This window comes from Myxine glutinosa, chromosome 5 (genome assembly GCF_964187855.1).
Source record: "Myxine glutinosa chromosome 5, kmMyxGlut1.1, whole genome shotgun sequence".
Classification (NCBI taxonomy): Eukaryota; Metazoa; Chordata; class Myxini; order Myxiniformes; family Myxinidae; genus Myxine; species Myxine glutinosa.
In genome coordinates, this window is record NC_136265.1 from 33,134,279 (window position 1) to 33,256,174 (window position 121,896).

At 47.0% G+C, this 121,896-nt stretch overlaps 4 protein-coding genes across 5 annotated transcripts in view; 2 read left to right on the forward strand and 2 right to left on the reverse strand.

The window, feature by feature from the left end:
* The window catches only part of LOC144892095 (uncharacterized), a 118,505-nt gene extending 115,440 nt beyond the window's left edge, over positions 1 to 3,065 (reverse strand). The window contains exon 1 of the mRNA XM_078777273.1: positions 2,918 to 3,065. Within this exon, the coding sequence (XP_078633399.1) occupies positions 2,918 to 3,065 (148 nt within the window). The remainder of the gene's footprint in view (positions 1 to 2,917) is intronic.
* Positions 3,066 to 60,011: 56,946 nt separating this feature from the next.
* Positions 60,012 to 72,511, forward strand: LOC137427736 (tigger transposable element-derived protein 4). Its single transcript, XM_068117429.2, has 5 exons — positions 60,012 to 60,281; positions 67,789 to 67,851; positions 67,947 to 67,997; positions 68,136 to 68,306; positions 70,705 to 72,511. The coding sequence occupies exons 1-5, from the start codon at positions 60,080 to 60,082 to the stop codon at positions 72,294 to 72,296; spliced, it is 2,079 nt and encodes a 692-aa protein (XP_067973530.2). The 5' UTR covers positions 60,012 to 60,079; the 3' UTR covers positions 72,297 to 72,511.
* Positions 72,512 to 89,614: 17,103 nt separating this feature from the next.
* Positions 89,615 to 121,552, forward strand: LOC137427737 (uncharacterized). 2 transcript variants are annotated; one of them, XM_068117430.2, is made up of 3 exons: positions 89,615 to 89,865; positions 97,164 to 97,307; positions 119,544 to 121,552. In XM_068117430.2, the coding sequence occupies exons 1-3, from the start codon at positions 89,700 to 89,702 to the stop codon at positions 120,830 to 120,832; spliced, it is 1,599 nt and encodes a 532-aa protein (XP_067973531.2). In that variant the 5' UTR covers positions 89,615 to 89,699; the 3' UTR covers positions 120,833 to 121,552. The 2 variants fall into 2 exon arrangements, with proteins under 2 accessions (XP_067973531.2, XP_067973532.2); XM_068117431.2 differs by lacking the exons at positions 89,615 to 89,865; positions 97,164 to 97,307 and adding an exon at positions 118,362 to 118,557.
* On the reverse strand, positions 103,836 to 105,170 carry LOC144892015 (uncharacterized). The gene is made up of 2 exons (XM_078777168.1): positions 105,012 to 105,170; positions 103,836 to 104,921 (listed from the first exon to the last, which is right to left on the reverse strand). The coding sequence occupies exons 1-2, from the start codon at positions 105,082 to 105,084 to the stop codon at positions 103,963 to 103,965; spliced, it is 1,032 nt and encodes a 343-aa protein (XP_078633294.1). The 5' UTR covers positions 105,085 to 105,170; the 3' UTR covers positions 103,836 to 103,962.
* Positions 121,553 to 121,896: the final 344 nt, after the last annotated feature.

Genomic DNA, 121,896 nt, shown 5'->3' on the forward strand with positions numbered 1-121,896 from the left:
ATCAGAGATGGGCAGGCGTCAGGTACCTGGATTTCATCAAAGATGGGCAGATGGAATGTACCTGGATTTCAAAGATGGGAGGTTTTTTTTAATGAATTCAGGGAAAATGTCATCAGCCCCTGGAGCTTGGCCTTTTTTGGCTGCGGACAGTGCGGCGTCCATCTTTCTTTGTGCGTGGGGCTGATATGTGATGACTCAATGGCCTTTTAGAGAGGTCCAGATTTCAATATTTGGGCTTCAAATAAAGTGTTGTGGGCATTTCGTGTGAAAAGTCGGCAAACAAGTTTTTTAGGATAATTTGAGGGTGTTGAATGAAAAAAATTGTTTGCCAGGCTGAATTTTGGGGTTTTGACCCTCAAATTCCCCAAAAACAAAATGGCCGCCATTTTAACCATATTTTGCACTGTAGCTCGGCTTTTATATACTAGCTAGGGAGATACCCGTGCTATGCACGGGTGGGAGGCCAGAAGCAAACAGACAATGCAGGCACGGCGAATGCTAAAGTATGAAACCAATAAATTCCACATTCCTGTAGCACCTCCAGTCACACGTCAGACATGGACAGCAAGTTCGTGAAGGACTTCCATGAAAAACGTACCCGTTCACAAACAAACGGGTACGTTCACGTATAGAAACATCGATCGTGGGACCGTGGCGAATCTACATATGGCGAACCGTGAAGTTCACGTTCAGAAAGTAGAAACCATCACGGCATGTCGTCATTAGAGATCAGTGGTCGTCATTCACTTGAACTCGATATCTCTTTTTTCATTCCAAACAACATAACTCCAATTAATCACAAAATAAACTTTTGACAACATTATTAATGTTTCCTTCATTGTAAAAACTACCAAAACAACAGTTAAAAGGATTTTGAGCCGATAGCTGTTACGGCCTTGGCAAGATCGAATGAGACAGCGATCTGTTAGCATATTCACCACCCAAATAGCCATGTGGAATTCTCTCATTTAGAGATTAAATGTCGTTTGAACTTTGGCCGAGGTCATTATTTACTTTTAATGATGTTTAAATAAGAATGATGTTTCATGATGTTTATATTGGTTTTGGGTCGTCTTTTCCACATATCTCATGGGATTGTAAGTTGGAGTGATGGCGGGGAGCGAGGAGGTTGGAATTCTCTCAAGCAGGGATTCAACCCGTGTCCTTATAAAAGGTCTTTGTCCGAGGTCACCGAGTTCGATCGGTGCAGCCGTGCAGCGATCGGTGCAGCTGTTTGTGCGGCACCCGGGAAAACAACATCGTCACAATGAAAACATCGTCACAATGAACGTTATGTGAACGCAAACGTTATGCGGGAGTCCAAACCTGAGAATGCTGGAGACCAAAGCTGAAATTGGGAAAACTAAAGAGCCTATTTTACTCCTGGAGATCCCAGGATTACCCACCCAAAATATCGTTGCGATCAGTTCAACAGTTTTTACGGTACCTTCGAATGGACAGACAGACAGACAGATGGACGGACATTTGGTGAATTATAGTAAGATCACAGCAGGTTAAAAATTGTGACAATACCCATGTTTGTGATACTGAGGAATTCCAGATATGCTGTTACCGAAGTTACGATGAGTTTGGTTTGCGTGCCATCTTGAATTCCAATATTGCCGTCATTTCTCAGTTTCTTCGTATTGCATGTAATTTTTTTTATTTTTTTTAAAATCAGGCCAAAGAGACAGATTAATCAAACATCTATACCGTAAATACATAACAGACATGCATGAATACACAACCAAACACATCCACACACCATCCACACCACCAGCCTCCCCCCCCACCCCCTCCCACACAGATCCCTCACACACACACACACACACACAAGTATACAAACATAAACACAAGTGTAAAATATTACTTAATTCATGCTTAAGTTAATATTGATTATAATAGTTTTAAAATTGACATTACTAATTACGTGTTTGATAATTTTTGATTTTTTTATAATATGAATAAAGGCAGAGGTCATGCTGAAATCAATGGCTTGAATATGTTTTTCCATCTGAATTGTGATGCTTGATAAATTAAGAAGTTTATTTTAATTATGATGTTGTTACTTTGTAAATAACATACAAGATGAAATATGAAATTCCAAAAGTATTTAAAGAGAATTATAATTAGAGCAGTCTAACTTAATGTTAATCAATATTTAACCACAAACTATTTGGGCAGACGTCGAGTTGACTCCAACAGCACGGGCAGAAGGCGGTGAATTCCCCAACGGTCAGGAAAGAGACGGAGAGGAGTGGCGACCCCCACTCCCCTGGTCTCTACCACACACTTATCCGTGTGTACCAGCCATAGAAAGGCAATGCCATCATTGCCCGAGGAGGCTCGACGTCATCATCAGGTATGCAACTCTGGTATTAATTATTTTCTCCATATTCCCATATTAAAGGTTTAGTGAAGATTTGATGGCAAAAGCTCAAATGGTAAAAACGGTATCGCCTGGACAGACAAACACACTACATCATTGGCTACCATTATCATTATCAAGGGTTGTATTTGTCGAATTATAACATCATAATGAAGGCAGAGATGACATCATCATCATCAACATATCTTATTCCCCATGGGGAGTGCTTAACAATAAGCCATGTTTCAATTATTTCCATTGAGCGGTTTCGGAGATATAGAGATGCAACGTTTTGCCAAGATGACGTTCGTACCACGTGACCTATGACGTCGTACTTATGAATAAAAAAAATATACAGGTGGAGGCTCTCATATAGTGGAATTTTCATGTCAATCGGACCAACGGTTGCTGAGAAAATGAATTTTAAAAATGCAGACACGCACGTACACACCCGATCGCTTGTCCCTGCTTTTCGCTTTCCGAGCGCAGTGTAAAAAACCCACAGTGTGTAAATACGTCAATCAGCAACAAAGAAGCCACCAGATTTACCTGTCACAGCTGTTGCAACCCCGTCAACACTGCTCATTTCCATACATTTCTCTCCACTTGCGAGGCAAATTCGAGTCTTGCTCTGCTCCTCCTCCTGAGATCCCTCGTCATTCAGACAGGCAGGCAGCAGGCTCTTCCGTCTCTTCATACCTTGAGAGAAATCACAAACTTGTCAAAAACTTTGAATATGTCTTTTTAATCCTGACAAATCCTACACTCTGTCTCCCTCTCTCTGAAAGGACCACCTGGCAAACCCTCCCATCTACTTTCTTAACAATCCCCTTGAGGAAGTTCAGTCCCTCAAGCATTTGGGTCTCACTATCTGCCATGATCTTTCCTGGGATAACCACATTTCCAAGCTGTCCTCCAAAGCCAGCCTCCGACTGGGCATCCTACGTCGTACAAAGTCCTTCTTTGGCACACCTGAACTCTTATCCACCTTCAAGGCCTTCATCTGCAGCTTGATGGAATACTGCTCTCCCCTCTGGGCTGAATCACCTGACTCACATCTTGTTCAGCTTGAGCCGTGGAAACCAAGGGCTTCAAGATCATTGGAATCTCCTGCGATTAAACTGAGTCTATGGGGCTATCACTCACCATCGCAGACAGGTCGGTGGTCTCTCTGTCTTCTACCACCACCTTTCTGGTCTTGTACCCTCTACTCTTTCCCAGCTTTCCTCGTCGGTGTTTGCCCCTCTCTGTCTCCTGTTCCTTTTATCCCATAATGTCCTGATTCGTCTAGTGTACCCGCACTTACACGAGCCTCGACTAGTAATGTACAGGAAGTTTTTTTTCATTAATCCTTCTACTGTAGCGGCTGCCGCTGGGGTTACACAATCGCCTTGCACCTATCAAGGACGCGGAGCGATCACCAGGCCGGGCTCGTCCAGGACGCCCGGGCAGGCCCGCGCTCGACTTGCCAGGCCTCGGTCGGGACGCCCGGGCAGGCTCGCCCTCAACTTGCCAGGCCGCAGCCGGCCCGCGGGGCCACGCCCCCTGGCGCCAGGCCTGGGCAAACCCCCTGGCGGAATAGATATATATTGCCGACCGTAAAACGTTTTTCCCAGAGTGCCTGAGTGTTTGATTCTAATAAAGCAGCTCAGATGAATCCAAGCTTTTTGTCGCGTCCATTCTTTCGATCGACGTGGGAGCCACAGCTCCTTCATTGGTGACCTACCGACATGGACACGGCAGTGACGCTTAAACTGCCTACCTTCTGGGAGGCTCACGCGGCTGTTTGGTTCGCTCAGGCGGACTCTCAGTTCGCCCTGCGAGGCATCACCGCGGACGACACCCGCTTCCACCATGTTGTGGCGGCGCTTGGTTCCGCCACCGCGGCCCGCGCCTTGAGCCTCCTCGAGCACCCGCCGGCTGCTGACAAATACGGCGCGATTAAGAAGCTTCTACTCGATGCTTTCGCCCTCCCAGCGGCGGAACGCGCACGGCGCCTGCTCGATTTGCCCGAGCTCGGCGACACGCGCCCTTCCGAGCGAATGGACTACATGCTTTCGCTGCTCGGCGAGCACTCTCCGGCATTCCTGTTCCGGGAGCTGTTCTTCCGTCAGCTGCCTAACCCGGTACGCCTCGCCCTGGCAAGCACGACGATCACAGATCCCCGGGCCCTTGCCAGAGAAGCCGACAAGATCTCCGCCGCAGGACAGCGCATCGTAGCGGCGACATGGGACCCACCGCCGTCCGACGCAACACCCAGGGCGCCCGAGCACCCGGCACGGTCGACGGCCGAACTGCCGACGCCATTGGCGGCCGCTCTACCGAGCCGACCACCTCCGGCACGACGACCGAGGCCTCCACCTGACCAAGCGTGGTGTTACTATCATGCCAGGTTCGGACAGAAGGCCCGGACATGCCGACCCCCGTGCACCTTCGGCAGGCCGGGAAACGGCCGGGCCGGCGTTCATTACCAGCCATGAGCGCCGGCCACACGGGCAACTTACTGTTCATCACGGATAAAGCGTCCGGACGGCGCTTCCTGTGCGACACCGGCGCCCAACTGAGCGTCATACCCGCCTCTGACCAGGACAGGCAATCCGCGGTTTGCGGCCCCTCCTTAGTTGCGGCCAACGGATCGACTATCCGCACCTTCGGCCCGCGCAACGTCACCCTCTGCTTCGGCGGCCAACGCTTTGCTTGGACGTTTGTAACCGCCAACGTGCCCGTGGCTCTGCTAGGCGCCGACTTCCTCTGCGCACACGGACTGCTGGTGGACGTCCAACGGCGTCGTTTAATCAACGCTGAAACCTTCAGCTCCCTGGTATGCACATTGAGCAGCTCCGCGCCGACCGAGCTGGCATGCGCCGTCCCGGCGGCGAACGAGTTTGCTCGCCTGCTCACGGAGTTCCCGGCCCTCACGCGGCCGACGTTTTCGGCCGTCGCAGTACGGCATGGGATCGAGCACCACATACCAACCACGGGCCCGCCGGTCTACGCCAGGGCCCGCCGCCTCGACCCAGCCAAGCTCGCCGTAGCGAAGGCCGAATTCGACGCGTTGGAGCACCTCGGCATCGTGCGGCGCTCCGATAGCGCGTGGGCCTCGCCACTGCACATCGTGCCAAAGCCGGGGGGTGGATGGTGCCCGTGTGGCGACTACCGCCGTCTCAATGACGCTACCACCCCCGACAGGTACCCGATCCCGCATATCCAAGACTTCTCCGCCCGTCTGGCGGGACGGGTCATTTTTTCGAAAATTGACCTCATACGGGGATATCACCAGGTACCTGTCAGGGCGGCCGACGTCCCTAAAACGGCAGTCATCACGCCGTTCGGCTTATTCGAATTCTTGCGGATGCCGTTTGGTCTCAAGAACGCGGCTCAGGCGTTCCAGCGCTTGATGGACGGCGTGCTGCGTGACCTGCCGTTCCTTTTCGTTTACCTGGACGACATCCTCGTCGCCAGCACGTCCCGGGCCGAGCACCTCCTCCACCTCCGGACACTGTTCGAGCGCCTCAGCGAGCACGGCCTCATCGTCAACCCGGCCAAATGCCACTTCGGCACGACGGCCGTTGATTTTTTGGGCCATCACATCACCAAGAACGGGGCCGTGCCGCTGCCAACCAAGGTCGAGGCCATCACCACGTTCCCGCGTCCCCGCACCATAAAGGCCCTGCAGGAATTCCTGGGAATGGTGAATTTTTATCACCGCTTCGTGCCCCGCGCTGCTCAGCTCATGCGGCCCCTCTACGAAGCCCTCCGGGGCATGCCGGCCAAGCACGACATCGCCTGGTCCGCAGCAATGGATGCGGCCTTCCAAGGCTCAAAGCGGGCCCTCGCCGACGCAACACTGCTCGCTCACCCGGTGCTCAACGCTCCCATCGCCCTCACCACGGATGCCTCCGACTACGCGGTGGGCGCCGTACATGAGCAATGGGTGAACGGGGTTTGGCAGCCACTCGCTTTTTTCAGCCGGCAGCTCCGGCCGAACGAGCTCAAATACAGCACGTTTGACCGGGAGCTCCTCGGTCTACACCTGGCCGTCCGCCATTTCCGCCACCTCCTGGAGGGCCGACCTTTCACGGCGTTCGTCGACCACAAGCCGTTGGTTTACGCCATGGCCAAGGTCACGGAGCCATGGTCGGCCCGCCAACAGCGCCACCTCTCCGCCGTGTCGGAGTTTACCACGGACATTCGGCACGTCGCCGGCAAAAACAACGCCGTGGCCGACTGTCTTTCCCGGGCCAGCGCGAACGCGGTCCACCTGGGCGTGGATTTTGCGCTTATGGCGGCGGACCAAACCACCGACACCACGGTGCAAGCCCTCCGGGCGGCGGACACGGGCCTCCGCCTGGCCGACATCCCCTGCGCGGACACTGTCCTGCTCTGCGACGTCTCCCAAGGCCAGCCTCGCCCCATCGTGCCCGTCGCCTGGCAACGCCGCATCTTCGCCTCCCTCCACGGCCTTTCCCACCCGGGCCGGAAAGCTTCCCAGAAGCTGGTGTCGGCGCGTTTCGTCTGGCACGGCCTTCGTCGGGACGTCCGCGATTGGACCAGCGCCTGCACGGCCTGCCAACGGGCCAAGGTCCACCGACACACCCAGGCCCCGCTGGCACCTTTCACCGTGCCCGAACGACGTTTCGACCACGTCAACGTGGATCTGGTGGGCCCCCTCCCCCCGTCACGGGGGTTCACACACCTGCTCACCATGGTGGACAGGACCACCAGGTGGCCGGAGGCCGTTCCCCTCGTCTCCACCACCACCGCCGACGTGGCGCAGGCTTTCATCGCCACCTGGGTCGCCCGCTTCGGCGCACCGGCGGACATCTCGTCAGACCGCGGTCCACAGTTCACCTCCGAGCTGTGGGGCGCGGTCGCCCGCAACCTGGGGATCAAGCTCCACCGTACTACGGCCTACCACCCCCAAGCAAACGGGTTGTGCGAGCGATTCCACCGCTCCATGAAGGCCGCGCTCATGGCCGGCCTTCAAGACGTCGGGTGGGCCGACCGGCTGCCGTGGGTCCTTTTGGGCCTTCGCACGGCCCCCAAGGAGGACCTCCAGGCATCCACCGCCGAGCTTGTCTATGGCCAGGTGCTACGCGTCCCGGGCGAATTTGTGCCCGACGCTACCAGTCCCTGGTCCGCAGCTCACCAGCGCTCGGACCTCCAGGAGGCCGCCCGACGGTTTGCCCCCGTGCCAACATCCCACCACGGTGACCCCCAGTCCTACGTCCCCCCAGCACTCCGCACAGCGGAGTATGTTTTTGTGCGTCACGACGCACATCGGTGGCCACTCCAGCCGCCGTACGACGGGCCCTTCCGGGTGCTGCGACGGGACGACAAGTCGTTCGTCATCGACATCGGCGGCAGGTCGGACCGGATTGCTGTGGACCGCCTCAAGCCGGCGCACGTGGACGTCGACCACCCACCACGGGTGGCCCTCCCGCCGCGGCGAGGCCGCCCCCCGTCCACGGTGCCCCCCACTCGACCGCCCACCACCTCACCGGACCCCCTCCCACGACCCGCCAGGGGTCGCTTCGGCCGGGTCATCAGGACCCCCCTCAAGTTGACCCTGCCGGTGCAAGTCGATTCTGGGGGGACGTGTGTAGCGGCTGCCGCTGGGGTTACACAATCGCCTTGCACCTATCAAGGACGCGGAGCGATCACCAGGCCGGGCTCGTCCAGGACGCCCGGGCAGGCCCGCGCTCGACTTGCCAGGCCTCGGTCGGGACGCCCGGGCAGGCTCGCCCTCAACTTGCCAGGCCGCAGCCGGCCCGCGGGGCCACGCCCCCTGGCGCCAGGCCTGGGCAAACCCCCTGGCGGAATAGATATATATTGCCGACCGTAAAACGTTTTTCCCAGAGTGCCTGAGTGTTTGATTCTAATAAAGCAGCTCAGATGAATCCAAGCTTTTTGTCGCGTCCATTCTTTCGATCGACGTGGGAGCCACAGCTCCTTCACTACGTTATTTACCTTTTCAGAGATTATCACAAAGTGATACAAAGCTTCCCAAAAACATGTTCACCTCATTTTATGAAGCACAAGCCGCCAATAGACAAGACTTGAACCGCGGAAGAGCACTCAAACAATAACATCCAAACAAGTACACGCAAACAAGTACACGCGAACAAGTACACGCAAACAAGTACACACAAACAAGTACACGCAAACAAGTACACGCAAACAAGTACACGCAAACAAGTACACGCAAACAATAACATCCAAACAAGTACACGCAAACAAGTACACGCAAACAAGTACACGCAAACAATATCATCCAAACAAGTACACGCAAACAAGTACACGCGAACAAGTACACGCGAACAAGTACACGCGAACAAGTACACGCAAACAAGTACACGCAAACAATAACATCCAAACAAGTACACGCAAACAAGTACACGCAAACAAGTACACGCAAACAAGTACACGCAAACAATAACATCCAAACAAGTACACGCAAACAAGTACACGCAAACAACCACACTCAAACAAGAACATCCAAACAAGTACACCCAAACAATTACACCCAAACAAGTACACGCAAACAAGTGCAGTAAAACTTCTTTCAACGCGGGGGATGCGTTCTGGGATAACCTCGCGTTGGAGGAATCATTAGGCATATGGGGAAATTGGGGATATGTTCCAGGCTCCCAAAAAACTGACCCTAAAACAGTCTTCCTTGCTTTTTTTTACATGTTTATTTGTATGGAATGGTGCGGCATTATTAAATATACATTAAAATAAGTGTTCGTATCATAATATTACTGTATTATTGCAAAATAAGTCACCTTGTTGTGAGGTGGTTGTTGGAGGTTTGGGTGATGATTTGCTGGTGGAAGGGGTTAAAGTGCTGTTGGTGGCTGTTGAAGTAGGCCTAAAGAATTGTGTTATGAGCACTTGCTTCTCTCTGTGAAGTTCTGTGTAGTGTGTATGTATTTAAAGCTGAATCTATGGCCCACTTGAACTTCAAGCTGCTTTGCACAAAAGGATCCATTCTCACAGCAATTCATTGGGCAGTTGTTGTTGCCTTGAAGAGCTCCTCCAGCAGTTTGGTGGTTCAGTCTGCCTTTTCTGGATCTTCATCATATTCTTCATTGTCTTCTTCATGAGATGTCTGGGTCTCAAGTTCTTCAAGTTCTTCAGTGGACAGTTCTTCTCCATGGGACTTTAACAGTTCTTCTACTTCTTCTTCTTCCACGTCATCAAATCCTTCCCCTCCAATATGTTTCGCAAGATCAATGATCCTCTTCACTTCTTTTTTCCGACTTGGGAAATCTCTAAAATCATGGGTAATCCCAGGCCATAGCTTTTTCCAGCAACAGCTGAGGGTCTCACTTCGATCCAGACACTCAATCTTTTCTCCATTTTTTCAACAAGGGCGTCTCTCCTGCTGACGTATGATGTTGCGATGGAGGCTCCTGCACGAACGCTGGGACGGATTTCATCTTCGGCCTTCCGTACCGTCCCAATGGTCGATTCATTCACGCCATATTGCCTGGCCAAAGATGAAGCAAAAACTGATTACAAGTTATTCAGGATATCAAGTTTGACCTCCATGGTCATTGTTTTCCTCCTCTTCTTGTCTGGTTGGTTCAAATTGGGTCTTTTGGGAGCCATAATGATCGACGTAAGCTTACTTGATGGCGGCAGGTTCGGAGATGGCGGCAGGTGGCAGCTCGTGCCGCGCGTATATTTAAATGAAATAGTAATTAATCAAGGTAATGAAGAATAGGGAAAAATAATAAAATCTTTGGGGAAACGCCGGGCGCTGTTGTCGCAATTAATCCGGAATATAAAATCGAACTGCGATCGCCGATGACGGCAGGTGGCGACTCGTGTCATCGTATGTATAAATTAAATATTAATTAACCCCTGTCCACACAAGGGGGGTCTTTTTAGCCTTGTATTTAGCCTAAGAACACCTGCCTTGTGTGTACAAGGGTTAAGTAAAGTACAGTAACAAGGAATAAGATTAATATATATCTTTGGGAAAACACCAGCCATGATCGCGTAAATGCGAAACACACCCTCGTGTTGGGGAGGTTTTGACGCATTTCTTTGAGCGCGTAAATTGGAAAACCGCGTTCGAAGAAGCCGCGTTGGAGAAAGTTTTACTGTGCACCCAAACAATTACACTCAAACAAGAACATCCAAACAAGTACATGCAAACAAGTACATGCAAACAAGTGCATGCGAACAAGTACATGCAAACAAACTGGCTCAAAGATCAACACTCACTTGCTTTGAAGATTCAAACTCGTCGTGAATTTTTTCTTTAATTATAACCTTAGTATCGTTTCGATTACAAACGAAACAGCAGGTTTAACGAGCAATTCGAAGGAAACCAAAATCAACACGTGTCACTCGTCAAGAATTGCTGCAGCAACTAACGTCCCATTGACCATTGTGACTTCGGCATAGCGGCGTTCGGATAATTAATGACGTCACAGTAACTAAATCGGTAGTTTATTGGATACCAGAATCAACATTCATTTGATAAAATACAATTTTAAAATAAATGATTTCGGGGGAATTATGCACGAGCAACCCTGAATGTGGTTGGGGGAATATTAAAAAAAAAATATATATATATATATATATATATATATGTATGTATGTATGTATGTATATACATACATATATATATATATATATATATATATATATATATATGTATGTATATACATACATACATACATACATATATATATATATACATATATATATATATATATATATATATATATATATATATATATATATATATATATATATATATATATATATATATATATATGGAGGAGGGAGTGCGGAGGGGGTGGGGAGGGAGTGGGGAGGGGGTGGGGAGGTGGTGTATGCAGGCGAAGCTTTGGTGGTGGGGAGAAGGGGATACAATAAATCGTTCGCTGTGATTCATTCACACAACTAGGCCAACCCCACATCCCTTGCTTGTGTGTACCGACTCCCCAAATCCAACCTTTCAGCACCCAATGTGCGTACGTATTATAAAAACAAACTACTCTGAAACTTGACACATGCAGATCAATGCATGGCTTGTTTTGCGATGAAGTGCCTGGATTTATTCAGAGATGGGCAGGCGTCAGGTACCTGGATTTCATCAAAGATAGGCAGATGGAATGTACCTGGATTTCAAAGATGGGAGGTTTTTTTTAATGAATTCGGGGAAAATGTCATCGGCCCCTGGAGCTTGGCCTTTTTTGGCTGCGGACAGTGCGGCGTCCATCTTTCTTTGTGCGTGGGGCCGATATGTGATGACTCAATGGGCTTTTAGACAGGTCCAGATTTCAATATTTGGGCTTCAAATAAAGTGTTGTGGGCATTTCGTGTGAAAAGTCGGCAAACAAGTTTTTTAGGATAATTTGAGGGTGTTGAATGAAAAAAATTGTTTGCCAGGCTGAATTTTGGGGTTTTGACCCTCAAATTCCAAAAAAACAAAATGGCCGCCATTTTTACCATATTTTGCACTGCAGCTCGGCTTTTATGTACAAGGGAGATACCCGTGCTATGCACGGGTGGGAGGCCAGAAGCAAACAGACAATGCAGACACGGCGAATGCTAAAGTATGAAACCAATAAATTCCACATTCCTGTAGCACCTCCAGTCACACGTCAGACATGGACAGCAGGTTCGTGAAGGACTTCCATGAAAAACGTACCCATTCACAAACAAACGGGTACGTTCACGTATAGAAACATCGATCGTGGGACCGTGGCGAATCTACATATGGCGAACCGTGAAGTTCACATTCAGAAAGTAGAAACCATCACGGCATGTCGTCATTAGAGATCAGTGGTCGTCATTCACTTGAACTCGATATCTCTTTTTTCATTCCAAACAACATAACTCCAATTAATAACAAAATAAACTTTTGACAACATTGTTAATGTTTCCTTCATTGTAAAAACTACCAAAACAACAATTAAAAGGATTTTGAGCCGATAGCAGTTACGGCCTTGGCAAGATTGAATGAGACAGCGATCTGTTAGCGTATTCACCACCCAAATAGCTATGTGGAATTCTCTCATTTAGAGATTAAATGTCGTTTGAACTTTGGCCGAGGTCATTATTTACTTTTAATGATGTTTAAATAAGAATGATGTTTCATGATGTTTATATTGGTTTTGGGTCGTCTTTTCCACATATCTCATGGGATTGTAAGTTGGAGTGATGGCGGGGAGCGAGGAGGTTGGAATTCTCTCAAGCAGGGATTCACCACGTGTCCTTATAAAAGGTCTTTGTCCGAGGTCACCGAGTTCGATCGGTGCAGCCGTGCAGCGATCGGTGCAGCTGTTTGTGCGGCACCCGGGAAAACAACATCGTCACAATGAAAACATCGTCACAATGACGTTATGCGAACGCAAACGTTATGCTGGAGTCCAAACCTGAGAATGCTGGAGACCAAAGCTGAAATTGGGAAAACTAAACAGCCTATTTTACTCCTGGAGATCCCAGGATTACCCACCCAAAATATCGTTGCGATCGGTTCAACAGTTTTTACGGTACCTTCGAATGGACAGACAGACAGACAGACGGACGGACATTTGGTGAATTATAGTAAGATCACAGGAGGTTAAAAATTGTGACAATACCCATGTTTGTGACACTGAGCATTCCAGATATACTGTTACCGAAGTTATGACGAGTTTGGTTTGCACGCCATCTTGAATTCCAAGATGGCCGCCATAATTTAGCCCAATACAGTAATAAATGAGCCCAGCCTGCAGGAATAAGCAATAGAGGAAGTTGAAAAGTGCATGGTTATACACAGGTTTGTGATACCAAGGATTCCAATATGTTGCGTAAATCTAAATTGTAACCAGTTTGGCTTGCTCGCCATTTTGAATTCCAATATGGCCGTCATTTCTCGGCTTCTTCGGATTGAATGTAATCAGGCCAAAGAGACAGATTATCAAACATCTATACCGTAAATACATAATTGACGTACAAGAATACACAACCAAACACATCAACACACCATCCACATCACCAGCCCTCCCCCCCCCACCCCCCCTCCCCACACAGATCACACACACACACACACACACACACACAGAAGCATACAAACATAAACACAAGTGTAAAATATTACTTCATTTATGCTTAAGTTAATATTGAATATAATAGTTTGAAAATTGACATTACTAATTACGTGTTTGATAATTTTTGATTTTTTATAATATAAATAAACACAGTGGTCATGTGAAATCAATGGCTTGAATATGTTTTTCCATCTGAATTGTGATGCTTGATAAACGAGCATTCTGAGTATTGCGCTGCAATACATGTCCCCTACCGGTAGTCTGTCGTCCGGAAAACTGTTGGGGAAATTACCAAGGGTTATTTACCCACAGGTTCTGAATCGTTCCCAATCGCTAATTACCTCAGGACGGGCTCACCTGTGATTCGCGACAGGTCAGCAGAAGCAAGAGAAAATAAGTTGTTGATAAAGAACCTTTCGAGTCACTAAATATCAGTAATTTATGATATTTTCCGGTTCACGATCAATGACCGATGTGTAGATATATGTTTCTCGGCTTGGCTCCGCCCCTCCCGAAAGCGCGCGCTGTGTCGCGCTGTTGACGTTCGCGAGACAAGGCTGAGGGCGTGCGGTGCGGCCTGAGGAGAACTCTAGAATAAACAAGAGATATCCATTTTTAAAATATTTTCGTTTAATTAACGATATCTGCCAAACCACGTGACCTATCTCAAATTCCAAAAGGAGATTTTATTAGACTGACATGCTGAACAGATCTGTGAAGTTTCCCCTCGATTGGATCAAAAATGAGGGAGGGGCTCGGTTTTAAAGGTTCATGCTTAAAAACGTCATAACTCTGAAACCATGTGATGCATGACGTCAAGCTCGCTGACTTTTTTGTTCGTCATGGGTATGCGATTCTGTCTGCAAAGTTTGGCCTCGATCTGTTCAGCCGTTGCAGAGAAAAAGGGATTTTTGTGTTTTCACGAAAAACAATATGGCGGCCGAACCACGTGAATTGTGTCGTCATAATTACTATTAAAATATTTTCCAGACCGAGTCCCCCCTACGGTAAAAATTTGATCTCAATCGGTCCAATTATTGCAGAGAAATTGGTTTTTAAAGGAAATTAAAACTTAAAATGGCACTGAGTTAAGGATCATCAGAATTATCAGAATTCCCAAAGTTCAAAGTGCCATAACTTTGTCAAAAATGATCGAAACGTCGTGAAGTTGATCTGAAACTTATCATGAGGAAACCATGTGCCAAGTTTGAAATCATTGGCATTAAGCGTTTTGAAAAAAAGTCCGGAAAACTGTTCTTTGCGTGACGGACTGACGGACGGACAGACTGACGGACGGACAGACGGAGGGACGGCGTGCAAACCTATAGTCCCCTCCGGTGTACACCGGTAGGGGACTAATAAAGTAAGTTTATTTTAATTATGATACTGTTACTTTGTAAATAACATCCAAGATGAAATATGAAATTCCAAAAGGATTTAAAGAGAATTATAATTAGAGCAGTCTAACTTAATGTTAATCAATATTTAACCACAAACTATTTGGGCAGACGTCGAGTTGACTCCAACAGCACGGGCAGAAGGCGGTGAATTCCCCAATGGTCAGGAAAGAGACGGAGAGGAGTGGCGAACCCCCCCCCCCCCCCCCCCCCCGCCACTGGTCTTTACCACACACTTACTCGTGTGTACCAGCCATAGAAAGGCATTGCCATCATTGCCCGAGGACGCTCGACGTCATCATCAGGTATGCAACTCTGCTATTAATTATTTTCTCCATATTCCCATATTGAGGGTTTAGTGAATATTTGATGGCAAAAGCTCAAATGGTAAAAACGGTATCGCCTGGACAGACAAACACACTACATCATTGGCTACCATTATCATTACCAAGGGTTGTATTTGTCGAATTATGACATGATAATGAAGGTACAGATGACATCATCATCAACATATCTTATTCCCCATGGGGAGTGCTTAACAATAAGCCATGTTTCAATTATTTCCATTGAGCGGTTTCGGAGATAAAGAGATGCAACGTTTTGCCAAGATGGCGTTCGTACCACGTGACCTATGACGTCGTACTTATGAATAAAAAATATATACAGGTGGAGGCACTCATATAGTGGAATTTTCATGTCAATCGGACCAACGGTTGCTGAGAAAATGAATTTTAAAAATGCAGACACGCACGTACACACCCGATCGCTTGTCCCTGCTTTTCGCTTTCCGAGCGCAGTGTAAAAAACCCAGTGTGTAAATACGTCAATCAGCAACAAAGAAGCCACCAGACTTACCTGTCACAGCTGTTGCAACCCCGTCAACACTGCTCATTTCCATACATTTCTCTCCACTTGCGAGGCAAATTCGAGTCTTGCTCTGCTCCTCCTCCTGAGATCCCTCGTCATTCAGACAGGCAGGCAGCAGGCTCTTCCGTCTCTTCATACCTTGAGAGAAATCACAAACTTGTCAAAAACTTTGAATATGTCTTTTTAATCCTGACAAATCCTACACTCTGTCTCCCTCTCTCTGAAAGGACCACCTGGCAAACCCTCCCATCTACTTTCTTAACAATCCCCTTGAGGAAGTTCAGTCCCTCAAGCATTTGGGTCTCACTATCTGCCATGATCTTTCCTGGGATAACCACATTTCCAAGCTGGCCTCCAAAGCCAGCCTCCGACTGGGCATCCTACGTCGTACAAAGTCCTTCTTTGGCACACCTGAACTCTTATCCACCTTCAAGGCCTTCATCTGCAGCTTGATGGAATACTGCTCTCCCCTCTGGGCTGAATCACCTGACTCACATCTTGTTCAGCTTGAGCCGTGGAAACCAAGGGCTTCAAGATCATTGGAATCTCCTGCGATTAAACTGAGTCTATGGGGCTATCACTCACCGTCGCAGACAGGTCGGTGGTCTCTCTGTCTTCTCCCACCACCTTTCTGGTCTTGCACCCGGCTACTCTTTCCTAGCTTTCCTTGTTGGTGTTTCCCCTCCCTGTCTACTGTTCCTTTTATCCCATAATGTCCTGATTCGTCCAGTGTACACGCACTTCCACGAGCCTCGACTAGTAATGTGCAGGAAATTTTTTCTAGAATCCTTCTACGTTATTTACCTTTTCATATATTATCACAAGGTGATGCAAAGCTTCCCGAAACCATGTCCACCTCATTTTATGAAGCACAAGCCGCCAATAGACAAGACTTTAACCGCGGAAGAGCACTCAAACAATAACACTCAAACAAGAACATACAAACAAGTGCATGCGAACAAGTACACGCAAACAAACTGGCTCAAAGATCAACACTCACTTGCTTTGAAGATTCAAACTCGGCGTGAGTTTTTTCTCTAATTTTACCTTTGATATCGTTTCGATTACAAAGGAAACAGCAGGTTTAACGAGCAATTCGAAGGAAAACAAAATCAACGCGTGTCAGTCGTCAAGAATTGCTGCAGCAACGAACGTCCCATTGACCATTGTGACGTCGGCATAGCGGCGTTCGGATAATTAATGACGTCACAGCAACTAAATCAGTAGTTTATTGGATACCAGAATCAACATTCATTTGATAAAATACAATTTTAAAATAAACGATTTCGGGGGAATTATGCACGAGCAACCCTGAATGTGGTTGGGGGAATATTAAAAAAAATATATATATATATATATATACTGCATGTTAATATATATATATATATATATATATATATATATATATATATATATATATATATATATATATATATATATATATATATATATATATATATTTATATATATATAGGGAGGAGGGAGTGGGGAGGGGGTGGGGAGGTGGTGTATGCAGGCGAAGCTTTGGTGGTGGGGAGAAGGGGATACAATAAATCGTTCGCTGTGATTCATTCACACAACTAGGCCAACCCCACATCCCTTGCTTGTGTGTACCGACTCCCCAAATCCAACCTTTCAGCACCCAATGTGCGTACGTATTATAAAAACAAACTACTCTGAAACTTGACACATGCAGATCAATGCATGGCTTGTTTTGCGATGAAGTGGATTTGGAGATCTCGCGAGATCACGGTGAGGTCACGTCTTTTCGAAGCTGCTCCATGCGCTCACGCTTTCGAAGCTAAGTGATATTTCTCAATTGTGTTTTTGTCGAGACTGTATCTATCTTTCGGTGTATGTACCTGCAGCGTATCTTTTGGAAAATTTTCGGTGCTAATTTTTCGTTCATGTATACACAATCGTCGGTTAATGGTATCGAGTATTCTGCGGCCTACTCGTAGGCTTAGACTACTGACTACCGTACCGTCTCAGACCTTGTGGTTTGTTTTTCTCTCAGCGATTCGTCGAATGCGCTGAAATTATTTTCGTTCTCTGTTTCGTACCAGTCGTTCACCCCGTACCTCCTTGTTTAATATCTGTACTCACAAAAAAAAAAAAAAAAAAAAAAAAAAAAACATTTCCTTCCCAGGTCATTCGTTTATTTGTTCTTTTTCTTCGTTCGCGATCACGCGGTTCGAAATGTATCATCTCTCCCCTGAACAACTATTTTCTCTCATCTATCGAAAATTCCAGTAATCTCTGTCTGTCTGTCTGTACGTCTGTACGTTTGTTTGTTTGTCTGTGACCGCTGTTTCTCGACAACCACGGGTCCGATATACTTTTAACTTGCCAGGTATATTGCTGGGGACCCGAGGATGTGCCTTTTCAAGGTTTCATATTAATCGGACAATTACTTACCGAGCTATGTCCAAAAAACGATTCAACCAATCAGAGAGCAGCGAACGATCGCGTGTGCCGAACGTGGCGGGCACACTCTGCCTCGGATGGCACATTTGAGAGCGTATTCATTTATTTCACGTTTGCAAACTATGTTGGCGTTAAACTATGTTTTACAACTAATAAAAACGAATTTGCGATTCATTCGCTTTCCTCCGCGTTTGTGCACGCGATGGCGATTTCTTTACCAAACTCCGGAAGCCGTTCGCTTTGGACCAAACCATTGCATGTAAATAGAGGGGGGGGATTGTCACCACTCGCAAGCCGTTCGCTTTGGACCAAACCATTTCATGTAAATAGAGGGGGGGATATAATTTTAGATATAGATATAGTACGGGCATGCCCTAGTCTATCTATAATTCCAGTAATCTCTGTCTGTACGTTTGTCTGTGACCGCTGTTTCTCGACAACCACGGGTCCGATATACTTTTAACTTGCCAGGTATATTGCTGGGGACCCGAGGATGTGCCTTTTCAAGGTTTCATATTAATCGGACAATTACTTACCGAGCTATGTCCAAAAAACGATTCAACCAATCAGAGAGCAGCGAACGATCGCGTGTGCCGAACGTGGCGGGCACACTCTGCCTCGGATGGCACATTTGAGAGCGTATTCATTTATTTCACGTTTGCAAACTATGTTGGCGTTAAACTATGTTTTAAAACTAATAAAACCGAATTTGCGATTCATTCGCTTTCCTGCGCGTTTGTGCACGCGATGGCGATTTCTTTACCAAACTCCGGAAGCCGTTCGCTTTGGACCAAACCATTGCATGTAAATAGAGGGGGGGGATTGTCACCGTACTCGCAAGCCGTTCGCTTTGGACCAAACCATTTCATGTAAATAGAGGGGGGGGATTGTCACCGTACTCGCAAGCCGTTCGCTTTGGACCAAACCATTTCATGTAAATAGAGGGGGGGGATATAATTTTAGATATATATATAGTACGGGCATGCCCTAGTCTATCTATAATTCCAGTAATCTCTGTGTGTTTGTTTGTTTGTACGTTTGTCTGTGACCGCTGTTTCTCGACAACCACGGGTCCGATATACTTTAAACTTGCCAGGTATATTGCTGGGGACCCGAGGATGTGCCTTTTCAAGGTTTCATATTAATCGGACAATTACTTACCGAGCTATGTCCAAAAAACGATTCAACCAATCAGAGAGTAGCGAGCTATCGCGTGTGCCGAACGTGGCGAACACACTCTGCCTCGGATGGCACATTTGAGAGCGTATTCATTTATTTCCCGTCGGCAAACTATGTTGGCGCTATGTTGGCGTTAAACGATGTTTTAAAACTAATTAAAACCCCGGGGGGATTGTCACTGTACTCGCAAGCCGTTCGCCGTTCGCTTTGGCGTTGCGAATGGACCAAAACATTTCATGAACCAAACCATTTCATGTAAAGAGTTCGCCGTTCGCTTTGGCGTTGCGAATGAACCAAAACATTTCATGGACCAAACCATTTCATGTAAATAGAGGGGGGGGATATAATTTTAGATATAGATATAGTACGGGCATGCCCTAGTATATTATAACACCCTTTTCTTCTTTTCCTACAAAAGGATGCTTTCGTCTTGCTCACCAAATCTATTCATTCCAAAAAATATATATAATACTAAAGCGCGGCGTTACGCGCGCTGCTGGTGAGCAAGGAGGAAGCGGACAAGCGGTAACATATAAACGTCTTTATTGTAAGACTACACTGTAACACTGTACCGCTCCGGGCTGGGCGCCCGGTGTATATCATGAGGCCACGCCTACCCCTCGGACGTGGCCACCGCCCACTTGGTGCGTGGAATGATGTCACCACGCCAGTGGGCTTTTGTGTCCGCCACACGCGCCCCCCCAGAATTCCCGCGCACCTGGAGGGCCAGTTTGCGGGGCAGACGAATGACCCGGCCGAAGCGCCCCCTGGCGATCGGCGGCGTCCGGGGTGCAGGGATGCCAGGTGGGATGCCCCTGGCTGCTCCTGGGATGGGTGCAGGACTGGGGGGCGGCGTGGCGGCGGGGCTGGGCGGTGCCGGGGGTCCGCCCGCAGGAGGGCGGCCCCGACGTGGGGGTCGGGCCACTGGCGGTGGATGGTCCACATCGAGGTGGGCCGGCTTGAGGCGGTCTACCGAAACGCGGTCAGGAGTACCGCCGATGTCCAGGGTGAAGTGCTTCGCCCCGGTCTCCAGCACGCGGAAAGGCCCGTCGTACGGGGGCCGCAGTGGTGTCCGATGGGCATCGTGGCGGACGAAGACGTACTCCGCCGTGCGAAGCTCCGGGGCGACGTGCGTCGGTGGGTGCCCGTGGCATGCCGTTGGCACCGGGGCGAACCTCTGGGCGGTCTCTTGCAGAGCGGAGCGCTGCTGTGCCGCGGACCATGGTGCCGTGGAGTCGGGGAGGAACTCGCCCGGCACCCGCAGCGGTTGCCCGAAGACCAACTCCGCCGTGGATGCGCGCAGGTCCTCCTTGGGCGCCGTCCGGAGGCCCAGCAGGACCCAGGGGAGCCTGTCGACCCAGCCGCCGTCGCGGAGGGTGGCCCGGAGCGCGGCCTTCAATGAGCGGTGAAATCGCTCACACAGGCCGTTAGCCTGGGGGTGGTAGGCCGTGGTTCGGTGCAGCCGGACCCCGAGCCCCTGCGCAACCGCCCCCCAGAGCTCCGAGGTGAACTGGGGGCCGCGGTCGGATGAGATGTCTGAGGGGGCGCCGAACCGGGCGACCCAGGTGGCGATGAAAGCCTGCGCGACATCGGCCGCCGTTGTCGACGCCAAGGGCACGGCCTCCGGCCACCGGGTGGTGCGGTCCACCATGGTGAGGACGTGGGTGAAACCCCGCGAGGGGGGCAGAGGTCCCACCAGGTCCACGTGGACGTGGTCAAACCGGCGTTCCGGCACCGTGAACGGGGCCAACGGGGCCTGGGTGTGCCGGTGCACCTTGGCGCGCTGGCACGCGAGGCATGTCCTGGCCCAGCCGCGGACGGCCTTCCGGAGGCCATGCCAGACGAACTTGTCGGCGATCAGCCTTTGGGAGGCCCTCGCGCCCGGGTGGGACAGGCCGTGGATGGCGTCAAACACCTGGCGCTGCCAGCCCGCGGGCACAATGGGGCGAGGACGCCCGAGGGAGACGTCGCACAAGAGGGCCGCGCCCGCGCCGTCGAACGGCACCTCGGTGACGCGGAGGCCCGTGACGGCGGTCCGCAAGGCCTGGACGTCGGGGTCAGCGGCCTGGTCCGCTGCCATCCGGGCATAGTCGATGCCGAGGTGGACTGCGTGGGCGATGGCCCGGGAAAGGCAATCCGCCACCGGGTTGTCCTTCCCCGCGACGTGCTGGATGTCCGTCGTGTACTCGGACACGGCCGAGAGGTGACGCTGCTGCCGGGCCGACCACGGCTCGGTGACCTTGCCCATCGCGAAGATCAGCGGCTTGTGGTCGACGAAGGCAGTGAACGCCCGGCCCTCGAGCAGATGGCGGAAGTGCCTGACCGCCAAGTGAAGTCCGAGCAACTCGCGGTCGAAGGTACTGTAACGGCGTTCGGGCGGGCGAAGCTGCCGGCTAAAGAACGCCAGCGGTTGCCAAGCTCCACGCACCCATTGCTCGTGCACCGCGCCCACCGCGTAGTCCGAGGCATCGGTGGTGAGGGCGATCGGTGCATCGGGCGCCGGGTGCGCGAGCATGGTGGCGTTAGCCAAGGCGAGCTTCGCGCCCGTGAACGCCGTGTCCATCTGCTCGGTCCAGGTAACGTCGCCTTTGCCCGGCTTACCTCGGAGAGCTTCGTGCAGGGGGCGCAGGAGCTGGGCGATACGGGGCAGGAACCGATGGTAAAAGTTCACCATGCCCAGGAACTCCTGCAGCCCTCTGATCGTGCGGGGGCGCGGAAACCCCTTCACCGCCTCCACCTTGGCCGGCAGGGGGACGGCTCCGTGCCTGGTGACACGGTGCCCCAGAAAATCGATTGTGGCGGCGCCGAACCGGCACTTTGCGGGGTTCACAATCAGGCCATGCTGGCCCAGGCGTTCGAAGAGCGTGCGGAGGTGGCGTAGGTGCTCTTCGCGGGACGCGCTGGCGACGAGGATATCGTCCAGGTAGACGTAGACAAAATCCAAGTCGCGCAGGACGCTGTCCATCAGTCGCTGGAACGCCTGAGCCGCATTCTTCAGACCGAAGGGCATGCGCAGGAACTCGAAGAGTCCGAATGGCGTGATGACCGCCGTCTTCGGGACGTCCTCCGGCCTGACGGGGACCTGATGGTAGCCGCGTATGAGGTCCACCTTCGAGAAGAAGGACCTGCCCGCCAAACGGGCGGAAAAGTCCTGAATGTGGGGGACGGGGTAGCGGTCGGGAGTCGTGGCGTCATTGAGACGGCGATAGTCCCCGCACGGTCGCCATCCCCCGCCGGGCTTCGGCACGATGTGCAGCGGCGAGGCCCAAGCGCTCTCTGAGCGCCGAACGATGCCGAGTCGCTCCAGGGTAGCGAACCCCGCTTTTGCCACCGCCAGCTTCGTCGGCTCGAGGCGGCGTGCCCGGGCGTAGACCGGTGGCCCGACCGTGGGGATGTGATGGGCCACCCCGTGCTTGACGGCCCCCGCCGAGAAGGTGGGCCGCGTGAGGGCCGGGAAGCCGGCGAGGAGGCGGGTGAATGCGTCCGCTGCCGGAAGCGTACAGACCAACGTGGCCGGAACCGAATCGTTCGGCAAGCCGCTTGGCAAGCCGCTCGTTGAGCTGGGCAACGCACATGCGAGCGAGCTGAACGTCTCGGCCTGGACAAGCCGTCTGCGCTTGACGTCGACCAGGAGCCCATTAGCGCACAGGAAGTCCGCGCCAAGCAGTGCCATGGGCACGTCGGCGGTGACGAACGTCCATCGGAAAAGCTGCCCTCCAAACCGCAGAGAGAGGCAGCGTTTTCCGTACGTACGGATGGGCGTCCCGTTCGCGGCAAGCAGCGCGGGGCCCCCACCCGCGGCGTGCTTGTCTGACGTGCCGGCGGGAATGACACTCACCTGTGCTCCCGTGTCGCACAGGTAACGGCGCCCGGAGAAGGTGTCCGTTATGAACAGCAGGCTGCTCGAACGGCCGGCGCTCATCGCCACAATTGAGCGCCGGCCCGGGCGTTTCCCGACCCGTTGAAGGAGCACGGCGGATGACACCGCCGAGCTTCGTGGCCGAACTTGGCGTGGAACCAGCACCAGGTGGTGGAGCTGGAGGAGCACGGCTGGCTCCGCCAGGCCGGTGGAGTCAACGGGTTTCCCCGCGGTGGCGGTTTTCGCCGCGGCGGTGGGCGGGGCGTGGCGGTGTTCACGAGGTGCGTATCAGCATGCTGCTGAAACTCAGCGTGCTGTAGAAGATGATGCTGTGGAACAGCAGCGTCGAAGGCCGTGACGGCCACGCCAACGCTCGCCCGCGTGTCCGAAGCGGCGAAGTACTTGTCCGCCTCGGCCGCCAATGCTCGGGGTTCCGTTAGCCCGGTCCCGGCCAACGCGAGGCGAACCTGCGCTGGAAGTTGGCGACGGAAAAGCGCCCGGAATAGCGAACCGGGGGCTTCGTCGCCCAACAGTGACAGCATATGGTCCATTCGGACCGACGGGCACGTCTCACCGAGCTCGGGGAGATCCAGGAGGCGGTCGGCCCGTGCGTCGTCCGTGAGGCTGAACGTGGCTAGGAGTAGCCGCTTGAGTGCCTCGTACTTGTGGCCGTCCGGTGGGTGGCGAAGGACGGACACAACTCGAGCGGCCGTGCCGGGCCCGAGGGAGGCGACGACATGGCAGTAGCGCAGGTCGTCGTTGGTGAGGCGCCGAAGCTGAAATTGGGCTTCGGCTTGAACGAACCAGACCTCGGCCTGGGCCTCCCAAAATTCGGGAAGTTTAATCGCCATTGACTTGTCGTTGGCCATTGCAATGGCGTCGTGTTCGGAAGGATCGCTACGGCAGATCCAACGTCGAGGGTCACCAGTAAAGCGCGGCGTTACGCGCGCTGCTTGTGAGCAAGGAGGAAGCGGACAAGCGGTAACATATAAACGTCTTTATTGTAAGACTACACTGTAACACTGTACCGCTCCGGGCTGGGCGCCCGGTGTATATCATGAGGCCACGCCTACCCCTCGGACGTGGCCACCGCCCACTTGGTGCGTGGAATGATGTCACCACGCCAGTGGGCTTTTGTGTCCGCCACAATACCATCTCTTACAGTTCCTCCTTTCTACATTCCATAAACTATCCAGAACTCCATCCCTCCTCCAGTGTCCTCAAACGTATTTTTGACTCGAAGGTCTCAAACTCATTTTTCAAAAAATGTTCGTTTCCCATGAATCGTACACTTTTCAAAATCCAATCTCACCCCTCCCCTCCAAATCCTCCCCATCACCCATCCCTTTCAAATCTTCCCCCCTTGCCCCTTCCCTCCCCTCCCTCCTAAACTCCCCCCACACCCCTCCCCTCCGAGACTCTCCCTCGCTCCTCCCCTCCTAGACTCCCCTCTCACCCCTCCTCCTCAAAGCATCCCTGCTTCTTCCTCCTTCCAACTTTCACCTTCATCTCCCCAAACCTCCTGCCTTGCTCTTCCCCCTCCTCAAATAACACCTCACTGTGACTCACCCAATCTCCATCAAACCTTTTGTCTGCCCCATTCTTCCCTTTCTCCAAGCTATTCTGAAATCTCTGACACACCTTCAACAGCTCTCCCTACCTCTTCCTCCTCTTCCACATCTTACCCTACCCCTCCCCCCCTCTGTTCTGGACCCGATGCTCCCCCTTCCTCTTCATTAACGGTATGGACCTCAAACATCCGGGGCCTTCGCTCAAACTTGACTGACCTCTCCATACAGGTTGCTTCTGACAAACCAGATGTGATCTGCTTAACAGAAACTTTCCGCCATGATGTCTCTGATGCCTTGGTATCTCTCCCAGGTTACTCCTTCCTCCGGTATGATAGACCTGAGCCTCGTCCTGGAGGTGGGGTTGCTATCTTTATAAAAAAACTCTCTTCCTCACTCGCCCTCCACTGCCCTCTCTCCACCTCACCCCCAGGAATACCTTTGGCTACGGCTTCCCCTTCGCTCCCACCTTTTGTTCATATGTGTGTTGTACCGTCCACCAATCAGCAATGACTCCATCTACATCTCACTGTCTGATAATATGGACCAACTTCTATCTACCCATCCCAACTCTCTCTTCCTCATATGTGGTGATTTCAATTGTCACCATGCCAGTTGGCTGGGTGTGGGTACCTCTCTCACCAGCCATGGCTCTTCAGCAAAGAACTTCTGCGACTCACTGGGACTGACACAATCTGTCAATTTCCCGACCCGGATCTCAGTCAACGGAGCATCTTCTCTTCTGGATTTGGTTATGACAAACTTCCCTGAAAATGTCTGCTGCTCTTCTTCTGCTCCAATCGGCTCATCTGATCATGTGCTTGTCAAAGTGGACATCTCTCTGACCATTCTCAGAGAGCCTCCTCAGCGTCGACGAGTCTGGCATTTCACTCAGGCCAACTGGCACGGTCTTCAAGCAGCCATCAATCATCTGGACTGGTCTCCCATCTCTACCGCCTCTGACATCAACTCATCCTGGGAATTCTTTCAAAGTAAATTGCTCTCTCTCATGCACAGATTTATACCATCTCGTCTTCAGTTGTCATACCCTTCCTCCCGTCCATGGTACACGGAATCTTGTGGTGAGGCTGTTGCCCTGAAACAACTTGCTTTCGTCTCCTGGAAAGCAAATCCAACGGAAGGAAATCTCATTTCCTTTCACAAAGCCCGAAACAAGTGTGTGTCCACCCTCAGGAGAGCCAGGAAACAATATCTCACCATTCTCAAGACCGAACTCTCTTATCTGTCTCCCTCCTCCAAATCCTGGTGGCGTCTGGTCAAATCTGTTTCTCGTGTTTGTTCCCCCTCCATCCCCTCCCTCACCTCAAACGGCTTAACGGCTGACTCCGCACGTGAAAAAGCTGAATGCCTCAACTCTGTGTTTGCCTCTAAATCTTGTGTCCCAAACCCATTCCTCTCTGTACCCACCGTACCCAGTCGTACCCAGCCGCTCCTGGACTCTGTGTCCTTTCCTACTGACAAGGTGGAAAAGTTTCTGTCAACCCTCGACTCTGATTCTGCAACTGGTCCTGACGGCATCAGCCCACGGGTCCTAAAATCATGTTCTTCTGCTCTTTCACTCCCTCTTTCTGTTCTCTTCACCCTCTCTTTTGCTTAAGGTCATCTGCCATCTGCTTGGAAATCAGCCCCCCCCCCCTTCCCATGCCTCCTCCCCCCAAGCCCTCTCCCTTCCACACATCTCCCTGCTCTCAAATGTTGTGTTTGTGTGCTTCACCTTCTCTCCCCTTCTTGTTTTCCGCTCCCGCTTTTTATATATTTTGTTTGTCTGGTTGATTTGTTTGTGAAGTAAATGTTAGCTCTTTCACGAGCCTCGATTCAGTATACAAAAAAAAAAAAAAAAAAAAAAAAAAAAAAAACATCACCGCTTTGCACAAAAAAGGTGCAAAAACAGATCCCAGCAACTACAGACCAATCAGCCTTCTCCCAATTATCAGCAAAGTCATGGAATCCATCATTGCTTCAGATATTAAATCTTTCCTCTTCTCCAATGGCTTGATCTCTGATCATCAATTTGGTTTCAGACCTGGTCACTCTACTCTGGACATGCTGCTTCTGCTTTCTCAAAAATAGATGGAGGTCCTCAATGCCAAACAGGAAATTAGAGCTGTCTCCCTTGACATTTCACGTGCCTTCGATACGGTCTGGCACCCTGCTCTGCTCTCCAAACTCTCCTCCTTTGGTATCCATGGAAATCTCCACGCATGGCTGGCGGACTTCCTCTCTGGTCGTAGTCAACGTATGGCCCTGAATGGGTTTCTCTCATCTCCTCTTCCTGTTCAGGCTGGAGTTCCCCAAGGTAGTGTTCTGGGCCCTGTGCTTTTTCTGGTCTTCATCAATGATCTCTCTGACTCTCTTGAAAATCCTCTCTATCTCTTTGCTGACGACTCTACTCTCTGTCGCTCCATTCCTCATCCCTCAGATCGGCAGTCTGCAGCCTCCTCACTCTCTGCAGACCTGGACAAAATCACAGACTGGTCAAACAAGTGGAACATGTCTTTCAATCCTGACAAATCTCACACTCTTACAATGTCTCTCCAAAAGGACCGACTGGACAACCCTCCCATCTACTTTCTCAACAATCCTCTCCAAGAAGTTGTGTCGCTCAAGCTTTTGGGTCTCACTATCTGCCATGATCTTTCTTGGGAAAACCACATTTCCAAGCTGGCCTCCAAAGCCAGTCGCCGACTGGGCATCCTCCGTCGTGCGAAGTCCTTCCTTGGCACACCTGAGCTCCTCACCACATACAAGGCTTTCATCCGCAGCTCAATGGAATACTGTTCCCCCCTCTGGGCTGGTGCTCCTGCCTCACACCTTGCTCGGCTTCACGCTGTTGAGGCCAAAGCTTTCAGAATCATTGGAATCTCCTGCGATGTAGTCAACGCAGAGGGCCTTTCACTCACTCACCGCAGGCAGGTTGGTGGTCTTTCTGTCTTCTACCGACTCCTCTCCGGCCTTGCTCCCCCAGCTCTCTCTGTGCTCTGTCCCCCCAATATTCCTTCAGGTCGCACAAGATCTGCCTGCAACCCTCTTATGGTTAAACTGCCAAAGTCTAGGCTCTCTGCTCACCTTCACTCTTTCATTCCCCTTTTCTCCCGCCTCTGGAACAAACTCCCCCACTCCCTTCAATCCCACTCCTCCCTCCAGGTCTTTAAAACAGCTGTTCACCACCATCTCTTATCTTCCCCCATCAAAAACCTTGATCATTTCTACCCCCGGTAATTCACCCCAGAGTCCTTGCAGTGTTCATATGTTTTAATCCTTTCCCACCTCCCCCCAAGTCCTCCCGATGTCCCTGCTCTCAAATGTTGTGTTTGTGTCCTTCCCCTTCTTCCCCCTCTCTTTTGTGTCCTCCCCCCTCTCTCCCCATCTTGTCTGCCACTCCCCTTGTTTTTTGTGTTTTGTGTGTCGGTTTGTCTTTTTGTGTGATTAATGTTTGCTCTTTCACGAGCCTCGATCTTGTATACAAAAAAAAAAAAAAAAAAAAAAAAAGTGCTTGGATTTCATCAGAGATGGGCAGGCGTCAAGTACCTGGATTTCATCAAAGATGGGCAGATGGAATGTACCTGGATTTCAAAGATGGGAGGTTTTTTTTAATGAATTCGGGGAAAATGTCAGCGGCCCCTGGAGCTTGGCCTTTTTTGGCTGCGGACAGTGCGGCGTCCATCTTTCTTTGTGCGTGGGGCTGATATGTGATGACTCAATGGGCTTTTAGACAGGTCCAGATTTCAATATTTGGGCTTCAAATAAAGTGTTGTGGGCATTTCGTGTGAAAAGTCGGCAAACAAGTTTTTTAGGATAATTTGAGGGTGTTGAATGAAAAAAATTGTTTGCCAGGCTGGATTTTGGGGTTTTGACCCTCAAATTCCCCAAAAACAAAATGGCCGCCATTTTAACCATATTTTGCACTGTAAGCTCGGCTTTTATATACTAGCTAGGGAGATACCCGTGCTATGCACGGGTGGGAGGCCAGAAGCAAACAGACAATGCAGACACGGCGAATGCTAAAGAATGAAACCAATAAATTCCACATTCCTGTAGCACCTCCAGTCGCACGTCAGACATGGACAGCAAGTTCGTGAAGGACTTCCATGAAAAACGTACCCGTTCACAAACAAACGGGTACGTTCACGTATAGAAACATCGATCGTGGGACCGTGGCGAATCTACATATGGCGAACCGTGAAGTTCACGTTCAGAAAGTAGAAACCATCACGGCATGTCGTCATTAGAGATCAGTGGTCGTCATTCACTTGAACTCGATATCTCTTTTTTCATTCCAAACAACATAACTCCAATTAATCACAAAATAAACTTTTGACAACATTGTTAATGTTTCCTTCATTGTAAAAACTACCAAAACAACAGTTAAAAGGATTTTGAGCCGATAGCTGTTACGGCCTTGGCAAGATCGAATGAGACAGCGATCTGTTAGCGTATTCACCACCCAAATAGCCATGTGGAATTCTCTCATTTAGAGATTAAATGTCGTTTGAACTTTGGCCGAGGTCATTATTTACTTTTAATGATGTTTAAATAAGAATGATGTTTCATGATGTTTATATTGGTTTTGGGTCGTCTTTTCCACATATCTCATGGGATTGTAAGTTGGAGTGATGGCGGGGAGCGAGGAGGTTGGAATTCTCAAGCAGGGATTCAACCCGTGTCCTTATAAAAGGTCTTTGTCCGAGGTCACCGAGTTCGATCGGTGCAGCCGTGCAGCGATCGGTGCAGCTGTTTGTGCGGCACCCGGGAAAACAACATCGTCACAATGAAAACATCGTCACAATGAACGTTATGCGAACGCAAACGTTATGCGGGAGTCCAAACCTGAGAATGCTGGAGACCAAAGCTGAAATTGGGAAAACTAAAGAGCCTATTTTACTCCTGGAGATCCCAGGATTACCCACCCAAAATATCGTTGCGATCGGTTCAACAGTTTTTACGGTACCTTCGAATGGACAGACAGACAGACAGACAGATGGACGGACATTTGGTGAATTATAGTAAGATCACAGCAGGTTAAAAATTGTGACAATACCCATGTTTGTGATACTGAGGAATTCCAGATATGCTGTTACCGAAGTTACGACGAGTTTGGTTTGCACGCCATCTTGAATTCCAAGATGGCCGCCATAATTTAGCCCAATACAGTAATAAATAATTTAGCCCAATTGGCCCTTCACGTGACTCGTGGTGGTCCCTCTTGGCTCTCCCCCCGTTGGTATTTTTGTGCACATAAGATTGTTCACGGTTCTGTTTAAATATTATTTAAATATGTATAACCTTTCCCCTTCAGTGTTTTACTCAGTGGTATTTTACAACACGTTGTTTTTCTTCCTATTTAAAAGGCTTTTCTCAATTTCCTCTCCAACTCATTCCACCTCAAAAAAAAGAAATTCAATATCTTATACGTCTCCCTCACTACATGGTCTAAATTCACATTCATTCCATCCCTCCTCCATCATTCTGAACCGGATTGCTAACTTGAAAATCACAACAAACCCAATTTGTTTTCACTGTTCGTCTTTCATTAATCATCCACTTTCTAAACTCCCCTCTTGCCCCTCCCATCCAAATCCCTCCCCTTGCACCTACACTCCTAAACTCCCCCCTTGCCCCGCCACTCTTAAACTCCCCCCCTACCCCTCCACTCCTGAACTCCCCCCTTGCCCTTCCACTCCTGAACTCCCCCCTTGCCCTTCCCCTCCTAAACTCCCCCCTCACTCCTCCCCTTCAAAACTTCCCCCCAACCCCTCCCATTCAAATCTCCCCCCATACCATTCCTCTCCAATTCTCCCTCCTCCCCCCTCCTCCCCAAAGCTGCCTCCTCCCCACTTCGTCTCCCTTCTATCTCATACCTCCACCCCCCCCCAACCTTCTTCTTTCCTCTGCCCCCCCTCAAACAACCCCTCTCTGTGCCTCATCCCTTCACCTTCAAACCTTTCATCCTCCTCATCCTTCCCTTTCTTGGAACTCTTCTGCAATCGCTGACACACTAACAACTGCTCTCCCTACCTCCCCCTCTCATCCTTCATCTTACCCTACTCCTCCCCTCCCCTGTCCTGTACCCGATGCTCCCCCTCTCTCTTCATTAACGGTATGGACCTCAAACATCCGGGGCCTTCGCTCAAACCTGACTGATCTCTCCATACAGGTTGCTTCTGACAATCCAGACTTGATCTGCTTAACAGAGACTTTCCTCCTTCAAGATGTCTCTGATTCCTTAATATCTCTTCCTGGTTACTCCCTCCTCCGGTATGATAGACCTGAGCCTCGGCCTGGTGGTGGGGTGGCTATCTTTATCAAAAACTCTCTTCCTCACTCTCCTTGCACTGCCCTCTCTCCTCCTCACCCCCAGGAGTACCTCTGGCTACGGCTTCCTCTCCGCTCCCACCTTTTGTTCATATGTGTTCTGTACCGTCCCCCAAACAGTGATGACTCCATCTACATTTCACTGTCTGACAACATGGACCAACTTCTATCCACTCATCCCAACTCTCTCTTCCTCATATGTGGTGACTTCAATTGTCATCATGCCACCTGGTTGGGTGTGGGTTCCTCTCTCACCAGTCATGGCACCTCAGCAAAGGACTTCTGTGACTCACTGGGATTGACACAATCTGTCAATTTCCCGACCCGGATCTCAGCCAATGGAGTATCTTCTCTTCTAGACTTGGTTATGACTAACTTCCCTGCTAATGTCTGCTGCTCTTCTTCTGCTCCAATCGGTTCTTCTGATCATGTGCTTGTCAAAGTGGACATCTCTCTGGCCATTCTCAGAGAGCCTCCTCAGCGTCGACGAGTCTGGCATTTCACTCAGGCCGACTGGGACGGTCTTCAAGCAGCCATCAATCGTCTGGATTGGTCTCCCATCTCCACTGCCTCTGACATCAATTCTTCCTGGGAATTCTTCCAAAGCAAACTGATCTCTCTCATGCACAGATTTATCCCATCTCGCCTTCAGTTGTCTTACCCTTCCTCCCGTCCATGGTACACTGAATCTTGTAGTGAGGCAGTTGCCCTGAAACAACTTGCCTTTGCCTCTTGGAAGGCTAATCCAACTGAAGGAAATCTCAGTTCCTTCCACCAAGCTCGGAACAAGTGTGTGTCTACCCTCAGGAGTGCCAGGAAGCACTATCTCTCCTCACTCAAGAATGAACTCTCAAACCTGTCTCCTTCCTCCAAATCCTGGTGGCGTCTGGTCAAATCCGTTTCTGGTGTTTGTTCCCCCTCCATCCCCTCCCTTACCTCAAATGGCCACACAGTTGACATCACACGTGACAAAGCCGAATGCCTCAACTCTGTGTTTGCCTCAAAATCCTTAGTCCCAAACCCATCTCTCTCTGTTCCCACCTTTCCCAGTCGAACCAAACTGCTCCTGGACTCTGTGACCTTCTCTCCTGACAAGGTGGAGGAGTTTTTGTCAAACCTCGACTCTGATTCTGCAACTGGACCAGATGGCATCAGCCCACGGGTCCTAAAATCCTGCTCTGCCGCTCTATCTCACCCTCTCTCTGTTCTTTTCACCCTATCCTTTGCTCAAGGTCATCTGCCAGCATCCTGGAAATCAGCAAACATTACCGCTTTACACAAAAAAGGTGCAAAAACAGATCCTTGCAACTACAGACCAATCAGCCTGCTCGAATTTATCAGCAAAGTCATGGAATCCATCATTGCTTCGGATATGAAATCTTTCCTCTTCTCCAATGGCTTGATCTCTGATCATCAATTTGGTTTCAGACCAGGTCACTCTACTCTGGACATGCTGCTTCTGCTGTCTCAACAATGGATGGAGGTCCTCAATGCCAAACAGGAAATCAGAGCTGTCTCCCTTGACATATCACGTGCCTTCGATACGGTCTGGCACCCAGCTCTGCTCACCAAACTCTCCTCCTATGGTATCCATGGAAATCTCCATGCATGGCTTGCGGACTTCCTCTCTGGTCGTAGTCAACGTGTGGCCCTGAATGGATTTCTCTCATCTCCCCTTCCCGTTCAGGCTGGAGTTCCCCAAGGCAGTGTGCTGGGCCCTGTGCTTTTTCTGGTCTTTATCAATGATCTCTCCGACTCTCTGGAAAATTCTCTGTATCTCTTTGCTGATGACTCCACTCTCTGCCGCTCCATTCCTCTTCCCTCAGATCGGCAGTCTGCAGCCTCCTCACTCTCTGAAGACCTGGACAAAATCACAGACTGGTCAAACATGTGGAACATGTCTTTCAATCCTGACAAATCTCACACTCTTACTATGTCTCTCCGAAAAGATCGACTGGACAACCCTCCCATCTACTTTCTCAACAATCCTCTCCAAGAAGTTCTGTCGCTCAAGCTTTTGGGTCTCACCATCTGCCATGATCTTTCTTGGGAAAACCACATTTCCAAGCTGGCCTCCAAAGCCAGTCGCCGACTGGGCATCCTCCGTCGTGCGAAGTCCTTCCTAGGCACACCTGAGCTCCTCACCACATACAAGGCTTTCATCCGCAGCTCAATGGAATACTGTTCTCCCCTATGGGCCGGTGCTCCTGCCTCACACCTGGCTCGGCTTCACGCTGTTGAATCCAAAGCTTTCAGAATCATTGGAATCTCCCGCGATGAAGCTATCTCTGAGGGCCTTTCACTCACTCACCGCAGGCAGGTAGGTGGTCTTTCTGTCTTCTACCGACTCCTCTCCGGCCTTGCTCCCCCAGCTCTCTCTGTGCTCTGTCCCCCAAATATTCCTACAGGTCGCACAAGATCTGCCAGCCACCCTCTGATGGTTAAACTGCCGAAATCTCGGCTCTCTGCTCACCTTCACTCTTTCATTCCTCTTTTCTCCCGCCTCTGGAACAAACTCCCACACTCACTTCAATCACACTCCTCCCTCCAGGTCTTCAAAACAGCTGTTCACCACCATCTCTTATCTTCCCCCATCCAAAACCTTGATCTTTTCTACCCCCACTAATTCACCCCAGATCCACCTTGTTTGAAATTCCAACTTCTTACCTGGAAGTCTTGGCAGTGTCCATATGTTTTATACCTCTCCAACCCCCCCCCCCCCCCCCCTTCCCATGCCTCCTCCCCAAAGCCCTCTCCCTCCCACAGTTCTCTCGATGTCTCTATGTCTCTCGGTCCCTGCTCTCAAATGTTGTGTTTGTGTCCTTCCCCCTCTCTCCCCATCTTGTCTACCGCTCCCGATGTTATTTGTTTTGTGTGTCTGTTTGTCTTTCTGTGTGATTAATGTTCGCTCTTTCACGAGCCTCGATCTTGTATACAAAAAAAAAAAAAAAAAAAAAATGAGCCCAGCCTGCAGGAATAAGCAATAGAGGAAGTTGAAAAGTGCATGGTTATACACAGGTTTGTGATACCAAGGATTCCAATATGTTGCGTAAATCTAAGTTGCAACCAGTTTGGCTTGCTCGTCATTTTGAATTCCAATATTGCCGTCATTTCTCAGTTTCTTCGTATTGCATGTAATTTTTTTATTTTTTTTAAAATCAGGCCAAAGAGACAGATTAATCAAACATCTATACCGTAAATACATAACAGACATGCATGAATACACAACCAAACACATCCACACACCATCCACACCACCAGCCTCCCCCCCCCACCCCCTCCCACACAGATCCCTCACACACACACACACACACAAGTATACAAACATAAACACAAGTGTAAAATATTACTTAATTCATGCTTAAGTTAATATTGATTATAATAGTTTTAAAATTGACATTACTAATTACGTGTTTGATAATTTTTGATTTTTTTATAATATGAATAAAGGCAGAGGTCATGCTGAAATCAATGGCTTGAATATGTTTTTCCATCTGAATTGTGATGCTTGATAAATAAAGAAGTTTATTTTAATTATGATGTTGTTACTTTGTAAATAACATACAAGATGAAATATGAAATTCCAAAAGTATTTAAAGAGAATTATAATTAGAGCAGTCTAACTTAATGTTAATCAATATTTAACCACAAACTATTTGGGCAGACGTCGAGTTGACTCCAACAGCACGGGCAGAAGGCGGTGAATTCCCCAACGGTCAGGAAAGAGACGGAGAGGAGTGGCGACCCCCACTCCCCTGGTCTATACCACACACTTATCCGTGTGTACCAGCCATAGAAAGGCAATGCCATCATTGCCCGAGGAGGCTCGACGTCATCATCAGGTATGCAACTCTGGTATTAATTATTTTCTCCATATTCCCATATCAAAGGTTTAGTGAAGATTTGATGGCAAAAGCTCAAATGGTAAAAACGTATCGCCTGGACAGACAAACACACTACATCATTGGCTACCATTATCATTATCAAGGGTTGTATTTGTCGAATTATAACATCACTAGCGGGGTCACCCGTGGGAATCCCACGGGCATGGATGTGTGTGACATTTCGACATATTGAGTTATATGCTGCACATTCATTTTTACAAAATGGTTACTGGCAAGTCATCAGATCCAGAAATGGTGTGAATTTAGTTATTTCACATAATATGTGACCCCTCACTCCTCTCCACCTGACACTCTCCTGTCTCCACCTGACACTCTCCTGTCTCCACCTGACACTCTCCTCTCTCCACCTAGCACTCCTCTCCTCTCCAAACCCTCACATCCCTCTCCTTTCCAATCCCTCACCTCTCCAATCCCTCACACTCCTCTCCTCTCCAATCCTTCACACGCCTCTCCAATCGCGCCTCACACTCCTCTCCAATCGCGCCTCACACTCCTCTCCAATCGCGCCTCACACTCCTCTCCAATCGTGCCTCACACTCCTCTCCAATCGTGCCTCACACTCCCCTCCAATCACTCCTCTCCAATCGTGCCTCACACTCCTCTCCAATCACGCCTCACACTCCTCTCCAATCGTGCCTCACACTCCTCTCCAATCGCGCCTCACACTCCTCTCCAATCGCGCCTCACTCGCCTCTCCAATCGGCTTTCCCCGTCTCGTTTCTCTCCTTTTTCTCCCGTCTCGTTCTTTTTCTTGCTCCAAATCGGCCCGTCGGAATCGGAAATCAGCCCGTCTCGCCCGTCGGCCCGTCGGAATCGGAAATCGGCCCGTCTTGCTTTTGTGCTTGTGCGTAAATAAATTGTGTTCATGACACCATTTCTGGTGTTGGGCTAGCGGCTAGGGTGCCGGCTTAGGATCCTGGGTTCGAATCTCGGTCGATCGCCGAATTAATGCCAGGGGGGTTGACTCAGCCTGTCATCCTTCCGAGGTCGGCTAATTGAGTACCAGTTCACTGGTAATTCCCTGTTTGTCGTTGAAGGCGGCAAAAAGGGTTGGCGTCAGGAAGGGCATCCGGCCGTAAAACATTGCTTCAAAAAGGGGACAAAAAACAACAACTACCACGGTCCCCGAAAAGGCCAACCCCCGCTTTGCGGGGAAAAATGGCCTCTAAACGGTGGTTTTTACACCATTTCTGGATCTGATGACTTGCCAGTAACCATTTTGTAAAAATGAATGTGCAGCATCTAACTCAATATGTCGAAATGTCACACACATCCATGCCCGTGGGATTCCCACGGGTGACCCCGCAAGTTTGCATTGACGTTCGTCGATGGACTCGTTCGCCCGTCTCATTCGTTTTCTTGCTGCATCCTGTTCAAGTCTGCGTTCTTCATCGATCGTCTCATTCATTTTGGAAATAGAAGTTTCCACGCAGCGCATGAATTGTCACGATCCTCAAGAGGAATTTGTCTCGTAATCATCAAATGATAAATGGCAAGTAAATTATATTGTGGAAAATTAAAGATTTCAAATAAACCTATTTAAAGTGTATTCGCACATAACTAATTTTAAAAAACGAAGAAATATCTCTCGGTAATTTCCTGAAACATATTTTACTTCCGGCTAATAATGTTGAATTAAATAATAACGAAGAAATATATGTCGGCATCATTGTTGACGTTTTTGTGACGACTGTCATCAAACGAAAAAGTAATATATCTTAACGGAAAAGCAAAAGCGAATTTTTAATATATATCGACACGTTGCCGTCGGTGTCATGTTGGGCGGTGTATGATACACCATGACGCGATTTTTAAAAATATATCTCTGCATTTTCCCGCGTGTGTGGAATGTTCTCAATTATTGCTGACACCGAGTCCAAAACCATCGATAAAAATGAAATCATATGGTGAGTTAGATTGGAGATAAAGGCGTGAGAGAGACTCAATGGCCTTGAAGTTGAAGTTACAGGCGTTTGAGAATTCATTTCGTTCTATAAACGGCAACTTTCATTGGATTTCCTTCCCGTTTTTTTTCAACCGAGTCGAAAACTATGTTAGCGACTGTGAAAAATGAAATGATATATCGAATTTTTAATATGTATCGACACGTTGCCGTCGGTGTCATGTTAGGCGGTGTATGATACACCATGACGCGATTTTAAAAAATATATCTGCATTTTCCCGCGTGTGTGGAATGTTCTCAATTATTGCTGACACCGACTCTAAAACCATCGATAAAAATGAAATCATATGGTGAGTTAGATTGGAGATAAAGGCGTGAGAGAGACTCAATGGCCTTGAAGTTACAGGCATTTGAGAATTCATTTCGTTCTATAAACGGCAACTTTCATCGGATTTTCTTCTCGTTTTTTTTCAACCGAGTCTAAAACTATGTTAGCGACTGTGAAAAATGAAATGATATATCGAATTTAAAATAGATATCGACACATTGCCGTCGGTGTCATGTTGGGCGGTGTATGATACATCATGACGCGATTTAAAAATGTGGAATGTGTGTGTGGAATGTTTGTGGAAAATTAAAGATTTCAAATAAACCTATTTAAAGTGTATGCGCACATAACTAATAAAAAAAACGAAGAAATATCTCTCGGTAATTTCCTGAAACATATTTTACTTCCGGCTAATATGTTGAATGAAATAAAAACGAAGAAATATATGTCGGCATCATTGTTGACGTTTTTGTGACGACTATCATCAAACGAAATAGTAATATATCATAACGGAAAAGCAAAAGCGAATTTTTAATATATATCGACACATTGCCGGCGGTGTCATGTTGGGCGGTGTATGATACACCATGACGCGATTTTAAAAAATATATCTCTGCATTTTCCCGCGTGTGTGGATTGTTCTCAATTATTGCTGACACCGAGTCTAAAAGTAAAACCATCGATAAAAATGAAATCATATGGTGAGTTAGATTGGAGATAAAGGCGTGAGAGAGACTCAATGGCCTTGAAGTTACAGGCCTTTGAGAATTCATTTCGTTCTATAAACGGCAACTTTCATCGGATTTTCTTCCCGTTTTTTTTCAACCGAGTCTAAAACTATGTTAGCGACTGTGAAAAATGAAATGATTTATCGAATTTGATTTGAAATAAAACTGGGGGAGAGCAAGACACCACGGGCCTACAAAACAGGACTCAAAGCTATGCGAGTTAATAAAATGGTGGATATTTGTTTATAGCCACTCCCAGAATGGGTGGAGCTATGGGTGGAGCTACTCTGCAAACCGAGTAAGCCACACCCCGGACAGACACCCAACAGATAGACAGACAGACAGACAGACAGAATCATCTACGGCTATTATAATATAGATAATGAAGGCAGAGATGACATCATCATCATCAACATATCTTATTCCCCATGGGGAGTGCTTAACAATAAGCCATGTTTCAATTATTTCCATTGAGCGGTTTCGGAGATATAGAGATGCAACGTTTTGCCAAGATGGCGTTCGTACCACGTGACCTATGACGTCGTACTTATGAATAAAAAATATATACAGGTGGAGGCACTCATATAGTGGAATTTTCATGTCAATCGGACCAACGGTTGCTGAGAAAATGAATTTTAAAAATGCAGACACGCACGTACACACCCGATCGCTTGTCCCTGCTTTTCGCTTTCCGAGCGCAGTGTAAAAAACCCACAGTGTGTAAATACGTCAATCAGCAACAAAGAAGCCACCAGACTTACCTGTCACAGCTGTTGCAACCCCGTCAACACTGCTCATTTCCATACATTTCTCTCCACTTGCGAGGCAAATTCGAGTCTTGCTCTGCTCCTCCTCCTGAGATCCCTCGTCATTCAGACAGGCGGGCAGTAGGCTCTTCCGTCTCTTCATACCTTGAGAGAAATCACAAACTTGTCAAAACCTTTGAATATGTCTTTTTAATCCTGACAAATCCTACACTCTGTCTCCCTCTCTCTGAAAGGACCACCTGGCAAACCCTCCCATCTACTTTCTTATCAATCCCCTTGAGGAAGTTCAGTCCCTCAAGCATTTGGGTCTCACTATCTGCCATGATCTTTCCTGGGATAACCACATTTCCAAGCTGGCCTCCAAAGCCAGCCTCCGACTGGGCAGCCTCCGTCGTACAAAGTCCTTCTTTGGCACACCTGAACTCTTATCCACCTTCAAGGCCTTCATCTGCAGCTTGATGGAATACTGCTCTCCCCTCTGGGCTGAATCACCTGACTCACATCTTGTTCAGCTTGAGCCGTGGAAACCAAGGGCTTCAAGATCATTGGAATCTCCTGCGATTAAACTGAGTCTATGGGGCTATCACTCACCATCGCAGACAGGTCGGTGGTCTCTCTGTCTTCTCCCACCACCTTTCTGGTCTTGCACCCGGCTACTCTTTCCTAGCTTTCCTTGTTGGTGTTTCCCCCTCCCTGTCTACTGTTCCTTTTATCCCATAATGTCCTGATTCGTCTAGTGTACACGCACTTCCACGAGCCTCGACTATTAATGTGCAGGAAATTTTTTCTAGAATCCTTCTACGTTATTTACCTTTTCATATATTATCACAAGGTGATGCAAAGCTTCCCGAAAACATGTCCACCTCATTTTATGAAGCACAAGCCGCCAATAGACAAGACTTTAACCGCGGAAGAGCACTCAAACAATAACACTCAAACAAGAACATACAAACAAGTGCATGCGAACAAGTACACGCAAACAAACTGGCTCAAAGATCAACACTCACTTGCTTTGAAGATTCAAACTCGGCGTGAGTTTTTTCTCTAATTTTACCTTTGATATCGTTTCGATTACAAAGGAAACAGCAGGTTTAACGAGCAATTCGAAGGAAAACAAAATCAACGCGTGTCACTCGTCAAGAATTGCTGCAGCAACGAACGTCCCATTGACCATTGTGACGTCGGCATAGCGGCGATCGGATAATTAATGACGTCACAGTAACTAAATCGGTAGTTTATTGGATACCAGAATCAACATTCATTTGATAAAATACAATTTTAAAATAAATGATTTCGGGGGAATTATGCACGAGCAACCCTGAATGTGGTTGGGGGAATATTAAAAAAAATATATATATATATATATACTGCATGTTAAAAAAAATATATATATATATATGGAGGAGGGAGTGGGGAGGGGGTGGGGGGGGGGCGGTGGGGAGGTGGTGTATGCAGGCGAAGCTTTGGTGGTGGGGAGAAGGGGATACAATAAATCGTTCGCTGTGATTCATTCACACAACTAGGCCAACCCCACATCCCTTGCTTGTGTGTACCGACTCCCCAAATCCAACCTTTCAGCACCCAATGTGCGTACGTATTATAAAAACAAACTACTCTGAAACTTGACACATGCAGATCAATGCATGGCTTGTTTTGCGATGAAGTGCTTGGATTTATTCAGAGATGGGCAGGCGTCAGGTATAGTCAGGTTCATTATGTTCAGATTTATAATTTCGTTCTTTTTTTGTGGAGATTAGCAAACCTATACATTTTTGGAAAGCTTATAGCACCAGGAATCCGAAAAACCATGTTTCCATTTGCGCAAATTTTTCTTTGGCGGCCATATTGGATTTTCAAAATGGCCACCATCGGAAACCTATTTTTCGCGATATCTCAACATCCGAACCACCTAGAGTGCTGATTCCAACACCTATACCCACATTTTTGGGGATGAGGAATCACATGAAGCCATCTAAAATAATCTACTCATTTCATTTCATTTCATAATTCATGTACATGAAAATAATCATTTCAACATGTTCAGTTCATGTACATGGAAAGTCATTATCAGACCTAATAGTTCAGACCTAATAGTTCATTTAAAATAAACCTCATGAAGCTCACAATTACTTACCTGTTGTCGTTTTATATATTTGCAGGTCTTGAGAGAAGATGAGTGAAGTTACGACTCAGCCCACACAGTGGCAGCACTGCATAATTTGTCAAACCGCTTCAGCAAAATATGGAACGCTTGTCCAGCAGCCCAAACCGGACTCGTTTGAACACTTGCTACAAACCCTTAATGATAGAGCAGCCTACCATGATGGAAAATATGTTAAAATTCACAGTCGCTTAAAGGATGAAACAAGTGAAAGTCTGCAATTCAATAATGCAGTTTGGCATCGTATCTGTTATTCAAATGCAACCAACAAAGAGAAGGTACAACGTGCCAAAGACCGCCATCAATATCACATTTCAGCCGGCTCCTACACAGAGAAAAAACGTGGACAAAAGCGAAAAAGCACAGAACTGGACGAACCATCAACTTCCACCACCAGTCCGTTTACTCGTTCTGCAACAGCTCCATTCATTAAGGAACATTGCTTTTTCTGCCAGGAAGATAACGAGCAAAAATTGTACACATTGAGAACAGAAAACGGTGGGAAAGCATTACACGATGCTGTGGAGCTGTCTGGAAATCTCACCCTGCAAACTAGGTTAAACACATCCATCTCACCCACTGATGCACATGCAATCGATGTTCAATACCACAAGTCATGTTGGACAACAAATGTATTCCATGTGTTACGTACCAAGGATAACAAGGGAACAACAGAGAGAGGTCATCCGTTTCAAACATCATGTTTGATTGAGTTGATTAGCCTTGTCGACTGTCAAACTCAGAATAAACAATACTTATCCATGGCACATATTGAAACAACATACATCAACTTGCTTGGTGGCACAGATGCATTGGCGCACCACATCCCTGCATATAGTAGACACTGGCTCAAGGAGAGAATTCTTCTAGAACTACCACACGTAACGTCTGTTAGGCAAAAGGACAGGAGAAAACCTTCTGTTCTTTACTCCCCAGATGCATGCGAATCCGATATGGTTCAGTCTGCCATGATAGAAAGTGAAGTAGACGATCTGAATATTATCTATAAAGCAGCAAAGGCATTGCGCAGAATTATCAAGAACTTCCACCAACAGGAAAACTCATCCGATGCTATACAGGTCACTAGCAGCACAGATGATGTTCCAGCAGCACTCCACGCAATGATCAGATGGGTTATGGTGGGGCCAACAGAAACACTAGAAACTGAAAAACGAACCACTCACGTTAACAGAGAAGTACTCACTGTTAGTCAGATGCTATTGGGTGGATTCAAATCTGACAAGCAAGTGAACTATAGGCCCAAAACTGATTCTGCGACCTTCCGATCAACCAAATCACAAGAAACTCCACAGTCTCTAGGATTAGCCTTGGCAGTTCACCATGACACAAGAAACAAGAAACTCCTGGAAAGTCTCTGCTCTCAAGGTTACTGTGTCTCGTACAGTCGTGTTATGCACCTCGAAACAGCCCTAGCAAATGCCATTGTGGAAAACACCCTGAAGTTCCAAGGACTTTATGTTCCTCCATTTTGAAGAAGGGAACTTTTGTGTTTTTTGCAGCTGATAACACAGACTTTGCTGAAGACAGCGTGGATGGCAAAGGGACAACCCATGGAACAATCATTGCTGTTTATCAAAAACGTGACACTCAAGGAGAAACATTGGCGCCACAACTGAGCATAGCTGACACTACCAGTTTGTCAGTGACCCCGTACCAGGTTCCTATGCTTCATTGTGACAAGCCGGTGCCGAAAACCATAAAGAGAACAGACACATTCCACATCAGCAAGGATGGTATATCACCAGCGTATCACCTTACACATCTAGGATGGTTGGTTGCTTCTATGATCACCAGAATGCAGAAATCAAACAGCACATATATACCTGGTTGGGCAGGATACCACTCATTGCTGTCGGGTAGTCACAGTTTGACACAAGTCGGAGTCTTACCCCTTCTACCTGAAGTAGCACACGAGTGGTCGACTCTTCTGACCGTCATCTCTCAGACAACTCAGCTAAAGAACTTAGTTGTTGGTACAAGCCACCCTACAGTCATTTCCTGGGATATGGCCCTCTATGAAAAGGTGATAAGGCTGCTGGATGCAAGGCCAGACCTGAAAGGTACCGTTGTACCTCGGCTTGGCGAGCTGCATGTGGTCATGGCTGCTTTGAGAGCCCTGGGTACTTCCATTGAGAACTCAGGTATTGATGACGCGTGGATAGAGGCCGACCTCTACGGACCTTCAACAACAAGGCAGATCCTGAGATGTTCGCATTACAAACGCACTCTCCGTGCTCATATTTATTCATATATAGCACTTTATGAAATGGCGCTGGACCTGTTCTTCAAAGATTATCCACAGTTGAAAGCCGTTTGCTCAGATATGTCAGAAGAAATAGACGAGGCATGTTCAGAAAAGGACAAGTTCACCAAAGCCACAAGTGTGAAAGAAGCCAACACAAAACTGTTGAATGTCATCACTACAGCTGATGTTGTGAACATATTCAAGACTTGGGAAACAGAACAATCCAAAAAAGCCATGTTCAAGTCCTTGATGAATTACCTGCATCGAGTGGAGACAATTCTGTTCTTTGTGGAAGCTTCTCGGGACGCAGATCTCAAACTCCACCTCGAATCTGGTGAGGCACTCAGCAAGCTATTTTTCTCCATGGATCGTATCAAATACAAACGTCTTTGGCCGCGATACATAGCAGATATGTATGACCTGAGGAAGACGCATCCGGCCACATACAGGGAACTCGAGAATGGAAATATCTCAGTAACGAAATCTAGCATCCCCTTTGTATCAATCGGTGCAGACCACGCTTGTGAACAGGAAAACAGAGCAATGAAGGTTCATTCTGGACTTCCAGGCATCTCCAATAATGCCAATGCAAGGCAGAGATTCTTTATGGCCTCTCCAGAATTGTCACGGCTGACCAGTGAATTCAAAGATCAGTTCGACACCAAAACAGACAAAGTGACAGAACACCACGAACTTAGTCCGAGGGCAGTGAATCTGAACAATACAGCGGTTGAAAAGATCAAGGCTGCTATCATGAGTCATGGCAATCCATTTACCACAGAAGGAAATAGCATATACAACTTGATCACACATGCCTATGTCCCAGAGGAGCACACGTCACAAATCCTGAATATCGACAACATTGGTCAACACTTGTACGAAGAGTATGTTGACGAAAGAATCAACGGAACAGTCAGCTTATTTGCACCCGTGAAAAAAGAAAACAACACGATGTACTTGTCTGGTGTGAAGAAGACCAAGATCATGCTCAGGGACAAGTCAGTCGACTTGAAGGAAACAAAAGACTTGTATGGAAGGCTGATGATATTGACAAAATCAAGCCGTGATGTTGACCAGAAAGACGCAATAGGCAACTACGAATTCACCCTTACACCTCGCGCCTTGTTCGCACCAAACGGTGACCTGCTTCCTTGCCTTGACAAGTCAAAGTTAATCCATCTCCTTGTGAAACATGGAGACTTAGCTCCGGGTGACTTAGCTCCGACCTCAAGTCCTCAAGCTCAAGTCCATAACTCTGCAGCTATGAAAATAGCAGTAGTCGACGCCATGGTTCTTGTACAGAAATTGTCGACAAAACCAGCTGCAACAGTAACCGTTGAAGATCTCAGTGTCAGCTTTAATACCAGATTGATGTCACTGACAAGACATTTTGACGAAGTTATCCTCGTGTTTGATACTTACAAGGCCGATTCGTTGAAGCAAAGCACAAGACAAAAAAGACGAGGGGGGCACAATCCAGTCCAGTACCAAGTGAAGGACAATACCAAGATCCAACACATCACCATGAAGCGGTTCTTGTCACACGATCAGACAAAGTCAGATTTGGCAGAATATCTGGCTGAGAAAACGTTGGAGTACAACAGAGATGCCTCCAAGCTGATAATTATATGTGCAGCAGGAAAGGCCAAGAGTAACAAAGGCGTGCATTTTGAAGACAATAATCATGAGGAGGCAGACACTCTGATGATTCACCAAGCAGTGCTGGCAACTCGCCGCAATCCCAACGCAGAACAGCTTACCTTCTTCTCTCCTGATACGGATGTCCTGGTCTTGGTCATAGCTAACTATGATGTTCTGCTCAAAAACACTGCTGTCTCCCTTGTGTCGGGCCTTGTGCAAGTACAACCAATCTGGAACAATCTTGGCGTCGAAAAGGCCAAGGCATTGCCAGCATTCCACACATTCACAGGAGCAGACAATACTGGACGGTTTTCGCGAATAGGCAAAACAACATGGTTTGAAGCTTTCGTCAGAGCCGATAGTGACGTGATACAGGCCATGAGAATGCTCGGTGATGCTGCAGATGTGACCGCAGATCAGATGTCCAACTTGGCAAGATTTGTATGTGCAGTGTACGTACCAAAGGGAATATGTATCAACACCATTCCGGAGTTGCGCTGGTACCTCTTCTGTAAACACATGACTGAAAGTCACAAGTTACCTCCAACGCTAGGGGCTCTAAATCAGCATGTTGATCGTGTACATCTTCAGGCAAGGGTATGGGCTCAGGCTACTATCGCACATCAAGTGTTCCTGGATCCACAGCAACATGGCTACTTCAAGGACAACGATGGGGAATTGAAACCACGAATGACAGATGTACCACCAGCACCGAAAGCAATACTTGAGATGGTCAGATGTCAGTGCAAAGGAGACTGCTCATCGAGACGGTGTTCGTGCCGTGCCAATGACTTGGCATGCACAGACTTGTGTTTGTGCAGCTCCGAATGTGAAAACGACGATGACTGTCAACCTGTTCTCTGCTCTGACGACAGTGATGAGGACATTTGAAAACCTATGAGGACAAAATGTTGATGAATGTTGACAAAGATAAAATTTCATCTATGGGAAATATTCTATGTTCAAATAAAAGTAATTATTACATGTATAATTATGGATTGTATAGCCTCATCTCTATATACTTACCTCTTGAATACATAAATCACCTGTTTAGGATATATGAGGGATGTGGTTTCATAATTATGATCCGTGTGCCACAATGTAGCGAAACATCACTCAATGTGGTATACATATTCAGAAAAAAACATGTTTCCTGAAAGTGGCCATCTTGAAAATCCGCTGTAGGCTGCCACTTGGTATCCCAGGGTAGGTGTAGATTATTTTAGATGGCTTCATGTGATTCCTCATCCCCAAAAATGTGGGTATAGGTGTTGGAATCAGCACTCTAGGTGGTTCGGATGTTGAGATATCGCGAAAAATAGGTTTCCGATGGTGGCCATTTTGAAAATCCAATATGGCCGCCAAAGAAAAATTTGCGCAAATGGAAACATGGTTTTTCGGATTCCTGGTGCTATCAGCTTTCCAAAAATGTATAGTTTTGCTAATCTCCACAAAAAAAGAACGAAATTACATAACAAACCTGACTAGTACCTGGATTTCATCAAAGATGGGCAGATAGAATGTACCTGCATTTCAAAGATGGGAGGTTTTTTTTAATGAATTCGGGGAAAATGTCATCGGCCCCTGGAGCTTGGCCTTTTTTGGCTGCGGACAGTGCGGCGTCCATCTTTCTTTGTGCGTGGGGCTGATATGTGATGACTCAATGGGCTTTTAGACAGGTCCAGATTTCAATATTTGTGCTTCAAATAAAGTGTTGTGGGCATTTCGTGTGAAAAGTCGGCAAACAAGTTTTTTAGGATAATTTGAGGGTGTTGAATGAAAAAAATTGTTTGCCAGGCTGAATTTTGGGGTTTTGACCCGTCAAATTCCCCAAAAACAAAATGGCCGCCATTTTTACCATATTTTGCACTGTAGCTCGGCTTTTATATACTAGCTAGGGAGATACCCGTGCTATGCACGGGTGGGAGGCCAGAAGCAAACAGACAATGCAGGCACGGCGAATGCTAAAGAATGAAACCAATAAATTCCACATTCCTGTAGCACCTCCAGTCGCACGTCAGACATGGACAGCAAGTTCGTGAAGGACTTCCATGAAAAACGTACCCGTTCACAAACAAACGGGTACGTTCACGTATAGAAACATCGATCGTGGGACCGTGGCGAATCTACATATGGCGAACCGTGAAGTTCACGTTCAGAAAGTAGAAACCATCACGGCATGTCGTCATTAGAGATCAGTGGTCGTCATTCACTTGAACTCGATATCTCTTTTTTCATTCCAAACAACATAACTCCAATTAATCACAAAATAAACTTTTGACAACATTGTTAATGTGTCCTTCATTGTAAAAACTACCAAAACAACAGTTAAAAGGATTTTGAGCCGATAGCTGTTACGGCCTTGGCAAGATCGAATGAGACAGCGATCTGTTAGCGTATTCACCACCCAAATAGCCATGTGGAATTCTCTCATTTAGAGATTAAATGTCGTTTGAACTTTGGCCGAGGTCATTATTTACTTTTAATGATGTTTAAATAAGAATGATGTTTCATGATGTTTATATTGGTTTTGGGTCGTCTTTTCCACATATCTCATGGGATTGTAAGTTGGAGTGATGGCGGGGAGCGAGGAGGTTGGAATTCTCTCAAGCAGGGATTCAACCCGTGTCCTTATAAAAGGTCTTTGTTCGAGGTCACCGAGTTCGATCGGTGCAGCTGTGCAGCGATCGGTGCAGCTGTTTGTGCGGCACCCGGGAAAACAACATCGTCACAATGAAAACATCGTCGCAATGAACGTTATGCGAACGCAAACGTTATGCGGGAGTCCAAACCTGAGAATGCTGAAGACCAAAGCTGAAATTGGGAAAACTAAAGAGCCTATTTTACTCCTGGAGATCCCAGGATTACCCACCCAAAATATCGTTGCGATCAGTTCAACAGTTTTTACGGTACCTTCGAATGGACAGACAGACAGACAGATGGACGGACATTTGGTGAATTATAGTAAGATCACAGCAGGTTAAAAATTGTGACAATACCCATGTTTGTGATACTGAGGAATTCCAGATATGCTGTTACCGAAGTTACGACGAGTTTGGTTTGCGTGCCATCTTGAATTCCAAGATGGCCGCCATAATTTAGCCCAATACAGTAATAAATGAGCCCAGCCTGCAGGAATAAGCAATAGAGGAAGTTGAAAAGTGCATGGTTATACACAGGTTTGTGATACCAAGGATTCCAATATGTTGCGTAAATCTAAGTTGCAACCAGTTTGGCTTGCTCGCCATTTTGAATTCCAATATTGCCGTCATTTCTCAGTTTCTTCGTATTGCATGTAATTTTTTTTATTTTTTTTTAAATCAGGCCAAAGAGACAGATTAATCAAACATCTATACCGTAAATACATAACAGACATGCATGAATACACAACCAAACACATCCACACACCATCCACACCACCAGCCTCCCCCCCCACCCCCTCCCACACAGATCCCTCACACACACACACACACACACACACAAGTATACAAACATAAACACAAGTGTAAAATATTACTTAATTCATGCTTAAGTTAATATTGATTATAATAGTTTTAAAATTGACATTACTAATTACGTGTTTGATAATTTTTGATTTTTTTATAATATGAATAAAGGCAGAGGTCATGCTGAAATCAATGGCTTGAATATGTTTTTCCATCTGAATTGTGATGCTTGATAAATAAAGAAGTTTATTTTAATTATGATGTTGTTACTTTGTAAATAACATACAAGATGAAATATGAAATTCCAAAAGTATTAAAAGAGAATTATAATTAGAGCAGTCTAACTTAATGTTAATCAATATTTAACCACAAACTATTTGGGCAGACGTCGAGTTGACTCCAACAGCACGGGCATAAGGCGGTGAATTCCCCAACGGTCAGGAAAGAGACGGAGAGGAGTGGCGACCCCCACTCCCCTGGTCTCTACCACACACTTATCCGTGTGTACCAGCCATAGAAAGGCAATGCCATCATTGCCCGAGGAGGCTCGACGTCATCATCAGGTATGCAACTCTGGTATTAATTATTTTCTCCATATTCCCATATCAAAGGTTTAGTGAAGATTTGATGGCAAAAGCTCAAATGGTAAAAACGGTATCGCCTGGACAGACAAACACACTACATCATTGGCTACCATTATCATTATCAAGGGTTGTATTTGTCGAATTATAACATCATAATGAAGGCAGAGATGACATCATCATCATCAACATATCTTATTCCCCATGGGGAGTGCTTAACAATAAGCCATGTTTCAATTATTTCCATTGAGCGGTTTCGGAGATATAGAGATGCAACGTTTTGCCAAGATGGCGTTCGTACCACGTGACCTATGACGTCGTACTTATGAATAAAAAATATATACAGGTGGAGGCACTCATATAGTGGAATTTTCATGTCAATCGGACCAACGGTTGCTGAGAAAATGAATTTTAAAAATGCAGACACGCACGTACACACCCGATCGCTTGTCCCTGCTTTTCGCTTTCCGAGCGCAGTGTAAAAAACCCACAGTGTGTAAATACGTCAATCAGCAACAAAGAAGCCACCAGACTTGCCTGTCACAGCTGTTGCAACCCCTTCAACACTGCTCATTTCCATACATTTCTCTCCACTTGCGAGGCAAATTCGAGTCTTGCTCTGCTCCTCCTCCTGAGATCCCTCGTCATTCAGACAGGCAGGCAGCAGGCTCTTCCGTCTCTTCATACCTTGAGAGAAATCACAAACTTGTCAAAAACTTTGAATATGTCTTTTTAATCCTGACAAATCCTACACTCTGTCTCCCTCTCTCTGAAAGGACCACCTGGCAAACCCTCCCATCTACTTTCTTATCAATCCCCTTGAGGAAGTTCAGTCCCTCAAGCATTTGGGTCTCACTATCTGCCATGATCTTTCCTGGGATAACCACATTTCCAAGCTGGCCTCCAAAGCCAGCCTCCGACTGGGCATCCTACGTCGTACAAAGTCCTTCTTTGGCACACCTGAACTCTTATCCACCTTCAAGGCCTTCATCTGCAGCTTGATGGAATACTGCTCTCCCCTCTGGGCTGAATCACCTGACTCACATCTTGTTCAGCTTGAGCCCTGGAAACCAAGGGCTTCAAGATCATTGGAATCTCCTGCGATTAAACTGAGTCTATGGGGCTATCACTCACCATCGCAGACAGGTCGGTGGTCTCTCTGTCTTCTCCCACCACCTTTCTGGTCTTGCACCCGGCTACTCTTTCCCAGCTTTCCTTGTTGGTGTTTCCCCCTCTCTGTCTCCTGTTCCTTTTATCCCATAATGTCCTGATTCGTCTAGTGTACACGCACTTCCACGAGCCTCGACTATTAATGTGCAGGAATTTTTTTTCTAGAATCCTTCTACGTTATTTACCTTTTCATATATTATCACAAAGTGATACAAAGCTTCCCGAAAACATGTTCACGTCATTTTATGAAGCACAAGCCGCCAATTGACAAGACTTTAACCGCGGAAGAGCACTCAAACAAGAACATACAAACAAGTACACGCGAACAAGTACACGCAAACAAACTGGCTCAAAGATCAACACTCACTTGCTTTGAAGATTCAAACTCGTCGTGAGTTTTTTCTTTAATTATAACCTCAGTATCGTTTCGATTACAAACGAAACAGCAGGTTTAACGAGCAATTCGAAGGAAACCAAAATCAACGCGTGTCACTCGTCAAGAATTGCTGCAGCAACGAACGTCCCATTGACCATTGTGACGTCGGCATAGCGGCGTTCGGATAATTAATGACGTCACAGTAACTAAATCAGTCGTTTATTGGATACCAGAATCAACATTCATTTGATAAAATACAATTTTAAAATAAACGATTTCGGGGGAATTATGCACGAGCAACCCTGAATGTGGTTGGGGGAATATTTAAAAAAAATTAATATATATATATATACTGTATGTAAAAAAAAAAAAAAAAAAAAAATAAAAAAAAAAAATATATATATATATATATATATATATATATATACATAGGGAGGAGGGAGGAGGGAGGAGGGGGTGGGGGGGGTGGGGTGGGGAGGTGGTGTATGCAGGCGAAGCTTTGGTGGTGGGGAGAGGGGGATACAATAAATCGTTCGCTGTGATTCATTCACACAACTAGGCCAACCCCACATCCCTTGCTTGTGTGTACCGACTACCCAAATCCAACCTTTCAGCACCCAATGTGCGTCCGTATTATAAAAACAAACTACTCCAAAACTTGACACATGCAGATCAATGCATGGCTTGTTTTGCGATGAAGTGCTTGGATTTCATCAGAGATGGGCAGACGTCAAGTACCTGGATTTCATTAAAGATTGGCAGATGGAAAATACCTGGATTTCAAAGATGGGAGGTTTTTTTCTTGAATTCCGGGAAAATGTCATCGGCCCCTGGAGCTTGGCTTTTTTTGGCTGCGGACAGTGCGGCGTCCATCTTTCTTTGTACGTGGGGCCGATATGTTACGACTCAATGGGCTTTGAGACAGGTCCAGATTTCAATATTTGTGCTTCAAATAAAGTGTTGTGGGAATTTCGTGTGAAAAGTCGGCAAACAAGTTTTTTAGGATAATTTGAGGGTGTTGAATTAAAAAACATTGTTTGCCAGGCTGAATTTTGGGGTTTTGACCCTCAAATTCCAAAAAAACAAAATGGCCGCCATTTTTACCATGTTTTGCACTGTAGCTCGGCTTTTATGTACTAGGGAGATACCCGTGCTATGCACGGGTGGGAGGCCAGAAGCAAACAGACAATGCAGATACGGCGAATGCTAAAGCATGAAACCAATAAATTCCACATTCCTGTAGCACCTCCAGTCGCACGTCAGACATGGACAGCAAGTTCGTGAAGGACTTCCATGAAAAACGTACCCGTTCGCAAACAAACGGGTACGTTCACGTATAGAAACATCGATCATGGGACCGTGGCGAATCGACATATAGCGAACCGCGAAGTTCACGTTCAGAAAGTAGAAACCATCACGGCATGTCGTCATTAGAGATCAGTGGTCATCATTCACTTGAACTCGATATCTCTTTTTTTCATTCCAAACAACATAACTCCAATTAATCACAAAATAAACTTTTGACAACATTATTAATGTTTCCTTCATTGTAAAAACTACCAAATCAACAGTTAAAAGTATTTTGAGCCGATAGCTGTTACGGCCTTGGCAAGATCGATTGAGACAGCGATCTGTTAGCGTATTCACCACCCAAATAGCTATTAGGAATTCTCTCATTTAGAGATTAAATGTCGTTTGAACTTTGGCCGAGGTCATTATTTACTTTAATGATGTTTATATACGAATGATGTTTCATGATGTTTATATTGGTTTTGGGTCGTCTTTTCCACATATCTCATGGGATTGTAAGTTGGAGAGATGGCCGTGATGGCGGGGAGCGAGGGGGTTGGAATTCTCTCAAGCAGGGATTCAACCCGTGTCCTTATAAAAGGTCTTTGTCCGAGGTCACCGAGTTCGATCGGTGCAGCTGTGCAGCGATCGGTGCAGCCGTTTGTGATGCACCCGGGAAAACAACATCGTCACAATGAAAACATCGTCACAATGAACGTTATGCGGGAGTCTAAACCTGAGAATGCTGAAGACCAAAGCTGAAATTGGGAAAACTAAATAGCCTATTTTACTCCTGGAGATCCCAGGATTACCCACCCAAAATATCGTTGCGATCGGTTCAGCAGTTTTTACGGTACCTTCGAACGGACAGACAGACAGACAGACAGACAGACGGACATTTGGTGAATTATAGTAAGATCACAGTAGGTTAAAAATTGTGACAATACCCATGTTTGTGATACTGAGCATTCCAGATATACTGTTACCGAAGTTACGACGAGTTTGGTTTGCGCTCCATTTTGAATTCCAAGATGGCCGCCATAATTTCGCCCGATACAGTAATAAATGAGCCCAGCCTATAGGAATAAGCAATAGAGGAAGTTGAAAAGTGCATGGTAATACACAGGTTTGTGATACCAAGGATTCTAATAAGTTGCGTAAATCTAAGTTGTAACCAGTTTGGCTTGCTCGCCATTTTGAATTCCAAGATGGCCGTCATTTCTCGGCTTTTTCGTATTGAATGTAATCAGGCCAAAGAGACAGATTATCAAACATCTATACCGTAAATACATAATTGACATACATGAATACACAACCAAACACATCCACACACCATCCACATCACCAGCCCTGCCCCCCCCCCCACACACACACACACACATACATATACACACACGCACACACACACACACACACACACACACACACACACACACACACACACACACACAAGCATACAAACACAAACACAAGTGTAAAATATTAATTTATGCTTTAGTTAATATTCATTATAATAGTTTAAATATTGACATTACTAATTATGTGTTTGATAATTTTTGATTTTTTATAATATAAATAAAGGCAGTGGTCACTCTGAAAACAATGGCTTGAATGTGTTTTTCCATCTGAATTGTGATGCTTGATAAATAAAGTAAGTTTATTTTAATTATGATACTGTTGCTTTGTAAATAACATACAAGATGAAATATGAAATTCCAAAAGTATTGAAAGAGAATTATAATTAGAGCAGTCTAACTTAATGTTAATCAATATTTAAGCACAAACTATTTTTCTTTCTATCACTACAGATATTCATGGATGCGTCAGTTAACTTGAAGAGATCCACCCCAGTTTCCCTCAATCTGTGCATAATATGTCAAGAAGAGAGACGAGACATCCTGTACGATGAGTCAGAAAAAGGCCTGGGAACATTGTCGAAGATTACGCACGAACGACAAAAGTTAGGAGATGTCAAGTACAAGGATACGGTTGATAGACTCTTGAAGGTCCTGAATGAAGACTCCAAAAAGGAGATCCATTGGCACAAAACGTGCTATGCTACATACACAAACAAAGAAAGACTTTGAAGACTTAAGAATGCATCCTTGAAAGAGAGTGGTCCCTATTGTTCTTCTGACTCTCCGTCAACATCAAGACCAGCAGAATCCCAGCCTTCCTGCCAAAATCGACGTCGTAGCGCGCAGCCCACCAATTGGGAATTATGCTTGATCTGCCAACAGAAAAAGGCCAAGCAGAAGTTAATTTCCATAACAACCTTTAACAAGAGCCAATAAATATTGGAAGCTGCAAAGTTTGACCAATAAATGAGTGTTCGTGTTGCAGCTATCAGTGACCTTATTGCAGCAGAAGGAAAGTATCATCTCTCCTGTATGTTCGGTTTATCAGAAGGACATCCCAAACCGAAGAGAACTCTCAGCATACAGATATTGCGATGATTTGGCTATGCAATGAGCTGCAGTAATCTGCTGACCATGGCCATATATTAGAGCGAAGGGAAGTGTGGAACCGGTATCGGACCATTGCCAAAGAATCCAATTTGGATATTCCACCCTCATTTACCAGTGCAATGGGCACATTGAAGGATAAGTTGGCTCTTCAGATTTCAGAATTCTACGAGGTAATTGTACTCCATGACAATGCACCGAGTGAGCGACGTTCTGTTCTGGTTCCGCTGAAGTTTGGCCACATACCTGTTTCAAAGATGACACAAACAGATGAAGAAGCAGCAGCTACACTGACCATTCCTACCTACCAACCACAAGAAGATGAGTTCCTGTCCATGATCCACGTTGCCCTCAAGCTTAGAAGTGACATCCTTTCACACCTAGCTTACGAAGGAGTTAATGTCAGTGAAGAGGAAGCTATTAAATGTGTACCAGTTAGTTTGTACATGTTTCTTAACCTAATGATAGGTGGCCAGTGTCTACTGGAGCAAGATGCTGATGAGGACAGCAGTGATGGTGAAGATGGGTCCGTAAGACGCTGTCGTATACTTAGTCTCGCACAGGATTTTATCTATACAGTTAGTGGTGGCAGCCACTTGACTCCAAAACATATTGGATTGGGCAGCACTCTGCACCAATCAACTCGTTCAAAAGAACTAATGAAATTATTCTACAATGCTGCGCATGTTATAAGCTACAGAGATGTACTTCGATTAGATACAGCCTCAGCTGAGAGTACACGACCCCAGCGTGTCCAAGGGTGGTTCTCGTTCAGCTCTCCACGGTCCCCGGCACGTCTGTGAAGATGGAGTTCGGCGAAGACAGGACCACGTAGCGCGTCGCTTGAGCAAAGGCGATATATCGGGGCGAAAGGTAGGGAGGGCTTTACGGCCAAGGCGGGACGGCTTTTACGGCAAAGGGAGGTTACGCAGCCTCGTTCACTCGCTTGGCTGGAATGCGCAAGTTCGTTATAACCGCGCCTGGCTGCGCCCGCGTATATCTAGTAACCAACTCTTCTTCCTCAACCCTTGGTGTTGGTTAGCGCACGCGTTCATATCGATAGTCAAGTTCATCAAGTGGTACAGTGCGAGTGATGCAAGTCCTCTCCCTCTCCTCTGCAAGTCCTCTCCTCTGCAAGTCCTCCTGAGGGCTTTGCGCATCGGGTTATATAGGCCCGCCCGCGAACCTTCTGGAACTCACCAGAGTCTTCTCACCACGCCCTCTGACGCAACCACCTCTGAGCTCTGATTGGTGGCTCATGCTTACCGTCATCGCCTCTGCCACCCCCGACCTCAACGCCGTCCCCACCTTTTTAGGCCTACCTCGTGTTAACTCGACTAGTGAGTAAGCAAAGGGCAGCGAAATGGATTGCACCTGTAGAGGTGGAATGGTTTGCCGATGTAGGACCTATTCTCCTGTCTTTACACAATGCAGGATTAACACTGGAAAGGGCCTACTCTCACACATACTAAGAAATAACTATACTACAAATGAGGCTACATGTTGCTTGTGTGACTAACTATGGGGGACAACCTTTAACCTTTATTGAACTCACTGTGCACATCTCAAAACCGTAGCAATACCTTGAACACTGTCGTTCAAAGAGTGTTACACATCACTCAAGCTCTGAATCAGAAATATGTGGTACTAACAGTTGATGAAGCCTTATTTCCAAAGATAATGGAGTTGAAGTGGTCAGTATCAGAATATGAGAATATCCTCATACCACGCCTTGGTGGACTGCGTATGTGCATGTGGACAAGAATGCAGAAACAGAAGAGACTAGGACTTACTCAGAGTAATAATGAATACCAAAGCAATGAGTGGATGGACAGAAATGAGAAACAATTAATAATGATTTTGTGTGCTTATTTCAAGAAATAGTAATACAAAACACCCCACTGTACGACAGAACAAAGCAAGGTGTTGGTTTTCCGGAACACCTGTTTCCAATATTTATCTTTTGTATCTAAAACTCCATGTCGGTAAATGAGGGGTATTGCACAGGTAAAGCACTGCTAAATTAAATTTCAGCTACTTTGCAGCTAGATCCCGGGTACCGGGTGCAAGATACCATTCTGGTGTAGGTTAAGTATTGATTTGATGGACAATGGGTAGATTTTAATTATCATTGACACATAGCAATCAACCGATGATCTCTCTGAAGCATTGCTAAAGTTCAAACCAAATCATACCGCGGTACCCCAACTTTCACCAAATAGACACGTCCAAATTCACCTTCATCTGCCAGGATCGCTGGAATATACTTTAACAGGCAGCAAGTGCTTAATTCATGTATGTACTTTGAAGAATGATTTTACGTCATACTAATTTATCATAAAACTTTGAATTCAAGATGGCAGGCAAACCAAACTAAGGCGCGTGCGATTTGCACTCCTGGAAGAGGAAGAGACTTCCGGAAGACTCTTCCGGTCGTTCGATTTGGACTCTTCTCTTCTCGGAAGCTCTTCTGCCTCTTCCAAAAATCCAGTAGAGGAGGTGCGGGCTCTTCGAAAACAAAATGGCCTCGCCTAATTTCAGTCACGGAGAAACGCTGCTGGTTATACTTATGCAGAAAAACTTGCAAGTGAAAACACAAACTGGATATTTGCATCAACTTGTGATGTCGTGTCATCTTTGTCTAATTCTTCCATCATGAGCACGAGTAATACATGTTTGGCCGCCATCTTGCTTTTCTTCTGCCTGTTCGGCGCAAAGCAATCTTCCGGAAGAGGCTTCTGTCTTCTGGGTGTTTTGGGTCTTCTGGGTGATTTGGGTCTTCTGGGTGATTTGGGTCTTCGGGGTGTTTTGGGTCTTCAGGGTGTTTTGGGTCTTCGTGGTGTTTTGGGTCTTCGGGTGTATTGGGTCTTCGGGGTGTTTTTGGGTGTTCGGGGTGTTTTGGGTCTTCGTGGTGTTTTGGGTCTTCGAGGCGTTTTGGGTCTTCGGGGCGTTTTGGGTCTTCGGACGTTTTGGGTCTTCGGGGCATTTTGGGTCTTTGGGGCATTTTGGGTCTTCGGGGTGCTTTGGGTCTTCGGGGTGCTTTGGGTCTTCGGGGTGTTTTGGGTGTTCAGGGTGTTTTGGGTATTCGGGGTGTTTTGGGTCTTCGGGGTGTTTTGGGTCTTCGGGGTGTTTTGGGTCTTCGGGGTGTTTTGGGTCTTCTGGGTGTTTTAGGTTGAGGGGGAGGGGGAGGGGGAGGGGGAGGGTGAAGGGGAGGGTCTTTTATTTTATTTTATTATTTTTTTTGTATACATAATCGAGGCTCGTGAAAGAGCTAACATTTATCACACAAGCAAATCAAACAGACAAACAAACAAAGTATATAAAAAGGGGAGCGGTCGACAAGATGGGGAGAGAAGGGGAAGCACATAAACACAACATTTGAGAGCAGGGACATCGGGAATGTGTGGGATGGAGGGGGCTTGGGGGGAGGCGGCGTGGGAAGGTGGGAGGGAGGTGGGAGAAGGGAGGTGGGAGAGGTGGGAGAAGGGGAAGTTCGGAGGTGAAGTATAAACTTGGGGGGGAGGAGGTGGGAGTAGTTGGGGGAGGGGAGGTGGGAGAAGTTGGGGGGAGGTGGGAGAAGTATAAACACAAGGACACCAAGGACTTCCAGGAAAGAAGTTGGTATTTCAAAAAAGTGGATTTGGGGTGAAATTAGCAGGGGTAGAAAAGATCAAGGTTTTGGATGGGGGAAAATTAAAGATGGTGGTGAACAGCTGTTTTAAAGACCTGGAGGGAGGAGTGGGATTGAAGAGAGTGAGGGAGTTTGTTCCAGAGGTGGGAGAAAAGAGGAATGAAGGAGTGAAGGTGAGCAGAGAGTCTTGATTTTGGCAGTTTAACCATAAGAGAGTTGCAGGCAGATCCTGTGCGACCTGTAGGAATATTTGTGGGACAGAGCCCAGAGAGAGCTGGAGGAGCAATGCCGGAGAGGTGTCGGTAGAAGACAGAAAGACCACCAACCTGCCTGCGGTGAGTAAGTGAAAGGCCCTCAGAGGTAGCTTCATCACGGGAGATTCCAATGATTCTGAACGCTTTGGTTTCAACAGCGTGAAGATGAGCTAGGTGGGAGGCAGGAGCACCAGCCCAGAGGGGAGAGCAGTATTCCATTGAGCTGCGGATGAAAGCCTTGTATGTGGTGAGGAGCTCAGGTGTGCCAAGGAAGGACTTTGCACGATGGAGGCTGCCCAGTCGGCGACTGGCTTTGGAGGCCAGATTTGAAATGTGGTTTTCTCAGGAAAGATCATGTCAGATAGTGAGACCCAAAAGCTTGAGTGACAGAACTTCTTGGAGAGGATTATTCAGAAAGTGGATGGGAGGGTTGTCCAGTCGGTCTTTTCGGAGAGACATCGTAAGAGTGTGAGATTTGGGTGAGGGGGGAGGGTGAGTTTGAGGGGTGAGGGGGAGGAGGGGAGGGGGAGGGGGGAGGGGGAGGGGGAGGGGGAAAAGGGAGGGTGAGGGGGAAAAGGGAGGGGGAGGGGGGAGGGGAGAAGGGGAGGGGGTAGGGTGGAGGGGGAAGGGAGGGGAAGAGGAGGGGGGAGGGGGAAGGGGGAGGGAAGGGGAGGGCCAGTCAACAACGACGTTGCAGTTCTCATGGTCGGAGAGCAGCACAACAATCGCGACATCGTCCTGCATCTTCGCAACAGCACGAAGCATGTTTTGGAGCCTCACCGATCCTGTGACGCCCTCCAGTACCGGCGTTGCCGGGCGGGGGAAGGGAGACCCGTACATTCCCAACCCGTACATTCGCCCTCTCGACTCAAGCTCACTCGGACAAAAGCCTCGCACAAATTACACCGTGAAGGCCCAATGGCCATGTCTATGCCACAAATCAAGTACGTGAGTGAGTCGGGCGCACTGAATTGAAAATATATAGAATGCTCATACTCCGTGAAAAGTGAAGCCGCCATATCGCCATCTTGGTTAGCACGACTCGACCAACTCGCTTCGCGGGTCTCGTTTGTTTTGAACGTGTGAATTACGTGCGAATGCGTAACTGTGAGTTTATGGCGGCAAGGAACATCACGTGATCGCTCTGAGCGAATCAGCGCGCTGCTCTGCCACCTGCTCAGATTCCGTGTATAATATTCCTCGCTGAAATGCGCTGACGTAAATATGAATAAAAAATATGGATCTCGTAAAGATGAAAGAAAAAAAAACCTATGTGGTGTGAATGGCAATGTTCCTCGCTGAAATGTGAAAAAACGCAATCGCTTTTCGCTCTGAAATACGTGCGAATGCGTAACTGAGTTTATGGCGGCAAGGAACATCACGTGATCGCTCTGAGCGAATCAGCGCGCTGCTCTGCCACCGCCTCAGAATCCGTGCATAATATTCCTCGCTGAAATGCGCTGAGGTAAAAATATGGTAAAAAAATATTATGAAATAATTTTTTTTAGGTCGGCCATGTTCTTACCAGGCTCAATGGCCATGTCTATGCCAAATATCAAGCACGTGAGCCTCTCCGTTTAGGAGTCTATCGGTAACATTACACACACACGCACGCACGCACGCACGCACACACACACACACACACACACACACACACACACAAACTGTGTTTTATATATATAGATAATAAAAATTAACATATTACTCCATTTTCATTTTGACACACTCGGGATATCTCTGGACGTGCCACATTGTCTCGTCCACATTCCTCCAATGAGATTGCGTCGTTTTGACGAATAGGATTGGTCTGGTGTTGATGTGGCGCAGGCATGATGGGCCGAACGACTTCCTCCTGGGTCTCGCTTCCTTGTGCGCCGCGAAACTCCCGATTTTTAAACGCTCTTTAAAATCATTATTTTATTAATATTGAATTACACAGGTGAATACTACGCGGGTTATCGTGTTCTCTGAACCCTATAGTTTTCTTCATTTTGAGTGAATCCATTGACCCAGCCCATGAAACAACAACAACATCACCGAGGAGGGATATTCACTATTCAGCCAATCGGCGAGACTTCTGTAGTCTGTGCTGACTTGCTGTGCACCACCATGAGGCGCGATCTTCTTCGTTCCATGGTCCATCACACACCCAAGGGTCCAGGTTCCTCGTTCGCCCCCCACCAAGGACACACCACCAACGGTTCGGGAGGAACTCCCGGAGACCGGTCGTTCAGGATCCCGGACGTTGCTTACAAATACAAGGAAATTTCTAGTGATCCTGCTGACCAGGACAAAGACCCCTTACCTGCCGGTAAATGATGATCGGTGGTGTTACTGTTATGAGTTCGTCGGTGTCACATGGTGTGGGAATGCGGGCCATTACCTTTGTGTAGATTGCAGGAATGTTTATTGCCTCAGTCACTGAAGGTGGATGGAGGTTATGTTTTCACACCTGTCTGTCTATGAGCAGGATATCTTAAAAAGTTGTGGACGGATTTGGACGACATTTAGTGAGGAGGTTGAGTATGCGACAAGGATGAAATGATTCGATTTTCGTGAAGATCCAGATCTGCATCTGGATCTGAGAATTATTTATTTATTTTCTAAGTGATTCTTCACCCATTGACAGATCGGGTCAAAACGATATACAGCATGGTATTTCAAAAAGTTGTGCACGGATTAGGGCAGAACGTGGTGGATGAGTTGGGTAGGTGACAAGAACAAGCCGATTAGATTTTGGTTCATGTCGGAATCCAGATCCGGGCTGTCAGTGGGATACAAAACGTAAACTCCAACCTGGCGAAGGTGTGCGCTCTACCGAGACCCGTTCTAAAGGGTGAGTCATAAGTCCCAGGACATGGTTGTGGCTGTTTCTACAAGATAAGTTTATACCATGTATTTATACTGTTTGTTTTTTTCTTTTCAGATAACACAAATAATACATTAAACCAAGATGGCAGACACCAGTCCATTTACAGTGGAAGAGAACAAACAAGACGATGAAATGCGTGCACGAAGACTGAGGAGCGTTTTTGGAAATCCAGAACCGTCAAAATCAAATCTTCATCTTTGGGGAAAAAAGGCATTTTGGCCTGGAAGTGTACTCGACAATGAGCGCAACGGACGACCAAAATTTTGTGAATTAGATCTCCGAAAACAATCATTACAGAAGTGTTCTGCAGAGTTTGGTGTTTCACATTCATCGTTACGTCACAACGACAGAAGACCTTCACATGAAATCACATAAACCAAACGTCATTTGTGAATTGTCAGATGCAGAACATGAAAACAGGTTGACAGCTTGTGACTGTGGCCACTACGCAGTCCTGACCTGACCACTTGTGACAATGCTATGTGGGGGTACGTAAAAGCTAAGGTTGCAGAACATCACATGACATCTGTTGATGAACCGAAAAAACGCATTCAGGAAGCATTTGGCACCATAACACATGGTATTTTGCATCAGTTTTCACACCGCACGTGGAGAAGTATTATTTTGTGCCGTGACAATGGTAGACATCATATGGATGCTCTCAATGTCAAAGACAACAACACCAACAGGCATTTTAAGGCCATTTTCCCTGCAAGAGCGGGGGTTAGCCTTGCGGTCCCCATGACAATGTTCTCCATTTTGCCCTATTTTCTGCATCTCCCCTTGTTAACCCCCTTGTCCGCATTTCTTCTTCAACCATCTTTAGCCAAGTCTTTCTCGGTCTTCCCCGTCCTCTACTTCCTTCTACATTCATTTCCATCACTCTTTTCAACCAGTCACTTTCATCCTTCCTCAACACATGACCAAACCATCTCAACCTGTTTCTCTTCACAGCATCAATCACAGGCTCTATTCCCATCATCTTTCGCAATTCATCATTTGTCTTCCTCTCTCTCAACGATACTCCACACATCCACCGAACCATTCGCATTTCCACCCTTTCCAGCCTTTGTTGCTGCTCTACGTTCATTACCCATGTCTCACTCCCATAAATCATAACACTTCTCACACATGCAGCATACACCTTTCCCTTCAGCTTCAATGACACTCCCCTCCTCGTCAGCACGCCACTCAGTTCCCGAAACTTCTTCCATGCACATCTCACTCGAGCAACCGTTGCCGAGTCTGATCCACCTTCTCCATTCAGCATGTCTCCAAGGTAACAAAATGTTTTCACACCTTCCAGCTTCACGCCATCTCCAAGATCCAACTCAACATTTCCTCCATCTGCAGCTCCCTCTGTGCACACCTTACACTTGAATGTAGCTGCCACACTGGTTAATGACCCTCTCAAACCACTACATTTTTGATGAACCCACTCAGCGCACATTGTACATTGAATGGAATTCACTCCGACACCCATCCTGCACACAGCACACGGCCACTTCCCAGTTTTTTCCACCTCACCACATGCTTTACCACTTGTCATCACCTTCGTTTTTCTGATATTCACCTTCAGACCTTTTGTCTCCATACATTCCTTCCACTTGTTCATCTTCTCCTTCAGTCCATCCATACTTTCTGCAATCAACACCAGATCATCTGCGTACAACAACTCCCCCGGTAAACCCTCCTTTACGTTCTGAGCCAGCACCTCCATCACAGCTACAAATAGTAGTGGACTTAGTACCGACCCCTGATGCACTCCCACCTTCACCTCAAACTCACCACTGTTCCCGTCCTTCGTCCTTACAGCTGTGCGCGCTCTTTTGTACATTGCCATCACGACTCTGATCAACCATTCCTCCACTCCTAACTTCCTCAATGCCCATGTCAATACTTTGCGTGGAACCCGATCGAATGCTTTCTCCAGATCAACAAACCCAAGAAACAACTTCTTCCTCTTCTCCATGTACTTCTCCTGCAACTGCCTCACAATGAAAAGCGCGTCTGTCGTTCCTCTTCCTGGCATAAATCCAAACTGCATTTCGTCGATCTTCACTTTCTTCCTTATCCTCCTCTCCAACACCCTTTCCAATACCCTCATTCCATGCTCCAATAACTTTATCGCTCGGTACGAGCCACACTCCAGAGGGTCGCCTTTCCCCTTGTATAGAGGGACGAGGGTACTCAGTTCCCAAACACTGGAATGCGGCCTTCTTTCACCACCAGATTACAGATCTCTGTTATTCTCTTCACACCCCAACTTCCTGCTGCCTTCAACATATCTCCCACAACTCCCGTCGGCCCTCCCGCTTTTCTACCCTTCATTGCTTTTATCGCTTCCTCAACTTCCTTCTCAGTTATCTTCTCTGCCGGTCCTAAAACTGGGTTACTCTCTATGTTGCCATTCCATTCATTCTCTGTATTCAACAGCATTTCCATATATATTTTCCATCTTCCTTTAATTCCATCTGGGTCGACAACGATTTGTCCCACTTCATCCTTCAAGCAGCTCACCCCCATCACATCACACCTCTCTTTCGCTATCTGCTTTGCAATCCTGAATACTGCTTTCTGACCCTCTTCCGAATCCAAGCGTTCTCCGAACATTTTCCTCCATGCCTCCTGCGCCTTTGCTACCTCTTTCTTTGCAGCCTTCCTGGCTGCCTTATAACTTTCATGCTCTGCTGTTTCTGCTCCCGTACCCTTCGCCTTCTGCCACTCCTTGAACTTCTTCCTCTTCTCGTCAATCCTCTTTCCAACTTCATCATCCCACCACCATGTTTCCGAGTGCCTCGGTGGTCCTTTTGTCCATCCACATACCTCACCAACGGCTCCCAACAGACTAGCTTTCATTGACATCCAACCGCTTTCAAGCTCAACCACATCATCCTCGACCCTACTCAGCCTCTCTTTTAATGCCTCCCTTACTGTCACCTCTTTCAACCTCCACACCTTCATTCTCGGTTGGTACTTCACCCGCCGAGCTCTCCTCGCACCTTTCACCCTTACGTCGCAGATAACCAAGTGGTGCTGTGAAACAGCCTCCTCCCCCGGGATCACCTTTGTGTCTCGGAGGTGCCCCCTATCTCGCCTACGCACCATCAGGTAGTCAACGGTTGTCGTCGACCCACCTGACGTGTATGTAACAAGCTTATTATCCTCTTTCTGGAACTGAGTATTACAAATCAACAAATCAGCTCCATCAGCAAACTCCAAAATCCTTTCACCTTCTCCATTTCTCACACCATATCCTCCATCACCATTTTCCAGCACCTCCATCACAGCTACAAATAGTAGTGGACTTAGTACCGACCCCTGATGCACTCCCACCTTCACCTCAAACTCACCACTGTTCCCGTCCTTCGTCCTAACAGCTGTGCGCGCTCTTTTGTACATTGCCATCACTACTCTGATCAACCATTCCTCCACTCCTAACTTCCTCAATGCCCATGTCACTACTTCACGTGTCACTACTTCTTAATGTCTAAGGAGGTATTATAATTGTTGTATTACTGTAATATGTTATTACTACTCTGGTTTATTTGTATTACTGTTCACCTGGGGCTCATGGCTCACCCTGCTAAATGGTATAAACAAATCTTGTATGAGTGTCCTGGGCTAAAACTGTGTCCTGGGACTTGTAACTCATCATTTAGGCTGTGGAGAGAACGATGGGATTGAACTGCCTTAGGAATGCAGTTCTACAAGTGGGAGAAAAGAGGAGCCAAAGCGTGGAGGTGTGCAGTAATCCTGGATTTTGGACATTTACTGAAGAAGGGGTTATTGGAAGACCGTGTGTATCCTGGTGTTTTGGTGGAGGGCTGGGGGGGGACAGATGGTAAAAAACTGAGGCCACCAGCTTGCATGCACTGTGACAGCAACAGACTTTGTAACTTCAGCCTCATCGTAGGAGATTTGTATTGAGAGCTTGAGATGCTAAGCATCCTGGAGAGAAATGTGATGCTGTGGCACCAGTCTATAAGGGAGAGCAGTACTCCATTGAGCTACATATAAAGGTCTTCCAGGCTTGGGTAAGGCCTACAATTTCAAGAGACTGAATCTCCTCATGGTTTACCATGAAAAAGGTAGGTTCCTGCAAGATGGAACCCCTGGTAGGTTAGTTTGACGATCCTTCCCGAGCGGCAGGGTGAGACTGAGATTTGTCAGGATTGAAAGACGTGTTTCATTTGTAAGACCAACATCGAATCAATTCCAGGTCAGCAGAGATTGATGCTGCTGCTCTTTTTTTTTCTTCTTTTTTTTCTTTTTTTTTTGCATACACGATCGAGGCTCGTGAAAAAGCCAACATTAATCCCACAAAAAATCAAACCGACACATAAAACACAATAAGGGGAGCAGTAGATAAGATGGGGAGAGAGGGGGAAGGACACAAACACAACATTTGAGAGCAGGGACATCGAGAGAAGTGTGAGAGGGAGAGGGCTTGGGGGGAGGTGGGAGAGGTATAAAACCTAGGGACACTGCAAGGACTTCCAGGAAAGAAGTTGGAATTTCAAAAAAGTGGATCTGGGGTGAATTGGCAGGGGTAGAAAAGATCAAAGTTTTGGATGGGGGAAGATAAGAGATGGTGGTGAACAGCTGTTCGAACAGCCTTCGGGAACTCCAGCCTGAACAGGAAGGGGAGATGAGAGAAACTCATTCAGGGCCATATGGGAGAAAAGGGGAATGAAAGAGTGAAGGTGAGCAGAGAGCCTTGATTTTGGCAGTTTAACCATAAGAGGGTTGCTGGCAGATCTTTTGCGACCTGCAGGAATATTTGGGAGACAGAGCACAGAGAGGGCTGTTGGAGCAAGGCCGGAGAGGAGTCTGTAGAAGACAGAAAGACCACCAACCTGCCTGTGGTGAGTGAGTGAAAGGCCCTCAGAGTTAGCTTCATCGCAGGAGATTCCAATGATTCTGAAAGCTTTGCAGCGTGAAGCCGAGCTAGGTGTGAGGCTGGAGCACCGGCCCAGAGGGGGGAACAGTATTCCATTGAGATGCGGATGAAAACCTTGTACAGGGTGTCTCAAAATACATGGAACCCATGTCACTGCTAATAATTCTGCCAATATTAATGTTTTTGTTCTTTTTTTCAGATTTGAATAGAGGAGACCATAACAACTAATAATTATCAATCAAAATGCCTTGGACAAAGGAGGAAAAAATATTTTGCGTCACTACTTATTTAGAGACGAAATCATTCAAAACGGTGTAAGCAAAATTTCGCAGGAAGTTCAACTTCAACAACTATCCCCAGAAAAACCAAATTTATCGTTGGGCACACAAATTTGAAGCCACTGGATCAGTAAACAACCTCAACAAGAAGGCAGAAACACCCAGTTCTGGCAGGAAGCTGACTGCAAGATCTCCTGACAATGTGAATGCGGTGAGACATTCTGTAGGAAGGAGCCCGAAAAAGTCCATCCGAAGACGTAGCCAAGAGCTGGGTCTTTCACGTGCGTCAGTGCAAATAATCTTGATCAAGGATATTCAGCTGTACCCATACAAGATCCAGATCAAGCATAAACTCACACCAGCTGACATGGCAAAACGTGTTGTGATGTGCCGGTGGTTCGAGAACAAGATCGAAGAGGATCCGGACTTTCTTGATGATGTTTGGTTCAGCGACGAAGCACACTTCTTGCTCTGTGGGCATGTCAATAGCAAGAACAATGTGTTCTGGGGTACACAAGCCCCAGACGAGGTGCTTCAGAGGCCCTTGCACTCTGTGAAATGCACGGCCTGGGTGGCCATCTCAAAACATGGCATAAATCGGACCGTTTTGGTTTGAAGACGCAGACGAGGAGGCAGTCACTGTCACAAAGGAGCGTGACATTGTGGTGCTCAACAAGTTCTGGAGGGGACTTGGGAGACGTCGTGGCGTGAATCGAGATGTGCAATGGTTCCAACAAGATGGGGCAACTCCACATACAGCCAACATCACGATGGAGTGGCTGGACCACCGATTCCCTGATCGGCTGATCAGCAGGCGCCGCAAACCCGAGTGGTCTCCGCATTCACCCGATCTGAACCCCCCAGATTTTTATCTCTGGGGGTTCTTGAAGGACCACGTGTATGAGAATCGTCCTCAATCCATTTCTGAACTGAAAGTGGCCATCACCCAGAAGATTCGTGCCATCAGGAAGGAAGAGTGTGTCAGGGTGATTGACAACTTCGCTCGTCGGCTTCAAGTGTGTCAAAGGCGCAAAGGCGGTCATTTGGAACATGTGCTCTAATAAATGTGTCCTTTGAGCTAGAGACCTCAAATCTTCAGTTTTTTAATTGTTATCATATCAGCTTCCAGGAAATGTAATCTTTTTTGGACTTTCCTGTCTGAGTAATAAATTATTATCATGTTAATGGGTTCCATCTATTTTGAGACACCCTGTATGTGGTGAGGAGCTCAGGTGTGCCAAGGAAGAACTTCGCACGACGGAGGATGTCCAGTTGGCGACTGGCTTTAAAGGCCAGCTTGGAAATGTTGTTTTCCCAAGAAAGTTAACAACGAAATAGATTACAGAAATAGATACCGAAAGATAACGAGAAAGATATTCTGCTTGTTACTTGGATGCATTGATAGTGTATAATTACGTTACTGGCACAAAGGATCCCAAATCGGACCGAAGGATCATGAATTAGACCTGTGGACCTGTGGACATGGAGGATTATATGCTTGGACCGGTTCAGTGTGAGTGGGCGAGTGTGAAGTGCACTCTGAATGATGCTCCGATGAGGCCTTAAATTCTAACTACTGACCTCCTATCCCACAAATGTAACATGATTATTATTCCTCTTTTGCTGTTAATTGTACTGAAGTGTTAATTGGTTCCTTGAACTGAATTTGTTGCACCACTTGCTCATTCTAAAGGGACTTTTGGTGAAACAATTGCGGATGTTGATTGAGAAAATCTGTAAAATTGTGTTTTTGTGTATTTTGCAGATTCTATTATGAAAGTGAAGGTGGAGTGTGAATGGGATGATTCTTCAAGCTCCGAGGAGAAAGGTCCGAATCTCTACCCTTGTGCACCTTACAGGTAGAATATGGAAAACGTGAGAAATGTTGCTCTTGAGTTTTGCTTAATGTATTTTTTTTTTTAGTTTATGAAAATCTGAAAGTGGATCCTGATCTTACGGATTGTCCCATGAAATGTAAGTATCACCTTTCTCATCAGCGAAAGTGCAGTTACTTGTTGATCTGAACTTGTTTTTGCTTTACCCTAACATAGTTTGTCAAATTTGTTGGTGTGAATTCACCTGTTTATAAACTTTGTTTCCCTCCACCGGTAGTGGATTGCCTCGAGTTGTGTGCAGCTGGTGAAGCCGATTCCATGGAGACAAAACCTTTCCAAAGCAACGTTCCTCAGACTTCCCAGGAGGCTTTGAGCAAAGTCTCTGTGAAGGAAGAACTGCCTGATGATCCTTCCGAGGAGGCCAACAATGCTGCTCAACATGTGGCTGGTAAGCAGAGTGTCACCCAGAACAATCGGCACCGCATTGGTTTTGTTTGCTATTTGATTGGACAATGAAGGTAACATCAATCCGATATGATGTGCAGAATCCAGTCCGATTAAAAAAATAATAATAATAATAAACGAGACCGATAGTCTAACAACGGCATAGCTGGACTTGGATCTGATGAGTAGAGGATCTGCAGTCCCCCTATCATGTGACCAAATCCTCAGCTCTGATTGGTGGATGTTTGTGAGGGATGTACATACATGCACACATACATACACCATGGACAGACAGTCACTTGTCTTTCTGACGACCGGACAGACAGACAAATGCTGTTCCAGACAGACTTACCCTTCAGATTACGGCGTAATAATACGGCTGCCAAACCGCGTCACCGATGACGTCATCATTATTTTTTTTCTCAACCAATTTATTCCTAGATCACGCTCACGAAATTTCATACTGATTGGATAAAGCGTTCTACTTGTCGATTTATGACGTCATAATGAAGTCACCTATGACTTCATCATTAACACATGTTATTCCCCATGGGGAGCACTTTAGAATGAGCCACCTTTCAATTTTTTTCCATCGAGCGGTTTTGGAGATATAGAGGTGCAAAGTTTTTCAGTTTTTCCAAGATGGCACCCATACCATGTGACCTATGAATCACTATCAACTCTGTGTGTGGTAAGTAACATGAGCTATGTGGCCGTGGCCTCAGAAGCTGTTTTGAGACCAAAGTGACCAATATAGCAATTTTTGGCAAACAGGACAAATTTATCTAAAATTGAAAGGCCAGACTTTGAGTGCAACACAATTAACCTTTTTGAAAGTCCGTGAACTATTTTAAATTGATGGATTAACCTAAACTTTTCCCATCACTGGGGATGCGTATTTTGGCTAGTTGCAGAATAAATGGGCCTCAAGCTAATGAAGAATCAAACGTAGCCCATTGCCAAATGCTCGTTTTCAAAGGTCCACTTTTTACTCCATTTGGCAGGGTTTCCTGGGGGAGATGGATGTGCACATGCTTCTGAGCTGTCTAGCCTGGGTTTGAATCACGACCCACCTATAAACCACAACCCTGGCGTTTCGCTGGCTGGTTGTGCAGCATCCAATGGAAGAACATTAACCTGGAGGACCCACCCGTCTGCCATCATTAGTCATTGGTGAACCTTAAAGATCCCACAGTGTTTCGCAAAGTCGGCGAGTTATCACCGCAACCATGAACAAATTACAAGAACCTGTCGTCACTGACTGAATTTAAGGCAACAGCAAACCACCCAACATAACCTTTACCCAGGGACTGCGTCGGGGGAACTGGCACTCCATCAAGAGTTTGGTACATTTGATTGACTTTTTACTTGCAAAATCAAAGATTTTTCAAGTACAGTCAACCCTCATTAGTCCGACCCTCTTTAATCCGGAAATATCGCTATTTGACCAAAACATCTGTGGAACAGATTTCCGCCATTCATATTTCATTCAATCCGGAAATCGCACTATCCGGCTCCGACAGGGGGAATGCAGTACAAAATCGTCAAAACACATTTAAAATTGTCTCTATAATCCGACATATAATATAGAGTAATATAGAGTCTCTATAATCTCTATAATCTATCCCTGGTGTTGGGCTAGCGGCTAGGGTGCCGGCTTTAGGATAAGCCAAGGATCCTGGGTTCGAATCCCGGTCGATCGCTGAATTAACGCCAGGGGGGTTGACTCAGCCTGTCATCCTTCCGAGGTCGGCTAATTGAGTACCAGTTCACTGGTAATTCCCTGTTTGTCGTTAAAGGCGGCAAAAAGGGTTGGCGTCAGGAAGGGCATCCGGCCGTAAAACATTGCTTCAAATAGGGGACCGAAAAACAACAACAACCACGGTTCCCGAAAAAGGCCAACCCCCGCTTTGCGGGGAAAAATGGCCTCTAAAGGTGGTTATTATTATTTTTTTTTTAATCCGACAAACAACACCGTCAATTAGCCTTGATCGGGCACCGTGACTTGATTGCCTCATCAGCAATGCGCCGGCGCAGAGGCATGCAAACACAAGTGGCCATTCGGAATAATGGATTCACCGAGACGGTAAATAATTAACACCTGGGCTGATATGGTCTCCTAAGCAAAACAAACTGTCATTGTTTGATCACAAAACACCGTTTTTGTCAGGATTATGATCAAAATTCTGTCAAGAATTGCAGCGGAAACAGTGCAACTGATCAAGGCCACTCATAGTTAACATATACAAATAAGCTGGTTCACAATGATACAGTGCAGCAATCGATGTTTTTGTTGCGTAAAACCATCTCACGGGCAGTGAGATGTGTTCATTTCTCCATTCTTGTGTATAAAAGGGGTGGGGGGGGATTCTGCCCCTTCATCATCCCAACTTTGCAAACAGACAAGATGTCACGACCGCCGACGAAAAGAGCCAGACTTGAAATCGCTGCAGGAAGGAAGAAGGAACTCTGCTTGTACAAGGAAGACCATCCGAAGGCTACACAGGAAGATGTCCGACGCCACTTTTCTTTGGAGTGGGGAATCACCATTGGAAGGTCAACTGTCTCCGACATCCTGAAACAGAAAGACAAGTGGCTGTCCCTGTCAGAGTCCACAAGCCAGTCGACAAGGAGCAGAGCGTGTAAAGAGCCAGAGTTGGAAGCTTCCCTCCTTATGTGGTTTAACGACGTTAGATCAAGAGACCTACCAGTGAACGGAGAGATGATCATAGAGAAGGCGAAGAAGTTTGGGGAAGAGTTTGGCGTTGAGAACTTTTCCTACTCGAGTGGATGGTTAGATCGGTTCAAGAAACGCTGCGGCATATCGAAACACATCATACACTGTGATTCGGCAAGTGCGAACACAAACGACGTCGACAAGAGGAAACAGGACCTGAGACGAATCCTTTCCGAGTACGATTTGAAGGACGTCTACAATATGGACGAGACTGGTCTGTTCTTTCGGCTGCAACCAGATGCAACGTTAATCAGGGCCCCAGTGAAGGGAAAGAAGAGCAAAGAACGAATAATGGTTGTCCTCTGTTCGAATGCTGATGGTACGGACAAGTTGAAGCCACTGGTGATCGGTAGAGCTGCCAGACCACGATGCTTTGGGAAAGACTTCAATCCTAATGTCTACGTCACGTACAGACACAACAAGAAAGCGTGTATGACCGGAGACATCTTCACCGGTTGGTTACAAGACTTAGAACGGAGCATGAGATGGAAGAAACGAAAGGTTCTTCTCATACTCAACAATGCGGCCAGCCACAAGATTCCGGAGGACTTGAAGTTCGTTAAAGTTCATTTCCTGCCAGCGAATACGACCACACACTTGCAACCGAACGATGCCGGCATCATCCGTAATTTCAAACTGCAATATCGAAAGGGACTAACGAAACTCTTTTTGAATGCCATCGAAGACGGACAACCGATGGCGGTGAACCTACGTGAAGCTCTCCATCTCGTGAAGGATGGTTGGATGAACGTCAAAGAAGAAACGATCCGAAACTGTTGGCGCTATACGGACATCCTACCCACGTCTGATGAGGAGAGGCCAGACGGTAATGCGGATGAAGAAGAACGGCTGATTCTTGAAATAACGGAGGATACCAGACGATTGGAAATCCAAGAGGAACACCGAATGGACATTCGTGAATGGCTTGCCATGGATAGCCATGTCAAAACCGGGGAATCCCTGACGGATGACGGCATCCAAACGATCGTGAAGCCTTCATTGCAAGAAAACGGAGACGACAATGACGAAGCCCAATCGGATGATGAAACAGATGAACCACCTCGAAAGATTTCGACTAAAGACGCAAAATCCGCCACGGACACGTTGATAGCGTATCTCGAACAGCACCCGGCTTTACCTAACGTGGCAGAACATTTGGACTCTACTTGGGCACTGCGCAACACTTTGCTTTCGTTCAGTCGTCAGGCGGTGGTAGAGCAGACCCTTTTTGACTTTTTCCTGAAATCAGACTCTTAGGTGCAAAATGTGACTGTGATATGGAAAATTCTCATGATTCTTCGTGCACTTTTGGACTGATTTCCACCTTTCAGTCGGTGCAATAATGACCTGGATGTTTAGACTGGTACCCGCTGTCGCCGTCTTCCACTCTGCGGCGCTACCGTTCCAGACACACACGTCGTCACCTGAGATATTGTTATATTTTTGTGTGTAAATAAAAAGATTACAAGTTATTTAATGATCTTATGTTCTTTATTTTCATTTACAACGATTGTTGAACAATGCACCCAGTTTCTGTAGGCTACTGATCATACTCGGTCGAACATACCTACGGACACTGGCACGCTTCCATGGAGACGCTCATTGAACGCTTGGGGGATGGGGTCAAAATCGTTTATCCGACAATCTCGCTAATCCGACATTGGATGCTGGGAACAAAGTAGTCCGGATTAACGAGGGTTGGCTGTACTTTGTTTGATGTTTCTTGTGCATTCTCTTCGCAGAAAGACAAACGAGGATAAGAAATACGTTTTCTTGTTCCGACTGCTCACTGTTGTTCGACACAAACGATTCTTTGAAACGGCACATGGCTCAGGGTTTTTGTCAGGAGGATGTTAACACAGGCAACAACCATCGTTACAACAGCAAAAGCTCTGCAAGGAGATGTACTAAGGCCCAGGAAGATGGGAGGCCGTACAAGTGTTCTGTTTGCGAGAAGGCATTTGGTGTGTTGTCGTCCCTTACCAAACATCAAACGATCCACGTGGGCGAAAGGCCGTACAAGTGCTCTCTGTGCAGCAGCGCTTTCAAGTTGCTGACCGATTTAAAAACACACCGTCGAATACACACCGGAAAAAAGCTGCACGAGTGCTCCGTGTGTAACAAGGTGTATACTTGTTTCTCAACTTTTATTTCGCACCAGCGGGTGCACACGGGAGAGAGGCCGTACGAGTGTTCTGTGTGCGGGAAGGTTTTTAAACAGTCATCGGATTTAAACAGACATAAAAGAATCCACACGGGGGAAAAGCCCTACAAGTGTTCCCTGTGCTTCAAGACATTCGCTCAGTTACCCCATCTACATAGTCATCAGAAAACCCACACGGCGGAAAAGGCGTACACGTGTTCCATGTGCAACAAGGCTTTTACCTTGTTACAAACTTTAAAAACGCACCAAAGAATCCACACGGGTGAAAAACTGCACGAGTGCCCTGCTTGTGGGAAGACCTTTACCGTATTTTCAGCCTTGCGTAGACATCAAGGAATACGTAATAGAGGAAAAACAGAGTAAATGCCCCATCTGCACCTTATATTTTGTTGATTTGTTATACGAGTAAAGAACATGTCCACGGGTTAATTCCTCCTCTTCTATAATATCTATGACGTGTTTTATTGATTTGTGATGATGGATTTTACTGGGTGGCACCCAACCCCGAACCTCTGGGACTATGATTTATAATTTTTTGCCACCAAAAACCAACACCTTCAGTACAATCACCATTTTTCAACTCATACTCTCCAGCAGTTCAGAAGTTCATACAAGTCAAACGAGAGGGCTGCGATCCCAGATCGCTGATGGTTCCCAGTTTCACCAACTCATAATATTAGCCATTTGGTAGCACTTGGAATTCTGCCTCACAATGAAAACAAACGTTTTTTTTTTTTCAATGAAACAGCATCCAAAAATGAAAATGAACTTTTTTAATTGTAAATTTTTTTTGCTTTGCTGGAGGTCATAATCGAATGGTAAAGGTCATTGTAAGAGATCCTCTACAGATCAGTGGTTCCCAAACTTTTTTGTCCATGACCCAAAATTTGAAATCGCATTTGCCTCACAACCAAAATGGTACCAGCACCTACTTTACGATAAAAAAAAATATTGTCGAAGAAAACGCTTTCGACGTGAAAAACCGGGATTTTGAGGGTTTTTTGTAAAGTTTGGATTGTGACCCTGGGTTTGGGAACCCCTGATATATACCATAGTATGGCAGGATGTGTGACTAGAGGTACACACACTCCTCTAAGCTGTCTCGCCTGGGTTGGAATCCTAACCCAGCTATAAAATGCCATCCTGGTGTTTCACAGACAGCGTTTGCCATCCCTCGGATGGACGTTAGATGGGCTACCTGCACTTGTCGTCAATGAACGTTAAAGATCCCTCGGTGTCTTTTGTGAAGAGCAGGCACGTTATCGCCGGAACCCTGGAACAAATTACAATTTCCTGCCAAATGAACTCTGCTGTTGGCGTTTCCCGCTCTCTCAACTGTTCCTTTTGTCCTGTTGTGTCCTAATCCGTTCAGTGAAACTAATACTAGCTCTTCCACGAGCCTCGACTCTGCATAAAAAAACAAAATCTCCATCAATTGAGTGTCAGGCCTGGCCAGCCGGTTCGTGAAAGAATTAGACCAACATGTTTTCCTGCCAGACCCACAAGAAGGTGGAATAATTGGAGCCGGTAAATAAGTAGATGTTGGACTCTCTTTAAAAGTAACATAGGACTTTTAGATGAATTTAAAGATAGATAAGAAAACTTTTTTTTCATACTTTATTATTTTTAATTGTCCAATTTGTCAAAGACTCATTTTAAAGGTTTACTGTATTTAACGGATTCCACTCTAACATTTCCATTGAAATGCTGAAAACGTAAATGCTACTTTATTGTGTATTTTGTACTTTGTAGTAAAATGGAGAGTTGTTTTCATGTCTCTGGTCACGACCTGCCCTCTTGCCTTGTTTTTTTTTTGTTCATGTGAACGGTTTCCATTATATTCGAGATGATTCTAACTCCGCTTCGTAGTGCAAAGTCCTTCCATTGAACACCTGAACTTTTATTCACCTCCTACTACAAAAAGGCCTTTTAATCCACCTACCTGAGCTCCTATCCACCTACAATGCCTTCATCTGCAGCTTGATGGAGTACTGCTGTCCCCTTCTGGCTGGTACCCCTACCTCACATCCTGCTCAGCTTGACACCGTGGAAACCAAGGCCTTCAAGATCATTGGAACCTTCTACGATAAAGTCTATGGGTCCATCACTTCACCATCACAGACAGGTCGCTGGTCTCTCTGTCTTATATCGCCTCCTTTCTGGTTTTTCCATGCTTCTCCCCAGACCCCCACTATCCCCACGTATCTGCAGGGCTCACACGGTCCACCATCAACCCCCTTCTCGTGAAACTACCTAAATACAGGATCACCGCTTACCTCCACTCATTTGTTCCTTTTTTCCCCTCACCTATGGAATCAACTTCCACATCCTCTTCAATCTCATTCCCCCCTCCAGATCTTCAAGACAGCTGTTCATCGCCATCTCAGATCATCCCCCATCCAAAACCACGATCTTGTCTATCCCCGTTAATCTCCCTGACCCTCTCACCCAAACCCACCTCTTTCCAAATTTCCAGCTTTGCCTTCCTGAGAGTTTGCTCTCCTGTACCCATCGTGTCCAGCCCCTGCGTCTTCCCCTACCCCTCATTCTTACCGACACCTCTAGTTTTTTCCGTCTCCATTTAATTTGTCCCTTCTCTTTCTGCTGCTCCTCTTGTTCTGTTGTGTTCTGATCCGTTCTGTGTTCTAGCTCCTCCATGAGCCTTGACTGTGTATACAAAAATTAAGATTTGACTTTATGGGTAGAAAATATATTTCTCGGCAGGGCAGCCCTCACTCATGAAGAAAACAACAACAACAACAACAACAGGCATTTTAAGGCCATTTTCCCTGCAAGAGCGGGGGTTAGCCACTCATGAAGAAGACATGTAATAATGGTTTCTCCCCACTCCTTGAAATTCTCACGACCCCACGTGCCCACACCCCGTCATTATTCCCTCCCAATTAATCCCAATCCCCCAAAATTTCTCGCTACATTTAAAGTTCAGGTCAATTGGATGAAAATGGATGATTTTATATGAGGCTGACATTTGACCTTTTGACCAAATTATTAATTTGCCTTCTCCATATTCTCATAGTAAAGCTTTGTTGAAAATTTGATGACAAAACTCAAATGGTAAATTGAAATTACAGATGATTTCTGTGATGTTGACCTTTGACCTTTTGACAAAATTATTAATTTGCCTTCTCCATATTCTCATAGTAAAGCTTTGTTGAAAATTTGATGACAAAACTCAAATGGTAAAAAGAAAGTTAAGGCACACGCACACGATTACAAAACCCCGTCTCCTGCCCTGCCCGTGGACGAGCTCACCAGCTCATTTATTAGTCCCCTACTTGTTTGACCGGAAAGGACTATAAATTTGCTCTCCTTCCCGTCCGTCCCACCTGTGGTTTTTCAGACCTTTTTTCTCATAACCTTTAACATATTCAACTGGAACTTGGTACATGGCTTTATTATTATATGTTACGGAACAAGTTCAAGTTTCAGGGCATTTTGCCAATTTTTCACAGAGTCACAGGCCTTTTTGGAGTTCGAAAATATCACATTGGTAGGGGACATGTATCGCAAAGCAATTGTCGCTCTGGTTACCTCTGACACCAAAGGTGGATGGAGGTTATGTTTTCACCCCTGTCTGTCTGTCTGTTTGTGAACAAGATATCTCAAAAGGTTGCAGAAGGATCCGGACGAAATTTGTCAGAGATGTAGTGTATGTGACAAGGACGAAATAATTAGATTTTGGTGAGGATCAGGATTCGGATCTGACTAGTAGAATTTTTTCAGTGATTCTTCACCATTGGGAGATAACGCCAAAAACGATACATAGCAGGATATCTCAAAAAGTTGTGGACCTAATTTGGTGGACCGGTTGGTTGTCTGACAAGGACGATTCGATTCGAATTTGGTGAAGATTTGAATATGGATTCGGATATGATCATTATTTAATTTTTTAAGTGATTCTTCACCATTGGGAGATAGGGCTAAAACCAATATATAGCAGGATATCTCAAAAAGTTATGGACGGCTTTGGACGAAACCTGATGGACAGGTTGGGTGTCTGACAAGGAAGAATCGATTCAATTTTGGTGAAGGTGCGGACCCGCATCCGGCTAGTATAATTTTTTAAGTGATTCTTCATCATTGGGAGATATGATATACTGTACTTATAAATATAGCAGGATATCTCAAAAGGTACTGGACAGATGATTTTGATTAAATGTGATTCTGTGTTGTGATTTTCTGGTCTACTCTGGTATCCAAAACATAAACTGTTCGCCTGGCGGAGGTATGCTCTCCACTGAGTTTATTTTGTTTCATTTGTTTATTTCTTTAAATCTGAGTAAGTGGCTCGAATGTGCGAATAGGTCCATGGAGCCCTCACCTGCCGGCCATGAATCATGTAAGCCGGTAATCTCACGAGTTTGCCAAATTACCAGAATGAGTGAGATTCTGAATGGTCAGTCTTACAGGTAGGCAGGATTGATGCATCTCACACACACAAATGGGGGTGGGGGGGGGGGTATTGGGGGGCTGAAGGGGCGAGCACCCCTAGCACGAAGTGTATGGGGTGCCAAATGACACCCTCAAAAAAACGTTTTCATGCTCCTTTTGGTTGTATTGTATGCAAATTATAATGTACCAAACAGACTCGTGAGATCACGTGACTTTTTTCTTAATCAATATTTCAATCACCGCGCACAGTAAATAAATCCGTGTTACGGTGTTAGTAATTATCGGGCTGCCTGCTGCGTAGATCTCTTATGTTGTATAATCAGGTTTAATATGTGCACTCTGTGACATGGAGATTGCCCATTGGCCCATGGGATGGAGGGGTGTAACTGTTGGACGTTTATTTTGTAATTACGTCGATCAAATCTAGATATCTCACAGTGTATGACCCAATCAGCGACAGCCAGGATCACGTGTCAAGTGAGTTATTTAACTTCCTTGTATTCCTCTGATCTTTTCCTTTGGATGTCTTGGAGTTGAATCTCCATTTTCCTATCATTTCACTCTCTTTATAATGTGTGTGTTCATCCGAGGATAATTGTAAACAGTGTTCTTTATTAACTTTTTTCTCTCTTTCACGGGTGGAGTTTCCTTAAGTCCAGCTCGCGTGTACGGCACGAGAAACGCCATGATGTATGACGTGGACAGGCTTGTGAGGGGAAAAAAGAGAAGGCGGCGCTGGTGGTCCAAGGGTCAGGACAAAAAAGTAAACTTGGTGAGAGGCCTCAGCGAGTGTGTTAGATTGGAAGGATATCCTCGAGGTACGTACACTCTCCTCCAGGCTGTGTAGCTTGGGTTTGAATCACGATCCAGCTAAAAACTGTTATCCCGGTGTTTCATACATTGGTAAATGATTTGTTGGATTTGTCCAATCACCTACATTTTAGCTCACCTGGAACATACTTCCGGGGAGCTTATGGGATGGCGCATCTTCCGTCAGTCTGCGCATCTGTCAGTCCATAAACACTTGCAACAGCTTCTTTGAAACTGCTGATGTGATTGTGACCAAAGTTGGCGAAAATGATATTTGCTGTGTTTCAACTCAAGTTTGCTTATGACATTTAAAAAGTTTCGGGTCTGAGGGGGGCCTACCAGGGGTCTAAGTGGGTCCAGATTTGAAACTTGAAAGAAACTACACATCAAATTCCAATGAAACTTGACCACAACGTTCTGTTCTTCGCCCATCATGTACCAACGTTTGTTCATCACATGTAAAAAAAATTGGGGTCTAAGGGGATTTATGGAGGGATTGCCCCCAAAATAGGTATTTGCTCTCTTCTCCAAAACTACACACATGATTTCGATGAAACTTGATCACAACCTTCATCACCCGTTATGTATCAAAGTTTTTTCACGGCATTAGAAAAATATGGGTCTATAGGGTCTACGGGGAGTTACGATCAGTAACTGTTTGGTGTATCACACTCATCTTTGGAAAGACCCTTGCACTTCCTTTAGAGATCATTTCACCTTGCCTTCCTCTGCTGCTCTGTCTCATCAGCTCGAGCCTGCCTCCTGCCTCATGCATGTTTGATGTAGTTGTTGTTAACGGCCTTGTAGCATACCTGCCTGCTGTACTGCTTCAGCATTGGCTTACCTTTAACCAAGCCCAGGTGCACTTGAACCAGGGTGGGGATTATACTTTCGTTATATTATTGCCAAATGATATTATTATTATTATTATTGTTCTTAATATTATTAGTATTAATAAATGCATTGTTCCAATGTTATCATTGATTTTGTTATTTATTTTGTAATTAAGATTTGTTCCACGATTTCTTGATTTTTGTTATCTTGATTAAGATTCCACGGTGACAAAACATTGTTTTGTTATTTTTGGGAAAAGCACATTTCCAAGCTGGCCTCCAAAGCCAGTCGCCGACTGGGCATCCGTCGTGCAAAGTCCTTCCTTAGCACACCTGAGCTCCTCACCACATATAAGACTTTCATCCGCACCTCAATGGAATAGTGTTCTCCCCTCTGGGCCGGTGCTCCTGCCTCACACCTAGCTCGTCTTCACGCAGTTGAAACCAAAGCTTTCAGAATCATTGGAATCTCCGCGATGAAGCTGATTCTGAGGGCCTTTCACTCGCTCACCGCAGGCAGGTTGGTGGTCTTTCTGTCTTCTACCGACTCCTCTCTGGCCAAGCTCCCCCAGCTTTGTCTGTGCTCTGTCCGTCAAATATTCCTACAGGTCGCACAAGATCTGCCAGCAACCATCTTCTGGTGAAATTGCCAAAATCTAGGCTCTCTGCTCACCTTCACTCTTTCATTCCCCTTTTCTCCCGCCTCTGGAACAAACTCCCTCGCTCTCTTCAATCCCACTCCTCCCTCCAGGTCTTTAAAACAGCTGTTCACCACCATCTCTTATCTTCCCCCATCCAAAACCTTGATCTTTTCATCCCCTGTTAATTCACCCCAGATCCACTTTTCTGAAATTCCGACTTCTTTCCTGGAAGTCCTTGCAGTGTCCATGTTTTATACCTCTCCCACCCCTGCCCCCTTCCCATGCCTTGGGAGGGGGGGCGGGGGTGGGAGATTGGCATTCCGTGTATAAACGTGAGGGAGAAGAGGGGGGAGGGGGAGGGGAGGAGAGGGGGGGAGGGGGAGGGATGGGAGAGGAGAGGGGGGGAGGGATGGGAGAGGAGAGGGGGGGAGGGGGAGGGATGGGAGAGGAGAGGGGTGGGAGGGGGGAGGGGAGAAGGGTAGGGGGAAGGGGGAGGGAAGGGGAGGGCCACTCAACAATGACGTTGCAGTTCTCATGGTCGGAGAGCAGCACAACAATCGTGACATCGTCCTGAATCTTCGCAACAGCACGAAGCGGATTTTGGAGACTCACCGATCCTGTGACGCCCTCCAGTACCGGCGTTGCCGGGTGGGGGAAGGGAGACCCGTACATTCCCAACCCGTACATTCGCCCTCTCGACTCAAGCTCACTTGGACAAAAGCCTCGCACAAATTACACCGTGAAGGCCCAATGGCCATGTCTATGCCACAAATCAAGTACGTGAGCGAGTCGGGCGCACTGAATTGAAAATATATAGAACGCTCATACTCCGTGAAAAGTGAAGCCAACTGGCGGCGCGGATGGAACATCACGTGATCGCTCTGAGCGAATCAGCGCGCTGCTCTGCCACCGGTCAGAATCCGTGTATAATATTCCTCGCTGAAAAAAAATCTATGTGAAACATGCTACTATCTATGCTAAATCATGCTAAATGCTAATCATGCTAAAATCTATGCTACTTGCTGTGAGTTTATGGCGGCAAGGAACATCACGTGATCGCGTCACGAACATCATTCGTGATCACGTCATCACGTGATCGTGATCGTCATCAATGAGCGCGAATGAGCGAATCAGCGCGCTGCTCTGCCACCGATTCAGATTCCGTGTATAATATTCCTCGCTGAAAAAAAATATGGATCTGGAGATGAAAGAAAAAAAAACCTATGTGGTGTGAATGGCAATGTTCCTCGCTGAAATGTGAAAAACGCATTCGCTTTTCGCTCTGAAATACATGCAAACGCGTAACTGAGTTAATGGCGGCAAGGAACATCACGTGATCGCTCTGAGCGAATCAGCGCACTGCTCTGCCACCGGTCAGATTCCGTGCATAATATTCCTCGCTGAAATGCGCTGAGGTAAAAATATGGTAAAAAAATATTTTTTAGGTCGGCCATGTTCTTCCCAGGCTCAATGGCCATGTCTGTGCCAAATATCAAGTACGTGAGCCTCTCCGTTTAGGAGTCTATCGGTAACATTACACACACACACACACACACACACACACACACACACACACACACACACACACACTGTGTTTTATATATATATATTTAACATTGTGATATGAAAATAGTTTTCATATTTGTTGTAAATGTAGTTTAAACCCGTGGTTATGCGTTAGAGCTGTGTATTGTTTAGCAGCGTCGTCTTCAATGTTCATTTTTAAAAATTTTAATAAAGATATATTTTGTCATTTTAAAAACACCAAAGTGTATTAAGTTTCCCCGTTTCATAAAATGTATCGGTTGATACGTATAATGCTTTAAAACAGTTTTTTTTTTGGTTTTTTTTTTTTTATACCTTAGAAGAGATATCAACATTTACCTCAGCGAATGTCAATCGCGGTGTCAGTATTTGATGAACTTATAAAGACTTAGGTAAGTTATGTGTGACCAGCATGTGCACGGGATTCTTCCCAGGAGAATGAGTGGTCGCATTAGCTTGTACGACTTAAAATGAGCGAGTTTTGTTTTCACGTTTTGACGTTTGGGCCAGTTTTACATGTTGTATCCCTAAGGAATGAAACGAACGTTTTACCTGGCTTACAATTTTATTTGAAGTCACACATGCCTCAAAATACACTCACTTATATAGAGTTGAACGCTGAATCCGAAAATGTAAGTGAAATTGCCTTGTTTTTTTTTTAACATTATCTTCTATATATTCGAAATATATATCTGTGCAGTGTCTGCCTTGTGTTGTCTTGTCTTGTGTTGTCGCTGAACTACTCCCTCAAACTTTTGTGAAATCGTACTATTCCAACTTGACCCACGGCGGGAGTATGCGCTCGACTGAGTGGCGTTCTAGTTTTGTTTGTTTGTTTAAAGTCTTTTGATTATCTTAGTACAATTCTACATGCTGCCCTCTCTTCTAGCAACGATTGAAATTGGTTTAAAATACCTTTAGTCAGTGCAGAATACTGTTTATTCTACCAGGTGAGTGCCGAGGTATTGCCCCTATGTTTTTTAAATGCCGTGAACAAACTTTGGTACATCATGGGGGATGAATATTGTGGTCAAGTTTCAATAATATAGTGTGTGTAGTTTCAGGGGAAAAGTAAATTTGTATTTTGGGGGGTCAAACCTGGATCCACTTTGACCACCGGTAAACCCCCTTAGACCCCGATCATTTTTAATGCCGTGAACAAACTTTAGTCACAACACAACAAATATCATTTGTGCCAAATTTGGTCGCAATGCCATCAGTGGTTTCGGAGAAGAAGTTTCAAGTGTTTACGGACGGACTGACGACGCGTCATCGCATAAGCTCCCCTGAACTTCGTTCCAGGTGAGCTAAATATTGGATCCAGATCCAATTCAAATCCACACCAGAATTGAATCAATTCTTCCTTGTCACACACCCAATCTGTCCCTCAAGTTTCGTCCAAATCTTTCACAACTTTTTGAGATATTTTGTTCACAAACAAACAAACAAGAACACGTCATGCAGAGCACGATACTTGCAAAATCTACTCCTCCCGAAAATAAAGAGTTGCCATGGAGACATCAAATTGTCCATTTCATTAAGATTATAATTAATAATAATAATTCATTTATTTTGTATAGCACTTTTCAAGTAGCCCAAAGGCGCTTTGACAGAGTGGAAAACATAATGCATAACAATACATGAAAACCAGAATTGCAAAAAGACAAGAATCAATAGGGAAATATTTAAAGCAAAAGGAGGGAGAAGGAGAAGAGATAGTCAGGGGTTAAATGCTGTGGGTTGAATGTTGAATGCAGTGTTGAACAGGTGGGTCTTTAGTGATGTTTTGAATGTGGTGAGTGAGGAGGAGTCTCTGATGGTGTGAGGTAGTGAGTTCCAGAGGGTGGGAGCAGCGATGGAGAAGGCCCTGTCCCCCCAGGATCTGAATTTGGTCCGGATGGAGGGGGTCAGGAGGTTGGTACCAGCAGAGCGGAGGTTGCGGGTGGGAGTGTGTCTGGAGAGGAGGTCAGCCAGGTAGGATGGGGCCAGGTTATGGAGGGCTTTGTATGTCAAGAGGAGGATTTTGTACTGGATTCTCTGGGGGATGGGGAGCCAGTGAAGCTTGTAAAGGACGGGGGTGATGTGGTCACTGGTCCGGGAATGGGTGAGTAGACGGGCAGCGGAGTTCTGAATGTATTGGAGTTTATTGGTGATTTTTGAGGGTGAACCATAGAGGAGGCTATTGCAGTAGTCCAGACGGGAGGTGATGAAGGCGTGGATGAGGGTTTCTGCAGCCGTGGAGGAGAGGGATGAGCGGAGACGGGCAATGTTTTTCAGGTGAAAGAAGGCTGACTTTGTGATCTGTTTAGTGTATTTGTCGAAGGAGAGGGTTTGGTCAAAGATGACGCCAAGATTCCGGATGTGAGGGGAGGTGGATACTGGGATACCGTCGATGTTGAGGGCAAAGTTATGGGTGGATTTTGTGAGCGTTTTTGGGCCAATGATGATTATTTCAGATTTATCACAGTTAAGCTTGAGGAAGTTGATTTGAAGTCAGGATAGAGTGGGTGTCGGTGGAGACGGACTTGGTGGAGATGAAAAGCTGGATGTCATCGGCGAAGCAGTGGAATTGGAGACCATGACGGCGGATCAAGTGACCGAGGGGGGACAGGTAAAGGATGAAGAGGAGGGGGCCAAGAACTGAACTTTGGGGGACACCTTGGGGGAGGGGAGCAGTGGGGGATTTGCAGTTATTGATGGAGATGAACTGGCGTCTGTCAGAGAGGTATGATTTAATCCAAGAGAGGGCAGTGCCGGTAACGTTAAAGGTGGATTCAAGTCGGGTGAGGAGGATGGTGTGATCGATGGTGTCAAAGGCAGTGCTGAGGTCGAGGAGGACGAGAATGTTGAGGTTGCCAGTGTCAGAGGAGAGGAGAAGGTCGTTGGTGATTTTGAGGAGAGCAGTTTCAGTACTGTGGTTGGAGCGGAATCCGGATTGGAATGTTTCATACAGGTTATTGGCAGAGAGGTGATGTTTGAGTTGAGTGGCTACAGTGCATTCCAAAACTTTTGACAGAAAGGGTAGGTTGGAGATGGGTCTGAAGTTGTTTAGGGTGTCAGGGTTTAGACCAGGTTTTTTTAGAATGGGGGTAACAGCAGCAATTTTGAGGGAAGGTGGGACGATGCCTGTAGACAGGGAGGAGTTTATTGTTGCAATGATAAGTGGAGAGAGAGCAGGGAGGGAGGCCTTGACAAAGCTGGAGGGGATGGGGTCAAGAGTGCAGGTGGCAGTTTTCATTCCTATGAGGAGTTCAGAGAGGTCAGTAGGGGAGATTGGGGAGAACCGAGACAGGGGATGGCAGGACAAGGGGGGGCATGTGGTTGGAGGGGGAGCGGGTGTGGCGGTGGTCAAGCTGTTGTAGATGTTGTCAATTTTGCGTTGGAAGAAAGAGAGGAAGGAGATGCAGTTGTCTACTGTGAATGACTGGGTGGTGGTGTTCAGGGGGCGGAGGAGTTTGTTTATTGTTGAGAAGAGTGCTTTTGGGTTTCCGGAGCCAGAGTGGATAATTTGAGAGTAGTAGGCGGAGCGGGTGCGGGAGAGGGCATCTTTGTAGTGTTGTAGGTGGTCCTTGTAGGCTTGGGAGTGAACTGTGAGACCTGTTTTATTGCGGAGTCTTTCAAGTTGGCGAGCACGAGTTTTCATCAGTCGGAGTTCGGGGGTAAACCAGGGAGCAGAATGGGTGAAAGAAACTGTTTTGGTTTTTACAGGCGCAAGCTGGTCAAGGCAGGAGGAGAGAGTGTGGTTGTAGTAGTCAGTGAGGTCGGAAGGGGTGTGGAGGTCAACGAAGGGAGAAGTGGACATTTTTTCAGAGAGGGTGGATGAGAATGAGGTTGGTGAAAGAGCGTTTAGCTGACGGAAGGTGATAGTGCGATAATGTCTTGGTGTTGGGGTGGGGATGTTGATGGTCATAGTGATAGCTAAGTGGTCAGAGAGGGTGAGGTCGGAGCCAGAGAGATGGTGCAAATTTAATCCAGTGGAGCAGACAAGGTCCAAAATGTGACCACGGATATGGGTAGGAAAGTCGACATGTTGAGTGAGGTTAAAGCAGGTGAGTAAATCAGTGAAGTCAGTGGTTATTGTGGAGTCAGTGGAGTCCATGTGGATATTGAAATCACCAAGGAGGAGGATTGAGGGGGAGAGGGAACATAGCTGGGTCAGAAAGTAGGAGAAGTCAGACAGGAATGATGGGTGTGGTTTGGGAGGGCGGTAGACGACAGCCATGACTGACTGCGTGCGACCAGAGAGTTTAAAAGCCAGGTGTTCAAATGATGAGGCGATGGGGATGAGGCTGGTCCTGATGTCTTGACGGTGGATAACGGCAATTCCACCACCTCGGCCCTCCGAGCGTGGTTTATGGACGTAGGAATATCCATTGGGTGTGGTGAGGTTGAGTGTGTAGTAGTCCAGAGGTTGTTGCCAGGTTTCGGTGAGACAGAGAAAGTCCAGTTTGTTATCCAGGATGTATTCGTTCAGGATGAGGCATTTGTTGTTGAGGGACCGGGTGTTGAACAGGGTGAGCTTGATGTTGTTTTGAACAGCAGGGATGAATTCAGGTGATTGAGCCAGGGTTCGTAGGCAGGAGGTGCGATCGTGTGCGTTGCTGTGACCAGGTGCGCTGGGACGATGAGTGGGAGTGCGCTGAGCCGACCAGAGGATGGGGATGGAGTGACCTGATTGCAAATATACAAACTTACGACCGGAGCCATGGTGAATGTACCTGGGTCGTCGGAAGAGTCCATTTGATTTGATGGCAGAGATGCATGATAGGGTGGAGTGGGTATTGAGCAGAAGGAGCCTTACGGCGGAGTACCGCAGAGCCATGCCAGGCAGGAGCGGAGAGACGAGACGGGGCCAAGGTTGAGGAGGTGAAACAATGGTCCCAACCCACGGGAGCGGGCCCGAGGAAACGAAGGAGCCAGGTAGGTGAAGCCAGGAGCAGAGCCGGGACCAAGCAGAGGACAGGCAGGAGCAAAGAGACGATCACGAGGCCAAGGTTGATCACAGCAAAGTGGCAAATGCAGCGGCAATCGACCGCTGCCGCTACAAATCTAGATCACGGCGGGAAACCGCCACCAAACCGCTGCGATGGTCACAACCCACGAGAGCGTGCCCGAGGAAACAGCGAGCAGGCGAAGGAGCCGGGCAGGGAGCAGAGCCAGGGCTATGCAGAGGGCAGACTCAATGGCCAAAAAAAATCCGCACGACCACCAAAAAAGCAAGCAACTGACAGTGGCCCGGTCGAAGAAGCGGCGAGCATGTGACGCCTGCGTCCTCTTCATACCGGACCGGAAGCGGAATTTTGATCTTAACAAAGCTCGATTCAATCGGATTAAAATTGATAATTTTTATGCCACTGCCATTGAAGGTGGCCGGAGGAATTATGTTTTTGGGTTGTCCATCTGTCCGTCCGTACGGGCTAAACCTCGTTTTTGAACGATCGTTTTGAACATCCATATGTCCGATTGAGACGAAACTTTCAGGGTGGGAGTGACACCCACGCAGAATGCTTTTATGATAATTGTGACGTCATAGGTCACGTGGTATGGCAGCCATCTTGGATTACAAGCAAATATTTAAAAAATATTTCTTGAAAACCGCTGAATGGAAAAATTTGAAACTTGGCACATTGTCAAGTACTCCCGAAATGGGGAACAAAAGCATGATAATGATGACATCATAGGTGAAGTGGTATACCAGCCAAAAATATTTTAATCTAAAAAATCTGAAATTGCATGCACATGATCTATGAGCCATTTGTATTGAAATATTAAATTTATGACATCATAGGTCACATCGTTTGGCAGCCATATTGGATTTAACCGAAAACCTTTTAAAAACAACTTCTCCCAAACCACCAAATTGATTGACTCGAAACTTTATGCGTGTCATTGACTTGGGATGGCGATTAAAAGATGATCACGAAAACATCATTGGTCACATGTGTGGTAGCCATATTGGATTGAAGGAAAATATTAAATAATTATATCTCTGAAACCGCTTACCATATCGATGCGAAATGTTACAAATATCATTAAGCACCATTGATTGCTACGTATAGTTTGAAAATGATGATGTTGTAGGTCATGTGGTTTGGATAGTACCCTCTACGCAGCCATCTTGGATAGAAAAACTAACCTTATCCGATCAACACGAAACTTCACAAACGTGATCCCCTCCCTATACATATGCAGAGTGTACATTTTAAAGGTCGTATGTCACGTGGTTTGGCAGCCATATTGTATAGAAAAACGAACCTTATCTGATCAACACGAAACTTCACAAACGTGATCCCCTACCCCATACATATGCAGAATGTACATTTTTAAGGTCGTATGTCACGTGGTGTCGCAGCCATATTATCTTGAAAGCCGATATTTTTTTTAAATCCCATCCCTTCACCGATCGATGTGAAACCTGTCATGGCTGGTGAAAATGTGATACTTGAAAACAGCTGATGGGATTTTAATCAAACTTGTTTATTTTTAGGACAGTGAACGAGGGCATCTACCCGTTGTGGGGGCATCTACCCTATTCGGAGGCATATTGGTGACACAGTCACATTGCTCTAGTTCAGATGAAAATTGATATTAGAAGTTTAACCTTGAGTTGTCCCTTGACCTTTTGACCTCAAAAATAGTTGATTTCCCAATGCAGTGACGAGTGACTCAATCTGGCAATGCTGTTCAACTTTCACGGCAATCAGATGAAAAATGAGAATTTCAGAAATTTGACCTCAAGATGACCTTCGACCTCAAAATCATTAGGTTTCTCAGTTGTGACTACCTCTACAACTTCATAAAGTTTCATGACAATCGGTTTAGAATTGTGACATGTAGGCAATTAACATACAAACAGACAAACAAGAAATCTGTCGTGCATATCACAATACTTGCGAAATCCATAAAATAAGTTGTTGACCTTTGGTCGATGTTGACCTTTTGGCCTATGTTGACCTCAAAAATAATTGGTGGTTGAATTCAGTGACCTCATATGCAAATCCCTTCAAATTTCAAGTCAATCGGATGAAAATTGAGGATTTTAGAAATTCAACAAAATTGTTGACCCTTCACCCCAAAAGCAATAGGCTACTTCCTTACGGCCAACTCTACCGTTTGATGAAGTTTTGTTCTCAGATCGGTTTAAAATTGTGACCTGTAAGCAATTGACATACAAACAGACAAATAAACAGGATAACGCACAAGATCAACCAATATACTTGAAAAATCTTCCATTTGTGCTCAGGTGTGTTCATTAACCATGAAAGTGCTGGAGTGTGTTCATAGTAGATGTACCTAGCCCTAGTGTATCCTTTATTAAACTCAGTGTAACATTGAATGGAGTCCATGTATTAATGCATTTTCACGCAGATAAGGGACACAGGTGTTTTTGGGGGATGTTTTGCGTCTAAATATTTTTTGTGTTCAGGGCCCCAAAAAATGTTAATCCGCCTCTGTCCGTAAATGTTTGTTAGAAATTTTGTTTTGCATAAAACTCACAAAATAAATCTCGAATATAACATGTAAATCGGTTTAAATGGCGTTGTGAGTTGTGAGCCGAAGAGGTGTGGAATACACACGACGGAGGCGAAGCAAGCCGGTGAGGCACACTGGTAAGGGAGGCGTGGCACACAGGTTAGGGAGGCGTGGCACGGAAGCAAGGGAGGCGTGGCACGAAAGCAAGGGAGGCGTGGCACGAAAGTAAGGGAGGCGTGGCATGGCAAGTAAGGGAGGCGTGGTACGAAAGTAAGGGAGGCGTGGCACGCAAGCAAGGGAGGCGTGGCACGCAAGCAAGGGAGGCGTGGCACGCAAGGAAGGGTGGCGTGCCTGGCACGTAAGGAAGGGTGGCGTGACGTGCAGGAAGCGGAGGCGTGGCGTGACGTGCAGGAAGCGGAGGCGTGGCACGGAGGTAAGGGAGGCGTGGCGTGCAGGTAGTGGAGGCGTGTGTTGTGCACGTGACGGAGGCGTGGCATGCAGGTGACGGAGGCGTGTAGTGCACGTGACGGAGGCGTGTAGTGCACGTGACGGAGGTGTGTAGTGCACGTGACGGAGGCGTGTAGTGCACGTGACGGAGGTGTGTAGTGCACGTGACGGAGGTGTGTAGTGCACGTGACGGAGGCGTGGCATGCAGCTGAGGGAGGCGTGGCATGCAGCTGAGGGAGGCGTGGCATGCAGGTGAGGGAGGTGTGGCATGCCAGCTCACGGAGCTTGGTGGAGAACAGCTTCACGCCGCTAACTCTGTTGCGCATTGCACGCCATGAACAGCGAAGTCCCCAACTGCTGCAATGACTACAGACTTCGTCTTTTTAATTACGGGTCAAGCTCAGGTGGAGTTGGATCATACACTCAGGGTATGGAAGGTGATCCTACGTTGGGTGCGTTCAGATTCGTCGACTTCCGAGAGGACAAAGCCATGTTACCAGGTACGCGGTTAGCTTTTTATCCCGCGCGATGGAATTGCACGATGTACAACGCCACTGGTACACTGCACCTGGTTACGTCACAACGCATCTTTACGTCAGCACCACACACAACACAACGGCAATGACCTTTTCGTTCCGGCGGCCTTCTTATTGACACGTGTTTCGGACATTATAAACATCCCTCCTTCCACTTTGTAATCCACTATCATCCCCCAATCACCGACCTTGACCTCCTACTATCCCCACCCACAGCTACGCTATCTAGCTCCTCCTCTGCCATCCCCCTCCCAATCCCAGGAGGAGTGCACACGGTACAGTACAGGGTATTGAAGGAGAGCTCTGGCCATTTTAGAAAGACTTTCATGTTTCAAAACCTACATCTGTGAATATGTACGACTTATATAAAACCATGTGAATTAATATAAGGTAAACTTTGGGTAGTCAGTACGGACCCCTCCGCTCTATAATATGAAGGAACTACCGGCCGATGAGAGTGCGGCGGCTGTTGAGGCCACGGGGCCGCCATATTTGGACTCCTTACCGACCGGAAGTTCCACAGGAAACAAAGTGGAGGAAAAAAAATCACAGATTAGCAGGTTTTAAAATAAACTGAGGTTTTATTTTTATGGGGCTTTTTCATGTTGTGGTGACGTGTGGTAACATCTTGGTAAAATTGTACGTCAGATTTTTTTCCATGACACAATATGTATGGTGCACAGCATACTGGTAGACACTGGCCAATTTGTCCCACGTGATGCAAAACCACATGTTTCATCCAACAAATTCGGGATTTTACTGTATTTTACGCCTGCATTGTATGTTGGTCTGCTTCGCCCCAGGAACATTAATAAATATCCCCGAGTGGGCTGACTGCTATCTCTTGAGGTTACAGTTCAGAACTCTGCTGATTTTGGCGGAGCCCCCCCCCCCCCCCCTGGTTCCATGGGAGCCCCGTGGTCCCATGGAAGCCCCCTGATCCAAAAATTAAAAATTTAAGACCAAGCAATCCTGCGGACCATCGAGTAAAAGGGTTCCATCGGGTTTCAGAGCAATTGGTTGGTAAATAAAGGAGGAGAAGGGATCCAATGTTTCAGGGGCTAAACCCCCCACCAGTCATGGGAACCCCCATGATCCGAAATTGAAAAATCAACGCCTGGGCGATTGTACGGGCTACTGTCTTGTATTCATGTATCAAGTTTCAGAACAATCAGCGGGGTTATTAGGGAGGAGTAGCAAAAATAGCAAAAAAGTTAACGGATGGACGGACAGAGGGACGCACAGACATCCGGACGATGTCATCAAATATTCAACAAGCCTGTATTATGAGAATATAGAGATCACAAATGAATAAATTGTACAATTTTTAAAAACTGTTTTTCATCAAGTGTAGTTCGACGACAAAGTGGATGTGGACGGGCTTTGCATTTCGAGATGCTTTCTAGTTATAGGGCCCGCTGCACTGTAGCTGACCCCACGTGACACTGGCTCTTTACTCTTCTGTTGTTTCGGCGCTACTTTGTTTTTTATGATTGGATTTTTTATTGGTAAATGGAAGATGGAGATTCACGGACTTCGTGGCTGTCGAAATGGCTTCCGGGTTTTACTGCTACTGCACGTGTTGGGCTGTTATGTGTTCTTCACTTCACGGACGTTCTTTCCAAGATGGCGTCATCACGTATACTCGCGAGGCCTTGCTGAACCTGCGTTTCAATGGTATTGGTGGTGCTGCGCAAAGAGTTGTGAACTTGGTATTGGAGAATGGTGCTTTCAGAATTGAGGGAAAGAAAAAACGAGGTTCTCCTGGAGGTCTTCGTCAGCGGCTTAAACGCAAACACCACCTCCCGCGATGGAATCTCCCGCGATTGGAATCTCCCGCGATGAAGCTAACTCCAAGGGCCTCTCACTCACTCACTGCAGGCAGGTTGGTGGTCGTTCCGTCTTCTACCGACTCCTCTCTGGCCTTGCCCCCCCAGCTCTCTCTGGGCTCTGTCCCGCAAATATTCCTACAGGTCGCACAAGATCTGCCTGCAACCCTCTTATAGTTAAACTGCCAAAATCAAGACTCTCTGCTCACCTTCACTCCTTCATTCCTCTTTTCTCCCACCTCTGGAACAAACTCCCTCACTCTTCAATCCCACTCCACCCTCCAGGTCTTTAAAACAGCTGTTCACCACCATCTCTTATCTTCCCCCATCCAAAACCTTGATCTTTTCTACCCCCGTTAATTTCACCCCAATTCCACTTTTTTGAAATACCAACTTCTGTCCAGGAAGTCCTTGGTGTCCTTGTGTTTTATACTTCTCTCACCCCCCCCCCCCCCCTTCCCACGCCTCCTCCCCCCAAGCCCTCTCCCTTCCACACATCTCCCTGCTCTCAAATGTTGTGTTTGTTTGCTTCCCCTTCTCTCCCCATCTTGTCTTCCACTCCCTCTTTTTATATATTTTGTTTGTCTGGTTGATTTGTTTGTGAAGTAAATGTTAGCTCTTTCACGAGCCTCGATTCAGTGCACAAAAAAACAAACAAAAAAAAAAACACAAGGTAACCCTACCTGTTTTGACTTTGATTAACTCTCGCTTGATGAAGAACAAAACTGATGAACTGGATGCCCTCCTGAGGTTTGATTGGTACTATCGGACCTCATCTGTGGTGTGTTTCAGTGAGGCATGGCTTGGTGAAGGGGATGACATGTCCTTTGATGGATTTGAGATGATCCGGGCCGATAGAGACGCGTCATCGGGCAAGGCCAAAGGTGGCGGTTTGTGTATGTTGGTGAATTTGAATTGGGCCAAACATTTTACGGTACGTGAACGGTACTGTTCCAAGGACGTGGAGATACTGACGGTGTCTTTCCGACCCTACTTGTGATGACCCTGATGAACTTACTGAGACTATCACAGATTATGTGAAGTTCTGTGAGGACCTCGTGACCACAGAGAGAACCACTCGCATGTTTCCCAATGACAAACCTTGGGTTACCGCTGAAGTGAAGGCTTGTTTGATGAAGAAGAAGCATGCATTCCTGAAGAAGGATGACTCCGCCATCAGGGTGGTGAAGAAAGAACTGTGCTCTGTCATCGACAAGTGTAAACGGTCGTACAAGGATAAGATCGAAGAACAACTACACGATGGCGATGCTCGTACCGCTTGGAGGGGACTCAGACATATGATGGGCATGAATGAGAGACTGAAGGAAGGATGGTAGATTGCCCACTAATGTTCCCGATTCCAAATTTGTGGATGAATTGAGTGACTTTTACCCTAGATTTGATGTTCCAGGAAACCGAGTAAAATGTGAAGCTCTCTGGGAGGATCTAGATACTCGAGCGTGCCCCATACCTGTAATTTGTGAACCTGATGTGGCGAGGTGTTTTAGGGCGTTGAGTAAAAGGAAGGCGTGTGGTCCAGATGGCATTAAGTCTTGTATTCTGAAAGAGTTCTGTTTAGAACTTAGTAATGTTTTTACTCGATTGTTTCAGTTACCTTTAACGACTCATATTGTTCCTATTTGTTGGGAAAAGACCATCATTATTCCGTGCCAAAAAAGGTTCACCCAAGGCAGCTCAATGATTAGTTTATAGACTTGTTGCCCTCACCTCCATCTTGTGTAAATGTATGGAGAAATTGATGGTGAAGTTTATAACATCAGATGTAACTCCTAAACTGGATCCTTTACAATTTGCATACAAAGCAAGACGAGGTGTTGAAGATGCCTGGCTCAGCTTGCTTCATCTAATCACAAGTCACCTTGCCCAGAATGGAACCTTTGTCCGTGTGTTATTTATTGATTTAATATCAGTCTTTAACACTATGCAACCATTTACCCTTCTGAAAGTGTTGAGTTACCTGTGCCTGAATCCCCATATCATATCATACTCTGGGTGGAAATTTTTTTTTAACAAGATCCTCCTCAATAGGTGAGGGTGAATGGTAGTTTATCAAAATTACACGGTGTTTCCATTGATTGTACCATATCCTGATGCTGTGTGGATTCTGCTTCCCCGCTGATGGACCTCTGGTAGCTTGTAGCTGTTGCTGCCTTTTTGACTGAGGAAATAATGCTGAAATCTATCTATCTGGGTTCTTCCCAACATCTTTCTAGAGTTAGGGGTAGGACTTAGGGCTTGGTGTTAGGGCTAGGAGTTAGGGCTAGGTGCTGGGGCTAGGACTTAGGGCTCGGCATCGGGCTAAGAGTTAGGGCTAGGCGTTAGGGATAGGCGTTAGGGCTAGGACTTAGGGCTAGGACTTAGGGCTAGGCATAGGGCTAAGAGTTAGGGCTAGGTGTTAGGGCTAGGCGTTAGGGCTAGGCGTTAGGGCTAGGCGTTAGGGATAGACGTTATCGATAGGAGTTAGGGATAGGCGATAGGAGTTAGGGCTAGGAGTTCGGGCTAGGAGTTCGGGCTAGGAGTTAGGGCTAGGAGTTAGGGCTAGGAGTTAAGGGAAGGATCTAGGGCTACGAGTTAGGGATCTTTGTTTTTCACATTTCTTTCTACTTTTTCACATTTCTCCTTATTCATTCTAATTCTTGCTTGTTCTTTCTTTCTCTCTTTCGTCATCTATCTGTCCAAGGAGAAGTGAATTCTTGTAGAGATTTTTCTGAAAGGTTCACTTGGCTGCACTTGGATGGGTTTGAGGGTTGTGGAGTAGCGGCTGAAATCCGAATCCCATCCAAGTTCCTCCTGATGACTCCATCTTTGCTTATTATTCGGGTTCCTTCGTATTCGGGTTCCTTCTGATGAATACAATGCAGTATTTGGATTTCCCCTTTCATTATCAATTTTGAATACTGGTGCTCCACAAGGTGGTGTATTGTCACCTCTACTGTTCAGTTTGTACACCAATGGATGTGTGGCTCTCAAAGTAGTTTGTAACTTTATTAAGTACGCAGACGATACCGCCATTGTTGGCTGTCTTTCCGATCAATCATCCTTTGTATCTTTACCTCGATGAGATTGACACATTGAATAAGGTGTGTGGGGACTCTTGTCTTGCTCTGAATGTGGACAAAACAAAAGAGATGATTTTGGACTTTCGGAAAGGTCACAACCATGAGCCTGTAACCATAAATGGTGATAAAGTGGAAATTGTTAACAAATTTAAATACCTGGGCACCATTATTGATAACAAGCTAACTTTTGATGGAAATACTGATGCTGTGTACAAGAAATCAATGCAAAGATTGTATCTTATTTTTTTTTTTTTTTTTTTTTGTATACTGAATCGAGGCTCGTGAAAGAGCTAACATTTACTTCACAAACAAATCGACCAGACAAACAAAATACACAAAAAGAGGGAGCGGAAGACAAGATGGGGAGAAAAGGGGAAGCACACAAACACAACATCCGAGAGCAGGGAGATGTGTGGAAGGGAGAGGGCCCGGGGGGAGGAGGCATGGGAAGGGGGGGGGGGGGAGGGAGAAGTATAAAGCACAAGGACACCAAGGACTTCCAGGACAGAAGTTGGTATTTCAAAAAGGGGAATTGGGGTGAAATTAGCGGGGGTAGAAAAGATCAAGGTTTTGGATGGGGGAAGATAAGAGATGGTGGTGAACAGCTGTTTTAAAGACTTGGAGGGTGGAGTGGGATTGAAGAGAGTGAGGGAGTTTGTTCCAGAGGCGGGAGAAAAGAGGAATGAAAGAGTGAAGGTGAGCAGAGAGTCTTGATTTTGGCAGTTTAACCAAAAGAGGGTTGCAGGCAGTTCTTGTGCGACCTGTAGGAATATTTGCGGGACAGAGCCCAGAGAGAGCTGGGGGGGCAAGGCCAGAGAGGAGTCGGTAGAAGACGGAAAGACCACCAACCTGCCTGCGGTGAGTGAGTGAGAGGCCCTTGGAGTTAGCTTCATCGCGGGAGATTCCAATGATTCTGAATGCTTTGGTTTCAACAGCGCGAAGGCGAGCTAGGTGTGAGGCAGGAGCACCAGCCCAGAGGGGAGAGCAGTATTCCATTGAGCTGCGGATGAAAGCCTTGTATGTGGTGAGGAGCTCAGGTGTGCCAAGGAAGGACTTCGCACGACGGAGGATGCCCAGTCGGCGACTGGCTTTGGAGGCCAGATTTGAAATGTGGTTTTTCCAGGAAAGATCATGGCAGATAGTGAGACCCAAAAGCTTGAGTGACAGAACTTCTTGGAGAGGATTATTCAGAAAGTGGATGGGAGGGTTGTCCAGTCGGTCTTTTCGGAGAGACATCGTAAGAGTGTGAGATTTGTCAGGATTGAAAGACATGTTCCACTTGTTTGCCTTCTTCCAATCTTCTCAGGAAGTTGAAATAATGTTGACCAATTCCTTACTGATCATTGTTTTGTCATTTAATTTTATTTCCTGGTACAGTTATCTTAATGTGCGGAATAAGTCACGATGGACAAAGGTCATTACACTGGCATTTAAAGTAGGTGGGCCTTCAACCAGTCTGGAGTCTCTATATTTGTGAGCATTGAAAAGGAAATCGATGCAGGTGTGTTCCGATAAAAGTCACTTCTTGAACGGACTTTTTGAAAAAATTGCCATCAGAGAGACGCTTTCGTGTCAGGAGGATGAAGAACATTTTCAAAAAGTCATTTGTACCATGTGCAATTCAAGTGCTAAATTCAAATTCCTAGCCATTTTGCTCTTTAGTCCATCTTCCATATTTTATATCTTTTTATTTTGTTTTCAACTTATGGTGTCACCAAAGAATAATTTCCCTGAATATGGGACAATAAACAACAACAACAACAGGCATTTTAAGGCCATTTTCCATGCGAGAGCGGGGGTTAGCCTTATATGGGACAATAAAGATTATTATTATTATTATGTTATAATACCCGAATATAACACTTAAGGTGTTTTATTCGGGTATGCGGGTGTCTTCTGATACCTCAGGGAGATGGATGCCCCTGCCTTGAATAACCCCAGGTCACCTGTGCGCAAGGTGTAGTACCTGTCAGCCCCCCTTACCAGGGTAATGGGCCGCATCCATGCGGTTTAAATGGCAGATGGCTCTGCACAACTGGCGGATGAGAGTCCAGTTGACTCCAACAGCACGGGCGGAAGAGGGTGAATCCCCCAACGACCAGCAGAGAGACGGAGAGGAGTGGCGACCCCCCATTTATACCACATACTTACCCGTGCGTACTCGCCATAGAAAGGCAATGCCATCATTGCCCGAGGAGACTCGACATCATCATTATGTTATATTATTTGTTGATGTCAGTCTCTTTTTCGACATCCTCTGCTGCATACTAGAGCATGGTATCATTCACCACGTATTGATTCAACCGTTGTTGCCTATTCCCACAGCACACTGATAATGAACTGTTTTTAACAGGTGAAGGCGGTCAAGTGGAAATGCAATTTCCCCAAAGTAACGTTCCTCACAACTTTCAAGATGGCATGTGCAATTTATATGTGAAGGAAGAACCGTGTGCTGCCCTTCCTGCCGAAGCCAGTGGTGGTGCTAAACAGGCCGCAAGTAAGCAAGAACATTGCACCTCCTTTACACGTTGCATTAAACAACATTGCTTGTGTGGATATGTTTGTCACTGCCTTTAGATAAACAGCATTGTGGTGCCCACTGAACACTCCTGAGGGCATTGGGTCAATCACAATATGGGGCCTGGCATTACTTTTCGACCATGTCAGACGAAGTAGCCAGATTAGCTTCTCCCCAGTGAAGGTCATTAGTGAGCCTGCAGGGTTTTTTTTTACCAGTCCGACAGCGGGCTCATCATCGATTCCTTCAGCTGGATTTGAACCCACAATCTCTGGGATACTAATCCTCTCTCTCTCCTTATTCCTCTAAGGCACCACCATACACAGGATTAAATAAATAAAAGGATAGCCCTGAGGGAGTTGATAAGGTGGGGGTGGTTGTATTGTGGGGAGAGTTGGCTGAGGACAGAAGAGAGTAGAGGAGTATCGTGGTCAAGGCAGGGCCTCACCCCTTATAAAGGGAAGAGGAGAATAACAACAATATTTTTGATCGGGAACGACGAGTGAATATTTAATTATATATATATATATTTATATATATAAGTTCAAAACACACCTGGTCACAAGTGTGCCGCACTGACCGGGTCCTCAGTCGAGGTCCTCAGCATCATCCCGTTTCGGCCCTTCAACCTCGATACGGTCAGCTAAGGTGGGCCAGCAGGGGCACATACACATCCACATGCAGCAACTGCACCTGGATGCATACATACCCCCACCCCCAGCCAGTGCGAACAACAACAACAACAACAACAACAACAACAACAACAACAACAACACCTCCACATCCAGAATCCACAGCACCAAACAAACATGGTGGAACACTCAAACACCCACCTTTATACCCTTCACCACTCACCAACAAAACACACCAGATCATTCATACACACACTTACACACCCATACACACCCATACACACCCATACACACACATACACACACATACACACACATACACACACATACACACACATACACACACAACACCAACCAACCAACCACCTACCCTTGCATCATACACCACTCAACACACAAGAACACACACTCATGCAAAAATTAATTCATGCAAAAACACACACCCTCACCCACTCACTCATATACACAAAATAAGAAATAATAATGGTAACAAAAAAAAACAAAAAAAAAACACAACCAACCTACACCGTTCGACGTGCCTCCATAAACTTCCTCCATATCCAAAATGAGCCTTTCAAGGCAACCTGGGCCACCTTGTCACACATCCTCCTTCTTTCTGTCCCACACACTCCCAGCCTAGCAAGAAATACAGAAAAAGAATTGCCAATATACCCTCTACACCCCACCTCAAATGGCTCACATGAAACTCGCCAACCCTTCTCCTGGCACTCTGCCTCCAGCTCACTGTACTTTCCTCTCTTCCTCTCGTGCACCTCCTCCATGTTCTCTTCCCAAGGTACCGACAACTCCCCGAAGATGACCTGTCTTGTTGCACTTGACCAAATGACAATGTCAGGCTGCAACCTTGTCACACAGATCTCCTCTGGGAATACCAATTGTGGCTTTAGGTCTGCCACCACCTGCCAATCACAAGCATCTGACAGCCCTCTTGCTTTCCACCTCCTCCTCTTTCCACCTCTTACCACTTGGCCCTCTTTGACAAACCACACCTCTCCCCCATCAGTCTCCTTCTCCACTCTTCTTTTTCTCGATCTCAGCACCTCTTCTTGCACCATCTGCGCCACCACCGCCAGCACCTGATCATGTCGCCACCTGTATCTTCCTGCTGCCAATGCTACTGAGCATGCACTCAGTGCATGCTGCACCGTTCCCACACCTCCACACAAATAACATCTCTCCTCCTGCAACAACCCCCACAATCTCAAGTTTACTGGTGACGGAAGCACACCATACGTTGCCCGCAACAGGAAATTCAACAATATTGGCTCCATCCTCCAAATCTCTTGCCACTTCAATATCCTCACCCGCACACCTTCCCACTTAGTCCAAGCACCTTGCTGTGCCTGACCGACTGCTTTCACATATCTCCCCTCCTCTTCCTTTCTTCTCACCTCCCTCTCAACCATCTTCCTCCTCTCTTTCACACATGCCTTTCCCCATCGCTCATGCTCCATCCACCCCAAGCCATGCTTCCCATGCTGTACCATCCCCATGACCTCCTCCTGTTGCAACCGCTCCTCCATCTCATCCACCTCTGCTCTTGCATTCCACTTCCGACTTCCCCGTTTTCTCTGGGAGAGCATTCTTTACCACTGCATCACTTGAATCCCGCAACATCATGAACTCCCGCACCCTCACCACCTTAAACTCCTCGGTTAATGATGTCAAGGGAAACTGGAGTTTTCCACCCTGACCATAAAAGGCAATGTTTGTCAAACAGCGTGGCACTCCCAACCACCTCCTCACAAACCCACTCACCACAACCTCCATCCTCTCTACATGCCCAATTGCAATATCATACATCATCAGTGGCCACAATACTCGTGGCATCAACCCAAACTTCAAACACCATACCTTCAACTTACCTGGCAAACCACATCCATCAATCCTCTTCAAACCTCTCAAAAGCTTGTTTCTGACCTCCTCCACTCTTCCCACATCATTCAACTCCACTGTATACCATCTTCCCAAACTCTTCACAGGGGCCTCTACCAAAGATGGAACCACCTCCCCTCCCAGCTCAAACCTGTGCATGTTATCCACCACACCTCGTCTCACTACCACACTCCTCGACTTTCTTGCTTTAAATCCCATTCTTGCCCACTGCATCAACCTTTCCAGTCGTCCCAGTACCTCTACTGCTGCATCAGCGGACTGTTGGACAACTGTCAGGTCATCCATGAAAGCAAACATTGATGGCAACCTCTGACCAAGGGCTAGCTCCACTTCTTTCCCATGTCCACTCACCGCACGTATCAACAACTCCATAACCAGCACAAACAAAATAGGGGAGATGGTACATCTCATCGGGATCCCCACTTCCAACTTCTGCCACTCTGTTACATAGGACTGTGTCGCAAACCGCATCCAAAACTGATCATAATATGCCATCAAAAAATCCCTAAATCTCTGTGGCACCCAAAAGAAATCCATGGCATACCTGATCAAGGCATGCGGCACTGACCCATATGCATTCTCCAAATCCAGCCATACCACCGCCACATCCTTCCTTTGCCTCTTTGCCTCCTGTAACACTTGCCAGACCATTGCCGAGTGTTCAATGCATCCTGGTGATCCTGGTATTCCTGCCTTCTGCACAGAACCATCCACAAAACCATTCCCTCTGATGAAGCCTGAGAGCCGTGCCGCAAAGACACTCATCAATATCTTCCCATTTACATCGAGCAATGATATTGGTCTAAACTGCTCCAGTGTCACAGCCTCCTCCTGCTTTGGAATATAAACTCCTTCCACCCTAGTCCATTGACTGGGTACCACTCCTCGCCTCCATACCACCTTCAGAGCCTTCCACAGATACTGCCTGATGCCTTCACAACTCTTAAACACCTTGTATGGCACTCCACTTGGTCCTGGAGCCAATGCCGCCCGTGCCTTCCTCAAAACTGCCTCAATCTCAGACATCTTTGGCTCTGACAAATCAAATGGAACACCTGGCTCTGTCGGTCTCACCAATCCTTCGATGTCCTCCACCACTTCGTTCCTCCTTGTGTCTGCATACATGACACGCAGGTGACCTTCCAACTCTTCCTTTGGTACCTTCAGTACACCAAATCGAGACGGCTCCAACAGATCCTTCACAAACTGAAAAGGCTTCTCAAAGAACCTCTTTCTCTTCCTCTGCCTCTCCTTTCTTCGCCTCTTCATCCTTTCCACTCTCTTCAACTTCACCAACCTCATCCTCACCTGCTTCGTCAACACCTCAAGCCCATTCCTCTCCCCTTCCACAGCCCTCTTCCATCTTCCATTCAAACTCCTCAACTCCATTCTCAACTCATGGATCTCCCTCTGCCTCCTGCTCAAACATGCCTCCTTCTCACCCCTCTCTACACACTCTTTCACTCCAAACGTGACACATGCATACTCAAACACAATCTCATTCATCTTTCTCAATCTATCTTCCACCCTTCCTTTCAACCTATGAAGCGCCCCACACATCACTCCATCCATTCTCTCCCATACTTCCCTTTCTCCCATACCTGGCCATTTCACTCTCCTCCTCACATCCTTTCCCTGCTGAAGTACAACCCCAGGACATACAACACTGTGGCTTGCTACCTGGCTGTTTCTCCCGGCCGTCTTACGTGTCCCCTTTTCAAAGGCACTGCGTTGCTGTACCTCCTCCTCACCCACCTTATGAACACACCCCATTCGGCTCTGATGGATATGCAATCCTCTCACCGACTCAAACTCACGTCCACACCCACACTTCTCTCGAACCTGCCCTGCCTCTACATGCACACCATCACCCCATAGACATACATCTCCCACACGATCACTCCCACACCCTTTCCTGGCCGGATGGATCATCAACCCTCTGATGGATCCGAACTCACGTCCACACTGACACCTGACCAGATTTGCATCCACAATCCGTTCTCGTTTGTCAACATCAGTATGGGGGTCTTTATCCGTTTTATCTGTCCGTTTGGGCCCATCTTCCGCCCCGCCTCGCGGAGAGCCCTTGGGGTGTTCTCTATTTTTAACCAAGACTGTAACTTATGGTGTTGGGCTAGCGGCTAGGGTGCCGGTGCCGGCTTATGATCCCTGGTGTTGGGCTAGCAGAACCCTGGACCCTGGTGTTGGACCAGGGTTATGGTCCCTGGACCTGGACCAGGATTATGGAACCCTGGTGTTGGGCTAGCGGCTAGGGTGCCGGCTTATGATCCTAGGATCCTGGGTTCGAATCCCGGTCGATCGCTGAATTAACGCCAGGGGGGTTGACTCAGCCTGTCATCCTTCCGAGGTCGGCTAATTGAGTACCAGTTCACTGGTAATTCCCTGTTTGTCGTTAAAGGCGGCAAAAAGGGTTGGCGTCAGGAAGGGCATCCGGCCGTAAAACATTGCTTCAAAAAGGGGACCAAAAAATAACAACAACCACGGTTCCCGAAAAAGGCCAACCCCCGCTTTGCGGGGAAAAATGGCCTCTAAAGGTGGTTATATACTGTAACTTATGGGTGCCGCACAATCCAAACCATGCAGCTTGGCAAAACGGCTTACAAGGCCACGTGCCCCCGATGCTGTCTCTCCAGCGTCACCAGCCTATTCCTGGTCGCCACCCAGTCTTTCCTGGGAGTCACTGGTAGCACCAGCAAAAACACAAGTTCAAAACACACCTGGTCACAAGTGTGCCGCACTGACCGTGTCCTCAGTCGAGGTGTGTATATATATATATATATATATATATATATATATATATATATATATATATATATATATATATATATATATATATATATATATATATCTTCTTCTGCTTCTTCTTCTTCTTCTATATTCTTATTATATTATATCATATTTTATTAGTCCCCTACCGGTGTACACCGGAGGGGACTATAGGTTTGCACGCCGTCCCTCCATCTGTCCGTCTGTCCGTCCGTCAGTCCGCCGCGCAAAGAACAGTTTTCCGGACTTTTTTTCTAAACTCTTAATGCTAATGATTTCAAACTTGGTACATGGTTTCCTCATGATAAGTTACAGATCAAGTTCGAACTTCACGACGTTTCGATCATTTTTGACAAAGTTATGGCACTTTGAACTTTGGTAATTTCCCCAACAGTTTTCTGGACGACAGACTGCCGGTAGGGGACATTTTTGCAGCGCAATACTCAGAATGCTTGTTATTATTATTATTATTATTATATTATATTATTTATTATCTCTTCTCTCTATATTATAAAATAAAGTTTTTGTTTGTTTGTCTGCGCACGCTAATCTCCTGAACCGTGAAAGATAGGAGGAAACCTCTAATACAAAAAATGTCGGGACAGGCCCCGGGAAAGTTTTAGGCAAGGTGGCGAGACCGGTCGAGGCCCACCCCGGCCGGGCTGGGCCCATTTCACAATTAAAAGCTGAGCTGAATTATACACATACACGGAATCTTGTGGTGAGGCTGTTGCCCAGAAACAACTTGCCTTCGTCTCATGGAAAGCAAATCCAACGGAAGAAAATCTCATTTCCTTTCACAAAGCCCGAAACAAGTGTGTGTCCACCCTCAGGAGAGCCAGGACACAATATCTCTCCCTTCTCAAGACCGAACTCTCTTATTAGTGGAGTGGCTTATGGAAATGATCGTGACACGCTGGCCCAAAGCACTAAATTAGGCACAGTTATACTTTAGGACCATACAAAACTTTTGAGAGGGGGCTGCCCGATTTTTGAGGCCCGGGTCAAGGTCAGGTCAAGGTCAAAGGTTATCCAGCGCTCCTGCTGTGTACAGTCCATCGCAAATTTGTGCAGGACATACTGAATCCTCTTCAATAAACCGCTGACATACTGCATTGGTGAGCCAGTCTTCCACTTCCAAAACACGTTCGTAGCTGACACTGATACCAAGTTCTTGAAGTTGAGTCACCATTTTTTTGCTCCGTGTTTGGGTATGCACATTCAGACCTATATATAATGGCAGTGGGGGCTGTTTATCCTTTCGGTGACGTGGCTGCTCTGCTACCTTTGCCTTCTCCTTAGAGTTGAACCTGATTAGTTGACATACAGTGAGACATGCCTGTGTGTTTGCAGAATTTTTGATTCTTGATATTTGATCCATATAACAGCATCGATACCAAGACTTTGAGAGAATTAGGTACTGCACTGTCCTGGCAATCGTGATTAAAACTACCGGAGAATTGGGAAAATTCTGCATCGAACATTTCTTTCCGTATAACCTTAGCTACATGCGCCATTGAGAGAGCATCTTTCTCGAAATTGCGTGACTCTAGTGCTTCTTTCAGTAATTTTTGTAGACCTTCACTAAAGACTAGAAGAGTACTTTTACCATCTGATTGTTCCTGACACTCATCTGGGTAGTGCACGAGAAGTTTGTTTTTGAGCCGTGTCTTGTTTATTGCTTTCTCATGCCCTAATTCTGCAAGACGATGTTCATACATGTTGTGCAAGTCTGCTAATCGGAATATATAAACACCCTCTTCCACACTGCTTTCAATGAAGGATACCATTTCAGCAAATACTCTTGATTCAGTCATTTTCTCATCAGTACACCCTGTGTGTGATGCCCGAGCTCTTTGCATACTTCTGTACCGAGTTCTAAACACATCCATGCAATGCTTGTGGTATTTCGCCTTAATGGCAACCAAGTCCCCACCTGCTATTGTGGCAAGCAAATCTGTGTCCTGCATTTCTGTGGCCTGTTCTCTGAGCGATGTGTCTAGTTCTAATGTAGTACACATATGAAGTACACCCTCTGCTTTCTTACAGAAAATGCACATATTTATACATTTTGACTCCTCGGAAAGGCTTGAGCGTTTTGATTTTCTCTGTCCCGTATCATCACCGCACTGTCCAGTGTTCCTCTTTCTCTGGTGTCTCTCTTGTGTTCTTTGCAGTTTTGTATTGGCAAATTTAAGCTGACACTTAAGGTGCCACTTTGCATGGTTGTTGAGCAAGTCATTTGCATTAACATGATCTGGACAACATATGTCAACAGGCATTGAATGTAGTTCTCTGAAAGAGTCGACATTTCGGATAAAGTCCTCATATGATTGTAGACCTTTACCATCTTGTCTGGTCGCAGGACATTTTAATGTGCCGTCATCCTTTCCACATATGATACAGTTTGCCCAGTCCATGTTGTCTATTAGTCTTCAAATATCTCCCTTGTTTGTCGATCGCTGCCTCACTGTTATTGTAGCTCAGTCACGCTGTTATCTTCCTCCTATAAAAAAACGAACATTAATATTGAGCCACCACCAACAAAATAAATCAAACGTATCAGCAGTTCTATGCACAGAACCTCCGGTCACCCCTACTGAAAGCCAAAGAAAACATTGATTTTTGTAGGTCGGCCATCTTCTAATCCTATATCAAATTTTTGTGAATGAATATGGATTAATTCCACTGATTTTAGCGATTTTAGCCCTCTCGTCAGGATGTTAGACCCCCCCCCCCCCCCGGTCGGGGACAGCCTGGCGCCGCCACTGCCTATATGGCCGTCACCTGATGGAACTTCCCATAATAGTAATGGATTCATTGACTAAATATGTTGGTTATGTGACTAAGACCAAGTTTTTTAGGTTATATATAAGCTGGATATTGCAAAAACATGACAGACACATAATTTGACCTTTGACCTTGACCTGACCTTGACCTGGGCCTCTAAAATCGGGCAGCCCCCTCTCAAAAGTTTTGTATGGTCCTAAAGTAGAACTGTGCCAAATTTGGTCCTTTGGGCCAGTGTGTCACGATATCACTTAAATTTGGACTTTAGCCACCCCACTATATCTGTCTCCCTCTTCCAAACCCTTGTGGTGTCTGGTCAAATCTGTTTCTGGTGTTTGTTCCCCCTCCATCCCCTCCCTTACCTAAAACGGCTACACAGCTGACTCCGCACGTGAAAAAGCTGAATGCCGCAACTCTGTGTTTGCCTCTAAATCTTGTGTCCCAAACCCATCCCTCTCTGTACCCACCGTACCCAGTCGTACCCAGCTGCTCCTGAACTCTGTGACCTTTCCTCCTGACAAGGTGGAAAAGTTTCTGTCAACCCTCGACTCTGATTCTGCAACTAGACCTGACGGCATCAGCCCACGGGTCCTAAAATCCTGTTCTTCCGCTCTTTCACTCCCTCTCTCTGTTCTCTTCACCCTCTCTTTTGCTCAAGGTCAACTGCCATCTGCTTGGAAATTAGCCAACATCACCGCTTTACACAAAAAAGGTGCAAAAACAGATCCTAGCAACTACAGACCAATCAGCCTTCTCCAAATTATCAGCAAAGTCATGGAATCCATCATTGCTTCAGATATGAAATCTTTCCTCTTCTCCAATGGCTTGATCTCTGATCATCAATTTGGTTTCAGACCAGGTCACTACTCTGGACATGCTGCTTCTGCTGTCTCGACAATGGATGGAGGTCCTCAATGCCAAACAGGAAATTAGAGCTGTCTCCCTCGACATATCACATGCCTTCGATACGGTCTGGCACCCCGCTCTGCTCACCAAACTCTCCTCCTTTGGTATTCATGGAAACCTCCACGCATGGCTGGCGGACTTCCTCTCTAGTCGTAGTCAACGTGTGGCCCTGAATAGGGTTCTCTCATCTCCTCTTCCTGTTCAGGCTGGAGTTCCCTAAGGCAGTGTTCTGGGCCCTGTGCTTTTTCTGGTCTTCATCAATGATCTCTCCGACTCTCTTGAAAATCCTCTCTATCTCTTTGCTGATGACTCCACTCTCTGCCGCTCCATTCCTCATCCCTCAGATCGGCAGTCTGCAGCCTCCTCTCTCTCTGCAGACCTGGACAAAATCACTGACTGGGAAAACAAGTGGAACATGTCTTTCAATCCTGACAAATCTCACACTCTTATGATGTCTCTCCGAAAAGACCGACTGGACAACCCTCCCATCCACTTTCTGAATAATCCTCTCCAAGAAGTTCTGTCACTCAAGCTTTTGGGTCTCACTATCTGCCATGATCTTTCCTGGGAAAACCACATTTCAAATCTGGCTTCCAAAGCCAGTCGCCGACTGGGCATCCTCCGTCGTGTGAAGTCCTTCCTTGGCACACCTGAGCTCCTCACCACATACAAGGCTTTCATCCGCAGCTCAATGGAATACTGCTCTCCCCTCTGGGCTGGTGCTCCTGCCTCACACCTAGCTCATCTTCATGCTGTTGAAACCAAAGCGTTCAGAATCATTGGAATCTCCCGTGATGAAGCTACCTCCGAGGGCCTTTCACTTACTCACCGCAGGCAGGTTGGTGGTCTTTCTGGCTTCTACCGACTCCTCTCCAGCCTTGCTCCTCCAGCTCTCTCTGGGCTCTGTCCCCCAAATATACCTGAAGGTCGCACAAGATCTGCCTGCAACCCTCATGGTTAAATTGCCAAAATCAAGACTCACTGCTCACCTTCACTCTTTCATTCCTCTTTTCTCCCGCCTCTGGAACAAGCTCTCCCACTCCCTTCAATCCCACTCCTCCCTCCAGGTCTTTAAAACAGCTGTTCACCACCATCTCTTATCTTCCCCCATCCAAATCATTGATCTTTTCTACCCCCGCTAATTTCACCCCAAATCCTCTTTTTTGAAATACCAACTTCTTTCCTAGAAGTCCTTGGTGTCCTTGTGGTTATACTTCTCCCACCCCCCCCCCACCCCTTCCCACGCCGCCTCCCCCCAAGCCCTCTCCCTCCCACACATTCCGGATGTCCCTCACAAATGTTGTGTTTATGTGCTTCTCCTTCTCTCCCTATCTTGTCTACCGCTCCCCTTTTTATATACTTTGGTTGTTTGTCTGTTTGATTTGTTTGTGTGATAAATGTTAGCTCTTTCACGAGCCTCGATTATGTATACCAAAAAAAACGAAAAATGTTGTGACGGGCCCCGGGAAGGTTATAGGCTAAGTGGCGAGGCCGGTCGAGGCCGCTTCGGCCGGGATGGGCCCATTTCACAATTAAAAGCTTAGCTGAATTATAGTACGGTCGTCAATCTTCTACGGCCGTGAGTAAAAGCTGAATTCTAGTCGTAAATTCATTCAAAAAGAACCAAAAATGTCGGGACGGGCCCCGGGAAGGTTATAGGCTCGGTGGCGAGGGCTGCATCGGCCGGGCTGGGCCCATTTCGCAATTAAAAGCTGAGCTGAATTATAGTAGTCAATCTTCTACGGCCGCAAGTAAAAGCTGAATTATAGTAGTAAATTCATTCAAAAAGAACCCGGGCAACGCCGGGTGCTTTCGGCCAGTATATATATTCACTTTGAATTTGGGAGGACGATTCGGCCATCCTTGTGCTTTTAGTTTTACATGAATTGACTTGGACCGGTGTGTACCCTGGTTAGAATAGGTACACCGTATCCCTGCGTGTCGTAAGAGGCGACTAAGAGGGTTGGCGTCAGGAAGGGCATCCGGCCAGAAAAACATTGCCTCAAAAAGAGAACCATGACAATTGCATATAGGCAGGGTACAGCCCGAAGTGGAGATCGGTTTCTGAGGTTTGGGACATGGAATGTAGGGACAATGACAGGGAGATCAGGAGAAGTGGTGGAACTATTGGTCAGAAGAAGAGTGGACATATGTTGTGTGCAAGAGATGAGATGGAAGGGAAGTGGTGTGAGAATGGTGAAGGGTAGGCAGGGACAGAAATACAAGTTTGTGTGGCAAGGGTGCCTGGAGGGCATGAATGGTGTTGGTGTCCTGTTTTCTGAGGAGTTTGTAGACAGTGTGGTGAGTGTGACCAGAGTGAGTGATAGGTTGATGATGGTGAAAATGATGATTGGAAACCTCTTGGTGAACATCATCTCGGGATATGCTCCGCAGGTTGGTCGGAGCGATGAAGAGAAGGACAAGTTCTGGTGTGCGATAGAGAAGCTGATGGAAAACGTGAAAGATGAGGAAGTTGTTGTGGTAGGGGGAGACCTAAATGGACATGTGGGAAGGAGTATGGACGGTTTTGAGGGAGTTCATGGGGGTTACGGATATGGTGTGAGAAATGGAGAAGGTGAAAGGATTTTGGAGTTTGCTGATGGAGCTGATTTGTTGATTTGTAATACTCAGTTCCAGAAAGGGGATAATAAGCTTGTTACATACACGTCAGGTGGGTCGACGACAACTGTTGACTACCTCATGGTGCGTAGGCGAGATAGGGGGCACCTCCGGGACACAAAGGTGATCCCGGGGGAGGAGGCTGTTTCACAGCACCACTTGGTTGTCTGCGACATAAGGGTGAAAGGTGCGAGGAGAGCTCGGCGGGTGAAGTACCAACCGAGAATGAAGGTGTGGAGGTTGAAAGAGGTGACAATAAGGGAGGCATTAAAAGAGAGGCTGAGTCAGGTCGAGGATGATGTGGTTGAGCTTGAAAGTGGTTGGATGTCAATGAAAGATAGTCTGTTGGGAGCCATTGGTGAGGTATGTGGATGGACAAAAGGACCACCGAGGCACTCGGAAACATGGTGGTGGGATGATGAAGTTGGAAAGAGGATTGACGAGAAGAGGAAGAAGTTCAAGGAGTGGCAGAAGGCGAAGGGTACGGGAGCAGAAAAAGCAGAGCATGAAAGTTATAAGGCAGCCAAGAAGGCTGCAAAGAAAGAGGTAGCAAAGGCGCAGGAGACATGTAGGAAAATTTTCGGAGAACGCTTGGATTCGGAAGAGGGTCAGAGAGCGGTATTCAGGATTGCAAAGCAGATAGCGAAAGAGAGGTGTGATGTGATGGGGGTGAGTTGCTTGAAGGATGAGGTGGGACAAATCGTTGTGGACCCAGATGGAATTAAAGGAAGATGGAAAAGATATATGGAAATGCTGTTGAATACAGAGAATGAATGGGATGGCAACATAGAGAGTAACCCAGTTTTAGGACCGGCAGAGAAGATAACTGAGAAGGAATTTGAGGAAGCGATAAAAGCAATGAAGAGTAGAAAAGCGGGAGGGCCGACGGGAGTTGTGGGAGATATGTTGAAGGCAGCAGGAAGTTGGGGTGTGAAGAGAATGACAGAGATCTGTAATCTGGTGGTGAAAGAAGGCCGCATTCCAGTGGATTGGGAACTGAGAACCCTCGTCCCTCTATACAAGGGGAAAGGTGACCCTCTGGAGTGTGGCTCGTACCGAGCGATAAAGTTATTGGAGCATGGAATGAAGGTATTGGAAAGGGTGTTGGAGAGGAGGATAAGGAAGAAGGTGAAGATCGACGAAATTCAGTTTGGATTCATGCCAGGAAGAGGAACGACAGACGCGCTCTTTATTGTGAGGCAGTTGCAGGAGAAGTACATGGAGAAGAGGAAGAAGTTGTTTCTTGGGTTTGTTGATCTGGAGAAAGCATTTGATAGGGTTCCACGCAAAGTATTGACATGGGCATTGAGGAAGTTAGAAGTGGAGGAATGGTTGATCAGAGTTGTGATGGCAATGTACAAAAGAGCGCGCACAGCTGTAAGGACGAAGGACGGGAACAGTGGTGAGTTTGAGGTGAAGGTGGGAGTGCATCAGGGGTCGGTACTAAGTCCACTACTATTTGTAGCTGTGATGGAGGTGCTGGCTCAGACAGTAAAGGCGGGTTTACCGTGGGAGTTGTATGCAGATGATCTGTTGTTGATTGCGGAAAGTATGGATGGACTGAAGGAAAAGATGAACAAGTGGAAGGAAAGTATGGAGACAAAAGGTCTAAAGGTGAATATAGGAAAGACGAAGGTGATGGCAAGTGGTAAAGCATGTGGTGAGGTGGAAAGAACTGGGAAGTGGCCATGTGCTGTGTGCAGGAAGGGTGTCGGAGTGAACTCCATTCAATGTACAATGTGCGCTGAGTGGGTTCATCAAAAATGTAGTCGTATGAGAGTGTCATTAACCAGTGCGGCAGCTACATTCAAATGTAAGGGGTGCACAGAGGGAGCTGCAGATGGAGGAAATGTTGAGTTGGATCTTGGAGACGGCGTGAAGCTGGAAGGTGTGAAAACATTTTGCTATCTCGGAGACATGCTGAATGGAGAAGTGGATCAGACTCTGCAACGGTTGCTCGAGTGAGATGTGCATGGAAGAAGTTTCGGGAACTGAGTGGCGTGCTGATGAGGAGGGGAGTGTCGTTGAAGCTGAAGGGAAAGGTGTATGCTGCATGTGTGAGAAGTGTTATGATTTATGGGAGCGAGACATGGGTCATGAATGTAGAGCAGCAACGAAGGCTGGAAAGGGTGGAAATGCGAATGGTTCGGTGGATGTGCGGAGTGTCGCTGAGAGAGAGGAAGACAAATGATGAATTGCGAAAGATGATGGGAATAGAGCCTGTGATTGATGCTGTGAAGAGGAACAGGTTGAGATGGTTTGGTCATGTGTTGAGGAAGGATGAAAGTGACTGGTTGAGAAGAGTGATGGAAATGAAGGTAGAAGGAAGTAGAGGACGGGGAAGACCGAGAAAGACTTGGCTAAAGACGGTGGAAGAAGACATGCGGGCAAGGGGGTTAACAAGGAGAGATGCAGAAAATAGGGCAAAATGGAGAAGATTGTCATGGGGACCGCAAGGCTAACCCCTGCTCTTGCAGGGAAAATGGCCTTAAAATACATGTTGTTGTTGTTTGTTGTATATATATATATATATATATATATATATATATATATATATATATATATATGTATATGTGTATATATATATATATATTGTTACGGACACGACTTTGATGTTATGGTGGGCCGAGCGGAATGGCCGCCGTGTTCGCACAAGTTACCCGATTATACTCGAACCTTGGCCGAGTCGCGCTATGCTAAATCAATGAAGGAAAAGGCCACAACGGCTGGGATTAAGGCAACGACACAAGGGGTACGGTTCTCAAGACCTCCGGAGGAGGTTATAATATGGCGGAAGGTTAGATTACAGGAATGAGAGGGACAGCATAGAAAGATAGGCACTTAGACACACTTATCTTATTCCCGACAGACCACAGATAAACGGGACAAAACTGACTCACACGGGGATTGATGGCAAGGAGGGGCAGGTCTTCGATGGCTCAAGGTGCACCTTGGCTCAGGGGCAAAATCGACCCGGTCCGGTTCAAAGATGCGGGGAGGTCGCTCAGCGCTCGGAGGTCGCGACTTGTCTCTTCTTCAAGCTCGGGGCGCATCTGACCTCACGTCCGGTAAGTGGCTGCGTATATCCGGCGGGGAGTGACACGCCCTCGGCGAGTTAGCTCCGCCCCAGATGGAATCGGTCCGCCCTCCTTATTGGGTGCGGGGGGGTTACCGGCTCCGCCCCTGACGAGGAGCTGACAGCCAGCCCCTTCGTGGTAACCCCGTGGAGCGCATGGGCAATGGCGGCTAACCACGCCGGAGTGAGGACGCACACTCCCCGCGCCGCGCCGCCCCCAATCTCCTCTGTTGTTGTAGTTGTTGTTGTTGTTGTTGTTGTTGTTGTTGTTTCATGGGGAAGATGGGAGGAGGTATGGGGAGGTCCTAAACTCACTACTGGTGCCATACAATCACATTCTGGTGCAACGAAGAGTCAGAATTAATGGAAACGAGTCCTTAACTGACATAGACTAAGAATAACTAGCAAGATGTCCGAAAGTTGTCTACGTGAGATGCGGTGGACCTGGGCACGACATTTAATGGGGGAAAAAGGGGAAGGTCGGTTCTACAGAGTGTTATTTACAGGCAATGGGACCAGGGAATGGGGGATTGGGGATAGTTGGGGAGTATTGGGGAAATAGGGGAATATTTACAAGCGGATATGGAGGCCAAATGCCATATCCGCAACATTGCACCCTTCTCTACCCTCGGGGCGGCCCGACCCGATAAATTTTTACCTATTTTAGTGTGGCACTCAGATGTAGTTCCCTCTACTATTAACTCTACCCTGAGTGCGACAGTTTTACAGATATTCACAAATGAGTAAATATGTCCCCCTGCGACGTTGCACCCTTCTCCTCACAGAAACACACCCACAGGATAACCGAATCCGGAAAGAATTCGCAAACTAAACATACAGCCGGTAGGGAGCATTATTTACAAGACTACGCTGATATTTACACTACGATCCAGGACCTGTTAGACATGCAGATGTTATGCATAGAGAGAGCACGCATGCCAGCATCGATACACCAACCCACGAGTGCTCTGTGGCCTTACGGCCTTTAATAATGTGCAGAGCACCCCTTCCCAGCACCAAAAGCACCACCCCATCACACAGTCAGCACCATCCGGTGCACCAATAAAATGTTTAGTGATCATGGTGTGGTGTCGCAGCCGGCCGATGTTCTGCCGCTGGTCTTGCCTTCGTGTGGTGCACTTGGCCTTCGTACTTCTTTCAAAAATACAGAAAGGCGCCAACCGCGTCCATTTCTTTATTGTGGCCGTCAGGGGGCCAACTATAAGTGGTTCACCTGTATGGCATAGGTGCCATGTTGACCCATAGGTCCATCCACGGGTGGTGCTTGGCCGCAAAAGAACTGCGGTCCATTGTGGGTGGCCACCAAAATTGCGGTCCATATGGTGTATCGATCCAGGCAGCAAGCAGCGAAAGTGCAGGCCCACAACTGCGGATCCAGCACCTCTCTCTCCTCTCTCTCTGCCCCAAAACCAGATCCTCGGAGGTGGGAGACAAAAGAAAAGACAAGTGAGTAAGGTGGTAAGGGCGCAAGAGTGCACGCAATACAAGGTGATGCACACTGGGGGCACATGGGAACCAGGTGAGACAGGTACGTTCCTACCGTACGCCCCCCCCCCCCACCAGGTAACCTACATGGCCCCTCCCTTACCCCTTACTGTATCCACAAAACACAACACTACCCATAAACATCTACTTTACAAATCAACAAACGTCCCTACTGTCTTCCCCGTTCCTCCCATAAACCAAATTCGTCTTCTCTCCCTCCTAACCAATCAAATTTGCCATTTTCAACTTTCATCAAAATTTGCCATCTCCAACTCAACATCATAATTTGCTATCACCAATTCATCATCAGTCCCTCCTAGGGAGGGAGAGATGGAATCACCCCAATGTCTCATCCACGTCGTGATGCGTCTCACAAATCCTCACAGCAATTCTCATTTCCTGCAACAGAACAAAGAAAACACAGGTGTGGAGTCATCATCATCACCACAGGTAAGTGGCTGCGTATGGTGCGACAGGTTCATCAATCCTAACTATTTCCTAAATGACTTTAACAACTTTACATTACCCGGGGTCTTTCTCCTGCCAAACCATTGGCCCTCTTACACTATGGGTTCTAAAAACCAATTCCCATTGAGCAAACTGTGGTGCTTTTCAATTTGGGGTCTCACTCCCCCGATTCATCTCCCGGTGCCCTCGCACAATTTCTGGGCTGTGGCGTGTACCTCTCCCAGCGGGTCTACCCAACTGCACACCTCCACCACTGCAGTTGCCTCCGAGCTTACCTGCTCCTTACCCTAACCTAACTACCTGGGGAAGGCCCTCTGGCGCTCTCCCCACTCGGTGCCCTCTCTGGCACTGGGCTACCCGGGTCCGTCCTCCGGATCCTCGGGCCCCACTGACACTAACGGCTCCCAGAGCCCACCTGCGGCCTCACCTGGCCGACATCCTCACAGTGGTGGAGTGCCCAACCAACTACACACACTAACAGGCTACACGCCCAGCCATTTCCACAACACTAATGCACCCATCCACAATACCATTCTGCAACCGCACCACAAATGCCAATATCCAACCACAATTTACCTATACCCTCTACCTAACACTTACACTACCCGCCCCGGGTACTCGTGAAAGGGGTCCACTCTTCCCCCATCCACACCTTCGCACCATGCACACCACTCCGTACCACTTACTCCAACTCTCTCCACACACCTGTACTTGCACACCTGGTGCCACCTGCACCCTTCTCTCCCCAAGCGCATTCGCGCTGATCCACAACACTCACTACTCATACACTGCTCCACACACCTGTCCAGTTGCACACCTGTGCAATCACACCTGTTCAATCCTCACACAGCATCATCTCATCTAACTACTCCCCTCTGAAACTTGCGCTTCCCAGTCGTCCCTTTAAACTATTGCGCTCCCACGTCATTATCATCCACACTAATCTACCTGCGTCCCCACTACAGGTATCGGTCCCTAACTAAACTTAACGTTACCTAATGTCATCTTCGCTAGATCCCTATCAATATCCTAACCCACCCGGGCTAGTTTTCACTGCCATACACCCCATAATCTATTGCGCATTTGCCCCCCCCATGGGAAGGGTGGCAGGGATGCCCCCCTTACCCACCGGGCCCATCGCTCACTACCAATTTTGCACATCAAATTTCAACAAATCAAAAATTTGCCAATCACTACCCATCATCTGCCAATCACTACTGCCAATCCCTTGCCAATCATCAAATTTTGTTTTTCTCTAATTTTGGGGCCAAAACACTATCCTCATCACCCAGTCTACTCACTAATGCCTCTCGGTGCGCCAATTCCTGTCCAAAGCCCGGCTTCGTAAAGCCAAGCCATGAATGCGGGTTGTTCTGTGCCAGCGGCTGGATGCGTCCGGCACTCGGTGCAGGGACGGGGGCTTACCCGGGCCGAGATCCCACGCACCATCTCGGCGTGGAGCCATCCAATGTCCCGATCTCGACCTGCCGGACTGCCTCAACAAAAAGTGGTCGCCATGACGACCCTTTCTATCGGGCTGCCCGCTCCGCCTAGTGGAGCACGGACGCGGCCGTTCAAAGCGAGGCCCAGCACGCACCGAGGGCCCGATTCGGCTAAAAGTCGACCTAACCTCTAACCCGGTTACCTTCGATGCCTCACCTGCATGCTTACACCCCGCAGCCCGTTCCTTGCTCACACATCCAGCCGTTCCCATGCTCCTCGTACCTTTCCTTACACACCCAGGTACCCTCATTCCACTCACAGCCTTGGTCACACACCTGACCACCGAACACTTTGGCACACATTCGTTGGTCGCACACCTCACCAACACACCTCTTCGCACCCCCTCCTCTGTCACCTCCTCTGTGACAATCACAGGTGTGCTCTCATTCGCACACCCAACCACGTGCCTCACCACCAACTCCAGCGTGCATTCCCACTCACGCTCTACCATTCCAGGTGTGCATCCTTCCATCCCAGGTGTACATCCTCGCTCACCTGTCACAACCAACTCACTCTCCTTGTCACTCTCACTACTCTCACCTCCATTCTTGACAGCGCACTCACCCTTACTCTTGACAGCGCACTCTTTCCTCATGCACCTGTCCGTCACACACCTTTCTCGCGCACACTCTCCCGTTACACCCTCTGTAACACTCACCACAGGTGTGCATTCTTCCTTGCCTTTGGCAGCGCACTCTTTCCCCATGCACCCGTCCGTCACACACCTTTCTCGCGCACACTCTCCCGTTACACCCTCTGTAACACTTACCACACCGCGCTTCCATGTGCTCCCTCGCACACGCGCTACGACCGACTCACTCTCGCCAGCACCCTCACTCCTTGGCACGCACTTTTTCCTCACACACCCCAGAGTCGGACTTTCTCGCACACCTCCTTTTTCGCACACCAGACCTGTCGCACACTTCACTAACGGCCTCTCACGAACACCCGGGTCCATCTCGACCCCCAAGCTTATCAAATCACCTGGCGCATCATACGCACGACCATATTGGTCACCACTTACACCGGGTCCTCTTTCTCTTCGCTTCTCCTCCATCACCTGCGAATCCCTCCTCCGGTTAATGAGCACATCATCACGATCCAAACACAGACTTTGGACCAATTCTTTTACCTCCTCTTTTATCTCTTTCTTATCCTCTCTCCGTCGCTTCTTAATTTCGCTCACCCCTTCTTCCACTTCTTCTAATTTCTGCTTCACCTCTTTTATGTCCCGGTACGTTTCCTCAAGCTCGTCCTCCAAGGCTACCTTGACCGTTTCCATGTGCGTCCTCACCTGCCGGTCCGTCATCTCCATTACCTCTATCACCTCGTCCAACCTCGTTGTCAGTCCCTCACGTACCATCTGACATTCCCTCTTCGTCGCTACCAAGTCGTCTTTTAGTTCTTTTTGTGTCGCTTTTAAACCTCCTAATACCGCAGTGTTCCTTTGAACCTGCTCCGTTAGTCCTTTTTGTCCCTCCGTCAGCTGTTCCACCTCCTGCGTCAGGTCCTCTATGCCCCCTTGTAACTTTACAGTCCCCTTTCTCACCTCCTTCTCCATGTGCTCCTTACAGTGCTTCACCTCCTCGCGCACTCCTCCGACCTCCTCACTCACACCTCTTCTGATCTCCTCTCCCATCACTTGCATCTCCTGCCCAGATGCCACCCTCATCTGCTCCATTTCCTCCCTGTGAGCATCCAGTTTGGTCTCTACCCCCATTCTGACCCCCTCTATCTGCTGCCCCATTTGTTTAACTTCCCTTTCCGCTTGGTCCCTCATGTCCCTCAATTTGCCTTCCATACTGTTTTCTAACCCCTCTAACCCCTTTTGCATCCCTTCCATTTGATTCTCTTGAGCGGCCATTCTGTTTTCTACCCCCATTAACCCCTCCTGTATTTCCCCTAATCTATTGTCTAATTTCCCAAATTTCTTGTCTAATCCCTTAAAATTATTGTCTAACCCCTCACCGGTATCCCTCGCTTCGTCCCTCATTACCCCCATTTGGTTTCCCATTACCCCCAATTGCTCACTCTGAGCATCCATCCGGTTCCCCAACCGCTCACTATCAGCCCTCATTCCCACAATTTGGTCTCCCATTCGTTCCATAAGGGCCCTCATTTGCAACATAAAAAGGTTCGAATCCACCAGGGGCGCTGCCACGGTCGCGGGCGCGGTCACCGTGACCAGCGAGGCGCCATTTTGCGCGCCCGCAACGTCGGGCGCAACGACGCTATTTTGTGCGTCTGCTACCCTCACTGCTTCGCTCTCCCCTTGTCCCTCATTTTGGTCCTGGATCGACCCTGCCTCACTCTCCTCTACCGGACCCCAGCCGACTTGGTCTGCCATAGCGCGACTTTCAAAATTCGGGTTTTTATATTTTGTAAAACACAATCAAATTTCGCCGTTATAATTTCGAGCGCGTAAAACGCGCTCTGGATCGAATCTCACTCCTCGACACCAATTGTTACCCTAATGGTACAATTGGTGTTCCAAAATTTGGGCTAAATGAATTTAGTCCCAGGTCCGAATCCGACACTCCTGACACCAATTGTTACGGACACGACTTTGATGTTATGGTGGGCCGAGCGGAATGGCCGCCGTGTTCGCACAAGTTACCCGATTATACTCGAACCTTGGCCGAGTCGCGCTACGCTAAATCAATGAAGGAAAAGGACACAACGGCTGGGATTAAGGCAACGACACAAGGGGTACGGTTCTCAAGACCTCCGGAGGAGGTTATAATATGGCGGAAGGTTAGATTACAGGAATGAGAGGGACAGCATAGAAAGATAGGCACTTAGACACACTTATCCTATTCCCGACAGACCACAGATAAACGGGACAAAACTGACTCACACGGGGATTGATGGCAAGGAGGGGCAGGTCTTCGATGGCTCAAGGTGCACCTTGGCTCAGGGGCAAAATCGACCCGGTCCGGTTCAAAGATGCGGGGAGGTCGCTCAGCGCTCGGAGGTCGCGACTTGTCTCTTCTTCAAGCTCGGGGCGCATCTGACCTCACGTCCGGTAAGTGGCTGCGTATATCCGGCGGGGAGTGACACGCCCTCGGCGAGTTAGCTCCGCCCCAGATGGAATCGGTCCGCCCTCCTTATTGGGTGCGGGGGGGTTACCGGCTCTGCCCCTGACGAGGAGCTGACAGCCAGCCCCTTCGTGGTAACCCCGTGGAGCGCATGGGCAATGGCGGCTAACCACGCCGGAGTGAGGACGCACACTCCCCGCGCCGCGCCGCCCCCAATCTCCTCTGTTGTTGTTGTTGTTGTTGTTGTTGTTGTTTCATGGGGAAGATGGGAGGAGGTATGGGGAGGTCCTAAACTCACTACTGGTGCCATACAATCACATTCTGGTGCAACGAAGAGTCAGAATTAATGGAAACGAGTCCTTAACTGACATAGACTAAGAATAACTAGCAAGATGTCCGAAAGTTGTCTACGTGAGATGCGGTGGACCTGGGCACGACATTTAATGGGGGAAAAAGGGGAAGGTCGGTTCTACAGAGTGTTATTTACAGGCAATGGGACCAGGGAATGGGGGATTGGGGATAGTTGGGGAGTATTGGGGAAATAGGGGAATATTTACAAGCGGATATGGAGGCCAAATGCCATATCCGCAACAATATATATATATATATATATATATATATATATATATATATATATATATATATATATATATATATATGTATATGTATATAGAGATATATATACATACATACAGATAAGCAGCAGCAGACTTGAAATCCTGGAGAGAATAGAGAATAGATGGACAGAACAACAGATTCAGGAAGACTGTTCCACGGACGAGAGAAGAGGGTGATGAATAGATGGAGGTGATGACTAGGTTTAGAATTGGGAATAAAGTTTAGACTTGGAGACATTTCTGATAAAGATAATAATTTGTATCCTGGAAAATATCCCAACTGGAGCAGCTTTTATGAAATATTTTCAGTATATTACAATTGAATTACAATTTTTTTTCCTTTTTTTTTTTTTCAGATGTCATGAGATTACTTCCTGCCACAGTCTCAGCGGATGGTAATTTCCTGCTCAATGTCCTGCCTGTTGCTGTAAATGGAGGTGAGCCCAACAACCTGAGATTCCAAACGTTTCAGCATAACATGCCGTCCAACTTCCTGCAGATGCCCACTGCATCAGCCTCTCACAACTACATGGCTTCTTGCAAAGATTGCGCCTCTTGCCAAGAATGCGCCTCTTGTCAAGAATGTGCCATTGGAGGCAATTATTCATATGCTTTGCCAATGTCAGCTGCATCAACAATGTTAAACGGACAAATCTCCATGAATCAAAATGCCAGTGATGTAGTGGCTAATGGCATGTCAATGTTGAATACGACTTTTGGCCCAAGACAGAGCATACAATCTCAACCCCCCATAAACATGATGTGGAACGGTGTCTGCTGCTCGGAAATCAGAGGATCATGGACCCCAAATGGATTTGTTCCTCTGCTCCTTCAACAAATGCCAAATATTGTCACCGTCTCTGAAACGGAGCTCACACCAACTCAACAAAAGACATTATCCAAAGTTGAGCACTCGAGTCAGTTACAAATCCCGACGGAGCATTCGCTTCCGGCAGAAGGTTCTCCCACGCTCATGCCTAGTGGAAGCGTTGGCACTAAAAAGGCGGATGCTGGCAGGAATGAAGTCAAACATCGTGATGTCACAAGCGATGCCATGGAAATAGGTGATCTGTCGGGGTCCATTCAAGAGATTGAATATATTTTGGAAAACAATGAAATGCCAGAAGTGATTCCTAGAGGGTCGTTCAAATCAACTGGATTTTTCCTGGTCGGAAACAAAATCATCTGGCTGCTGTTGAACTCGCGGTCTGAGATGTCGCACATTCCACGCGGAGTGAAAGAGGACGTGTACTTCATCATGGAGAAGAGCGAAAATTTCCTCAAATGGCGCAATGGCAAAAAAAGGATCTTTGAGGACGGTATTGGGGACTGGTCGAGAACTTCATTAAAACGGATCCACTACCTGTACATCCATGGGGATTTTGAATATGTGGTGTTAAAAAACAAACTGTTTTTTAAAAATATAAGAGGTAAATTGATTCCCCTTGAACCCCATCCAAATGGAGACATTTTGGTTCTCGGGCGGTACAGCTGTTACCTGAAACATCAGAAAACGTTTAAGAAAAGGGTTACGTGGATTGAAACGTTTCCCAAAAATGTCAGCCCAAATCAATGGCAAATTGCAGTGGTGGAGTACATGGGTCAATGCTCTCCTGCCTCTTGCAATCCCAAAAAAGAGAATTGAATCATCTCAATCCCTCTCACAATCCCAGACACAGGTTTGGAGTCGCCCCAAAAGCTAAAAGAGGGGATGGAAATGAAACTAAAACTTCAAAAGTTGTCACCAATCAGCAACGTAAGACTGCATAAAGAAATTGAATGTAAATGTTTACAGACTCCTCCGTCAAGTCCGCGTCACGGCTGCTTCGCTCAGTTCCTCATCGTCGTCGGACGATTGGCCGGGCAGGTGCGACTTCAAATGTTGACACAGAGGAAATCGACTCTGTGATGATTTTTATTGCCTTTTGTGAATCTCTAACATGGATTGTTCCTTTTGACTTGAAATGTTTTTTTTCATTGGTTTGAAAGTCCCCCTCCCCCCCCCCCCCCCCCCTATTTTGCAATGTGAAGCTGGATACCTTGGACAATACCTCAAAAGCTGTCCAAAATGCGCATGCATATTTGTGTGGTATTCACCAAGAAGGACAATTGGTTCTTGAAAATGTTGAAGAGGTGCTATCTATTTATTATGTATGCACGGGTGTTTAGGAGGGGTGGGGGTGGTCTTTGGGCAAGATTGAGTAAACCTAAAATTCAGCAAGAAATAGGAAAGCAGAGAATAAGCATGACGAGGGCGGCTGTTTCAGTAAGAGAAGGGGAAGGAATATGTATGTATCACATTAATGGTGAGTTCGCAAAATTTCTGACATATTTGTACACGAGTTAATAAATGTCTCCAAAGAAATTACCATGAGGGCGATCGATATTTTCAAACGGAATCATTGGAGGGTGTGGGCGTGGGAGGGAAAGGATGAAACTATGGAAATTTAAAATGATGAGTGAAATTATCGAAATTAATTAATAATTAAATTAATTAATTAAATTAATAATTATTAATTAATTAAATAAGAGAAATTATCTGATTTAATAGTTTAATTAATCAATAGTTTAATTAATTTTTATTAATAAAATGATAAGAGAAAAATGATAAATAATTATTATAAGAGAAATTTAAAATCATAAGGAAAAGTTCATGATGCTGGAGATGACTCGTCTACTCTTTTGTGAAGACACCATGGGATCTTTAAC

Bases quoted from the DNA above. Each gene is read 5' to 3' on its own strand.
- LOC137427737 (XM_068117430.2), top strand. From the start codon at position 89,700: ATGAACAGCGAAGTCCCCAACTGCTGCAATGACTACAGACTTCGTCTT. The intron at 89,866-97,163 runs GTACGCGGTTAG...TGTTTTTAACAG, and splicing joins GGACAAAGCCATGTTACCAG to GTGAAGGCGGTCAAGTGGAA. The intron at 97,308-119,543 runs GTAAGCAAGAAC...TTTTTTTTTCAG, and splicing joins TGGTGCTAAACAGGCCGCAA to ATGTCATGAGATTACTTCCT.
- LOC144892015 (XM_078777168.1), bottom strand. From the start codon at position 105,084: ATGGACTGGGCAAACTGTATCATATGTGGAAAGGATGACGGCACATTA. The intron at 104,922-105,011 runs GTAAAGGTCTAC...TATGTTGTCCAG, and splicing joins TCCTGCGACCAGACAAGATG to ATCATGTTAATGCAAATGAC.
- LOC137427736 (XM_068117429.2), top strand. From the start codon at position 60,080: ATGAGGCGCGATCTTCTTCGTTCCATGGTCCATCACACACCCAAGGGT. The intron at 67,998-68,135 runs GTAAGTATCACC...CTCCACCGGTAG, and splicing joins TACGGATTGTCCCATGAAAT to TGGATTGCCTCGAGTTGTGT. The intron at 68,307-70,704 runs GTAAGCAGAGTG...CTTTGCAAACAG, and splicing joins TGCTGCTCAACATGTGGCTG to ACAAGATGTCACGACCGCCG.